The sequence below is a fragment of the Dromaius novaehollandiae genome, chromosome 10 (genome assembly GCF_036370855.1).
Source record: "Dromaius novaehollandiae isolate bDroNov1 chromosome 10, bDroNov1.hap1, whole genome shotgun sequence".
Taxonomy (NCBI): Eukaryota; Metazoa; Chordata; class Aves; order Casuariiformes; family Dromaiidae; genus Dromaius; species Dromaius novaehollandiae.
In genome coordinates, this window is record NC_088107.1 from 11,390,071 (window position 1) to 11,513,527 (window position 123,457).

At 41.0% G+C, this 123,457-nt stretch overlaps 1 protein-coding gene and 1 long non-coding RNA gene across 4 annotated transcripts; one reads left to right on the top strand and one right to left on the bottom strand.

Moving 5' to 3' along the window:
- Positions 1–721: 721 nt before the first annotated feature.
- LOC135329386 (uncharacterized) lies at positions 722–22,391 on the bottom strand. The gene is made up of 3 exons (XR_010390846.1): positions 22,299–22,391; positions 20,442–20,601; positions 722–786 (listed from the first exon to the last, which is right to left on the bottom strand). It is a non-coding gene; the product is annotated as an uncharacterized LOC135329386 (long non-coding RNA).
- A 579-nt stretch (positions 22,392–22,970) lies between these two features.
- Positions 22,971–100,381, top strand: BNC1 (basonuclin zinc finger protein 1). 3 transcript variants are annotated; one of them, XM_064517298.1, is made up of 5 exons: positions 22,971–22,994; positions 91,679–91,781; positions 91,946–92,181; positions 93,445–95,369; positions 97,449–100,381. In XM_064517298.1, the coding sequence occupies exons 1-5, from the start codon at positions 22,986–22,988 to the stop codon at positions 98,125–98,127; spliced, it is 2,952 nt and encodes a 983-aa protein (XP_064373368.1). In that variant the 5' UTR covers positions 22,971–22,985; the 3' UTR covers positions 98,128–100,381. The 3 variants fall into 3 exon arrangements, with proteins under 3 accessions (XP_064373368.1, XP_064373369.1, XP_025977125.1); XM_064517299.1 differs by lacking the exon at positions 22,971–22,994 and adding an exon at positions 78,599–78,683; XM_026121340.2 differs by lacking the exon at positions 22,971–22,994 and adding an exon at positions 78,756–78,973.
- The last annotated feature ends 23,076 nt before the right edge of the window (positions 100,382–123,457 follow it).

A 123,457-nucleotide genomic window follows, 5' to 3' on the forward strand; every position in this document is an offset into this window, starting at 1 on the left:
ACTTAAGGTGTTTGTACCATCCTAAGTTTAAAAACTCATTATACAATGTAATGATAATTTTTAGCAGAGTTTTTAGAATTCTGTTAGCAACAGGGCCTCACACAATTATCAAATAAAAGATGATTTCTTGCTCCAATGAACTTTCCATCTAACTGTCAGTCAGAAGTATCAGTCAGACAAGGATATATTGCTAACAAGCCAGTCAGTTATTTTGTTTAAAGACTTTTGTTTGAAGTCCACGTATCAGCACTGAGCTCACATTTGTTTGAAGCAGAGTTGACAATTACAGCTCTGCAAGGAATAAGATATACTCTCACATATCAAATGTGAAAACACAGCAGAATATGTGCCCATAACAGTTTGTAGTGTCTCTAGCTGAGGAATCATATCTTACTAAATATGATAGGCCAGATTCTGCCCCTGCATATGCCCCTCTGTCAAACCATTGACAATATTAAGTACAAAATAATATAAAGTGACACACAGATTAAGCATTTTTACAGCTTAGAAAGTGGTGAGCTCCCCTAAGAACATCCAGGCATTCTAGGCTCAACTAGTTACATCTTGCAGCTGCTCAATGCTCTTACTGCATAGAGTATACATATTACATAGCATGCAGGTGGCAGTCATATCCTATCACTATTGTAAAAACAGTTTATTAAGCACACGCAGTGTGACAGGAAAATGGAAGACAGCCAGGAATCGGATCTTACCTGGTGTTCCAAGCTGCTGCTTCACGGTCTCTTGCCATGCTCAGAAGTCCTATGCTTTGTATTTGCTTCAGGCCTAGAGCGTCAAAGTGTATCAGTTCTTTTACAAAGCCACACAGCATCAGTATGACATGTGAAACTAGCCAGTTCTACAGCTCTTTACACTTCGAATGTTTTCATGATATTGAGTCTTGTAAGAAAAATGTCAACCTGGCCTGATTCTTAAGCCTTTCACCATTGAATCAACTCATGTATGTCACAGATATTTAACAGTAACTGTAGAGATGGGTGAACCAGCTCGTGGAAAGTCCTGACCCCTCATGTGTTTGTTTCAAAAGCCCTCCCAACCTTCTCGAAAGTTCGTATCACATCAGTGGGAGTCTTATTCGTTTGTTACTCCTTGTTCATTTCCTGGTTGTCATGCTGCTCGTTGATGATGTAGTAAAGCCATCAAGTATCAAGCCCTTTACCTTAGTCGGTCTATATAGCATATTTATGAAACTTTGTAAGGTGGAAAAGCATACACTTAATGTGATGGACAACAGTCATTCTGCTGAAAGAGGCCAGATGGTTCATATGCTGAAAGTGAAAAATACGCTTACGTGCTTTGCTGAATTTGTCTTTTTATGTAACAAGTCACCTTCTTCATGCGTAGATTAATCCTGAGCGTGGGGTGAGGAAGCATGTTTTCGGACGCATGGGCCAGCAGTATATTTGCTCTCTTACTTAAATTTCTCTATATTCTCTGTGTTACCATTCCATCGCTCCACTTTTGAACTACTTTTCTTTCCAGGTTGTCTTCCCCTTTATCTTCTGCTTTCTTCTTTTTTGCTCACAGATTCCACCCCTCCAAAGACTTTGCTTTGTAACTTTGTCTTGTATAAAATGGGTTTAGTACCTATATATTATTATATAGTATTCTGCCTTGTATGTGCATGTATCACTGCCCAAGCAGAAGTAAATGCCCTGTGTGAAGGCTGGTGACTGCCTTGTTCTCTGTGGCTGGCAGGATATAAAGCCTGTCACTCTTAATTGCCAGCACAGATGACCTTTCAGCCTGAGTTTTGAAGTTCAATCATGAGATATGTGGTATTTTCCAAGCTATTTGCACATGTTTTAACTGAAGACTGTGTGTATGTGTATGCAGCCATGGGTCATTACACAAAGTGAAACCACCAGCTTGTATGTCGTAGGCCACCAAACAGCGACCAGCTGATAATGACTCTCCGTTATTACTAACCAGGGTCAAATTCATGCCAGTGACCTAGAAGGAAAGGGCTCCATATCTCATTACCAACGTTCTGAGCTTTCTAGTCCTACTGTGCGCTGAATTTACATGTTAAAGTAAGAGTATAAGTCACAGATAAAACTCAGGGAACTAAACCAGGTATTTCATTAAAAGACATGCATGTGTAATTACCAAATTAAAAGCCATTCAGTGCACATCAAATTTTTTCCACTCATAATCTCATAATACATTCTTAGCATTCAGACATCTTACATACAACAGCTGAATAACCTATGGACAGAAGTCTCTAGGTATTAGCAGGCTAGAGAAGCAGTTACAGTCTGTTGAGTAAATAAGAGACGTTTCAAGAAATCCCTAAATACTTTTTTATTTGATAGCCCTTAACTTTTCTGAGTGAGTCACTGTGGTCTGTTCAGTATATAATAAGACTCATAGAAGCCTCCCAGTGTGCATTTTAACACAAGAATAGGTATTTTAAGATGTTCCTAAATTCATATCAAGATAAACCAAAAAGCCTTAGGAAAATTTCTTTTTTTAAAATCCCAAGTCACTGTTAAGTGCATTTGCAAATATCAAAATACAAACCAATTATTAAAAAACTTAGGATTTTAAAATCTTTTTCTCCATTTCTAGTTCTTAAGCAGTAGTTGTATTTTCTGTTTTGGGATTATAACTAACTGTGACACAATTTAAAGACATTTAGACATGAAGAACTCAATTCTGCAGGATACCTGTACTGTGACACTGATCCAGCAAAAAAATGTAAATGCATGCTTGACTTCAGTGAGACTGCTGACTGCCAGAACCCCAAACATTTTAGGATTTAGTCTTAATAGGTCTGGGAATTTGGAGTCTTTAAGAGTGTAACTAATCTGAATTTTACAGGATGTAGAATAGATGTATACAGTCTGCTTTTTACTCTCCTTAGCTGATTAACAGTACAGAATCTTGAAGTGTAGGTCCCTACACCGTTTGTAAAACATTTCTAACAGTCTTAATGTCATCAAAGCACTCACGAAAGTATGAGAACTGACGGTTCCTAGAACAACAGTTATGCCATCAGTCATATCTGTTGAAACACTGAATCCCAAACTTGGGCCTAGGCAGGTAAGTGAAGGGGAAACTAATCTTGAATATTTTGTTCTACAATAGATTTGGATCGTTCAGTTTGCAAAGAGCACATTATTGAACTGTTTATTTGATCTCTTACGGCTTTTCTGTGTGTTTATAGGAGGTTATTAGCCAGCTTCAATGCAAAAAACATGCTGAAATATTGTTTCCCAATAAGTTGTTTTGCCTGAAAAGGGGTGGGAGGGGAAATAGCAATAGTAAGAAAACTCTTTGGATATGTTATTCCATGGCATGAGAGCAACTTTGCCAATCCCAGGTTTTCAAAAATCAGAAGGCAGTTCCCCAAAACACAGAATTGGACTGAACATCACAGGATTAATATCTATTTTTTATTTTGATTTACTTTATGACTTCTGAGACTTCATTTTTAAATGAAAGCTGAGATTCTTACTTAACCACAGAATTTTGGAAGCTGTGAGTTTAAGAGAAAAATTATATTGCAAACTTTATCTGCCTCTGCTTTCGCCCACTCGCTATTTCACAGCAACATCTTCTATACTGAAACTGTGAGGAAGGGTCTATACAAGCCATTTCACCAGGCCTGCACCACCTGGATTCTCCAACACACTGTGAACCACTGGGCTGCCAGTTAATGTAGCATTAAGTCTGCTTTGTGTTGATGAAGTGATGCAAAGCAAACTTAATGGACCAGTGAATCTGGTCCTGCACTGGAAGCCAGTAGCAATATCACCTCCAATTCTTAGTTGCACTAAACAGAAGCACATCTTCCTGCATTTTAAAAATATCATGGTGATTTATGAACACTGCTCAACTTCCCCCTGGAACTGCTCTAAGAGATGTGTCACTCATGTCTATAAAATGTTTTTCATTTTCAATGAAGGATTTTTTTTTCTTAGTTCCCCAAGAGGACTGGTACACTAAAGGTCTAATTCTATAATATGAAACTGCAGTGGATGCATTTGTGGAGTTGATCTCACGATTCAGTTACTGTAAAGGTTCACAGTGTAACACAGGTTACCCAAACAAACCCTGCTGTTGATACAGGAAGACATTTCTAGGATGGCGGCCTCCTATCTGCATTAATATAAACCAGATCCTGACACAAACTGCTAACTTTTTCAATTAAATCCAGGACATATATCACCAAAAAAAGTGAGATTATTTGGGTCATCCAGAGAGCTTTTGTTTGACTTATTCTATCAAGGACAATCTGTGAAGTCTGAATCTAAATTTGATGCATTTGAATTATTTTGCCTCTATATAAACTAAGCAGAAGAAATAGATGCCTTTTGCCTCAGAGGCATTTTGTGAGCCCAATATATGCACCTTCATGCTTGTGATCTGCCTATGATTATGTCTTAATAAAAAAAAATTGTGAATTGAACAACGAAATTCTCTAACACAAGAACAACATCACAAATTCTTTTTTTCCAAAGGCAAACAGAGAAACAGACATATCTGGTGATCAGGGGATGCTAAGCGACACAGGAATAAAGGCAGATACAAGGCAAAATGATGGCCAGGTGAATCAGCACTGAGTTTATTAAAATAACATTTGGATTTCTACCTGACAATTTCATACTATATAATGCTAACTTTGCAAACTTCTTCATCATAGCAGAAGACTTCAAAAATGTTTTCTATTTATTACCAGGCTAATTAATTACTCTGTGACATAAACAGAAGTCTACTACTTCTTCTATAAACAAATTACTCCTTTATAAATCCTAAATTTAAAAATGTATATGATTGAAAAGACAAATGTTCTAAATTGAATTTACCAACAAGTTCTACCTTGAGTTTTAGGTAAGAGTATAAGTAAGTTAATCTAGTTAAAAATAGTGCATTAAAGACAGTGATTCCAAGTGAACTAACCATAGTTGTCTGCTGATACAGGCGCAGTCCAGTCCTGTAAATATGTCTGTGTACACATACTGCTGTAAATCACATACTACAAATCAAGTAAGGCTGGAGAGAAATAGCTCAATAACATTGAATTCAAAGCAATTGAACTAACTTCATTAAGGCAAGCAGGTTTTCATAATTCTGCTCTACGTAATGTGCATCTTCCCAAATTTTTGCACATACAAGGCCATTCTTTGGCAACAGCCCTTCTTTTGAAGAGAAGATTATGGTTTTTAAATGAAAAATTATATACATACAGCCATAAAGATTACAGAGACATTAGAAATTTTATATCAAGCAACTTTACACTATAGTCTCTTTAGAGTTGGCAGACATGAAATGCTAACCTCAAAACTAAATAAAGGTTTGATACTGCTGTCAACTGAGGCATACTGGTACGCCAGTTAAAAATACATACACATACATATACATATGTATGCACATAGATGTGCATATACGTGTGTATATATATATACACACACACACACAAGTCTAGTACAACACTGTAATTTAGTGAGAAATAATATTATTTTTAGGCCTGAATATCAGATATGAAAAAACAAAGCTCTGAACAGCACTGAGATGTTGACTGTTGATTCCTACATTGGTGAATCAAGGCATCAAATACTTGTTTCACACAGAAATTAACAGCTGGAATCCTATATGAATTGATTTACATAGCAGAGTAAATTCAAGCATGGGATTACATTACTGTGTTGACACTGAAGATAAGTTTAATGTGCACTTTCAAAGCACAGTTTAAAGAATGTGTATGCCAAAAAAAGCCTGAATTTTGTGGGTCAAATGTGTAACCATTGGTAATTCCATTGATTACATGGACTTCTAGCAAGAATCCATATGAGTCACTTTTTCGAATAGATTGGCTAGTTCCCTCTGGCATAACAGACATCATTCCAAGATGTTGATCTTCTCTGGAGCAAACAGGTAGGAGCATCTGGACCTCAAATAAAATGCAGTTATACTTTCTGCCTACTTGAAGGATAAATATGTATTACTTCAGTTGAAAAACCGGACTCCATACCTTGTTCTCATTTATCAAGAACTAAATGAAACAACTAAATCTATTACAAGCTAGCTCCTTCAAAAATCCTTTCCCGAGTGCAGTATATGGGAATTCTGCTGCACATTTCCACAATGCCAAACCTTTCCCTTAGATGTTAGTATCGTTAGCCTTAGAGACTGTCCTAGTTTCAAAGTTATTTCCATGATACAAAACATGGAAGGAGAGGCAATGTGAGTATGCTGACATGTGCAAGTCTCCTTGGACCCATTCCTGGGATAGCATTATTTACAGTGTTTAGGAAACTATCTGGTTTCTGAATCTGTTTGTCTAGTGAGTCTAGTGAGTACACACCTAAGTGATACAGTAGCCTAGTCTAGTATTCAGGAAACATTGCTGTTTCTAACCTGATCATTCCAGTCTTATGCAACTGGGTTTTCTGTCTTTCCCACTAACTTTTGAATGTATTGGCCAACCTCAAACAAATTTGATAGAGGAGCAGAGATCTCAAAGATACTAAGCTCTGTCCAGCTACATGAAAACTGATGACTAGATGGATAACTGGCCTCATTAAGGGAAAAACAGCAACATGAACTCAAGAGTTCTGTTTTGTCTGGCTTACCAGCTGGACAATCAACACACATACAGCTCAGAAACAGCCACAGGACATGCTGCCTCCTGCCCAGCTAGTAATTAAAGATAGCAAAGAGACCTCAAGATACAGTGTATGGACAGCAAGAGAGGACAAGAAGGCACAGGTGGAAGCACAGAGGTCCTGTATGGAGGAATCCTGAGGTAAATGAGAGGAAGGAGGTGAGATTATTATCACAGAGCTATACAGAGACATAAGACTAAGAGGCAGAAGAGTAGGTGTTGACTGTTATGAGCATGACAAGAGTCTTTGTCACAGGAAAGGTATCTATTCGGTGGTTTTGTAATAATGTGTAACTCCTCTTTGATTTTTAAGGGAAGAATGCATCTTTGAGAGCCTGGTATCTATGGCAGATCTTCAGTCAGAAGGCAGTGGGTCTATACTTAATCATACAAATCAAAGATGAAGAGAGCGAAAGGTAAGACAATATTGCTTGGTGCAGAACATTTATAGCCAAAACCAGAAATTCTCTACAATGCACATTAAAGGCAAATCCAGCAGTGACCACACTATGCCAACCTGGCTACAAACTGCATCATTGCATGTACGCCCCCAGAAACAGAATCCGGGTCCAGAATATTCTGCAATAGCAAACTACAGTGTTTCCCACTGACATTCACTGCTTGTGGACATCATATACATAAGTGGCATAAGTGACCTTATGTTCTGTGATAAAAATACTACAGAACTGAACACCTCTCCAGCAAATATGTGAATATATTGACTTATTCAGGCATATGTTGTATAACCTATCTACAGTAGTCATAAAGCTGGAAATAAATTCCATATCCTCAGTTATGACAGCACTGTACATTTGCATGTTATGCTTTACTCTCTGATGATGGTGCATATTCTCACTGTGACCTCCAGTCATTAGTCTGCACTATGTGCTGAGCAAACCACAGAAAATCTGCTAAAATTACAAATGTGAAATTACCATTTTCAGTATCTATCCTTTTTGATACTAAACTTCTATAAAGCATTTTGTAATAGAGTACGCAAAAAATGTAGAACCAGATTCTTTGCTTTGCCCAAAAATCCCAGGGTGCAGATGAACTGTAGTGTATGGAGCATCACAAAGAAGATGGTACTGATCTTGCACTGGGTTTCTTCTGAGAATAATTCTCCCGATTTTGAGTGGGGCAACTGGGAACAAAACTGGGCCCTGTAGTCTTTGAATGACCTTGGAAGACATTTCTGATACAAGCTTCATGTTTTGGCAGACCCATGAGACTATCTGACTAAACAATAGGGACACTTTTCTTCTGATGCCTTAAATAAAAGCTAGCATTAAGTTATTCTCCCTAAATAAAAGGAAAGCTATAACTGTACAAATGCTACAGTATATGAGAAAAGAATAAAGACACGAGTTTTGATCTGCATCTCTGACTCATATTCCTGAATTCATTAATCTCACTGTACTCATTTACCTCTCTCCAAAAGTAAAAACTATTCTAAGTGAAAGATTAAGCTGCAAGTAGTAACATTTTCTTAAACTGGTTGCTGACAAATGCCATTTTATTGTCTTGTATACATTAGAGCACCCTGGAGTTGCTGTAAATTACGTCCCTCTATGTATATGCACCAAAGGTCTGATGCTTCAGCTGGTAACCAATGGACACACACACTAATGACACCACTGGAAGTGCTTGTATGAAAGTCCCTATTGAGGAGGAATTGACATTTGGAGATATCTGCCAGCTTTCTGATGCCCTTGTATCCCCCAAATGTTACACTCTGCTCTTGAACAGGACTCAGGAATTAGCCCCTGATTAATTTATCCTTCTCAGTATTTCTACTAGGCTCGTCAACATGATAACTTGTTAGGATGTGCTTAACTGCTTATTCAGTTGAGCGTTATTATTGCCATCAGCATTTTTTGTGGATATTTCAGTGAATTTACAATTAACCAGTGCACAGCTTGAATCCACAGATTCCTGGCATCTGCCAATAGCAATGGGGGGATGGGACTCTTCAACTCACAATCAACAGCACTAAGTACCACTACACTGCATAAAAACCTCTATTTTCCCATAGCAGTACATAAAGCATATCCTGCCCCTTTTTACAGTCTATTACATTGTATCTACTGTACCTCCCCATAATAAAGTAAAAATAATATCTTGTAACACTTTCCCTAATGAATAGCAGTGCTTCAAACAGTCTTTACTACTATAACTACAATATCTGTAATGAATTTAAGAAAATTAATCACGCTGTAGCTTAAACATTAGTAGTATCAGTCACTTAGGAACTAATTTGCAACAGACAAAAGGGCCTCCCGGCAGGTCAGGAGCACCACAACTCCCATTCAGCTCAATGAGACGGAGACTGTGTTTTAAGATGACTTTTACATATGCAAAGTAGGAAAATATGCATCTTCCATCTCACTTCATAGATTGTTTTCTTGAGAAAATGTTTAGGTTTGCAAGCTCTGTTCTAAACTGTATCAAAGCAGGTCATATTCTGACATACTTGTTTTTGGTGCTTCCTGATCCTTATTTGACTAACCAGGGAGTGCTATTTTTGAATCACGGCTGCAGATTTCATTTATGCAATCTCAGTGTTTTGTGCTTGCATTAATGAAATCTGTTAGAAGCAATCATCTGTGGCTGTGTCTTTTGCTTTTCCGTATCTTGTAGCTTAGCAGCATGTAAGAGAAAATATTTATACAGAACTACTAATGTAGGTGATTTTTGTCATAAAGCAAAACACATAGTCACAGAGCCATTTGTCCCTCTTCCTGGAACAAACTCCTGTTGCTTTCTAGATTGTGACTCTCAAGGCTTGTCAAGTCTATCCAATGTTATGTTTGTGTGGGTCTTTCGCCAGCTGAAAGTTAAAACCAGCACAGGTCATTGTGAAAACGTCCTGCCTGGGTTTTAAAATCAGATCTGGGGTTAAACTAAAGATTGTACCAACTGTATGTCTTAAATCCATTCATTCCATCTGACCTGCAAGTACACATCTGCTGCATGTTAGCCTTACCCTGCTGTCTGACAGTGGCACACATTTGAATCCTCATCATTTTGATTAAAGACTTGGTTTTGTTAGGATGTCATGTACAGTATATCAAAGGAGATCAGTAACCAGTCTGAGAGTCAGATGACGAAGAAAACAATCAGCACATGCACAGTTAAGCAGAGTTTCATGAAAAGAAGGCTTAATGTAATGAGTCATAATTTGGAAAAGTGTCCGTAAGTGGTCTCAGCATTCAAAACTCATGGTGGACAGTTTAGGATTTTAGAAACAGTTACTAAGTATGGATGTGTGACTACAAGAGATGTGCTGTCACCGGTTCTGGGTTACTCCAACTACGAATTGGTTATCTCGGATAATCATATTGTATACCATTCAGACTGAATGCTCAGGACAGGAAAAGCATAGTATATATCAAAACATTTGGTAATAATTTCTCTAAAGGTATTGGGATTTGTCCAGCTGTTCAGTAAATGAATCTAGATTAGGAAATCGTCTTTCCTTTAATCAATGGATAATGAAGAGCATTTGTTCCTGACTTGTAAGATTATCCAAAATACTAACTCTGCCTTTGTTCAGTAAAAAATAAGACTCTTTGCCTTACTACATTAAAAAAAATCTGTTTTCTGCCTTTCTGACTAATTTCTGGTTTTAGTATCTTAGCCCATTATATTTTCTACTTGTGTTTATTAGTGTACATGTGAGCTCATCTGTGTGGGTGTGTCAAGATCATTATTAATCATAATAATGGCAGGAAAAAGAAAGAAAACGCCTAAGCGCACTGAAAAAGCAATAGTCTTCCAGTAAGTTCAAGGACTGCTAGGATTAAGGTTTGGCTGATCTGAGCCACCTGTTCAAGTGAATGCAAAAGATGTGAATATGGTTCCTGAAGAAGAGGGCAAGGATTAGCTAGTCTTGGGAAAAAGAGATATCCAGACCTTTGCAGAGAAGAAATGGTCAGTGTTAGCTTAGCTGCCAATCCTACCAAAACAAAATGAAAGGCCCACTTTTCATAACAGCTTCTTTAATGGTTACCTCTCTACATGTGTTTTTGTCATATTTAAAGAGTAACAATTATTTATGTAAAATCTTTACATAGGTATCTATATTCCAAAGCTGAACAGGAAAATTTGCTATGAATCTTGTAGTTAACTTTAAAACTGTGTGATTAAATTGACTAAACTGTTTTGAAAATAGAAATCCATGTTTTTAATGAAAAAACAGTCCTTTTCATTATATTATTTCAATATTTCATGATACCAGTTCTAAGATACGTAGTTCATAATCACTTGAGCTATCCACTGAAGGATCAGACTTTTATCCAATATACATATGGCATCTGTGCCTTAAGGCTTTGGGTTTTAGAGTCTGCAAAGAAATGCAGTCAGGCATAAAGAGGACTGACTACCTGTGACCAAGAAACATGTGTTCATTAAAGAACACCTCTGCAGGAGGGAAATAATGGAGCAGCTGGTAAAACTGCATTGGGGTGGATTTACTTGGGTCACTATGTTAAATGCATTTGGAAAGATAAAGAGCAGCTTCTTGCACACCAAGAAAGATATTACATGAACACTCCTACTAACTGGAAAATTCTGATCTTGTACATACGATTAATGTATTTCCCAGGTTTCCTTTTAAAATCATCTGTGTTGTTTTACTGCAGTTAAGGGCATCCTGTGTTGTATCTTCTACACTGACATCAGCAGAGAATTTTCCATGGTATGCTAGAACTTGTGCATGATCTTCAGCAGGAAGCTATCACTTGGTCCTGTAAGTCATGTGCTATTTATTATAAAACCAGAATAGGAACTGTTATTTTCACAAGCAATTATGTGAATGGGGACCACAAGCCCTACTGACTTTCAGTAAAACTCACCTAAAACATTTAGGTATTCTGTTAACTTATTAACTTATTGCTTCAGTGGAAGTTCTTTGCAAAGATCGGCTCGACATCCATGCAAGTTAAGAAAATGTTATTTGCTGTACTGATGACCCCATCATATCGTAAGTGACTTCTGACCTGTTTTGCTTCTGTAGGCTTCACTGCCCCAAAAGAGGTCCAAGCATCATATTAGCCCAGAATCCATAGAGTAAAAGGATGTCTGCAGTAACTTATTTCTCCGTTAGCACTTGTTCAAGCTCTGTTAAATCATTTGCTGTCTTGAGTCACTGGAGTAAACTCTGGAAAAAGGCAGATTTCCCTTTAGTCAGCAAAGTTCCTTTTATTGCACATTGCAAAAGAACTTAAGTGATCTTTATTGCAACGGACAGCATCAGACAGCATCAGAAATGATAATGTTGTTTAGGGCTCTGTTATTGACTATGGCAAAAGTACCTTCATTAATTCCTCCCCCCCTCCAAGTTTCTATTTCTTGAGTGACTTGGGTCAAGTGTCTACAGTGTGGCACACCCCTCAAGCAAATATTCCCAAAATATTGGTTTTTTCAGGGTTTTCCATTTCATGTCTTGGTCCATTTTGCTCTTAATGGAATGTAGAGAAAACATTTTTATATGTGAGATATTTTTCAGTTGTCTAACACATTAAAGTCTCTGCATGTGCATTTTCTATACTAATGCACAGACAAATCACAGATTTGTCTTAGAAATACTTATTCAGGAACATATGCAGATGCAATAACCAATCTACATTCAATTTGACCAGTGTACAAAAGACACATGCTTGTACTCAGCTATTCTATAAGCTGCTCCTTTACATCCATGTAGGACAGGTGATAGCATGGCTGTACAGGCAGCAGGAGAAGCTCTCCCTCAAAAAGGAATTCAGCGTAGTTCCAGTTAAAGAATGAGGGGATGAATCAATTCTCTCTCATTGTTTCTGGGAGATTCGTGGAATCTATTTCCATAAAAAGGACATTATATCATGAAAATGAGCCTAGTGAGTCACAGCCAAAGTCCATCCTCCCCATTATCCTATCTTCAACTTAAATAGATGCCTAGGGAAGAGTACAAATAGGACAAGTTCTCCAGTACACAATGCAGTCTCAGTGCTGCTAATACACTGCATCTGAAAGCTAATCTTTGCTTAGTTCCTTTCTCAGTAAGCACTGCCATTTACATTTAATCTGATTTTTTTCCCAGTTTTTACAGTTTCATGCCTTTTCACTTTAGCAAATGGTAAAATGTTTTAGCTAGAAAGTTAAGAACCTACAATAACAAAAACGTATACTTACCATTAACAAAGCAGACTGGCAGAAACCAAGTGCTTTGTAAACACAAACTCCACGATACTGTGAGATAGTATGTGTCCATAAACTACAGTTTGCCATTTTTTTGGTCTTTTGTCTCACTTAGGGAAAAAATGGAGCTCTTTCAGTATCATGTTTATTGAAGCCTTATTAAAACAGAGACCTTCAAAGGTTTTGCACTAATTCTCCCACCTGGTGCTTAGCCAGCAGATGGGGCTATTCAAGTCACATGAATGAAATAGAGAAACACTGTAATTTTAAAATTAATGAAACTCTCCAAATAATAAAGGACAGAATAAAGTATACTTTATAGCTCAAAACAGATTTGGATGCATTCAACAATACAATAATTTATTATATTTTTTAAAACAATGTGCATTGTTGTAGAGTTAACTAAAGGTATTGCATATATTCATTTCTTTTATAAGGGGCTGATCTTTTTAATTTTATTTCCTGGGACAAATCTCTCTCAGACAATGAGTCCCCACTTATGTCAGTGTGTTACTTCTTCAAGTAAGAGCTACAAGAGTAAAGGTATCATGACTGGACACTAAGTACTAAATCGGTTTAATTTCAATGTTTTGAATTGCCATGGGAATAGCTCAGTTCCCATCAAGTTATGTCTTGTATAGATAGCAGTCATGCTTCTCTTTTCCTAATGGTGCTACCATCACTCCCTTCGCTGCTGACTATTGTTCAGGTGTAATTATAATGTGCCTACAGAAATCCCATTAAATGTCTACCTTTTGTTTGTAAATTATATGTATTGTAAGGTTTATGAACAGATTTATGTGTTAAAAATTTACAGAAGAATTCTAACTAAAGAGTTAAGGTCCACTGGAATATTATTTTTCAGTAAAAAAAAATAACAAAAGTAGCAGCCATGTGAGTATTTTAAACTGGAGATTTGGGTCCTTTCCTCCAGCTAAACCAATTCTGCTTTTCAAACATTACAAAGGACAAGTGAGCATTGCCCAAAGGCTGTCAGTCTGCAAGCAACACAGCCAGTGAGCAATTTATTAATTAAGGGCACAAGAGACATGTCATCCAGCTGCACATTTTGCCCAGACCTAAACCCAAAAATGCTGTTAAGGACCTGAAGTTCTTGAATTGCTCCTGACCCTACCCAAAATACATTGCTGGGGTACAGTTTTGTTGCCAATGTTGATCTGAAAAGTGACAAGAGGGGAAAGATGTTTCTTGCTGTTTAAAAGGAAAAGTTCCATCTGCCCAGAGATATGAAACTGCATAGGACATTGAAGAAAATAAAAAGGTAAAGGAGAAAAGAAGGGACATACGTGCTGAAGTATGAGGTCATCCTGCTGTCTTAGCAATCTTGTCTGTCTCTTTGTATCACTGAACTTGTGTATTAGTTTTCCACACACCTTATGTCTGGAAGGGTAGGATTAACACTGGCTGAAGGGTATATGGCCCACAAAACATTCAGACTGCCCAGCTGTGCAGCAGCCTGCAGCTGAGATTTGGTAGAATTCTTGCTTTTATAAAATTAAAGCTATCAAAACTGTTACCTTCTTTCTGAAAAGGCAAGGATTACACACGAGAGCTTTAAACCCTGCATCTAACATTTCTCTCTGAGTTTCAAAACAATTGGCTTTTATATATCAATTAGCTTTTGTATATTTGCATAGAATGAGATGGAGAATTAGGTCCACTAAATCTGTAACTAGCACACTATTAGACATAACACCAAACACTAACTCTTCTGTAGTGTACTAATTTTTACCTCACTCTGTAGCTGAGAAACATGGAAATGCTAGTACTGGTACATCAAAGCACTGGAAAAATTTAATCAACGGCACCTTCAAGCTATTATGCATATCAAGTGGCAAGATAAAATCATGAATAACAAAGTTCTGCTAAGTGGTTGCACAAACAGTGTTGAAGCAATCTTATAAAAGCACAGTTTTGCTGGACTGGACATGTCCTCCGCATGGAGGACATCAAGCTCCCAAAGGAAAAAACGTGTATTAAACTTTTAATGTGTGAAAGATCAAGAGACTGACTGAGGCAGGAGTAAAAAGATGCCCTGGAAAAAAAGAAAAAAGAACCTCACCCATTGTGTCACAGGTAGCAACACATGTGAAGTTGCAATGGCAAACAAAACATGTTGGCGAGCCCCATTAACATCTGCTGCAGAAAGCTTGGAAGAAAGACATGCAAGCCAAGAGGAGGATAGGGTAACTGGCAAGCATAGAGAATGTGAGAGTGGGAGCATGTGCATAGAAGCTGCAGAAACAGCCAGCAAAGATGATCCCAACACACGGAAGTTGATGTCACAGAAACAACTTCTTCTTTTGTCTTCAGAACAACAGGCATCAACTGACGATGACAACTTCACATTTGGACCTTCATGCCAACCCTTAATCTGTGCTGCAGCAGCTAATGTTATTCTTAGAGCTAGGTAGATTCTTGCCTAAACAGAAGTAGCCTAAAAAGAGTCGTGTTCACTTCAGCTCCATTAAAAAGTGTGGGTGGGGTGAAGTACATGGGAAAGAGGCAATCGTGAAAATGATCCATAAGGAAGTTTGTTTCATGCTTCTAAAAAGGATTTGGCAATACGGGATTGGGGATTTTCTGATTAGGGAAAGGTCCTATTGTTAAAAAAAGACCTTTTGCACAGTAGGTTTAAGGGAGGAGGGGGTTCATCAATATCTATAAAAGAAATCACCCATTTTTTGCATTTTCTCCTTTTCCTCTGGCAATGCCTGCTCCATTTCTTTGTTACTGAGCTTAGGAGACTTTTACTTGCACAGCAGACATGAAAGAAGGACATTAAGCTCACGTCACATCTGTGAACATGTTGCCATGTCAACAGGCAGTACTTTGTGGCTTAATTATTGATTGACTCATGTTCCTTTAGGACATAACACAAGCAATAACAGCACACTGAGCAGCTTTTCTAACTTAGATACCTATTTATGCCATAGAAGAGGTGTGGCACTTCTAACCCAAGCATGGCTAAGGTCTGTATCTGAGTCTGATTAGAAGACCCTTTACAGTCATCTTGCATGGAGAATAGGACAGTCTCAAGCACACATAATAATCACAATAATAAGGAACTGGGAAAGAACCTGTCTGTAAGATCAAAATCCCTAGCCTTTACAACTCAAGCTGAAGAGAAGCTCTTTTAGATAATGAATGTATTAATTCCTACAATCACTCAGTTATTCTCCAATTAGACATAGCCACCAGAACAAGTTATTTCCAGGCATTAACTGTGAAGTAAGCAAAGGTAGGAATTTACAGTGCATTACCCAACCCATGGTAACTATTCATGTGCACACACTCTGCACACTGTGGTGGGTACAGGGTTCCTTAACTCCCTTTCTTTGAGCAGCAAGCTACCTAAAATTGCGTTATGTTTACCAAGATGCAAGAGCATGCACTCTAACAGTTACCTTGGAGTATCGAACACCCTACAAAATCACCACTCTAACTTGCTTCACAGGAATTTGTTCCCATAGTTTTATGCCAGTTGTATGTCTATATGCACAAAGCAAGGGGATCACTAACAGGCAGAGAAGAGCATGGAGTAGTTCCCAAAACTCTCAGTAATGTGTGGGGAAGATAAGCAGAATGGGAAGAGAGGGGTAATATTTTTTAATGTGACAGATCTGAACCTGATCTGTTTCACAGCACAGTAAATCAGGATTATCTACACTGAAGTCTTATGAAGTCTCCTTTGCAAGAGTAAATTCTGATCCTCTATCACAAGTGTAGTCAGGCAGGATTCTTAGGCACTCAAAAACAAAGAAAAAGGGTAGGGTCTCATTTTTCAAAAGAGGGTATTTAAACCGGGTATATAGTAAAAGGCATGTAGGAATGCAAGATAGATCTGTAGTCTAAAAATACATATATATTCTTTTTTACCATATAGGCAGTTCCTTTGAGAATTTCATCTATCACTTAAGATTTTAAGCTTCATGTGCTGGGAAGTAGATGTACAGAAAGAGGCAGCCAGCATCTTGGACATCCTTTTGATGTGTGTGGTCATGTTCACATCTTGCAAAGTTTAATATTTCAAACCCAAGCTGTAGACATAGTGGTTCTCACACTCACTCAATTTGTCACTGCTATACCATTATCTATATGCTATGGGCCAAAATGAGTGCTCTACGCAGCTTAGTTCCTTTACTGTAACATAAAGAAGTACTTAAGATACCGCACTAAGTTAGGAGTTAGTCCTATTTCATCCAAGAAAGTTTTAATTGGCAATGTTGCACCATCTTTTGCAAGACTGTTTAAGACCATGGACAGTTAATTGTTCTAAATGTGCACTTCTAAATCACTTATATATATAAATAACATTTCTTGCATCTGCATATCAAAGTTAAACCACAAGATATCATTTTACAATAAGCTTAAATCTCTCTTCCGGTTAGAACATATTTGCATGGAAATGCATTTGACACTTGTTGAGCTGGCAATATTTGCTCTTCAGAACATGACTTTTCTTTGGAATTTACCGTTGTTTCTTGTGAAGTACCTCCAATTCAGAAAGCTGGTCTTATGATATGTTAACTCATCAGATCTACTGATTTTACTGTGACTGGGACCACATCTGTCCAGGGCTCAGAATCTCCTCTATAAAAACCAGAAAGATAACACTTCCTTTCTTCTACTCTTGTTCTGTAGTGTCTACTTCGCTGCAGGGACAGTCTCTTAACATATACAGTGTTCAGCACACTGGGATTACAAACCCTGTTAGGGCTCCTTAGCACTACAAATGAACGATAACGAGCCTATTTCAGTTTCAAAAGACTACATCCATCCAAGCCATTTATGTAAACAAGTTAACTTCATATACAGAAATGCTGCAGCCTTACAAATTCTGTTTCTCCTAGCCTGTAAAAATGACATTTTTAGCTCCTAATTGTTCTTGCTTAGAACTACTTTTCAATTTAATGAGCCAACTTTTCTTCTGCCCCTTCACTCCCCTCTCTTTAAACATTAATCTCGTGGGTAAAACATTGTCAAATGACTCCTGAAAATCTAAAAATATAATGTCCACGGTATACCCTATCTTGGCAGTGTTATCTTCAAAGAGTTCCAGAAGGCTAGTGAAGCATGACTTCTTTTTTCCTAGACCATGTATATACACCTAATCAGGCTGAAGGATGCTTTTACTAGATACTCCTTCTCCTAATCTGTTAAAATTCTTTCAAATATCTTCCCTACAGATGAAATTAACCTAACCAGTCTGTAATTCCAGATGCTAAAGTCTTTGTTAAAGAAAGCACAAAGTGAAAGAAAATAATGATACAGAAGAGCATTTAATTTGTGAGGGCTTGACATATGCTGCTACTGCAGCTGTAATAGAGTGAGAAAAGTCCTGGTTTACCTCAGAAAATGTTAGAAGTCAGTATGTCACAGTGCCTCAAAACTTTCTTGTTTTTAAACACTGGAATTATACTGACCACTGGCCTGTTCTGACAGAGCCCTCCCACTGTCTAGGCCTTCTGAGCATGGGCACAGGGGAGACTGGAAGAAGTCTGATTCGCATTTTGTATAGCCTGAAGAAAGCGGAATTCCAGAGTACTCTTTTCTTGCTATTTTAGTGAAAAACAGCGCCAGGAAAGGAACAGAGCCATGGACCCGGTCTCCCCAAAACCAATCGGGACACTCATGCGTACACAGCAGCGGACATACAAAATGTCTTTTGCGCTTTTCTCTACATTGATAGAGCTTGACATATTCACATACCTTAAGGAAAAATAGCACTAATAAATGTTTTGTTATGCCACCTTTTTTCTGTATTTTATATGGTCCATTGTATGCTATGACGACCCAACAGCCAACCACAGAATGACAAACCAAGAACTTGTTGTTTGTGAAATACCTGATTTCACCATTGTCATTCACATTTATGGCCTCACAGACTGAAGAACCTCTCGACTGGTGTGAGACAGAGCTGTAGCTGGGGTGGCATCACTAACCAGTTGTTTAGCTGAAGGTCAGCACAACCTTGCAAATTCTGCCTCACAGTAAAGGGACAAGAGGAAACAAGATGAAACAGAAGTGAAATAGCACCGTATCATTTTCGGCAGTATGACTGGACTGTTTATTCTCTTACAACTGGACACACGTCCTTCCTTTCTGCCAGCTGCACTGAGCTAAAATGCCAAAATCACAACACATAGCAGTACGAGGTCGCCGTGGCATTAGTTACATTTTCTATTCAAAAAATATTACTTTGAGATACTGTTTATTCTACTGAATTTATATACTGACATATGTAAAAAAAATCATGAAGATTCCTCTACCAAAGACTCATGCAGCAAGACTCTTTATGATAAGAGTGGCTCAATAATTATGTGCAGCTGGCATGGATCACATGACTTTCTTCCCAGTGGTTAGAACTGTGATTACTCTTCGGTACATTTTCCAAAGAATTTAGAATATAGATAATTTATAACCTTTGTTTACCAAATGCTATCATTAATGATTATTATGAAGTTACAATATAATAATTATTATGCAACAAGACTGATGTAGTACAGAGCTACTACTGTACACTTAATCATTCTGATAAGAACAACTTTTCTTCTTTTTTAGTACAATTCTAAACGAATTATGGGCAAATGTTGCTTCTCCCATATTTAGTATGTAGTAGCATCTGAGAGGCTACAACTCAGCAAAATTATCACAGCTTAAGAAGAGAAGGTTCTTAAACACAGAGGGTGAAGGGAGTCAGCAGATAATCTGATCTGGGGTCCAGAATGTCTTCTTGACTACTGGGGTTTGCCATGGGACTGTGTCAATGGACTAAACACAGGAGTGAGAATAAAAAGTAAGGATACATAAGAAGTTGGACAACATAGGCTAATGATGTCTCTGGCCTTAAGTTCTATGAGTCTATGTGTTTTTGCTTCACAAATGTATTTAGTCATAATTTAGAGTCAAAGAGCCTGAAAAAAAGAATGCTACATTCAGGTTTGAGTTTAGCATCGTGTAATATGAATCTCTACACAACTATAAAAAGGTTCCATGTGATTCTCGAGAGAATCTTCTAGAGGTACAGCTCCCCATTTTTTCTTAAGCCAAATATAAAAATTAACTATCAACTTTAGAGACCTATTTAGAATTTGATGTTATGTTAAATACCCTACGAAGTCCAGTTACTCTCTCAAATCCTTTCAAATGAGTCTTCCCTGGCTCATCAAGATCCTGATTATCAGATAGCAGTTGTGTAAGTCTCTAGGTCTGTCGTATCAACCAGCTGTGACTGTTGCCTATTGAGATTTTCTTGGACAAAATGAATGACTCAATGCCTCTTTCTTTCCTGGCACAAAACTTGGAGGTGCGGTCACCTACTTCAGCATGTTTCTGTTTAGAATAACATTCTCTCACATGATGTCTGGGAGCATAAAAGAACTTCTTTTGTGATGCTGTTGCTCCCTCTGATCATTCTTTAACATTCTAAATATTCCTGATGTCATTTTCAGAAAAGCCAAGAGCTTTCATGAGCTCAAAATGAAATTTTTATTTTGTTGGACCTGTTTCTGCAAACAGATACCCAGGATACCTGGTTCCTATGCTATCTGCTTCTGACGAAGAACATTAACTAGGGACTTGCTGTTCTTCAAGAATATAATTAACTCACAGTTTTGTCCAGGAAAAAATCTCTCCTTCAGCACTGCTTAACCCATGCAGTAGCCCAGACTGAACTCTTCCAACCAAGAAGTGTTTGCCTCCTTTTCCAGCTGCCCTAAAATGAGTGTGGAGGAGATGTCAATGTGCCAGTCTTTTTACATTTCTTCACACTGAAAGAGAGAATATGAATAATCCTGGCAGGATGACCCAATATATTGCACTGAATACTTTATGTGGTTAATAATCAGAAAGACCTAGTTCTAGAGAAATCCACTCCACTGGGGTCCTGAACGGTCAGTAGTTAGCAACAGGCACACAAAAGACAATTCGATACAACTCTCCTGAAAGCCTCTTAAAAGCACAGTTTCCAAAAACAGACTGGAGCTCACTCTCCTCTGCTAGTTTCTGCTGGCTAGCCAATTTGTGGAAGTAGATCCATTGCTCTGCCTTCATTCTACCTCCTTTTATTGATCATGCATCCTTTGAAAAGTAGAAAGAACACACTTGGGGATTACACTCTGACTACACCTCAGGCAGAGCTCTGGTGAGGAGACTGCTTGCTAGCACACACACCTCTCAGTTTTAACATATGCATGTTTCAAAGTAAACAGAAGTGCTCACAACATATTTGCATTCCCAAATATTCCCATTGATTTCAGAATACCAGAAACCAGTATTCAAAAAACAAATACAAAAATGGGCAAAAAATGCAAGTAAGCATCTTAAACATCCCATTTGATTTACTTTTTGTGGAAGAACTTTCACAGCTGGTCGCAGTCCTGAATTCAAATTCTTGCTGTCCAAAAGGGACTCTCTAGCTGGGGGTTTAACACAGTACTCTACCATAAAGGAAACACTAGTTCACATTCCAGCCCTTTTAACAAATGGAATGGAAACTGTATATACTTCTTCCACGTATAAAATTAATCTCTTCCTAGTGCTCACTGGACTATTAGCTTGGCAGTCTTTCAGCACTAGGCTTTTAGAGCATCAACTCGTTTCAGAAAAGAAAATAATGAGTCTTTAAACTCCTGTTTATAGAATTGAAGATTCTTTGATTCTATTTCAGAATGATGATGATCATGACATAAAACAGGAGTGTTGTGTGTTTTATTTACAGTAGAATGAATTGTCTATAAGATCTCTATTATTCATATGTATTTTAAACCTTCGGAATTTGAAAAGACCAATTTACTCAAAGAACAAACATTTTGGCTTAGTTAATGCCACTATTTTGGTAACGATACGATAAACACTTATAAAAAAATCATTTAAAGAATTTGTAATTCCCACATTTTTATTGCAAGACTAAATACAGAGTAGTAGTAACTCCACTTACAGCATTAAATCAACATGACTTTTTTCCCCAAAGCTGCTTGTTCTCTGAACAGTTATAACAACGCATGGCATAAAATAATTTGCAGTGCAGGTAACACAAATATCTTAATTTTAAAACACTTTTAAAAAATCTAAACCAGATTTAAGCAACAGTCTCATACTACCTCCTCAGTTTATCTGCTGTAATGTGGTTCATTTCATATTTTTGTATGATTAGTAAGTTGATCCTGTAAACACTTTCTCATGTGATTAACTATATCTGGTTAACGCTAGTAGAAATAATGTACAGTGATGATTGTTAGGTACACATTATTTAACAAATACAATTGTAAAGGTGTAACTGTAAAGTAACCTGTTACTCTAGCCAAAAAAAACACTAAATATTTTTGTGAAAAGATGCTAATACAACTTTCCCTATGTTCTACATAGATGTCATGCACAAATGTAACACGTATACGGTGTATACAACACAAAGAATACGTGGCACAGTCTCTTCTTTTACACATACTATGATCCACATGATCCATACCTTGGAGCCAGCTGGTATTTGCCCTTGGGAAGATAAAAGGAAATCAGCCAACTATTTGCTTTTCAGTCCCTGAGCCCACTGGGAGCCATGGAAGCCTCTGAAAGAAGAGGGGGAAAAGGTTAATTCTCCTGTAACTTGCCCAAGTTTTACAACTGATGTTGCTCCAAATTTACACGAACGCAGAAGCCGAAATCAGGCTTTTAATGAAAACCTGTTGATGAGGACGCACTGACGAGAGGAAAGACGAGTATTTTAAGCCACCTCTTGTCAAGGCCGCCTGCTCTGCCGGCGGGCAGCGCGGGCCTGGCGGGCGCCCGCGGCAGCTCCTCGCGAGGGGCGTCGCTGAGGAGAGGACCGCGCTCCCAGGCGGGCCCGAGCCGCGGCCCACTGCGGGCCTGGCGCTCCCCGCCCGGCCCCCCGGCCGCGCCGCCGCGAGGGGCCGGCTCCGAGCAGCCCCGGCTGGGGCCGCGAAGCGCTGTCAGGTGCGGCGGGGCGGGGAGGCGCGGCGCCCCGCGGGGGTGGCCGCCAGGCTGTCACCCCCCCCCCCCGCCGCTCATCAGGCCATAAATGGCCGGGGGTGCGGGGGCTGGGGCCGCCCCTGCTGGGAGGGGAGCGGGCGCTGCGGCCGGGCTCGGGGCGCCTGGGCACCAGCCCCGCAGCGGGGCTTCCCTCGTGGCCCCGCGGGACATGGAGACGGTAAGCGCGCTCCGGGCGGGCGGCGGGGCGAGGGGCTCGGGGCTTACACGGCGGGGCGCCGGGGCTACCGAGCCGGCCCGGGGAAGGGGCAGCGCGTGTCCGGGCGGCGACGAGGACGCGCCGGCGAGGCTGCGGGCGGCGGCGCTGCCGGGGCGGCAGGAGCCCGCGCGGCAGCAGCCCGCGCGCTGGCGGCGGCACCTCGCCGTTCCCTCACGGCGGCCGCGCACGTGGCGGCGCCCGCGACGCTCCAACGGCTTCGCCCGGAGGGGGGAGGGGCCGCGGCGGGGGGGCGGCCTTGCCCTGCCGCCTCCTCGCACCTCCCGGCCCGCAGGCCCCGAGGGAGGCGCTGCGCGGAGCGGTGGCGGGGATTGCCCTCAGCGGTGCGGGCAGCTCCAGCCCTGGAGCCCCGAGGAAACACGAGTTTGCTTTTGGCCTCAAGTGCGATTTTTCTTTCCTTTTTCTTTTCTTTCAAACGTCTGGGGGACATGATTCTGCCCTCTGCATTAGCACACTTGGGAGTTGTGCGTTCACGTGATGGGTAGTTGTTTACTTGTGAAGACTCCGAGAGCAGGACAGGGGATGTTTCTGTGGTGTTAGGAAATTACTGAAATATTAATACTAGGTGCACAAAATCACTGAAAACTTTAATAGTAATGTCATAGGCATGCCATTAGGAATAATCTAGGTGACCCTCCAGTTCCATTTTACCTGTTCCCTTGTTTAAGTTAAATCCTGAGATTTAGCTTTTGACACTCGCGTTTTAATGAGTGACACAAAGGACAGGCTGCGGCTCTGTGTTGGGAGCTAAAGTTTGAGGTTTCTTTCCTTCTGCTGCGTTTAAACGTTCCCTGTTGTGTTTTGGGAGTGCCTCTCTCTTCCTCAATTACGGAGAGGCTGGAACCTGGTCGCGTTCTCTCGTGAGCGAACTTTCAGCTTATGTTCATTACTCATAGGTGAGCACAGCCTTTTCCTGTACAAAGGTCTCCACAAACCAAAAATGCACAAGGTAACTCTAAGGAACGTGCAAAAACGCTTTTATCCTTTGTCGTGTGGGGTTTTTTTCCCCCCCTCCCCTTGCATCCTAATGTATTTTCTCCTGGAACCCGTTTTGCAGTTCCTCTTACAGCCAAATCAGCACATGCGTTAGCTTCAAAAGATTGAGCTGCTTATCTGTGAAATAGATTGTCTTAATTGCAGTGTTTCATTTGATGTGTGCTTCAGTTGGTCACTTTTTCGGTTGCTCTCTAGCTGCTTTGAAGGGCAGTTTTGAATTAGCAAGGTTTTTTTTAATCTTTCGGACATGTTCATATTTAAAAAAGAATAATAAAAAAATAAAAAACTCTAGTCCTCTGGCTCTTCTATGGTCTCATGTGAATACAAGAGTGAATAAAAGATATTTCCTCAGCTATTGGTGTTTATGCTGGCTGCCACCATTCTGGCTTTTTCCTCGCTCTCCTTTATTTTTAAACCGTCGTAACTAAGAGTACTAGTCTTAATTCTGGCTGGCATTCTGATGGCAAACCGAAAATACAAACATGCCCAGGTTTTAACGATTTCAGGCAACATAGCAGTCTGTCGGCTGCACGCGCAAACACCCAAGGACAAGAACCTCTGACAGATAAATCACGAAACGCCATTGTTCAAAGGCAGATGCCAAAGATAGCTTTTGAAGTCTTCAAAGGAGTGAATTCCTGCTCTCAGGTGGGAAACGGATTGAGGTTTCTTGATACATTTGAGCATTTTACAAAGGCCACCAATGATTGCAATTATGTGACCATTTTGCGCATACAGAAAACTATGGTTTGGGGGGTGGCTTGGGGGTGAAATAGGAGGCCGTGAAGCCAGGTTCCCAAATTTGGAATGGTGTTTGCCTCGCAATCTTAATCTCCCCCCCCTTCTGCATTATGTTACTAACCGTTATTGTTCATGTCTTCCATGGGATGTGATTCATTCAGTACACCTAAGGGGCAGTGCTGACTTACTGGGGATCTTTGGTATTTCTTTTGTTCATTTTAACAGAATAATCAGATGATCATATTGCAAGACATCAACAAAAGAAAACTGAATTGTGGTGGCAGAGGTATAGGCAGACCTTTCAGCATTTCTTAACTGAGGAAGTTTCAGCTTTGCAACCCGGATGCTTTTTCAACATGTATTTTAATATTACATTTTACTTAAATAAAAATTCCAAACCCCAGCTCCTCGATCCCGTAGACTCATGCTCATTTGCCATACAGTAAGACATAAAGGGCAGAGCCTGCAGAAGGAACTTCACACCTCAGATCTTCACCTCGCTAGGATTATTGCTAACAATAAACAGGCTGTTAAATAAGCTAACTGGGGAGAGATCAGGCTTCTGTTTTGTGAATGGATTTCATAGCTGTTGCTGACAGCTGTTTGAGAAATCTGCAGTCCTGAGCTCTGCACCCTTCTGCAAGGGCCTGTCTATTCCTACCCCTCCTGTCTCCCCCAAACTCCATCACCCGAGCATGCTTCTTGTCCTCTGTGCCCCACTGCAGGAGGGTTTTTTTTCCTCCTTCTATGCTGCCTGAATGTTTTGAACACAATGTGTTCAGAAAAGGCATCCTTTCTCCTCTCAGTTCTGGTACCTGTTGTTACACTGGCCACTTCCTTCATCTAATAGAGGTATTTTGATTAAAATTCTTGCTCAGTCCTTGTATACCCTGCAGTCCAGAGATTTTGCAGTCTCAAGTGTGTTATAAATATTGATGAATTAACCCTTGCAGTACCTTCATGGTCAGGAAGCATTCGTTTTCCTATCCGCAGAAGAGAGAGGAAGATGCACTGATGGTTCAGAGGTGCCAAGCAGTAGCAAATCCAGTGGGAGCTGCACATGAAACCCAGTGTCTCATATCCGTTTGCCTAAGACCACGGAGAAGACTGCGTCAAGGCCAGGAGCAGAACTTCCACCCCAGACCTGTGCTTTCACCATCTGTTTCTCTCCTTCAACGGCAAAATCTTGACTTCTGAGTATCTTTATCACATTCTTTCCTTTCCAGTCTTTGGGTGTACTCAATCTTGGAGAGACCCACAGTTAATGAAAGGACCTGTCCTCCGCAAAGCATGCAATTCCAGGCCTGTTCACCTGGATTTAGGCTCTGTAGCTTGCATCCTTTTATACGGGGACATTTTTATCCTGAAACACACAGCTTGAAGTAAGTAATGTGATGAAGGGTTATATAAATATACATAAACCATAGGCTGTGCTACATGACAGCAAGAGAAAATATATTTCAGAGAAAACTGAATGGAACTTTAACTCTTAAAAACTTTCTCTCCCTAATAACATTTTAAACTGTTTATTATTAAAAAGTTGTTTTGTTGTCTCTTGTAATATTTGAACAGCTTTATAAACTGCTCTGAAGTATCTGTTTACATATTCTAGTTCACTAAATTAATATATTAGTATCCTTGGATAGTATTGTTTTACACAGATTTCTACGGAAGTTATGAATTTGGCTTTTGAAAAGCCTGGAAGTAGATGACTAGCAAGTAGATATTTTTGGCCTTCCTACTTCCAGAGCAAGTCCTGACACACACAAGTGAAAATGCATCTGGGGCTATATTTTAAATAAGTATCTAACAGTTTTGTAACAAAAAAAATCCACGTTAGAAGTTGATGCTTCAATTTTTGCTTTTCGTTTTCTGCTGTTAAAAGCAGGTGATCTACCTCTTTTTCTTTGCAGAATACATTGAAAAGAATCAATACTGCACCTTTGTGCAGAAACATAGTTTAGTTCCTGGCAGCTAGTTGTTGGGCTGTTCCTTCTTTAATCTTGTTTGTAATTCTTTTTAAAAAGAACTTTAAATGTTATGCTTGGGATTAGCTTATATCTAACACGTGCTTCTCGTGCAAAGCCCTAAATAATGTTTGCATTTATTTCATTTTACTCCTGAAGTGTCTTGTCACTCTGGATATTGAGTCTCTCAGTTGTTCTTTTATTCATCTTAATGCCCATAGAATTTCCATTTGTATACGTTTATGCCAATTTTTTAAGTAGAAACATATACATTTATAAATTGGTATATTACATCTAGGTGTAGACTGTTTAGCAGATGAAGATGTGTTTTAACTTTTTTGGTTTATTCCATATTGCTTCATACAGCCAAAGTTAGGTTTTACACCATGACTAGAAGCAAATGTTACTTCCTAGTGAAAAGTAATGTATGATACATGAAGTGTCAGGCAATTCATCAGGAGTAAGGAGGAGATGGCCCTAAGGCAAACAGTTCGCTCTTTAGAATATAATAGTTACTTAACCCTTTAACTCATACAGCATATGTATAAAGAAAAAACTTGAAACAAATTTGTTCTCAAGATAATTGATGCAGACCATGCAATGAAATATAAATTCTTCATCTTGAAATATCCCTTAATGACAACCAGTCCTCAGCCCATCAGTTTTAATATGTATGAGCAATTAATTGAAATAATAAAACCTGGATCTGAGTTTGGTTTTTGTGCGGTGTGGGTAGTTGCCGTAAGAGTTTTTAGCATTTAATGGCATGTTCCTCAACTTAGAGAGCTACAGTCAGGTTAACTTTTTCTGACCAAATCCAACACTGATTATTACATGTTTGTTTTCAAGAGCATATCACTTAGCACTGAAATAACTCTTACTTTCAGTGTAATTTCTTCCACAGATGGCAGAAAACTGAAATGCTTTCTTCTATGACTGTTTAAAGGAATACTGATACTCAACTTGAATCCTAGCCCATTTGAAAGCAAATCAGAAGTTGTTGCAGGAAGTGCAATATTCATGTTTGCCAATAGTGCTAGCTGTGCAATATTTTCTATTGAGGTTTTTTTAATGAAAAAGCCACACACAAAGTGGAGAGATGAGCACATTTTATGCAGGAGACACAAATGAAATTGCCTAGGTAACTGCTTTCAAATCCACAATATAAACTAGGTGAAAAATAGGGGCCACTCTTAATCCGAGAGCAGTGACCTCTTGCATGTTGTTTGTGTCCGTGGATATTTTTACTGGTAGTAGCGTACAAAGAATTTTGGACATGGTTCAGATTTATTTATTTTTGTCAAATTTATTCTGCTCATTTATGTCAAGTAACATATTAATATTGGCCGATGGCTTTTTAACTCCTGTTTTCCTACTGCTCAGTCACTATGTGCTTTTAGGAACTGGTATGTTGTGTATTATGTTGCTTCCCCCCCCCCCCCCCCCCTTTGGTACGATGTTTCAGAAGGAAAATTGTTTTTATCAAGGCGATTCTTCACATGGCCTCTGCTTTCATTTTAAAGTAGCTGTCTTAGACCCTGACTGAACAAAGTACTTAAGCACATGTGCAACTTTAAGCCAAGGGACTACTCACGAACTTAAGGGTTGCATGCAAATTTACATCCTGGGGCCACATGAAACCCCAGTGAACCAGTTGTGGATTTTACTGTGCAGATTTTTGATTAGCAATTGTGTTGATTTAAGGCCTGAACGGCCTGTTTGGCGGAGGGGCAGTTAATGAGCATTTTCCAAGAAGGTTCCAACAAGGATAAGCCGTGTCCTAGATGTGAAAATGTGCACGTAAAACTGTTCTGAGATTTTTACTGCGTTATTTTTTGATAAACTTGTTGGACCACAGCATGATATGGAAGAAGGAATGTTGTATAATGCTAACTGTTAAGTTATAATTCCTGTCTTTAAGGAAAAAGCTAAGCATATGCAAATGGGAATACAAGGGCTGAGTTGCTACTTATCACTGGTAACCTGCTGTCTGTCTTCTAGCTAGCTGAAGTTTTGCAAACCTGGATCAAAGCAGGGTTTTTTGCTCTTTATGCAAAGAAAGGAAGAGCAATTACTTAGCGCAGGTTCAGCAGGAGAGCGGCGGCTCCTCCTGAAGGGGTTAACGTGGGAAGGCTGCGGAGACATCTGGCAGGAGCTGTGGGTGTTGGGTGTGGCGGATCCCAGGGCCGTACCAGTCTCTACAAGGGAGCTGTCACGCCGGGTGATTTATCCTTTCCTAATGTCACGGGGTATGGATGTTGAAACTGTGGCTAGAATGTGAAATACGAAAAACATGAAGATTATGATTTAGTGTCTGGGGAGGCTCATTGTTGGCCTCTGTTCACAAGTTGTAAGCGCTGGAGGTAGCTTGACACAGGTTACAAAATCTGGTATGTAGCGCAGAAAAAGGCAGGAGTCTTTTGGAGCTCCTACATGTGTTAGTGCACAAAGAGGAGTGATGGCAACAGTTAAATCAAAGGCTACGTGGATGATATATTACATTGGAGGCACTGAAGAAATGCACGGAAGACGCTTGTAAATAACATTTACTTAAATGTACTTTGTGGTCCTGAATTTGCAAATAAGCATAACGGATACAGTGATGAAGACCGTAGAGAATTAACTTCACTAAAGACAGTTTGGGTAATTAACTGATCCTTTAGCAGAGCTGAGATATGAGCATGTTATGTTCATGATTTGACATCTTGATCCTCCTTTGAATCTGAAATTCATGGGAGATTAAGTTTTTGTTAAGAAAAAGCATGTTTTGTCAGCCTATACTAAATTTCCTTCATTTTTCTTCTATCCTGATGCAATGAAACATTCAATAATTACAGTAGCTGGAACAAAATGAGTATCATGGATTTTTGTCAAAATATCCCCATATAATAAGTTCCCTGGTAGCTAAGTAAAATAAGTTTGGCTGTTTCTTTGGTAGGTTGGATTAAATTATTTTTATTTCTTGAAGCAATATTTATTATACTTATTGGAAGCAGCTCACTGAACAGTGTTGGTTTTCCCAGTATTCTTAACTATCTCTCAGGAACAAAAAAATTAAGGAGGTGTAACTCTCGGCTGGCAAAAGTTAAATAAAAAAGCAGTGGTAACGTGTGTGCTGTTACTCTGTAGCGCAGAACTGATTTTGCTGCTTCACTTTCTTAAAGCATAATGACAAATATGATTGTGCTTTCGTGATGGTAGAATACAGATATAGTCTTCAAAGCCGTTAATGCTTAAGTGTGCAAAGCCAGTATCTAAAACTTTGCTGATATAGCACAAAATATATATTAAGTTTTATAAATAAAGTTCTATTCTTTTGGACACACTTCCATTATTCTATTTATGCTTGAATAAATTCTGACTTATCCAGTTGCTGCTGAAATTGAAGTCTGATGCATAATAAATAAGTTCCAAATTGGGAAAAGTGTTTTGGTGTATTCAGGTACAAATGACGTTGCTTAAAATAAAGGATATTTACCCTGAAGTCAGAGTTGCTATTTTAATCTGTATTAGGAAAAATGCTGTAATAGGACCTGAAGAACCAATTCCTAATTTCCTTACCTTTACAGTAAGACTAATATTGACCGGGGAGCAGCAGCAGTACTAAATCCTTATTTAGGAAAAAATGCAACTAGATTTTTAAAACACGGTGTGTAAATCTGTTTTTAAATTACTTAAACTTGATCATAAAAAAAGAACAAGACAAAGTTTGTGATTATTAAAAAAAGAAAAGTAGTGTTGAGCTTTCATTAAGGGCTTTTTGTTTGTTTTTTTATTTTTGCCAGACAGTTACTCACACTGACAGCCAAGTAGTTCTTTTCCTCTTATGCATGAGGATGTATGGTAAAAATGTTACAAATTAGTTTATAACCTCAGCACCATCTGTGAAACTACTGTTTTTAGAGATGCTTTGTCAAATGTGTTTAGGGATTTGCGCAGCCTGAGATTTAGGACAGGACTGTGTTTTGAAACATTGCTGACATTATTATGCTTTCCAAGATCCCCTGCATGTAGGGCGCTATTAGAATTCCTCGTGAACCTGTTGCAAAGCAGCTAAGCAGCTGCTTTTCTGGTGCCTTTCTTTGCACACTAAAATCTGGCTTGGCATCATTTTATGTATGTGACTTTGCACAGGTATAGGTGATGTACCTGGTGCAATAGAAGGGGAAGAGAAATGAAGAGTTAGGTATCAAATATGTATTAATTCAGCAGATTATCTTTCTGATCATCTTTGCCGTCTGACTCTTGTTTGGGTTACCAGGGCACCTGATTTCAGTTATATTTGTTGGGAGCCCTGTGCAATCGAATCGTTGTCTCTGTGTTCGCGTGTAGGGCCGTCAGCTCATACACTCCCATCGTCTGGAAGAGTCTGGAATGGTGGAATATGGAGCCAATAAGACTTTATGAAAACAACATCCCAGTATTAAAAAAAGAGATTCACAATATTGTAGGTGTTCTCTCTCAAAATTATGTAGGTTTGGACTAGTCAGGACATCTGGAGGGAGCCTGAAGCCAGAGAAAATGGCTCAGCTATAGAAGGCCAAATGAAAAAAAAAAAAAAAACCTACATGAATTCATTATATACATATAAAGCAGGAAATGAACAGAGTGAGAAAGTGTAAGATCACCCCAAGGATGTGCTAACGATCAGCCTACCTAGCATCTTTTGTAAACATGGCATGTTTTATAAACATAAAAACAGCATTTTCTGCAAACAGAAGCTTTGGTTATCGTGCTGCCCGTGTGTGTGTGAAGGTGAGCCGCTTGAGAAGGCACCTCTCTGCAGAGCGCTCCGTGCTTCCTCCGGTACCTTCCCGGCGCGCAGGTGACGGGAAACGCCGTGCGCTGCTCTGCTCGTCGGTGACGTTACTCATGTTTCGTCAGGGTCAGGCAGTGACCCCTTTTTAATGTCTAAAGCGTGTTTCCCTGGTGAGCACTGATATGGGTGTCCAAAAAGCAGGCTACTCCTTGCCGTTTTGCATCACACCTGCCTGCAGAAATGAGATCAGCTGCTTTTCCATTTGTGGATGCCTTCATTTAGGAGATATGTTGGGACAAGCTAAAAGTTGTCATAGAGCAGAAAGATCGTTCCTACTAGTTGTAGAAAGCCCATGGGCTCATGGTTTGAAAGGCCTTTTAATTATAGGAGAGGATCTAGGCACACACCTAAATTCAAACATGTTGGAGGTTGGTTTTCCAAAATCTTTCTCCCTCCATTTAATGGAGAGGGAGTCAGGGAACGGAGTCCTGCAAGCTCGATCTCACATTACTGAACTCAACTGGTGCACAAGAAAGAGTTGGTTTAAGATAAGGCTCATGGTTTGGTAAAAACACAGCAATGTGGGGTTTTTTTTTTTAAATCAATATAAGAGTATTGATAATATTTCTGCTTTGGCGTTTGCCATTTTTCATGGATAGAGTTTTGATTAGTTCACAGGGACAAATAAGGAGCTCTAAAGTACTGGCTAGGAATAATATTAACAGTATTCAGCCTGTAGCAACCTTCAGTGTTGCTGTCATGTGTACGTTAGAAACAGGAGCCTGTGGCATCATAGGCAATCTACTGTTTCAATTAACCTGTTATTTTTTTCCTAAAGATTAAAAACTTGGGGAAACTAAGTGTGTGTGGGGAGAGATTAATTTACACAGATGTAAATAGGATGTTATTGGAGGCATTCTGGCTTTCCCTCAGTGAATAAAACTTTGAACAGAAAGATATGTTAGTAAATATGAAGCTATTGGGAAGAAAACTCATTGAAGTTAAGATTTAAGTTAAATTTTCAATTTCCAATGAGACTTTTTCTATACTTTCTAATGTGCTTTGATGTTTGTGTAGTTACAAAACAGATTTGAATGTAATGTGTCATCAAAGCTTTTGAAGATGATTTGAGGACAATCATGGTAGTTTATACCTAGACAGCAAACTGAATTGTAAAAAAATATTTGGAGAAATTTAATACATCTTTGCAAAGCTTTATTTCAGATAATGAGGTAAATAATTAGAAGCAGCTTTTTACACCACCTTTGCTGGATTACTTTTGTTCACTTAGTCTACCCTCTACCTGACAAACAGGCAATAAAGTGTCTAGAGGCCTAAGCTGAAGGCATGTTAATTATATGCACAGCTAAAAAGAGGGGCAATACTTGCTGTTTTAGAAGCAATGACTGATAGGTATGGAAAATTCAGTAGGCTGCAAGCAGAAAAGAGGGTTTTGGTGGCAAAGCTATTGCGTTCTTTTCTGAGTCTTGTTCTGTATAGCCATGCAGCTTTATTTGTGCAAGAAAAGGTAAAACTTCTTTTAGAACATCAGTTTGCCTTATGCAAATCCCATTCAAGGGCATGAATGTTTTTTATTAACCCTGAATGGGCTTTGGATCATTGGAGTATTAGTAAATTAATCCTGTTTGGTTTATTCATTGTGTATAAAGAGACTGCTTGAATCACACGCTTAATTTGAAATGTCCAGTTATTATTATTTTTCATAATGATGCTAAAAACAACTTGTTTTGTTGTTGTTTAGATTATGTCTGTGGGAAAATATACAGGAAAGTATAGTATATAGCTTACTTCAAGTCTAAACATGATTGCTAACGTATATACAATTAAATGAAACGCCTTCAAGATTTGAATCTAACCTGTCAGTCAGTTGCCGCATTACAATAGCTTGAAATCCGTAGTGCCTCCTTGGGCCTGTCACTATTAATAATCTAGCATCTGATGTGAACTTAAGCTTAGTATAGTATTTGCTGCTTATTTAAAGTTGTAAGTTCATAATAACTGAGAATTCTGTGTCTTTTAAGGAATTAATATTTCTATCTTGAGTGCAGGCTTTTGGGAACTTCTGTGAACCAATACATTCTTGACCACTGTGATAATAAGATTCAGACTGGAAGCTACTTCCTCAAACTATTCCTCCATTAACTCGGTGCAATCAGTCCTTTAAGTAGCTGTTCAGCAGCGTGGGTAAGAGATTCACAGTCTCTCTGAAAGCACATGCATGTTTTCAGTGTTGCACGTTAGCTTCTGTTAGGTCAAGCAATTGCTTTCTGGGTAGCTAAATCTTCTGCAGTTTAAAGTAAGTAAGATATTCTTTGCTTTCTGCCCTAAATATTATGTAGGAGTTCTGTCTGCTGTTAAATAGCTTTCATTCTCCACCCAGATGTAGCTGTATTTCAATGAAGAGTGAAATGATCCTCGTGCATCTCTTTCCTCGTTCATACAGGCAGGCGGGGGGGTTACCCACTCGTTTGGGAAGGAGCTTGCAGAGCTTACGTGAAGTGCGCTGCTACGGAAGTATGAAGTTATTGACTTATAGGATGAGTAGTTCTTTAAGAGATGGTTTAAGCAGTCTGGCTAATATACAAGACATTAAGTCTCTAAAGTCATTGTACATATCATTTGAAACAGCATAACCCCTCCCTCCGTCTTCAGTTTATAGCAATAATAAGCTTTGCAGATGCTTTTCCTGGGAATTAAGGACCAGCTGGGGTAAACAGACCTCAAACTATCCTCTTAGCCAGTCATTAATCTTGAGGGAAAGCCTGTGCTTTGATCATTATTGCTAAAATATGCCTAGTGCAGCCTGGTTTCACATGCCAGTAAAAGCAAAACAGTATTTTCCCAAAACATGAGCATTCTTTTGTTTTTTCAAGTAGCCCTGTGTCTTGGACTCCCTTTCTGTATGTTTAAGCATGCTCATGTCTGCGTGCACATGAGGGGATGAGCATACAAGTGTTCACTCAGCATTTCTGCCACTGTAAACTGAGTGCGGTTTCTGACTCAACACTTCTGTATCGATCAACCTTTTAGTTGGCTTTGGTTCATCTAAAAACATGTGAAAAGTTTTGGATTAGGTATCTTTGCTTTTGAAAATTGGTAAGAAATATGTTATCCATTAATGAACTTACAGGGCTCTATTTTAAGTTATGCAAATGGGTCTCACCCAGGACCAGAAAGAATTGGGAAGGGTGCAACATGGTCCGCTCCAGCCTGTCCTCTTTGGGGCGCCTGAGAAGTATGCGCTGGTAGTGTCGTAGCCGACTGAGAAGTGTGTGTTGGTGATGTTGGTGCTCTAAGTTGAAGAGCTGACAGATTTTTCTAAACCAATTCTTTCTTATATTTTTGGAAGAGGCTTGTTGCTGTACAGTGTGCCTAGTAAATACTTGCAGGTTTTAAATGTAAAAGAATCCCCTTAAGTCTAATAAGTTAGTTGGAGTTTTTTTGCCTTGGATAATATTTTCTATGCCTAAACACAGTGAGGTACAAATACAGTATTGATTAAAGATAGTCATTAATGCTACTCAGGCTTTCAGTTTTATCTTAATCAGTTATATTAAAAGTCAAATGTGATACAATATTTCTACGTACAGGTCATAGAGCTGAAAGTGCAGCAAGCAGTCTTCTCCAACTTCCAGACTTTAGCTTTCTCAGATATTACAAATACCGAACTCTACCAGGTGGGAGGTCCCATATTTAACTTGGGTTCCCTGAATTAGCTTTCTGTGTGCAATGTATTTGACAATGAGTGACTTCTGCTCAAGGACTAACAAGAACACAATGTTTAGTTCAGAATTTGCCACTTTTGCAAAATTGCCTATACCTATATTGCTTGTCTACATTTGGTCAGGTTAGGCTTGGATTAAGGAAAGTATTTAATGTTTATAGTGTTAAACTGGTTAAGTTTCACTGAAGGCAGCAAATCTCAATGAAATCAGTGAGACCTGAGCATCTTTGAACATATGTCCCTGTATTTGAGACACATACTGCTATTTCTTTAAGCAAGAAAATTCCCTTTCTTGCCTTCTGTAGTAACTCTCCTTTTCTGTGGGTGGATTTTTGTGTGTATTTTTTTATTTCATTTTATGTTGTGTTGTCTTTTGAAAGTAAAGGTCATGCAGTCCCCTGCTGCATGAGGCATCAGGCTCTAAGAACATGAGAGCAGTTGCAGTCAGGTATGAGGAGTTTACAACTGAATTGTATTGGATAGATTCAGAGGAGGGCTGCTTTACAACTCGTGTCCTTTGCCCTAAAAGAGAGTTTTGGATCTTCCCTGCTACCTCCAGTGTTGATTCTTTGTTCTGTGTCCCTGAAGGGGAATCATCAAAGTAGCAAGAGAAGGAAAGCATTCCTGTATCTTCTTGCCAAAAGCATTTTCCCCATTTTACTATAAATGAGCACCATGGAGAAAGTGGAGAGGAAAAAAAGTCCTGCAGATGCTTAGATGCTCTGAGCCAAAACTCTGCTGTGGTTGAGTGTGAAACTTATGGTCACCCTTGAGAGCACTGAGTGTCCTTTCCTCAAGAAACGCGGGGAGCTGCAATGGAGGAGGCTCCTGCTGGTAGTGGGTATAGCAGATTACTGTATGGTGTTATTAAAGTACATTATAATGTGCAGAGTATGTAATAGGAACTTAAATCCATTTCTTACATGTTTAAATTCAAGTGCTTTAAGTGGCAAGAATTCACCATTGTGATATATTGCTGTTGGCGTCAACGGACAAAATCCAGCACCGATTGCATTTCGTTTGCTACCAAGTGCAGTTGTCTGTGGTTTTGCATTATTGTATGAAAAGAGTATTTCAGAAAAGTATATTCTAGCCGCGCTTAATCTTGTGTGTTGGTATTGGATCTTTTTTACCACCACCTCACTCCCGAAAGTACAAAGCAATAAATAGCTAGGCTCAATGCTCTGTAAAAATAGGTTTCTGGCATACATTGAGTAGCAATTGTGTGACAACTTTATAATGATAACAGTCACAAGCTTTCCATTTATTGGTATACATTTAACCTTGCAGATTTCCGACAGTCTTTTTGCTTGGTGCTATTTTCCTCTGCGTAAGAACTGTTCAACGCTGCTGAGCTATGGCAGTAATGCAGGGTTGGACTGTTTTCTGAATAGCTTTTGAACCATTTCTGGTGTATTAGGGGAATCTTTAATGGAAGTTATCAGTTGCCATTTATCTCTGTATTTCAGCTCAGGCTGGCTGTTTGCCCTTTAAAGCTCACTTCTGTTGCAGTGATACTCTGCAGTCCAGTGTTTAACTAGCTTTACAGCCTCTATAGGAACTCCAGCTAGAGTAGCTAAGTGTATCAAGGTGTCCAATTTAAATGCATCACAAAAGCTGCATCCGTATTGTTTAGCCTTACTTTCTCTTTCCTTATTAGTAGACATCTCTGGATGTCTCTGGCCTGGAAAGTCGTTTGAAAACTGCTGCCTGTTTCCTGTACTACAGGAAAACTGCCTACATGTTCCCCGATTCCACAGAATCGTTGCCAGCATTTTTCTTTTGCTTCCTAGCAACTGCCAATTTGGCAAAAATGAATGTGTGGGACCTGGAACTTTTTAAGCTGCAAGAGATGCAGAAACAAGGGTCTGTTTGTACTGCATGGACATGTTTTATAGTAGTTTCAATAGCAAAGAGGTGTCAGTGTCACCAGACTGCCAGCACGAGAGATCAAGGAATAAATTTTCAGGGCGAAAGATACTCCCTCCTCTTTAAGAGCAGCGTTTGCTGAAGAGGGTAGAGGCAGCGTGAAGAAACCACTGCTGCGCAACACGCAGTCCCATTTCTCTGCTTGACTAGCGGTCTTCAGCCTTCTGGAGTGCCCGCTCTGCAGCTGGAGGTGTGAAGGCAGATGTAGCTGGGATGGTTTTAGAGAAGCTGACCTAGCTACACTGTTTTCAGCCCAGAGCTCATGGCAGGCTAATCGTCTGATCATAAACCTGCCCGCTCACTTGAGTTTTGCAGCCTACAGCAGAATTTTGCAGCTTTGTGTATCTTCCATTATACTGTTTTTGGTTTAAACTTAGTCTGAGGCGTGTCGACACTGGCTGCCGATACCACTGACTGCAGCGTGCACGTGTCTGACCTCTCACACCTCTGGCACACCTGCCACTTAAATGAGGTGAGCCTGTCCAGAGAGTCCTTGCCTTCTTCTTCACTATAGAAATAGGTGTTTTATTCCTCCCTCCTTAAAGTGGTGTGGGTCACTGGCTCTTTTTGGTCTATCCAGACCCAAAATTGCCTGACATGTCAAAAAAAAAAAGTTGGTGATTTTATGCTTTCCTTATTCCTCCTCTCTACTCATATATTCTGTGGTCATGCTTATCTGTAGTATTTCTGATAGAAACCAGGAGGAAACTTGCTTTGCACTGGGAAGCTATAACTAAACTTTCTTATTTTCTCGAATGTTTTGTTTTTTTAAGCACATTTAAATTCTAACATTTGAAACACCTGATTCATTTTTCATTCAGAATCTTGGAAACAAAGTATCCCCTGGCTGAGCTCTTGTACAAACCGTTTCAGCCTCCAGCAAGCTTTCCTTTTTAAGCTGAAGCTTTAGTAAACCCTCAAAAAATTGGATTTATAATTGAAGTGACAGCACAACCCTATTTGTAGCACTACTGGCACACCTTCATAATGGAAGCATACATTGCTGCAATTTTAAAAATAAAATTAATCCCTCATATGCTAAGCAGTGGACTCTGTTTCCTGCTGGTTCCTAAACTTGGTATTTTTCCCATGAAAATCTGAAAATATTAATTTTGGGTTTTGAGGGTGGACTAGCTATCTCTGCAGTTGGCATAAATCAGTGTGATTCAACTGAAGGCAGTGATATTGTGCCGATTAGCCCCAGCTGATAAGGTGGCATAATAAATTTTGAAAGTGCGAGTTGGTAATATATAGGGAATTTGTTTTCTCAGATGATGCAGGTGTGTAAATTTGAGTAGATTTTGTGAGTGATGAATACTGAAAGTGGCTGAAGTTTCCAAGTCCTGTTTCCAGAATTTAACTGGAACACAAGTACTGCTTAAACCCTGGGCATGCTTTCTGTATGCTAGGAAACTTCTTCAATAAGTAAAATGGGGCAGCTTCCAGAATCACACTTTGTGCAAAACCCTGTCGCTCCTGTGAGTTGTTGAATTCAAGAAAAAGTAAGTTTCTCCTTAAGAATTTGGATCGTGATCTTGCATGAGCTGTACTAAGGTGCTGAGTGGTGCCTGGGATGCTGTCATCTGCCGGTCAGAATTTACATCCTATCGTGAAAGGTATGGGGAAGAAAAATAGACCGTGTCTTCTCTTTCCTCCAGTGCATAGGTGCTCTCTGGAGCTATCTCGTGATACCTGGTAGCATTATGAATACGTAACTCTTTATATAATCACCTGTAATTTTCTGTGGTGTAACGTATCTAGCCTTGGGTCTCCAGGTCTTTGGCAGGAACGTAATTGCGTATTAGGTACTCCTTGCTATCGTCTGTTCTCAAGACTGACAGATGGAGCGGAGTATCACAACAGTCATTCTAACAAGTGAAGAAACAAAAGGACCTAGAAATGACTCATATCCAGCTCAGCTTTCAGCAGTCATTGCCACTGAAGGCAGTTTAGGGTTTTATACTAATAGTTCTCAGCTAGTCTGCAATCAAACAGGGCTAGAATAAATTGACAATCTTTTACACCTTATCAGGACTACTGACATTTGCCCTGGGACTCGTATCACTTGCTATGTATCTTCTGCACCACTGCCAGCAGCGAAGCTTGTCTGGTTTCTCCTCCTGATTCCAGGAGCAAGGTGCAGAGGCCCCCGGGCTGGACCCCTGTGGAGCCAGCACAGGTCTCGCAGGGCTTGTGTGGGCTGTGCAGGAGCTCTGGTGCCCCGGACGCTTACCGGCCCTCCCTGGTCTGCAGGCCGTGGCCTGTCCCTCCATCCCGGTTTCTAGGCCAGCAGTGCGGAGGCCCAGGGCACTGTGAGCAGTTACAACCTTTCCTGGCTGCACCAGGAGGGAAAGCGAAGGCTGAGCGCTGAACGCTGGTCCTGCCTTAGGAGAACCTCTGCTCCTGCCAGCTCAGCTCAGCCAGTGCAGAGGGAAACCTGAACTGCAAATTCTGTTGCGTTTTCTGCCTTTTTTGCATAGATTGATAAACTTTTTTTTTTAACAGCTGTTAATCTAGTCACCTCACTATGCATAAAAGTGCACATAGATGAAGGTAAATTAGCGTGCTTAGCACTTGAGGCAAAATTGCGTGTATTTGATAGTTTAACTGCACAGATACTAATTTAATATTGCACTGCTTAAGATTCCCTGATAGCTTTTGCTGCAGTGCGAGTCCTGCCTCTCCACTGAGAAGCACCATATTCCCACCGTAGTCCCCGTGGGGAGTTATGAAAATCACCCATGCTTACCAAAACCTATCATATCTGATTCTCCCTTGAAGAGTAAATTTGGGAGGTGAAAAAAGTTTCTGTAAACATATCGGTCTGTATCGCTTCCACCAGCGGTTCTCACTGGTGTTATCTCTGACACTTAGCCTAACTTTTTGTAACCGTCATGCAACATCATGAGTAATAATACGTTGTTAACACACTGTCCATCAGAAGTGTTTACTCATAGAGTGACAGTTAACACATCTGGACTACATACTGTGTTTGATCTGAAACACCAGACTCAGTCTACTGGTAACGATGACAAAACCATGCCGTGGCTGTGCAGTTCAAAGCATAAAATCCAAGGACTGTACTCATGTTTGATTTTATTTAAAATATTTATATAAATATATTGCTATTGGTGATTATTATAAAATATGTATTAACAAACATTGTATAAAAGGAAAAAGACAATCTGTAGCAGTGGAGTTCTCTAATATTTGCATTGATGTGCACCTTTAGAGCATAACTGGTGATATTTCAGAATCAAAAATCATTCTTGAAATAGGTTTTATCAGATGCACTGTTTAGTAATGGCATAAAGCATATAATCTGTCTTATTACTGATAGCTGAGGTCTTCTGTCAAACTTCTCAGTTTGGAAGCCGAGGTATAGCCATGTCGGGTGTCATGTCACATACTGCTTTAATTTATGGAGAACAAAACTTTGAAAGCTAATAAAATAATGATTGGGAAAAAAGTTAATGTATTTAACAAAAAATCATAATTTTAGATTAATTAATTCAATAAATTGTTAGCTAGGACATAAAGGGTTTTTTTTTTCTTTCCCAAAATATAAACCATTTATAAACTCAAATCTGAGTGTTCATATGACTTACCCTCATTAATACTCACTAGCTGTGGGTTTGTCTTTTAGACCCCTATTAAAACTTTCTCTCAGGATTCTCTTTTATTTCCTCCCAAATGATAAAATATTCCTCAAAAGTAGATATTTATGTTTTCAGAATATAGGTGGAGAGGTTGACAGCAGGAGATGAGATAGCTGGAAAGGGATAGAGAAGCTGGAAGAGCAGAAGCGATGCCTCTTACCCGGCCTGTGGAGCAGCTTTAGCAGGGTACTGTGTGATGAGTTTTGTGGGTTGAGACAGTCACACATTCGATGCATACATTTCTTGTTTAATGTACAGAAAGAATCAGATAGTGCTGGGTGGTTCATTTTGGAGAGTGCTATAAGGCAATAAAAAGCACTCTCACATGTCACATGAAAAATGATCAAGTAGACATTTCATGACTGGAAAAATACGCGATAAAGGGGCCTATAGGACAGGAAAAGTAATTATGCAGAGCTGTCTCTCAATTCCACCTTTAATGATCACCCTCTTTCCTAGAAGAGCTCCACCTTTAGACAAAAGTGATCACTGAAAGACTGTAATTTATATAATTTTATCCTTTAAAACTACTGTTCTTCATAAGCCTAAGAGTGTCCTCTTGCAATAATTATTCACTCTAAGAGGTAAGAATATGGTTTGTTTTTCGTTTTTCTTTTTTTTCCTTTGGTCTTTTATGCCCTCAGGGAAGAACTACTTTGGGGATTTTTGTAGCACTAGATGGTTTATAAGATGCACAGAAAAGATTAAGTTAAAGAGGAAAATATTGCTGTCTTAATGTAAAGGTAATTTTGGCATATGATAGATATTAGAGCCTTATTTTCAAAGTGATACTGAATTATTAAATGGAGCTAGAAGGGAAAAGACTGCAAACTGATGAAACTGTGGGTATTCCTGGAAAGACCCGATTCGTGTCCCAGGCTGAGATGAGAGATCTCTGGAAAACTGAGGCCCTGACTGAATGCTGTTAGCCAGCTGGATCTGTTTTCCATGGAGAGGCCTGCAGGAGTGTTGTAGGATTCCCAGCTCTAGTCATGATTAGCTTGTAGCCAGGAGCCTTCAGCCGACTTGCCTTTTTCTGATCAGTAAACAGGACAGATTTCTAGTGTGAACAAGAGTGAAAGCAGCTGGCCTTGGCGGTAGTCCTGGAGCGCTGTGCATCCGGCCGAGTGGCAAGACTGGCGCGGCTGCAGTGCCGGCGCGCTCGAGGCGCTCAGCCTGCGCCAGCGGTTGTCTGCAGGTGAAACCTTCCTAGAAACTGCAGCCCTTCACCATGAAATTCCTTACTGTCTTGCAGCTTTAAAGCTGCAGATGACTATATATCTAGTTTTATTTCTGGCTTCTGAAAGTGAGTATCTATGCAAAAAGCAGAGACACGGCAAAAACTGTGATCTTGAACCTCCTGATTCTGGGTTTGCGACATGAACATGGAGCGCTGCCACAGTGTTTTGATAACCCTGATAGCCCCCTTTGCTTGCTTTTTGCAAGTTATAGTGATTAAAGCAATGAATAAGCTGTGCTATGTTATTTTTTATTTCTCTGCACAAAAGATACTCTTTAATTGAAACAGAGTTGTGCACTTTAGAGGTGTAAATTTGATAAGCATAGCAAAGAAGTGAAAAATAGCATTGAGAAGATGACTGAATCTCCATGGCTAACAAGAGTCCTGATGTTTATGTTTCCATATATTTTATTGGACACTTTTTATTTTAAACCCAGCTGTCACAACCTGATGTTTCACAGGCTTCACTACTGGTGGAACATGTATGTGTTCTGGCATCAGTCTATATGGAATATCTGTTCAAACAAACACAGCAGGGCACGCCAACTATGGCCGGTTGCATTTAGTTATAGTAGTTGCTGAACATACCTACAGGGTCAATCAGCACTGAACCAAGTCAATTTTGGCATCTCTTTAATAATAATTACTCTTTAAAATCTGCATCTCATTATATAGTATATGGGGGAAAAATTAACATTTCTATTAATGCCAGGATAGTTTGTGTGGCTGCAGGACCAGCATAGCTGTGAGGACTCGGTCTGCAGTTGGTTATGAAGGAGGTTGCAAAGGTTTAAGTGAAATTCGGGTCTTTTAAACTGAAACACCAGTTCCTAAAACCTTTGCAAAACCCACAGAACCATCATCCGCTCCATGGATTGCTTCCTTCCACAGATTTTTTCCAGTCCTAGGAGCGTTTCTAGGTAGCTGCCTGCCCCCTTGAGCTACCCTCCGGTAGAGGGTAGAACTGCTGCAGGACCCGGTAACCAGGTCGTTTGTGTGGGTAGGAGCAATATGTGTGCAAGGACACACACAGTTTCGTAGGGACACTAGAACGTGTGCAAGGCCTAACTGCGGCCCTGTCATTCAGTAGTGCCGAGGATTCCCCTAAAATAACCCAGTGAAGTCACAGCTTCATTCCTGGGAATACTGTAATGTATGTGCTATGCCGTAGATGGTTCTTTGCAAAACGTACAGCATTTTCATCTTCATTGAAAAAGCTCACTGTCCAGAGTAAAAGAATGCAATAGTCTGTATTAGAAGACTAGCTCTGCACAAATCAAGTCATACTTAATCACGCTTGGGAGAGGCTGCTCTTTCTGGCATAACTGTTGTTACGGAACTATAAAAAGCACAGCTAGATAAATATTCATACGCAAAAAATGTAACAGGTAAAGTGTTTGGAAAGTGAGTCAAATGAGTGAATCAGTGTGGGTTTTAGGGGAAATATTCTAATTAATTGACTGAACCAGTAACAAATGTTAAGTCTACAGGAAAAAAAGAACAAGTATTAAAGGAAAGGAAATACTTTCTTCCACAAATGTGAGAAGGGTGATCCTGACAACTCCCACTCAGCGGGTACTGTATCTCGATCGGGTGGGTTCGATGGGGCCTGCCTTGTGCTGGGAACGGTATGGAGCAAATGCTCCTCGGGGTGGCTCTGCTGAGCGCCGTTTGAACGCCGGCTGGCCTTCCTGGGGGCACAAGCGTTGCTCCATCCCACGTCCGCTTCTGTAGCGGAGGTGAGATGAAAAATAAGACATATCTGATTGTAGCAGTCCTCTGGGGTGGAAGGAAGGAACAGAAATTACTTTGTCCCCTGAAGAGCACAAGGGCTATAAACTTAAACTTGCCCATTAATGTTGTGACATAAAGGATTAGAAAAAGTCCTTGTTGTTTTGCTTCAGTTCTAAATGCCAAAGGAAAAAGCGCAGTCTGGATCTAAGCATGCTGGATGTGCTGATTCATGACCGTTGTCAAATCACTGCAAGAAAAAAAAAGAAAAGCTGAAGCTTCAAAGTAAACCCTGGAATTGCAAACTGCAGGCACTGTTCTATACCCAAAGATGCCAAATCTATTTTATATTTTGGCATGTAGAAGGGCCACATACAGCAAAGTTACTAAATTCAGCACAGTAATGTACAGATAAAATCTGAATAGGAATACCAATATACTGCTCCCTGATATTTGGCACTGTCTGAACCAGTTTGGCGCTAATTGGCTTTGGGGAAGTAGCATAGCTCCCCTCATATGGTGTTTCTTCCAAGCTAAAACCCCTACCAGGAAAATGCCATGCAAATGCGAGTGTACTGCTTCCAGGCTTGAGCTGGTACCTCCAGACAGGTCTGCAGCGCTTGGTGGAGGCTGACGGTGTGAGTCAGCACTGTGCCCCATGCGCCGCTGCGCCGCTCAGACACGCTCCAGCACTCATGGGAAGCCCATGGGCCGGGAGAGGTTTTGCAGGCTAGGTAAGCCCACCAGCTGTTTGCTTGGCATTTGTGCTATAATTCCATCTTCAGAAGAGGACTTTTTCCTACTCAGGTACAGACGTCCACGGTGCACCTTGTATGAGAAACGGTTACTCACGGAAGTAAAAGTTTTGCAGAATCAAGTCCAAAGAAAGGAAAATGTCCAGCCACAGCGGCTACGAGATATAGTGCATGTACATATCACATTGAAGTTGTATTGAATAAGGCGTTACACAGGGAAAACTTGGGAGAACGGAGCAAAAAGGGGGTCCTAACACTGGCAGCAGCCTGGTTTAGTCCTCAGTCCCTAACCTCTTTCTACACAGCTGTTTCACTGTGAGGTAGGAATACTGCTTGGTATCCTATATATAGGATAGGCCCTTTAAAGTTACTCATTTGGGATATTTCAAGGCCATCTGAAAGAATTCTGAACTTTTGTACACATCTTAACATGCTTTGATTGGGGGAAAGGTTTTCAAAGTTTTAAATGTATTTTTATCATTGTAGCTGGAGAGATTTTTCGGAGTGCAAAGCCAGAGGGTTTGGGAGGTGTATACAGCCATTCTGTAGCACTATATGTGTTTACCCCAGAGAAGCAGGAAAGGGACAGGAGTGACTAATTATTTTTGAATATGGATATGTGTAATATAAATCATATGATCAGATTCTCTGATGGGAAAGTGGGGCACTTTGACAAATATAAATCTGAATTCTGTAGGCAGCCATGTATTTTCCTATGTTCCAGTGACAATGTTTTGTCTAAGGAGAAGTCTTTAATTTTCCATCTGACTTGAGTGATTTGCATACAAAGGATCTATGGCAAAAAACCCCACTTAAATGTTGGTATTTTTATTGGTTTAAAAAGTCTTGTGTCTGCACCCTTCATTTCAGATCAACATCTCTCTTCAGATCTGTATGTAGATAGCAATTACAGAAAGCAGTTCGCCCACACATACAGTGGTTTAACTCTTTAATAACAGTTTATTTTTGAAAAAAAAAAGAAATACAAACATATCTCAATTGCTTAATGCATTTTTGTTGTCCTGCAAAATATCTTATTTCCTTAAAGTCTTTAGGAGCATGAACTGTTAGCTGTATCATGGCAGTGCCAGCATTACGCTCAATACTGTCCACACACCAGGAAAAAAAGTGATAAACCTGAAGAGCTCTCAAATTTTTCTCTCTGTATTAGTCCTCCAAAAGAAATGAAGCTATTCTGGCTTCTGCAGTACATACTGCAGAAAATTGATGGGTATCTTATGAATGAAAAATAATTTAATTTTACCCTAGCTAATATTAAGGCAACATATATAAAACCATGAAAACAAATGCTATCATGTGAGGTTTCTATGCTATTTAGATAGTGCAGAGCCCTGTTTTCTCTTAGTGTAAGAAAACCCAACTTGACATCTGCTGGGTTTTTTGGTGTAGTGTTGTTTCACTGTTACCTTTTCCTTCCCATCCCTGTTTACACTGCTGGTCTCCTGCACAAGTGTGTTGGCATTGTTATTTTGGCTCCTGCTGAATCGAGTCTTGCCATGATGGTCAAAGATGTAGCCTTCAAGCAACACGGGCTGCCTTGAGGACCCTTTCTGACTGCTTACCACTCCCGTTCCTCTACCAGCCTCCAGTTATCCTTCCCTAGGAGTCACAACACGTCCTTTTCCCCTCACGGGAACAAACCCCTTTTGGGTAGGTGAGGTAGCATTCAGCAACTCTTCCACAAAGGACAGAAGAGAGTAGGAAGTGTGACGATTCCTAGTTCAGAGGGCCTCTGTTTTTTCACTTATCCATTCCCCTTTGTAAAACACTTACCTCTTCTATTCCTTCTTCTCACTGATGCTCCAGCACCAGAATTGAGAGTGTGGATGGAAACCACCCCCTGATGTGCTTTGGTGAAGGATGAAGGCTCTGAAGCTGTGAGATGGTAGATGGGTGCTGTTGGGGTGAAAGGGCAAATATGCTAATGGAGGCCAGGGATGATGCAAAGTATCATGTACCTGGCATGCAAAAGGCATTTGAGACAGGGGCAGTTTCCAGAAGTCTCTTTTGGCCCACTGTAAATTGCAGATGGGCAGGGCAGTTAAAAAATCAGAAGAGATGTAAAAGCAAACCAAAAAAAAAAAAAAAAAAAAGCTTCCAACCTGATTAATTTTTAAATCAAAACCTTCATGATCAACGTAACTGAAAACATCCTTCTTGATCTGGATAGGAGTCACGCCATGAGACGTGTGTGTGTGTATGTGTACAGGTGTGTACATGTGTATGTATCTATATTTATATACACACTTTTTTTTCTTTGTACTTCTGTTCTTAGCAATACCATCTGTGTCTTGTATCCTTCTGTTGCCTCTCATCCTGTACTTAGCTTATATATACTTTGGTCTTGTAACCTTCTTTTCATAATACGTATGTATGATTCCTAGCGCAGTTACCAGCTCAGTTCTGATTTTAGGCTATGGGAAGCCTCAGTTATTAAGCAATGGTAATATGGAAGGCTCTTAACCAGAGAAATGGGGCTTGAGGGGGAGTCTTCACATGCACAGTGGGTGCCCCCCTCCCTAAGTTGGCATCTGCTTTCTTAAATCTGATACATGCTGCGTAGTAAAGGAGCTAACATTTAAATGATCAGGTGTTCTTATTTGCAAAATGGATTGCACGATGAACTTTTCTTAAGGCAGAAGAGCCCTGCTTGTTGTTTGAACTTGAATATTATTTGAAGTAATACTTTTTTTTCTTTTGGCCTCTTGGGCATAAATGGAGCAGGTGTGTGTTTGCCACAGGCTGCGGCTTGGGTAAGCTGTGTCGAAGCACAATGAAGTCATAGTGAAACATCAGTATCCTTCCATGGACCTGGCTGTTACAGACAGAAATGCTTAGGAAAGCTCTGGGAACTGGATTCCAGGTGATAGGCAGAAAAGACTTTAAGAAAAATCTTCACATCTGCCTAACTGTGTTTGCCCAGTGAGAACCACATCTTATCACCTATGTCTGAACGAGCTCTTTGGAACAACTGCTGTTGACAGTGAAGTGGTTTTGCACGCGTGTGCTGCGCTGGGTTGATCTTTGAGTGCCTAGCAGATCTGGTTTCTTTAAACAAATTGCTCTCCAGGTGGACAAGGTGGATATTTTAGCTGTAAAGTGTGCTTTGACTTTGAGTGTGTCGGGAAATACTGTACCCACTAAACGATTATTAAATGGAAAGGAGGGAGGAGTTCCCAGGCACGATGGAGCCAGCTTCTGCTGCTGGACTCGGAGCTGACACCAGCAGCGCTGCCAGGAGTGAAAGAATATGTTGTGTAACTCACTGGCTCTACCAAGTACGCGGTGGTACTCTGCAAATAAACTTTCTGTCCAGGTATTTTTGGACTTCTGCCTCAAACCAAGTGGATAAGGAGCATTTATGGCTCTAGCAATAAAATTCTGCAATGTTCTTTTTTTGTATGTGCAGCGCTAAGAAGGAAAGCCATGTTACGCTTTTATCAGATCAACTTGAAATCAGTACAACTGTAGCTCAGGGTTGGGATTTATGCTTTTGCAGCAACATATCTTTTTACTCCAAGAAGGCTTTCAGTGTTTGTGCTTAAAGTCCCACATTAAGCCCCCCAAAGTGACAACAATATGGTTTTCTTTGTGAGATTTGAATGTCTGGATTAGGTCACTTCACTCTTTTATAGCTTTAACCAGCTTCAACTTGTACTGTGGTGACACACATCTGCTGACTCGATGGATCAGTGCATTAAGCTTCAGGCTGACTGGTGGGCCATGCTTGAAAGACTTTTGGCATGTGCTGGTGCCTGCATTTTTCACCCTTGACTGAAAGCATATGCTTCATACAATTGAGACAGTGTTAGCATGTGGGTCTCAGGCAGCCTCCTACACATCTGGCAGAGCCTGGCCCTCCTTCCAGGTGAATCATCTCTCCTGGGAGGGTGGCTTGCAGCACTGTGGCATCTGCAGAGTGGCAGGAAGTGTCTGAATTCATCTGAGAGTGATTTTTATCTTCACATGCTTTTCCAATTTCATCAGGCCCCTCATGCTACATTCCAAGTGACATGATTAAACCTGCCAAAGACAAAAGGAGGCTGATTGATAAAAATTATCTTTGACCCTTCACAATCTGTCATAGCTTAAGATAGTAGTAATAATAGTAGTAGTAATGATGGGATGAAATAAGTGTTATGCAAAGGAAACTATTATTGCTTGAATAATATTCTGTAAAACAGGATTACTTCCTTACTTTTTGTTTCCATTTTATCGCCCAAATTAACTTGTCATCAGAGTAACAGAAGAATGGACTGCAAAGGATTATAAACTTTACATTGACTTTAAGTGGCACTTCACTTTGATTTCCATTGTCTTGGTTTTATTTTAACATATAAGTTTGAAAGTGCAATAAAGATGCAGACCAACAGCAAAGGATCGGTTTTCACAAAGGAGGTTAGACATTTAGGCAGGGTGTTTTTTAACAAGGAGTGTATGGATCTATTTTTCTCAATATGAAAAGAAAATCTTTGAAGGAAGGTTCTAAACATAACTGGTACTGCACAGCAAATAGAATATTTTATAAGCACAGTACATAAATGTTTTTATTCTTCAGTCTGCTGCACTAGCCCAGGCACTTGGGTTATATTTCCTCCCAGCCAAGCATCTGGACTGATACAGATGATCTGCAAGAAAGGAGATTAACCCTTTGCACCCTGAGATGTGTTGCAGATCTCCTGCATTTGCTGGCATTTCAGTAGTGCCAGCGACAAAAAGGGTTGATAGAAGTATATTGTCCCTCATTCTCTTGCAGCTTCTGCTATTTTGCTTTCCTTAGAAGATACGCTTGGTTTTTCCAAAGGAAAATGGAGAATAGGTTGTAAAGCATGTAGATACTTTGAAGAATAAAAAGTAGCACATCTGTGTAAGTTACTGTTAAAAGCAAACAGTACAAATTTAGTTCTTGGGTATTGTAGTGTTAACGAAGGATAATTCTGTTGGTTTCATTTCAGTTATTCTGAATTAATGCATCTAGTGAGGGCAGAACCTGACCCGCTCGGCTTTGATGTGTGCTGCGCTCTGTCAGGAGCTGCGAGGTGCTTTTGAACAGATGCCTGTATTCCAGTGATACGCAAGGTCATTAAAAAGATCAAGATGACCAAGCCTGAGACATTTGGATAGCTGCAGACAGCTGCGCTTTGCTGTGCAGCCTGCATGGGGGTGGCTTCTCTCTGGATTTTCCCGCTGAGGTTGGTTGCCTGTGGGAGCACTTTGTGTGCTGACCACTGCCAAGCCTCACCCTGATGGCCGCGTGCATGAAGGCAAAGGGTACAAGTTACGGCTCTTCCTCAGAAAGCAGGAGGTTCCCGTGTATCCCGTAGGAAGAAATCGGTGCAGGGCTTTTGTTACACAGGCTACGGGAAAGCTGCAAGGTTTTTCCCAGGGAGGCAAGGCAGCAAATAAGTAGTTGCTGAGCGTATTGTTTCTGTACCTACAAAGGTTTGGTGTTCTCTAGGCTCAGGACTTGGCAGTTTAGTGCTATCACAGCAAAGCGACTGGTCACTGACTAGCTGAGTCAGTGTTAGATAGCCTGCAAGGCTTCCTTCCAGATATTTTATGGAGGAGTTAAAATTGCACAGGACACTAAGATATCATGAAGTGATTGCACTGAATACCAGCTATCACCTTAATCGGGAAACAATGCTTCAAATGTTACCAGCTTGCTAACAAGCAGCTTCTCTGGTGCTCTGGCTAAGAGGGCAGTTACATTTTACTAAGAACCAAATGTTTAATTCTGCCTCTTCAGCTTCCTTTTCATGCCTTTTTATCTCATATGGCAGTTAAAAGGTACCTTAGTTGACCATAATTCAGTAGATTGCACCAGTGTGCATTTGTCCATTTTGTGAATTTTTTTTCATTTAAAATCTATTGGAGATAAAAACCGAATTATGTATGAATGACATGTTATTGCTTACATATGAAGACGTATGTAAGCAAAATGGCACCATTTAGCATAGCAAATAAGTTCTTTGGCTAAACTTAGCTCAAAACATTGACTGCTTTAAATGAGGGCAGACTAAAGCATACTACGCTGTTAAGCATAATCTGTGGGTTTTTAAAGTCATCACACGTTTGGGATCTTTCCCAGCCACGTTTCCGGATTTGAGAAGTGCGTTGGCCTGGGTGAAGGCAGTAGGATGAAGCCCTAAAGAGCAGGGCCAGATGCAGCTCTCCGGCGGATGAGGCCTGGCACAGCTACTCCGCTGCTGCTTCCCCGCATCACGCAAGACGTGAGCAGCGCCTTCAGCGCGAAGGGATGAGAGCAAAGGCTGTAGCACTTTCCCCAAGCAAATCCATTCCCGTTGAGGAGATAACGACACTGTGATGAAACTGGGCCGTGCTTAAATAGCTGCCATGGTATCATGTGAGCTGGCGGCTAAATAGTCTTTGATTTAGACCTATCCATTTTTCCAGAAGAAAAGGAAAAGGGTAAGGTAGATTGACATTGGATGCTTCTCTCGGAAAGCCTCTTTCATTAAGTAGCTGCTGATAGGAGCTGTCATTCAACAGCTATAAAGCCTGTCAGTTGTCAGTAGGTCCCTGAAAAGGCTATAGACTAAACTGAACTCGAAGCCTGCGGAGCTGAGGAGAGGTCACAGGTGTAGGAGTGCTTCAGCAAGGCCTTACAACAAAGTCCTCATCAGTCAGGCCAGGATAAAACTTGCGTGTTTTGTCTATTCTCCAGTCAGGCAGGTGAAACTGTCTGATACTAGAAATGTTACGGTAACTTATATTTATGGGAAGCTGTGCATGTAGTAATTACCTTTTTTTCCCCACCTGTTAAAGTGTAGGGTTTTTTTTAATGAATCAATATTTCTTGTCATTCACCATTTAGCAGCTTGTAGAAGTACATAGAGATGTACGCACACCATGCTTCTTGCATTCAAAAGTAATTCCCTTTGAAGGTATCTGTAATAAGGCATAAATATATACTCCACTGTGACAGAATTATCACTTAAACATAATAAAAGAAGTGTCATTACAAGTTTTCTTTCCTAAAAACAGATATAGCACCAGTTCCTTCAGCGTTTCTGTTTTTGTATTCCGGACCCAGCCCCCGCTTGTTTGGTCTTATGCTCCCACTCAAAATCATCAGTGTTGAGTAGGGTTTTCCTTCTCTTATATGCTTTAATATTGCAAAAATAAAGTATTTTAGGTCATGTAAAGTTAGGATATGTACAGTTCTATACTTATGTAGATAAATAAAAATGCACAATTGTACATACTCTAGCAATCTAGGCATCTGGTCTTTTTTTTTTTTTTTTTCCTATCCCATTGTATAGTTTGAGAAATCACTGTTTTTTAAGTGATACTGCATGTCTAATTGTGATTTTCAGTGTGGGTGAGCTAATGTAGCAAAATGTAACATTCTTGCTGTATTTCTTGGCACTTACATTTAATTGGAACCATAACACTGTGTAATGAATCAATTCATTTAACTTGCAGAGTGCAGGGACTGCACTCAGACTTGCTCTTCCTCCCCCTCTCCCTTGCCTCCGAGTGCCCTTGCCACCAGGCAACAGTCTTTCCCGCTTGTGCTCTGCTCTGGTAAAAAGGTCTGACAAATAGGTGCTGGGTGTGTGTGTACGTGCACGCACATGTGCGTGTGTTTACTTTACTCTCATTTAGCGCCATTAAGAACTTGATCCCACAAAGTTCTGAGCATTTTTGCTTCCTGCTGGCTGTTTGGGGGGGAACACCTTGCAGAAGGCATTTGGCCTTGATCATCCCATGCATTGCAAAAAAAAAAAAAAAAAAAAAAGGCAGAGGGGGAAGGGAGATGAGAAGGAGCAAGCAGAGGAACGTGACCAAGAGACCTCAATCTATCATTCTTGTTTCTAGCTCTCCAGTGTGTTTGGTGCCATTAGATTCATGACAGCCAACCAGTTTGGAGACAGGACTTGAAATGGGTTGATAGGTGTGCGTGGCTTTTATCTACCACTGCCCTCTACTGAATAGAATATGAGATATGACAGTTTAGCTGTTTGTTTGTAATATTTTTAGTCTTTAGGTATCTCTGGCTCCATTAGCTCAGACAGCAGAGGTCACATAACTCTGAACATCTTTAATTTTGTGCGGGAAGTGATATAGTGTCTTCTGTCATCCAGCGCAAAGGGATGGTGCTGGAAGAGAGCACTCCCACTAACGTTAAAATCGCAACACACTTTAAACCCCTTATGTTCCATGCTTGTGTACTTAATAGCTCTCAAGTCAATGCATGAAAGGTACGCTTAGCTTTAGGAAATATATAATCATCACGAATTCCTGTCACATACAAAAAAAAAAAAGCATTAGGCAGTCCTTAAGTAGAACAAAGTTTAATTTTCATGTAATCTTCCTGTCTGTAATAAATTATCTTAACAAAATGGAAAGTAGTGGCAGTTGTAGCTTTGAATTTCAGTGCTTCAGACAATTTATGGAAAAAAATGTATTTCTTTTGTTTTTAAACTCTGGCATGGAGTCAAATAGTGGCTGGAGCTAGATACGGTCTTGGTTTCTCTCAGTTACTTGGAGAAACTGTTTTGGGCGCTCTCGTTGTTTCATCAGCCTTGGCTTTAACCTGCAAGGGACAGGGGTTTGTGGTGAGACAGCAGAAGGCAGTGAGAGCTTAGCAGGGCCCTCCAGGTAGCATGAGGGAGCGCCTCACTCATTCTCCGTCTCGTTGCTCTAAACACCGGCTGCATTGTCTCGAGTCGTTTTCCCTCGCGGGAACACTTAGCCTTACCAAACACGGCTCAGCCTTACAGGTACATTCCCACCAATTAAAGAGGAGGGGTTCCTCACAACTTCTGCCAATGCACCCACCTAGCTTGAGCAAAGGTTGCCAAGTACAACAAATGGTGCCAAAGTGTGCGGTGGTTTTGGGATCCGCTCCAGTGGGGACCAAGATGAGACACTCAGTCACAGCTTACCCTTTACGTAAAGCCAGCTCTTTGTGTATTCCTCTGGATTAAACCTGGAGCTGTCCTCATGAGGTAATGAAACTTGGAGATAAATAAAACTATACCAGGGCGGCTTCTGGCTTCTTCTGTTGGCAGAGCCCTGCCTCGTGAGAGACTGGGCAGTAGTGTTTGCCTCTGGTTTAGACTTAGTTTTGGGGTTGGCATTTAGTTTGGGGTGTCTGGTTTGTGGCAATAAAAATTCAGATTCTCCTCCTAAGATCTTCAGGTGTGAATGGTAGGAATTTGATGAGGTCTTGCAAAATGCCAGTCTCCCAGAAGACAAAAAATAGGTACCTTCCAGTCTTGGATCTAAGGAAGAGCTAAACCTAGAGGGTGGGTTTTGCATGAAGGTTTAAATCTGGATTCCCTTGAAATCTGAGGGGGTTTAGGTTGCATTTGGCATTGTGGGTTTGGACCATCAATGGTGCTAATATGCAAATGATTTTTCACTCTAAAGAGCACAGTAAAATTCTATTATACTTGCTAATCTCCTTTTTCATATCTTGCCAGTCGAGGACTGCTACACTGCAGCAGTACAGCTGGCACAGTGGAGGTGCCGGTGTTTCTGCCACTCTTTGTTCATGGTGGAGTGAGGACGGTTTTCTGTACACAGGATTCTGCCCTCCCCGTAAAACATCTGAGTCACACTGCTGTTTCCCTGTGGGATCGGAGGCTCGATCTGATTGTACATTAAGCGGTGTTATGCAACACAGACTGACAAACTCAACTAGTGCTACAAACTACAAAAAATAAGATCTTAAGATGCACAAAATCCCTGGAGCTGGATTTACTTTCCTTTTGTGCCAATAACACTTCCCTTATAAGCTAACTCTCCCTTGGTTTGCAAAGGGGTTTGTCACCACTACCCCTCACTACAGCAGGCTCTGCCAAGGACTGCTTTAAAATCTGCTTGAATGCCATTAATACAGGCAATAGCGTAAGACATGCTTAGACCACGGCATCTTGGGTTGCCATAGCTATGAACCTTCCCTGACCAGGGCTGCTCTTAGTCCTGCTGTTGCCCTGTTTAGACCCCCATCGACGAGGAAGGCTGCGGGGGCTTTCCACGGCTGCAGCCTCTCCCTGCTCCGCTGGCAGAGGCCGCGTGTCCTGGTTTACGTTGGCAGAAGCCAGCGTAGCTCAAGGATGAATTTAGCCCTCGGCACTCCTTGGAGAGCTGACTCAGATGACTGCACATAAAAACTACAAGCCGGTGTCTTATTTAATTCTCCCAAATGTTCAGGATTAATTTTTTTTATTATTTTAATTCTTATTTTTTATAAAACTATCTTCATGTTGAGTGAGAGCTTTACTGTTGGGCTCCCTGGCGTGTTCTGGAGTTATGACAGGAAAGGAGCAACAGTAGTTTTCAGACATGCAGCACCCTTTCCCAGAGGATCTCGAAGTCCTTCACAAACAGTAAATTCAACCTCACCGGTGGCCCAGCAGAAAGATGAGCTTGTTATTTATCTTGTATATGAGAAAAGGATGGTAGAGAAATCTTAGGTGACCTGCCGAAAGGTGCATGGCAGATCCATGTCAGAACTAGGAACAGAACGCAAATATCATGGTTCCTTGCTCTGAAAGCTGTGGGCAAAAAGGTGGCCTCTGCAGCCAGGATTTCTTTCCTTCTGCCAGTGACTGCTGTGCATCGCGCTAAGGTGTAACTAGATCAGTTTGTGTTTTGGACATCTCTTGAAAGTGATTACCTCAGAGTTTCAGCTCTTCCTTTTAAGTGAGTGTGTCTTTCTGGTCTTGTTTTTGTGGGGAAACAAAAAGCTTCAACATGTGGCCTGAGTATAGGCTTGGAAGGTGCACTGTCCTCCAGAGCAGCAATATCTACACCGTAGCTCTGAGAACATACCTACAGCGCTGGGACTCTGACGTACCAGGTCCCATCGTGGCAAGAAGCAATCCGAGTTCAGCCAATGTACTGAAATAGGTATGCGGCGTCTGTGGGGATGGATACGTACTGATGGGGCTCTGTTAGCCCCCTTGTCCTTGAGAAGAAGCAGCAAGCCCTGGTGTCAGCCCTGCAGTCAGGGAATCTGCATTCCCACATCCCTGTGTTTAAGCTGGAGGAGGCTTGTGCTGCCCCGGCTAGGTGACAGGGTCACGTCGTGTACGTGGCATGGCATTTGGGAGGCTTCCATCTAACATACATTTTAGGAGTTACCTTTTCAGCAGCTGAACACAACCTATGTCCAGGTCTTCTTGGAGCTGAGGACTCCTTGTGCCGTTTCTAGTTGCTTGTGGTTTATGCAGTATGCAGCATCTTTGAGATTTTGAGGCAGAAAAACAGGGGCACCCTTCTCAGGCTGTGTAAATACGTTGGCCTTGGAGAGCCCTCTACACAAGGACAGAAGGAAACAAAGTAGAGTTACTTGCTTCAGAAAGAAAATTTTTACTGCCCGCCTTGCCATGTGGCTATGAAACCGCTTGCTGCCAACTCTGCGCCCAACATAACTTGTATCGGAAGCGGAATTGGTTGAGGCAAGTTTGTGATTGTAAGTGGCATTTCTGTCATGCCTTATGCCGAGTGCACGGCCTCTCCCTGCATCCCCGGTGTCTGAACGCATTAGATGCATCGCAGGGAGGAGGGCCTCACAACTGGATGCCGGAGGAGGAGAGCCACAGGGGCTGGGCAGGCGGCTGCACAGGCTCAGTGAACAGAGGCATCCGCCGCGCTCAGCTGATCCGGGAACATGGAGGACGTTAGGAGAAAACGCACTGTAAATGCCTGGGAGACACCATAGCTAATGTCATCCATGAACAAAATCTAGTCCCTGATGTGAGATGTCTGTAAAGCTATAGGAGACTTTATTCTGGATAGGTTTTGCATGACGTGTGCAATTATATGATTTTTTTTTTTTTTTTTAAACACCTGATTAACGGAGGAAACTGAAATCACTGGATTAGTTTGCAGTGGAGGCACATGCTTTTCAAGTTCCAGTGCTTTGCTCGCTCCTACGAGTGAAATCCTATTGCTCTGATAATTTAGTTGACTTTGCTGGACTTGTGCCAGCACATAATTTGTCCCCTTACTAGTAAAATAAGTGTTCAGTAATGACTAGATTTGATTTTGTTCATCTCTCATATAAATGTGGGTTTTGCTCTCGATTTAAACAGCAGTTCAGGTCTCTTACTGCATCCGCTGAATAAGACACAAATTGAGATACAGAAGCTGCTGAGCTACGGAAATCTGTCCTTTTGGAAGTTCCAAATTTGCTTCCACTTTTATTTCTCAATATTAACTGTAATATGTAATACAAACATCCAAATGAAATGGATAAAACACATTTACTTCTCAGAGCAAAATATTTCATCATTTAAATCAAACTCAGTGATTCATTCTAACTTGTCAGTGAATTCTTTTTATGTCACAGTACCAAAACATTCAGTTTTAACTACGTTTCACTAAAACTCTGATCTAAAAATTTTTAAACATTTCACTGAGCTACTTGAAATTTGAATTTTACTGCTTATGAAAAGTTTGGACAAATGACAGTAGCTAGGCCCTGGGAAGAAAATACTGCCAAACTGCATACATTTCTTCTTAGCCCAAGAAGCCATGACTCAGACCTTGGTGGGCTTTGGATCAGGCTCTTAATGTGTGTTAATTCAGTGTGGCAATGCCTTTGCCAAGCTCTGAATGGGCTTCTTTAAAGAACATTGCTCATTCTCAAGCATTCTCTGTGATTTTTTTTGTGAGGAGGGCAAATATCCATTAGGAATTACAGTGGATTAGTCAAACTACCCTCATACTAGCCAAGCTTTCAGAAGTGAAAGGCTGCCACTAAGCCACAGGACCCTTACCACAAGCAGCACTATGCTACTGTAACCAGTATTTAAATGACAGCAGTGGGAGGTATCTCCTAATAACTGTATTACTAGTGCAAAGTTGCTTAATGACTTCACAGGCGAATAGATAATTAAACCATTAAACACTATAGAACTGAAAATTGTGTCCCCAGTGAACTTCAAAGTTGTCTGTCTCCTTAATGGACTGTGAAACCAGCGCTTGCGTCTGATTCACTTACGATTTGAAGTGGAAAGAAGCATAGTAGGATCTGGATTTGAATTTTGCAGCTTGAGCTGTCCTCCTAATTAGTCAGGTTTTCTGAGTTATCTGCTTTGTAAACACGCATATAGCTATTCCATGCAGATGCTTAACCATGAAAAAGGATTCTGTCAAGTCTTTTGGACTGCAGAGGGGTTTCTATGTACATAGTGTTTTGTTTTAATCTTCTGTCTCATGGGAGAATACTAGAATAAGGAGCTCAATAGGAAGATGTGAGAGGCATAACTCTAGTGGGGCTCTAATTTTGGATTTACAGGCACGTGGCTTCTAATATTGCAGAATTTTTGCTGCCTTTGTGCTGAGTGCACGTTTGTCCTGAGATAAGGCAGAAATTGTATCGTACCAGTGGTCCATTTCCTCACAGGAGGAGGAAGGCAGGGGGGTGTGCACAGAGTGGGGAGAGGGGGATGCTTCGGTGGGGTCTCCAGTGCTCCTCGGGACTTCGGGCATGCTTCTTGCTTCTCACCTTGAAAATTTAAAGAGCACAAATAGCAACAAAAAATGGCAAGTGTCGTAGAGCTCTCAGGGCAGGATTTGCAAAAGAAGTTATTCTTAAAAAAGACAGTGTTACAGATCTGGTCAGTAAATGCTATGTCATAAGAATGTGCATTATTTAATGTACATCTGTGTTCTAGTATATGCATGCATCTCTTTTTGCAGGCTAAAATTGAGCATTTTGATAGAGAGCTAAAGCAGACTGCAGTGTTTGTAAGATTAGAAGACGAGGTCATCGGGCCACAGGGCTTCTTCAGTTTCATCCTCTGAAAATGGGTGAACATATTAGAAAGCTACAGGAGAGGTTTTATAAGTGAGTAAATCTGACTTCTGTAACAAGACTTTTATTTCTTGTCACCTGTCTGTTTTTATTAGATCTTTCAGTTTTCAAATAACATTAAAAAAAAACCTCTGAAGAGGACCCTTGCCTGTAGCAGGAAGTGTAATCTCTCTCCCCGTTTCTCGCTCTCTTTCTTTCTTTTTCTCTCTCTCTCTCATTATATGCTGGCATGAACACTCTGACATTGCTAATTGCCTCCACATTACACTGGCTGAATTCCAACAGTAGTGGCATAAAAATTAATGAACAAGACAGAGCTCACACATAAGGAACATATGGTGCAATGCCGGTCAATTGCATTCGGGTTTAAAATCACGTCTTGAGAGAGTCGTGATCAAAGCAGTTTCACAAAATGAGAAGGGCCAGAGTCTACTCGCCTTCGATATCTATGTTGCCTCACTGTCTTCCGCGAGGCTGCTCGTGTAAACAAGGAGATGCCCCAAATTGTAAAAACAGGATGCCAAAAAGTTGTGCGTTTTTCAAATATAATATGAATTTCCTCCACTGTTTTTACTGTGAAAAATGCGATTTGATGTGCTTCTGTGAAGCACGGTAAAGGAAAAAACTGTGCTCAGAAAAGTGGAGTTCTTCAAAGATTTCCATCGCCGTCTTTGTTAACGGTGCCTTCTCAGAGCGAGCTGTGCGGTTTATAGAAAGGTGACAGACAATTATTTCCCATCACCCTAAAATGTGCAACTTAGAGTTAAAATGAATTGTTTTTATCTGTGTATATGTACATTCATAGAAAAATCCAGATTTTGAAGCAATTAAAATAGTGTTAATACAAGGCACTTCCAAGCTGCTTTCAAGTTGAAAGCTTACTTAAGATTAATGTTAAAATTCAGGTTTTATTCTCTTGCCAAAGTACATGCTGCGTAACCCCTTGTTAACATTAATGGGAGTTAAATATTTGTACTGAGAGGAAAATAGGCCCCAGTCGTGTTACAAACGATGGTTATATTATGTAATATAAATAAATGTTGTTTGCTTAATACCTTTTACTGACTTACTGTGGAACCAACTACACTAGTATTACAAGGCCTTATGATATTAATTATTGATTTTTTTATTATGCTAGTGATTTCCTGTCATTGTGAATGTGAAATGAGGTGTTCTTTATCTCACGGGATTTGAGCACTAGCATCAGTTTATATGGGCCAAGTCCTTTAACAATTTAATGGATGACCCAAATAAATCACTATATACGCAATGTACTTCGTATACGAGGAAGGTCGCTTTAGATCACTTCAGTACCTGTATCCTCAGCCAGATGAGACGCTCTGGTCTCACCTTTGAGCAGGCTGGAGGTTGCCCAGCCTGGGGGGTGGCTGCAGATGGCCCTGCGAGGTCCTCGCAGCAGCGGGAGAGCTGGACGGCAGCCGTGCTCGAGCCGTCTGCGTCCCTAACGTGCCTCTTGGCGCTCTGCGGGAGCTTCCTCGGGGCCACCTCGCGCTGGCTCGAGCCATTACTACTGTAACACGTAGCAGGATAAGGGTAGGTGGGACAGCTTACCGAGGCAGTGGGAACGAGTGTTTGGGAGGTGGTTCTTTACCTATCTGGATGGGTGTTTTAATTGTCTTTGATTTTTTTTTTCTCATCTTCTTTAAAGAAGTAAATGGTTCTTCTTGAAGAGTTACTGAAACATCCTTTCACTGAAGTACTACTTGTTTCTTACCTGGATTTTCTGTATATAATATAATATGCATTTCAATTAAACTTTTGTTTACTTGTTTTAAGGCAAAATAAAATATTTGGCTTTCAATTTGGCTGTAGCTTCAATTTTTGTTTAAGATGTTGCAAATGATATTTTAAAGGGAGAATCATACAATGGTTGAGAGCAATTGAGGTACAATTGCTTCAGTATAACCCTCTCCTTTAGATGTTATTCTCTTGCAATTCATGGGCCAAATGATGCTCCCAGTTATTCTAATAGGCTTCCTGATGTAAATTTTAGGTAACTCGGATTGATCCTGAGGCTTAAGGAAATGCTTGTGACAGGGATGCAGCTGTGAGAAGAGCACCTGCAGAGTTACTCCGTTTCTGCTGCTGCCACCAAGAGTTGGTTTTGGCCCACTGTGTCTTGGCCTACATGTGAGGAAGCAGTCTCTCTTTCTCCCGTTTCATAAAAAGAAGGCGAAGGGTACCAGATGGCATGCGTTACAGAGCTTTTCCTTCTAGCATAGAGTTTATTTCCAAGATGTAGAATTGTGAGGATTCCTTCAGTCATCCCCCTAGAGTCACAGGTTTGGTATCTCGCCAATGGCATGTAATACACTTCCTGGCATGCAGTATGAGAAGTAAAATTAGTTCAGAACTTCACTTCACAGTTGAGGCTTTTTTTTTCCTTTTCTTGTGTTATTTGAACACGCTTGGAAAAGGATCAGTTTAAGATTTATTAACCATTTCGTTTCCAAGTTGGTCATAACCTTCTGCCCCGCTTGTAGATGTGGACAATTGTCAAAACCTGTGAACGCTCTGACTCCTGTTGTTTAATGCAAATACCATTCATCCTTTGTTCTGTTTCCTTGGTGCAGAGTAAAGCATTGGGAGGGACTCAGAGTTTGTATTGGGAAAAAGCTTTATTTTATGTAGCTTTTTGCAAAAAAATATTACTGGTAAACTTTATTTTTCAGGAATTGGGGCTTTCAGTTGTACTTTGAGGGCTGTTTTTGTAAATGGAAGAGAAAGAAAACTTAAACTAATAAATGCAAGTGAGTAATCATTCTAGGCTGTTTTCCTTAATAAGGTTTTCAAGTGGATTTAAAGCCATGTAAAGAAATTCTTCATGAAGCAGTTGTTACAGCCCAGTGATTAATGCATACAAATAGATATTTCTCTGGTTTGCAGTTCTGGGTGCGACTTAAGTTGAATGTGAAAAGAAAGTTTATCCCAAGGGGCTTCTGTGCTGACTTCATGTAGCTGTTGGGACATGGCAATGAAAGCATCAGACTTTAACACTGCAACAAAGCTAATTGAGAGAAGTGATCAGACCCCCTTGTTGCTCAAATTCTTCTGCAGATCTGCATGAAGGGTTTTAGTGTCATGTTTTTTTTTTTTTTTTACCTGTGCTTTTATATAGTACAATATAATTTTTTTTTACTTGTGCTTTTGTTGGGAACTTGTAGAACAGTTACTTAATTTTACATTTCTTTTATTGCATTTGCCTCTTAAATGCCTATTTATTTTATTTTATTTTTTTACAAAAATTTCATCATATTACATGGAGGTGAGCTTTCATTTGATGTTATGAGGAAAACTTATTTTGTAGATTTTTGGTGGATTTTTTTGCTACATCTCTCATAAATTCTCTTGCCGCTTTATGGGTGTGCTGCAGTGTTATCTCAAGAACAACACACATCACACGAAGCGTGTAGTCGAGTGCATGTTTATATGAAAAAAGGGGACTGTTTCTGTCTCGCTATAATCTGTGTTTGTACAATTCTTTCAATGTCTTTAATTGTTTTGAACTCTAAAAATGAAATGACTTCTAGATAAAATGAGCTTTCAGCTCTCTGCTTGTGTGACAGATTCCAGAGCATCTCCACCTCAAGGCGAGTTTGGTCACCATTCTGCCTTTGTGACCCTTCCTAACCTGTACCACTCAGCAGGCTAGCACTAATGTCAGGACTGTTTACTTGGGCAAGACTGATAGCATCCAGGTGGAGTTTCCAGTCCTCTCTCTTTTTTTCTTTTTTTTTTCCCCCTTCTCTTCTCCTCTCCCCCTTTCTTTCTTTACCCAGCGATGGAATGCATACCCGAACCTCAGAGCTGAGCAGCAGACTCTTTTGCAGATCAGCCAGGTCTTTATTTTGCATAAGGAGTTAACAGTATCCCTCTCTTTTGCATAAATGTGGTGCAAAGCCCTCGGTCAGTGGGAATTAGCACGGCTTGACTGACCTCCGTGGACTTGCACCACTCTGCATACGAGGGATCTGGCTCACAAATCCAAATTTTCCATTAATTTGGCCTTTTCCAAAGGCCATACAGTTTCTTCACAATCTGCAGGGAGCTTATAGCCTAATGTCTTGCTAAAATAGTAATAGCAGTGTATCTTTATTTCATTGATTTAATAATTTGTATGCTGGTTTAGTGATACCAGCTTACTCAAATGTCCTTTCTCTGTTTTTCTTTCATTATTTACAGATTTCCCTTGGATGAATAAGGTTGTGCAAATTAGTATAAATCAGTCCACTTACAACTTCTGACTCATATGATTTAAGTACTGAATTACAGCCCTTGACAGCTGAAAGCTGTACAGTTTCACTCCCTTCTGAATTTAAGTAAGACTAGAATGTAATTCTCAGCAATTAATAATAGATCATTAGAAATACCCTGAAAGTATCTACAACTGAACTGCGCAAGTGAGGCGAGTGATCTGAACGCCGCCGGGTGCTGCGGCGGTGCCGTCGGAGAGAGCGTGTTGACCCGTTGCCAGCGAGCGCTCGCCTGCCTGGGCTCTGCCAGCTCCTCCAGCCAGCACCAGAGCCCGGCAGGACCAGCCCCCGTCGTGTCTTTGGGGACCACCACGGCAAAGACCTTAAATACCGTCAGCGTGGCCAACCGCCGGCTATCCTGCGCAGCCGGGCGCAGGCAGGCTGGTGTAAGCTCGCTGTTGGGGAGCAGGAGTCCACCGCTGAAATGCGGTGCGAGTCTCGGTCCTTCAGCTCCACTTGCAGAGCTCATGTTCTCCTTTAATTTCCAGAAAACAGCTATCGCATTAGGTGTTCTCCAAACCGCCCCCGGTGTTGATACCTGTGTAGGTTCCTTGGGCAACTGAACAAATGCGGTTAGCCCGCTGAATTTGAGGAAGAGGTAGCTGTAAGAAATACTTGGCCTTTCAAAAAAAGATGGATTTTTCTCAGCAGGTGAAAATCTCTAGGGATGGGGCTTTTTTAAACACACTTTGCTTCCTCTTACTGGCCTTGAAAGTGATTATTTCCTTTTTCCTGCTGGAATGGGTGGTGAGAAACTCTCCTTCGTTCTGTGCTCGCCTAGTTAGTGCTGCAGCATCTTTTAATGCTGCCACTGAGGATTTGTGCAGTGGTGACCAAAAACTGTGATGATAAACCTAAACGAAGCAAAGCACCTTAAAAATACCAATCTCCGAAGTTTAGAAAGAGTGGAAACAGTGACTTTCTTTCTGATTAGAATTATAGAGAAGCCCTATTGTGTTAAACATGGATGAGTCCTTCATTGTATCATGTCAGTTATAAATTAGTTCAGATTTCTGCCTGCTTAAAAAGTTAAAGTTCACTGCAAAAAGGTGAAAACCTGTTTACTGCTCTTATTTTCTTATGCAAGCGAGTCACAGCTAGGTTTGTTTTGTTCACAGTAGTTAACTGAAACATTGAGCAGGAACTCGTTTTTAAGAAAGTTTGTAGACAGCGTTTGTGGATTTGTTGCAAAATGCCCATCAAAAAAATAGTCAAGATTTAAAAAAAAATCTGGAACTAAAATTCACTTACTACAGAACATCACTATCCTTTTAATATTTTTTTCTTACATGGGAAATTTATTGTATCTTTGTATAGGAACACTGTCCCTGTTGCTGCTGCTTTTCTCCCAGATAATTTACTGGGATCTAAATTTAAATATGCTTCAAAAGGAATTTAAACGGAGAAAGGTATAATTCCATGACGTTACCTTGATTTGGTAGGCTGTTCACGTCGGTGTGTTTGGAGGTCAGAGACCTCGGACAATATTTCTGTAACAGTTCAGTGGTTATTTACAACGCTAAATGGACACTTTCTGCAAAGATAGGAAATGTCCAGCATTGCTACCTCAGGAAAAAAAAATTTACACCAATAAGAAGGTCTTGCATCATGCCTAAGGTCATTAGCATCTGGCTTTGGGAAGCTGCCAAAGGGAATGAATTTTAAAGGCTGAGACTATTAGTTGAGAGCCTGCCGGTCCCACGAGATCCTACCCCAGAGTCTTACGGCAAGAGCTTCCTGGCAGATGCTAATAGCTGTGACAGTACGTGCAGTGGGAGGGTAGCGCTGAGGATTGGATCTAGAGCTGCGCAGGACTTAGCAAAAACTTCTCTAGCACAATTAATCGCTCCAAGAAGTAACAGAAACCCAGCAAATGGCCTGGATGCAGGTGTTACGTGCTCACATCGGTTCTCTCTGCTCAGGGGGAAAACAGATGCTTTTCTGCACCTGCTCTGCTTTCAGCCCAACTAAGAGGAATGCACTGCATTAATCTTGTGCAGAGGTGACCAAAGCAAGGTGAATCTGCATGGTCTCTTCCCCAGCCATAAACAAGCAGCTCGCTGGGTGAGTGCTGTTATGTGTTAATCCGTAAGCCAGGAATAGTCGGTACAAATGCAGAGCAGGCACTGCTCCTACGCAGTCCTCCAAATACTTCTGTAGCCAAAAGACAGTCTCTTGTAGCTAATCTGAAATGAGTCATGATCAGATTGTTTCATCATGTCCCCTGTCTTTGTCAGGCATGGGAAAATGAATGTATGGGTGAATGCTACCTGCCTCTTAATGTGACACTGCAGGTCAAAGTATGTATCCAGGCTTTCCAGCCAGATTTACAAACACAATAGTGAGGATGGAAGAAAGCGAACTTCTCTGGGGTGCAAACAGCTGCCCAGGGCTCTGCTTTGCAATGGGCTCATTCATTTTACAGGGGTGTGTGTGTGTGTGTGTGTGTGTGTGTGTGTGTGTGTGTGTGTGTGTTTTAGCACAACAGAAAAACTTTGGCAAAGTGGCATATGGTTTAGGAAGTGAACTTCCAAAAAATAATAATAAAATAATCCTGTTTTTTCAGTGGAGTTATGGAAAGAAAATCTTGCCTTGATTCCCTTTTCCAGGCAGCTTTGTAGTCAGTGTTGGGTATTACTGCCACCAAACGTAACAAGCTGGTGTTTTAGCCTTACTGATGGCAATGTGATTATAGGGAATAGAGGGCCTTAGGCTCCTTTACAGATGCTAAAATAAGAGCCCATAAGCACAAGGATGTTTAATGGTTCACCAAAACCTTCCTAACTTCACTTAGAAGTCCACCCTCATGTTGTTCTTACCTTGTCTTAATTGATCATTGGTGCCTCCAGGTGTAATTGAGAGTGCTTAAATCACTTGCATGGCAGCGCAGGTGGACGCAGAAGCATGTGGCATTTGTTCTGCTTTGTGTTGGTGTTGCTGTACACAGACGAAATAAACCTTTTACAGACAAAACCCATCATTGTTCCACAGAAACAAAATTTTGGCATTTAAAGCTTGATTTGTGGCTCATTCTACAGATCACTGCACAGCAGAATAAATTTCAAAAATCACAATACAGGTAACTTTTAAACAGGGTGGATTTCCGTGTCTTGCTTTTACTCCAGCAATAATGACTGGAAACTGTTCCTCCACGTAGAAGTGCAAGTTGATAGGTCTCAGTTTAGCTCCCATGTGGATTTGGTTTAGTACTCATGTGGAAAGGTGTACACATCATTGAGACTGCCGTCTCGGTCTCTTTTTTCTCTCTTTGGTGTTTTGTTTTGTTTGTTTGTAAATGCAGTCATATTCAACAGGATCAGGGAAAGCCAAGGATTTGGGTGAGCCACGAAAAGAACATGTTTTTCCCAAGGTTGTCTCTCCAGATCTAGATCTGGGTACCAGTTAGGATAGTGTAGGGAGGCGCGCGTACCTCGTCGTTGCCTGCAGACCCCAGCATGCCCATCTGATGCCTCTCCTTAATGCTGAAAGTCAGCATAATCTTAAAAATCTGCTTCCTCTCTGCTGGCGTCTCTGGGTTTTGCTGACTTAGGAGCCAGGGAATCAACTTCAGAAGAAGCAGAGAAAACCTTTCTCTCCTGGATGAAGGTTTTTCATTTGTTTTTAACTGCAGGTTCAGTGACATCAAACATCTGGATCATTTGTGTCAGTTATGTCTGTGGGGTGAAAATTTTTAGAAGTGACACACAGTAACTTCATAGTTTTTTTTAACATTAAACTTATTCAGCTTTAACTTCTTCAACTTTAAAGAAGCCATCTGACTATGATATAAAACCTCTTTGAGACAGATTAAACTGTTTGTTTGACCCTAAATTAAATTATCGAGAGCTGTGCAAATGAATTATCCTAACTGCACTTGGAAAATAACTTGATAATCTTTTAACATTAAGTGAAAACGAAGTTTACTTTTTTAATGCAGTGATTAAGAAAAAGATGGTAAAAACTTATAACTAAGTTAATGTTGATCAGTGCAAATGTCACTCATTCTGCGCGGCGCTAACTACTTGGTAAGAAGTACTGACGCTGGCAACTGGGTGTATTTTCCTCTAAAGCATCACGGGGGGGTGAGGGGGGCACCGGGTCTGGCATCCCTCTGTGTTCCTGTGCGTGTGTTTTGGTAATACTTGCGCTTGGTAAAGAAACCTGGTGATTTCAGAAGGGATGAGCAATTGCTTTTTAATACGGTTGTCTGTCTCTTCTCCAGATTACTGTTATTTTATCGGCTCATTTATTTTTCAGCCACATTTCAAAGTTAGCAGAGTGTTCAGAGCTTGCAGGAGATGGTAAGAGGCCAGCTGGTAATTGGAAGTCCTGGGTACAGTTGGTAGTTGCCTTGGGGTTTGCAAAGTACAAGCCGTTGATGAACGTTGGTTCATACTGTGCTTATTTACTAGTGATGTAATAAAGTAGATATCTGATATATTCCTGATCACAGAGCATGTTTACTTACGCTCATTGTGCCAGTTTTTTCTAATTGTGACTGGCTAGTCATGATGCAACACTTTAATCGGTAAGTAAAATGAGCAGCATGTCCCATTGCTAATGGCTGGGCTTTGCAAAGCATTGACTAATTAGACTAAAGAAGCACCAAATACCAGCTTTTTCGCAAAGTGGCTTTCCTACAGCTTATTTACATCACAAAAACTGTATATAAAAGTAGCTTGCATCCCTCTTCTCTGTAAACACAAATTTCACGTTCTGTGAGGATGATGCTTCGAAATGAATGTCATCCAAATAATGTAGTTTGGAGTATGGAGAAAACATCTTGATAAACAGCATGCACAATTTCTAAGGCTCGAAATGAGTTTTAAGAGCTTTCTAAAGAAGCCAATTTTTTGAATAGATGTATTGCAAAGGCTCTACTATTTCTTTTTACTGCCCAGTATAATATGATGGTTCTGCCCAAACATGTCTTTTTCTAAGTCTATAGAGGAGGAGTTTGCAAAAACAAAGATTGTGCCTATACTCTCCTATTTTTATAAATAGCAGTTGTCGCTGTCTTGCTAAATTGGTGGTCATAAGAAAGTGCTATTCTTAGGAAGATGATGAAGCCACAGTACTGACTGAATGACAGGCTGGCTCTGTCACAGGATTATTATATAACTTTGGGTAAATCACAAATTTACCAGTTTGCAAAAAGGAGATAATGCTAAGCTTACAGTGAGGGTTGTATTGTTTTACTGGTGTTTTTTAATAAAATATTTTGAGATCACTTGAAAAAAATTGCCTCAGAGGTATATGGAATTTATTACAGGTCTGGTATAAATTGCATTTCTTGGAACTAAACTGATTTCTACCTATGAGGATTTGAATATATACAGAGTTCAAAAAGGCACTTCTTTCTTAGCAGTCCTTCTTTGCTATGGAGAAAATTAGAGATCAGGCTAAATATTCAATTTCTATTTATAATTTACAACAGTTTTCTAGTAAAGACTGCTCTGACTGTATCATTGCCTCATTTTAGCATGGATGATTTCAAAAGAAGATACCATTAAATACTTATGCTGAGCTTAATGTTTTTACCCTATTCGGATTTTCGTCTAACTGAGGTAGAGATTTAGTGCTCCTTTACTCCAGGGTCGCACAAGCTGGGTGCCGTGCTGTGTCTTCTGCTTGCAGAAGAGAGAGGCTGAAAAGAATATTTTCTTAATAATCTGGGTAAGCTGAGTATGATAGAGCCATATCTGGATGAAGAGTTAATGCAAAGAAATTTATGACAAGCCAGGGGCTTTGGAACAAGACATGTGGCCAGACTAATAAAAAGGTCTCACGGTTGCTGCTAGAGGCCTTGATCCTGCTTCCCTTGAAGCCAGTGGCACAAGTGCTGCTGGCCCGTGCAAAGGCAGGATGGAGTCCCTTAGCTCGCGGAGCCCCTCAGCAGGAGGGGCCACCTGTCCAAGTCATTGAAAAAGGCATCAAAAGTAATCCTGAACTCCCATTAACCCCATGCAGCTTCAGGAGGGGCTGCTGGAGGGTAGTCTTCCGGGCGTCCTGCGGGGCAAGGACCACTCCGCTCTCCTCTCTGGGAGCCCGAGGCCGGTGGCAGTAAGTAACGTAGCATCCTACCTACCACCGGAACATGGTTTATTTTAACATTAGGACAATATAAAAGAGAGACGGTGGTTTGTGGAAAAATCACACAGACTACACGTGTGTTCAGTACACCTTCAGGCTCATTACCCCCGCGCGGTAATCCTGCCAGGCCTGCGTCTTCAATCGCTGCTGTGTCTGCCCGGCAGTCAGCCTCCTGCACACGTCGCACCCCAAACCGCTGCTTCATAAGAGACTTCTGTTTTACACCTGCTGTAGTTCTTTTAATTGTATGTTTTCCCACCTCGTTCTGGGCCTGGTGTTCCTCCAAGAAAATCCCAAGTGTCCACTAAAAAGTGGTTGGTCTTATAGCGTTTTTCCTCTTTTCCTTTTCGTGCTATGCATACTCCCCTATTATTTTAAACCAGTATATTAATGGAGAGAGAGCCCCAGTAACCAGTCTGGTGCTTCTAAGTTATTAACAGGGCAGCTCCAGTCTCACCCTAAAATAGGCTTTTGCTTATTCAAGTGCATTTTGAGCACAAAAATTTTAGGGGCTTACTGTCTAACACGACATTTATTTGTACCAACTGCAGGTTTCTTGAACTGCCACCTACTTTTTGTTACATTCAAATGTTTCCACAAGTTATGTAGTTCCCAAACTTGCTATCAGTCCAAATTAGCATCCTGGCCACTTTCCCCAAGTCTGGTGTCCAGGTCATCCAGCTTGCACTGCCAAGGAGTTTGGGTCCAGTCGGAACACGTTTAAGCTAATAACAGACTTTTATACAGGTAATTATTAATGCTGCATGAGAAAATAGCAGGCAGCAGACAGATTCAGGTTTTCCATATCAGCAGTCTGCTGTTGGGATGATCGGTGAGAAAGGGATTGGCAGGAGAAGGAGACGGGCTGGAAAATGGGGGCATCTGTAAGCTGGGAGAGGCTGCAGGCTGGAAGGAAGGCTCTTCTGCGTCCTCGGTTCAGAGGAAGGCTGCGCCGAGGGAAGGGAGCCGCGGAGGCTGCCTGGGCAATGGGGCAAGGCAGCGTCGGGAAGGAAATGAGAGCTCGGGGCAGATGCCGATTCCTCAGCCAGCTATTCTTGGCAGTGAATAAAAGGGTTAAAGCAAGGAAGAGGGTTTATATATGTATGTATGTATATGTATCTATGTATGTGTGTGTCTGTATATTTATGTATTCTATTTTTAAAAGGTTGTTTTTATTTCCATATTTTCAATTATTTCAAAGGTTGTCTGTATTGGAAGTGCCGCAATAACTCAAAGCTTCACAGAGACAAATCTATTATTGCTCATATCGCAGAAGTGCCCAGAGGCCTCTTCTAGGGACAAAGCCCCTTTGTGTCAGATGTTATGGAAACATCATGTATATTTTTGATTCATAGTGGATTTGAATCAACTTTAATAGTTTAATATTTTTCGCATCAGTTAATTTCAGTTTGCAGGCTCCAAAATGAGCTTTTATACACCATTTGTAAGTTCTGGCAAAAATTTCTACAGGTTGCTGCAGCCACCTCTGTATACCACTTCTGTATACCACCACAGGCAAATATCAACAGCAGGCAATAAAACTAACTAGAGATAAGTGATTCTAAGAATGTATCACAATGACAGATTGAAAAAATAACTTTAAAAAGAGTAGGAAACCTCTGATTTTTTCTTTTAATCTTTGAAGTAATTTGTTAGGGTCGAAATGTCACTTTACTAGCAGAGTATTCAGATGTTTTTTTCTGTGCCTCAAAATGAGGGAGAGAGTAAGGTAATGGTCCATTGAAGGATCATTTGGAAAAGTTCAGTGTAACATTATTTTCAATATTGTATTGTTGTTTTTAATTTTCCCCAAGAACTTGAAGGTCTGTCCTTGCTGCTGGTGAAGATCTTTTTTGGATAAGATAATATAACAAACACTGGGTTGACTATATGTTATAAAGTTGTCATATTGAGTAGACAAATAGTGAGCGAGTTGCTCGCGCCATTTAGCAGCATACTCTCCAAATAATCTTTTGAAGCCACTGGGACTGTTCATGTATTTTAAACAAATGCTTCTGTTATGTTCTGGCATTGCCCAGAAATGGTATTTTTATTCATTTTGAATGCAGCAACTTTGAATTTGTCCGGTATAACAAAATAGTTTCCAATGTGCACAGTCAAATGTTGGAAAACATTTGGCATATGGTTGCATGAAGTGATTGCTTATGTGGTTTAGACTGGGCTTGGCCAGGACTCCAAGCTTTTGTTAACACCACTCGCAGCACTGAGGTATATCCAAAGCTACCACCACGTAGCCATGCAGCTTTATCACTGCGAGCTTTCTCACTTATTATCCTGCTGCACTCCATTGCTGAAGTGTTATCTCCCATGGCCATAGCCAAAAGCTACTAACTTGGAACAAAGTTCAATCAAGACCCAAACATAATGAAGAAGGAGAAATCGCAAAAGATGGAGTTAATGGCTGCAGCTACCGCTGTGGATCCTTTTGCCACAGGCTCTGAAAGTCTGGAAAATTAATCAAAGTTCAATCAAGGATGTACGATATTGCGGCGGCTGCAGCAGCAGTGTCTGGTGTCACCTGGGAGCTGTCCATTAAAAACAGCTCACTGAAAACCATCCTGGTATTGATGTGGTAGCCCACTTGAAGGGGGTAGTCGGATGCTACTCCAGGACATTGCTATACCTGCTGCTTTCACTGCTGGATAAACTTTTAAAGTTCAACACGCATTTTAGACATAAAAAGAACCTGGACATGTTTGGAGTGGGCTAATGAAGCGGGTTAAAGGGAACCTGCTAAGTGAAAGATAGGGAACCAGTTTAAGGAAGTTTCTTGGAATGTCATTGTAAAATAGGAATTCCTTCTTCCTAGTCAACAAGAAGGGATGTAAATGGAAAAAGGTAAGTGAGAACAGAAGTTCTGACTAAAGCATAAATTGTAAGATTAATATTCCGCCAAGTGGGAGAGTTGGTACATGTCCATCCATAATGAACACGGATCGTCCTAGCAGTGCTGTCCGTATTTGAGGCATGGTGGTAGAGCTCAGTCATGGCAAACCAGACCTGGGTAGCTCAAGAGCTTGAGAAAATCTTCTGCAGATGGGATTTCGTAATTGTTATAGCAACAAGTCTTCATGCAAAAATTCATTTCAAAATGTAGAATTTTTGCTTTCATTTCGTTACCTGGAAAATAAATGTGCCCTATAACCTGGGTGATTTTTATGATTCAAACATGGCAACACTTGTAGGCAGGGAAAATTCATCTTTCATTTTATCAGTCTGCCACTGAGACATGTCCTAGTCATCTGTGTAATACTCCAGCACTCCCATGAAACAAAGCAAAATTGCCACCACTGGTATTACTGCTATATTACTCATCGGTTATTATATGCCATGGCTTAAACAGCTGAAAACCACTACCTGGTATTAAAGAACAAAAAAATGCAAGGAAAGTGCTGGAGGCTGTGAAAATAAATACAAAGCTTGTTACTGTAGGTAAAGTGTCTCCTATATTCGTAGGACTCAACCATCTTTGGTGGAAAAACAAAAAATGGCAAGTGTATTAATGTTTCAGGTATCATTCTGCAGACTCTCGTTTTCTTTAACCATGTGAATATGAATTGCTGCCAGTTTTATGGCAAACGTTTTATCCCGACTTGGACACGCCTTTAGCCCCATGTCACGCCCTTCGGCCCGGGGGCAGAAGCCCGGTTACTGCCTCTGCCGTTCGTGACAGCGCAGCGTCTGCAATCCTGCCTAGGCGCTTCAGATCAGATAGCGCAGACACGTCTTTCTCCCCGTGGTACTCCCGCTTGGGGCATCACTCTACCTTAGCTGAAATTACTGGTGGTGTTTTGATAAACCATTAGTGCTAGGAAGGGGGTTGAATTTTTGTTGTTGTTAATTACTAAATCTCAGCGACAGACAGAATCTGCCTGTTAAAACTTGCGTTGTAATTTGAGGATTAAATGCTGCACCTCTGAGAAACATCAGTATCAGAAGTGATTTGCTGTAAGAGACTTGCATTGTTATGAGCTGCAGTTTGACAAAGTAGATTCCTTAATAATACAGCGAGCAATTAAATGTTTTGAACTCCACACGTGTAAGACTCACAAGGTGAGAGGGCAGTCTGTAAAACTGCAGAAAGGGAAATCGGTAGCAAATACCCCCACCTTAATCTCTGACAATGAAAAGCCTCAGTTCCCATTAATGTATAGCTATTAGATAAGATTGGAAAATAGCATTTCACTTGATAACACTTTTTTTTGAGCCCAAAAGGTTCCTGGTTCATATCCTATGTTAGCAGCTTTGTGCTAGTCCACCCCAAACCAGACCGGCCACGCAAAGGAAGATGTCCAAGAGTTGTATTTCCTCTTTGCTGTAGCCTTCCACTCCTCCTCTTCAGAGTGATATCTCTAGTTGGATGGATATGTACGTATATGTGTAGGTATTGTATATGGCTGGTTACCTATGTAGTTGACTGTATGTCCCTATCTGATTGATGTCCCTAACTTATTCCTTGCTGTTGGTATCCCACCCAACTGCAAAACCCTATCATTAATATATGGCAAAATGATGCAGCCTTTTGCCATCCATTTAGATGGAAGCTATCTATTCCATTGCAGTTAAAAAAAAAAAAAAAAAAAAAAGTCGGGGGGAGAATCAGTGGGTAAGCCAGGCCTCTTTCTCACAGGCTCGGGGTGGGGGGACAGAAAGGTGCGTAAGTGTATGTCTAAAACTGTTCCTATTCAGGGAGGTCACTTAACTATGCTTACCTTGAATAGCAATGTGTTGCTCATCATATGTTTATAACAACTTTTCCAGTCTTTATATTTGCTGTGTATATATGCACAATGCCTGTATTTCTGTGTTTTTAAATAGATGTATTTCTAGGAGTTAGACAGCTTCACAGTTGGCTTTCGTTTTTGGCCTTTTGCAAAAGCCTTGGTTCTAAATACAGATTTGGACGGTGAAGCCCTCTCCTTCTCCCTGAAGTATGAATTCTGTGGAGGTTGATCTGCTTTACAAAACATTATAAAGAAGATAATGTCACTATGTAAGCTCTTTATAATTTTTTTTCTTCTACTCTTTGGATATACATATTGAAATCCAAGCATTACAAAGTAGTCATTAAGCAAGAAGGTGAAAGGTAAAGTATTTAGCTTTACATTATAAACTGGCAGAAAGAGAACAAAGAATAGGAACAATCAGTGAGTTTGCAAATGGCTAATAGTTAAGTTGGATGCTCCAGGCTCCACGTTGGGTCAGATGGTGTTTATTAAAAACCTGGAGAGGTTGGAGTGAGTACAGAAGGAATGCTGCTTGCAGGGAGGATGCATGTTTTAGACTCATTAGGACTCTGAATTGTAAGGCACTCCAAAAAAATATAATAAGCCTGCCTGAAGAGGTAGGTTCTGGTGATCCTAAGATACCTCCAAAAAGATAGAAGCAAAGAATGAAGAATGGAAATAGGAGAAGTATACAATTGTAAAAAAATCATTGGAAGAAGGGGAAGGCTTTGGTAGGAAGGTTAACAGGACCACCTCAATTACTAAAAAGATATGACATGAACAAATACAGTGATTAGCACAGAAATCAAATCAAGTCCTTGGTTAATTCTCTTTGACATTTTAAAGCAGCATGTTTTAAAACCAGTGTAGTGAAATGCTCTTTCTGCACAATGCATAATTAAGCTATGGAGTATAAATATGGTACCATTCATGCTGAGAACTTGAGCTTGAAAAAGGATCAGCAATATGTAAATATAGCTTTTAAAAAATTAAACTATACTAGATAGCAAACTTTTATAGAAACAAATTTTTCAAAAATAATATATTGTGGCATAAACCAGTAACTGATAAATGTTAAAAAGAAATTTCCTATTCAGGCCAGTTGTTTTATAACTGTTAATCACAGGGTTTCTTGATTCTAGTGCCTGTTTCAGTAGAGAGGTGGGATAACTGGGAGGGATCTGTGGTATGATCTGGTACTGGCGATTCCTTTTTGGGTCTGCAATAAGCACTATTCTAAACATTCTCATTTTGTAATGGCCAGTGTTCCCTTTTCCTCTCGAGCTCAAAATACCAGTGAACTTGAGTAATACAGTGATCAGTATCAAAATTTATACTGAAGCAGGAGTGCAGATGGAGATAGTAATAAACTTTGTATTTTCATGGGGTTCTTTTTGTTGAATGACACTAAATGGGGGTATAAATAGCAAGTTAGGGTTCAACATTTAAACACTGAGTAAAATGTTTGTGCAAAACAGTTTTGGACACTATAGCTCAGCGTGTCTGCTTGGGCCACTTTACAGAATCAGCCTGCGTGGAACTACTGAACAAGAGATCTGGGTTTCTCTATTGCTTAGGTGAGAAAACAGGTGGAGCACCATACTTGAACCTTCCACAGATCTTGAGAAACTTTCTTGTGAGGTTTATGACTTAAGCAGGCCTATTTGTAATTTGACTAGTGCTTAAAACCTGTGTTCTAGCACACTCATTTCAAAACTATTTTCATCTTCATGTGCAAAGATTCATTAGATTTTTAAAACCACTGTGCCTGCAAAACTTCTGAGTCCGAGACCCACAGATGCGTTTGTCCTGCTGGCAGAACCTCAGTTCTTTCATTTTCAAGGTCTGTTCCCTTTTTCCTCTCTTACCCCCCTGTGTTCTTGGGTCCCTTTGGTTCTGGACAATGTGTAATTCCTCCTCCTGTTGGGTTTTCTCACTGAAAGGTGACCTGCTGTTCATCTGTATGATCATGGGCCTGACCATTAGTTCACATGTCTTTTTTGAGGTGAAATGTTTAATCCACACATCTCTCCAAGGCGGTAAGTGAACAGACCATCAAATTAGTGCCAAGATCTTTGCCAGCACTGATTTAAGAGGGACATAGTGTATTATGTTTGGAATTTAGGCCAAGCAGGCAGGACACAGAGGTTAACCTCATTTTGCAGCTAACTCTAGCAGCAAGAATCTGAGGCAGGCGGTGTGTAGTTAAGGAAATTTTGTGTCTGTTTGCATGCAGAAAGCAGCAGCAGTAGCAGAACCCGAACTTATTTCTAACATTTAGTCAGTGCTTGATTTTTTTTTCTTTTTTAACTATTTTTTAAATTATGTTTTTCTTTCTGGGATCAACCACCAAAATTTAGATGACAATTGAAATTTAAAAGTTAGGAGAAATCTTTTCATTGGGTTTGTATTGCATTTTTGTACAGTATCACACAGTCTCATTTGTAGTGATTCCTTATGATTAATATATATCTTTTTCTTTTAAATCCTAGATAATGCAATCAGGTAAGAGCAGCAGCTTTCTGCCTTTAGCCAATTCTGTGTGTTGGGGCCCTTCTCAAAACTGAATACTTTTGTATTTAGTAAGTAGTTTAAGGAGTTCACAGTCTGCCCTGCATCCTCTAATGTTCATGCTGCTCTGAACACGGGCTGAGGCAGGGGAGGAGAGGAAACAGGCTGGGGCTCACAGGGCGAGAAAGCAGCTTTGCTCAGGCTGCGTTGTTGCATCTTGATTCTAGGTCTCAGCGTTATAGGACTTCAGTGGAGTTCAGGCCTGGGAACCTCTTTCCTTTGGCCTCGGTGTTGTCCCTGAGAACGCAGTAGGATGGCATTGGTTCCTCAGAGAGCTTACAACTCAAATAGGTAAAATAAGGCAAAGCAGAAGCAGGGAAACAGGAATTGGAGTTGAAATAACTTGCCTAAGGTCACATAGGACCTCAGTGGCAGAGCCCTGAACGGCACCAAGGCCTCTGACCCGAGCCTGGTGCTCTGTCCCGAAGCCCGTTTCCCTCCCTGAGGAGCTGCGTTTCCACTAGATTTTACTGCTGGAAGGGGAGTTAGGGGAGTCGCTCTCCGGTTTTCTTTTTGGTCATTCTTCAAGTCCCATCTTGATAACCATTCTGCAAAACAAGCTTGACCCATGACTCAGTGGAAATTACTGGAAAACTCTGTTTGTGTGCTAGTACCTCTGTAACAGTTCATGTATTGATACAAATTGTCTAGCACGTGTCATGTTGTGCCAGAGATCGTTGGATTTTACTGAAAGGAGAACAGATATCACTGATCAGTAATAGTGAATAGTTTAAAAAGAGCAAGACTGGAATATGTTCCCATAAAATATTCATTTAAAAAGCTTGAATAATGAAAATAAGGCTTAAAATAAAAGACTGTTTGTAGATAATTAATTAAGAAAAAAGTAAATTGGTCTTAAATTGTTTGTTATGGATAGTTAGCCCATTAAATAAGAATTAAGCATCTTCCAGGCAAATGGGAGATAGCTAATAAACAGGTTCTTCCTGGTAACTGGCTAGAGGGGAGAACAGCTCTCCACACATCTAAGTTTTAGTCACTTACCGTTTTGCAGTAAATTCAGACCTTCTGGCAGTTTATATAATCTTAAGCCGTTCTTCCCCCTTCTGTTGCAGAGTTCTCGGTCAGGTAGACACGTTCTTGGTTATAACATTTGCCAGTGTTGTTTGTGTCATTAAGAAAGAAATATGATTTTTAGTAATAAGGATTGCCTTTGGCTTTGAGTTATCATCACAAGAGAACAGTTAGGTTTTGTCTTCATTACAAAATGAATCCTTCTAAAACCCTGCTCCTAAGAGTCAAGTCAGATAGCATGATGCCGGCCATGACTTTTCAGGCACTTTTCCTGCTCGTTAAGAAAGCCAGTTCCTGCAGTTCACAAAGCTGCTGATCATCTGCCCAAAATTGTCCTGGGGTCCCGTCCCCGTGCAAGAAGTGGCCGTGGAGCCCCAGTGCAGAGCTTGGTCGGGTGAGGACCGGGAGCCCGCAGCGGTTGACTCTTCACACGCGCACACCAGCATTTTTTGGCAGAAGTGTCTGGCAGACAGTGTGGAACTAAATCCCCCTCTCTGATTTTTCAGTCTTGTTAAATAGCTCAGTGGGAGAAATAAGGTACAAGGTGGAGAAACCCAGGGATTCAGGGATAGCGTCTGCTTTGTGGTGTGCTCTATGGGACCAGATTCTGATGTCGCTCCGGGTTTATCCCAGCATAATCCCATTTACTGCCATGGAGTTAACCTTGACTTTACTCTAGTAGTTAGTAAGAAGCAATTAGGTTCTCTCTTTAAGCACTGTGCATGTATCTAGCAAATAGTAAATAGGATTAGAAGACGACAAATTACCCAGCAATAATTAGTTGTGTTAGATGGCTGTAGGGAGAAGACGGCTGACTTCCTGCTGCCTTCCCGATGGGATTGCAGGTATTCCTGCGGTCAGATGTTGTCCCGGTGTGTTCCTGAAAGGATCCCCACCGACTTCCACATGACCTACTCACCTATATCTCTGGGCACAGTACGGGTGTTCCTGCGTTAGAAATAATATAAGAAATAGTGTAGAAGAGGCAAAACTAGAGGAGAGGGAGAAGGGGGGACCGTTTTCTTCATGGTTTTGCTTTGTTTTTTAAATAGGTGAGAGACGATTACAACAAAAAATCCTGTTCTAACTCAGGAATGGAGCCTAACACCTGAATAACTGAAAACAGATTTTGGCCCAATTACCGGAAAGTAATTCTTCGCCTGTCTTTATGACCTGTCCTTTTGTTAATAGGAAGCTTCAACTTCATGAAAAGAAATAAAATTCAGCCCTAACTCGAAATGAAGTTGATGGGGGAAGTGTATTAACTTAAAAAAAGAAAAAAAATACACACCCCACTCAGTGAACCCTTAAGGCCTGCAAATGTTAAAAAGAAAAAAAAAAATCAGCAGCTGCGATTCGAGAAACAACACTCAGGTGCTAAAATAACTATTTTTAATCGTAAATAGCTCACAGGCAGTTTGCAGACAGTTGCACATTCTTGGGGGGAAGGCTGCAATAGGCCTTAGGTCAGCTGCCTTGATTTAGTGCCGCACTCGGGCTGCCGGAGCCGAGGTGGGAGCTCGGAGCGCCCCCCGCCTCCGCGCCGCCTTTTGATCAGCCCCTGTGAAAGGTGGGTGTCGCGCCCCGCGCCGGGCCGCGGCGCAGGGACTGCCCCACGCCGGGGAGCGCGCGCCGGGCGCCGGGGGCCGCGCCGCGCGACTGGGCACCGAGGGGGAGGATCCCGCCTCCCTGCCCTGCGCGCAGCCCGCGCGTGCATCAGAGCTGGAGGTGCGCGGTGGCTGTGCCGTGGCGCGCGGGCGGGCGGGCGGGCGGCTGTGCAGGACTTCTGTGGGCACTCGCCGAGGGAATGGGAAAGTGTTTCGTAGCGCTGGAAACCTCGGCGCAGTGAGGATGTCTGAGGTAAGGAAGTTCTCTGCGCTCCTGCGTGCGCGTGTGTTCTTACCGCGCAACTTTTGCTGGCGGCCGCGCGCTGTGGAGTGGGGAAATTGTCGTGGCGGTGCCGCGGGGACGGTGAACAGCGGGGACGAAGGCTGGGGCAGTGCCCTCTGCGCTGCTGAGGGAGCCTGGAAGTGGGCAGCGAGTTTCGGTGCAACATGCTGCTTCTCTCTGCTGCGCACCGTAAACAGCTGTATGACTTTCCGCAGCAAGTAACGCAGAACTGTAAGCTGATTACAGCGGGCAGAGCCATCACTTGTATGACTGTTTTCCCATTGAAGCAGCACCATGTAAATCATAAATACTTGACAATGTTTAATTGTACAAGTCCTGAATATACATTAATAGCAATAAGATCTGTGATTTGTGACTCAAATGTGTTCCGAGTCAAGTGCTTTAAGCAGATACATTATCATTATTGTGACGTGTAAATGCACTGGAGAGCGGACAACAGTGTAATTTCACTGTGAAGTTCCTTAGGAATTACCACTACAGTGGAGTCTTATGTATGCCCTTTATATACAATTTATTGCTGAGTATTTAGCGTCCAGAAAATAAGGCCAGTAATGCTTTCCTTAGGATCAGTCTGTTTGTGTTTCAGTTCAGGGGGAGAAAGAGAGTGTGAGTGTGTGTGTGTGTATGGGTTTTTCTCTACTTGTTTTTTAATTGAGCTAATTAAGAGTTGAAATGCATCAGAATTTAAGGCTGTTATTTGATTTATTTTGATTTTTTTCCATCATAAAGAAAAATAAACATGGTTTAATTGTCAGCTTACACATAATGAGGTTTTGTTAGATGTGTTTAAGATGCAGTATTCTACTTTCTAGTTTATTAATTGGCCAGATACTCCTAGTCCTCTGTAACGAATACTTGCTTTAAAAATGAGGAGACGGCACATCGCTAACCCAGGGGGAGGGCTAATGATACGGACTGTGGTTTATCCTTCTGTAAAATCCTATAGCTAATAAGTGACAATATTCCCCCCCCCCTTGTCTTTTTTTCCTTTTTTGTGTTTTCTGGTTTGAATAATTGGGGGAGGCAGGCAACAGTGTGATATTTGGGGGATGTGGGAGAGAAATGAAACGCAGTGGTGGTGTTTTTATTTTACAACAAACCATTGCTGGAAAGGCATTTAGCAGTCGATTTTCCATCCGATCTGAAGTTAGACTTTGGAGTGCTCATTTAGTTGAGATTGCTGTTCAAGTAATTTTTCTCTATATATTTTTTTTTTTTTGTAATGCATGTAACTACTTGGCTTCTTGAACCTCGGGAGCTGATTGTTTGTCTTATCTTTTGGTGAGCTAACTCTGCGCTGTGTTGCAAAACCTGGAGGCATGTTGTGTTTCTTCGTGTTCCTGCCGACTGCAAGTGAAGTCAGCTTCATTAGTTTCATGATGGCACATCAGTGCATGGCTGGTGTTGCCGCTTCCTCCGAGCTACTCCCGGAGCATGATCTGGGCTGCCTTGGTTTGGATAAGCTTGTAAGGATTTGTCAGCCAGATGTGACAAGATTGTCAAGAGGCAAGTAAAGAAGGAGATCTGATATTAATCAGTGCATAGCTTGGAGCCAAACTTTCTCAAATGCAGTGTAGTAACATGTTCTTCTCATTTACTGCTTCTCTTTGTGGCTATAGAGCTGCCACTGTCTGAGTTTGACGGTTAAAAGGGATGCCAGCTAATAGTCTTTAATTGTAAGGATACAATTCTAGGTGGGAAAAGATCATATGTTTCTATTTTTAACATCCTCTTTGAAAGTACAGTTCTGTTTACTGCAGTTTGCAGAAAAATATGTAAGCGTTATGTTAGGCAAGACTCTCCGTTTCTGTACGTTGGTTTTAAAATACTGAAATTGTGGCACAGCTCTTAATGCTCAAGGAATGTGAGGTGCGGAGCCTCACTTCACTTCGGTCATGGGCTAAAGTAGGACCAGCGTTATTTTTAAATACTAATAACAATGTGTGTTGGTTTTCTTTGTTCTGGTGATGAAAGTAATATATACACTGAAGAATACCTTTCTGTTTTTTTCCTTTTACTGAAATGAAATAAAAATACTGACTTTCAAAGAACATATCGTGTAGATTATGTTAGGTCTATTTACCATAAGGTGTGTAATGCTAATACGTGTTCTTTATAAGGGATATAATTAGGCATTTCTGTTTGAATTAATCTCTGGAGTTCTCAGCAGTTGCAGCTTACAGAGATTTTTATTTTAACAATAGGTGGACAGAGGTAAAAAGTAACTAATCTTACGTATCGGAAATACCTATTTGTTATACTTTAGTGTAAGGCTTTTTGCTTGATTGATTTTAAAAAGTAATAGTTCTCTTAATTCCTTATACTAGTGAACCACCTACAACCTATGCAGGACCCTGGAAGGGATGGTGTCTGCAACCGTACCCAAACCTGCGGGAGAGCTAACGCTGCCCAGAAAGAGGAGAAAGTAGTCCAAATTTTGGGCTACTTTATGGGCTCACTGTAGTTGAGGTGAAATTCTGCTGACTTCGGCTACGTCAGGGTTTGGCCTTTTGTTACGAAATGTCTTGGCTTCCTGCTTCTGTGCCTGTTCATAATGTTGTTAAAAAATCTGTTGGTACAGCATTGAGCATGTCATTCTGCTTCCAGTCCTATAATCCACTGATTTAGTTTGTTTTCAGTAAAAAGGACGTCATTACTACAACATTAAAAATGTCTCTGATAAGAACTGAACTTTTTTTTTTATTTTAGAATATGCTTTTTGCTACACATACATACGTTTTAAAAACACTTTTTGCATGAGCTGGCATGTGGTAAGCATTGTTTCAAACCTGGCCATGCAGGTTTGAACTGAAATTTAGGACTGGATCTTGAAGTTGTTATTCCAGCAAACATCCAGCAAATGCAGGGAAGAAGAACTGTTGTTTTGGCCCACTGGGTCATCTGCTGCCCTTCTTGGCCTCAGCGATGCAGGGACTCGCAGTTTGTGCTCTGCAGCCAGCAGGTTTTGTCCTAGTAGCTGAAGTTTTAAAGCAAGTGTCATTGCATTTCTTCTGTTTTTTGATTTTGGGTTTCTTTAGTTATTATTTTATTGATAGTAACTATCTAAAAAATCCTTTTAGGGACTGAAATTTGAATAGTCAGACTCAGTCCAGAAACAAATATTATTGGAGGAATGTGGAAAAGAGAACCTCTAATAGACTGTAGTTGTTTTAGAATAAAGAACAACTACATTTTCATTCCACACTGCAAAATCATGGGAAGATGCTTTCTTTAAACAGGCAGCTTAGAAAAAAAACAAAAACTTTTGACTTCAAGTTTCAAATATAGCTAATTACCAGTGAGAAACAGTTATTTTGTTCATTTGAAGGTAGCTATTTAAACTGATGTCAGAAAGCCATTTAAAATTTCCTTACCTGTGTTCAATAAAAAGGAGTACTAACTTAAATTGTGAAATTACCAATGGAGCTACACTGTTGCGTAAAATATTGCATAACTCTGTAGCACCATAGATAGTATCATGCGCATGTGTGCAAATACTGTTTGGGTTTTTAAATTTATGAAATTGCATTGAACAAAAATGTGTAACTAAATATTTCAGATTGCTGTTATTTTTCTTTTATTCTTTAATCTCTGTCTTCTGTCTGTAACAGGAAAAAAGGAGAAACTTAAGCATGCACATTTTAGGGCTTTAAGATTTAAACAGTGGTGTGAGGAGCTGAAAAAGTTAGGATTATCTTTGAAACATTAACTCACCCACATTGCACATACATAACATTTTGTGAACTAGGTAAACAGCTAAAGGCATGCTTTAAAGGGTTTGCAGGCTTGCAGCTTACAGGGCTTGCAGTTCATGTATGCTGCTATTCTTCATTTCTCTGATACCTGTGCATTTATGTTGGTAACATTTATTTTATATTAATGTAGGGCTTGGAGTGAAATATTTAATTAAACTTCAGTTCCTGGATAGATCTGTAGTTTCGGTGTTTGATATGGTATGCATGACATGTCAGTGTGGGTAAATAGTATGTATGCTATTTATTTATTACATAAAGTAACATCTAGCGTTTTATCCTAACAGCTTTCACACCGCTTCTGCTTAGTGACTTGTTCTGACTCCCAAAGCTGGAGCAGTTTTTCTCACCAGCGTGCGGCAATCTTACTCATTTTTGAAATGCACTAATATGAACAGTTTTCCCTGCAAACTTGTTAGAGAGGAGGCTCTTTCAGCTCTCGTGATAGGTAATACTGAGGCAAACGTAAGGGTGTCTGAGCTGTGCGGAGCAGGGTGGCTGCGCCGTGCCGTGTTTGCGGTTTATTTCGGAATCAAAGGTAAATAACTAAGATAAGCGTGACGTTTTTCATTCCTCAGTTTATATTTGTTTTCTTTCCCTAATTGAATGCTGAAAGAAAAGGGGGTCTGAATGCGTTTCCTAGTTGGCCCAAGCTGTCTGTCAGCACACACCTGTTGTTAACGAGGGAGATTAATTGCCGTGTAAGCCGAGGTATCTACAAGCATGTTGTTGAACAACAAAACTAGGTTTTACTGACCAGCGCTTTTTGTTTGAAGAGCAGCCGTGTGTGTGAGCGCGCACACGCACGCTCTTGTCTCTCTGTAATTATTTTGACAGTGCCATTAACAAGAGCTGCCCTAAGGGGCCCTTTAGGGTAAGTGACATGCAGGAGGAGTGATTTCCATCCCGCGAGGTATGCGGTGATTGCAGCTCGGCCTTGTCGCGTGCTGCCTCTCCCCGCCGTGCCCCGGCGCGCGGCCGAGACCCCCGGCGCTGCCTCGGGCAGCCGCCAAGCCCGTGCGGGCTGCGCTCCTCGCGCGGCCGCTTGCTTGCGGGACGGTTCTCCGTTAGCAGAGCGTTTTAGCAAGGTGACGACGTGGGGACTGTTGGCCCGTAATTGAGCAGCCGGCTGTAACTGTCTTTAGAGTCTTCAAACGGAGTTGGTTTGACTGAGTGGTGCCATCACATGAAGATATTAGCTCAGGTCAAGTCCATCTTGCTGAGCTTTTTCACTCGCAACCCCCCCCCTCACTTTTACACTGGATGCACTGGGGTATTCTTGGCCGTGTTTTAGCTAATTACTACAAGGACAGTTATTTTCAGCTCCAGGTGCTTGCCTGCACCCGCAAGAGAGAGATTTGGTCAAATTCTAGACCAAAGTTTGCTGCGTTCAGCCCCACCAAGGGCGAAGGTAACGTGGCAGTGTCATTTGCTGAAGAATTTGGGTTGTAAATATTCTGTTTACTTGTATTCTCAGGCTGTGACTGTTTAAAATGAGGTCAGGTTTTGGTGTCTGACCCCAAATGAACAGCGTGATATACAGTTGCATATATACACAAAGGATCCAGATAATTAATGGGATATATGCTGTGGTCTTGTCTAGAAAATGTATTCAAACTTGTGGCCTTCGTATTTTTTTAGGAGTAAAAGTCATAACGCAATCTCCCACAGAGAACATTTAAGTGGGAATTTAGTGGTATCAGCGCTAGCCAAAATTTTCAGCACAACAGGCATTAAATTCAACTCCTAAATTCATGTTTGGCCTCGGTCTGGATTTTTCAAAGGTTTTTGTACCTCCTGAGCGTGGTGCGTGTTCAGCGTGTATGAAAGCCAGTGGAGGAACACGGTCGTGGATGTAGGAGCTCAGTTATGAGCGTAGCTTGGTGTGTAGTTGGATCTAAGAGGCAAGTTGTGGCCCATCTCCGCCTGTCCCATCTCTGTCATGGTTCGTCTCTTACACAGGAGACAAGAATTTTGCTAAATTATTTTACTAATAAGCAGTTTGCCAAATGAATCATCTAAAACTAGTATGTAAACATGTTTGTTAATGGAGAGGGTTGGGGCTGGTTGGTCAGTGCTGTTGACTCTGTAGCATCCGTATAGATTTTTTCTCTATTTAACTGAAAGCTGCAGATACACAAAATATCAAACTGTGTTTTCTAGTTACAGCTAAATGCGAAGCTTGTTTGCTCCTCATGATAAATGTTTGTTGCTATTATATTCATTAAATAACTGTATTAATGGCAGCTGTTACTTTGTAAAGAGTACTTTTTGTGAGATTAGACTGTGGAAATAGTGTGTGCAGCATTCAGTCTGATATAATTAGAAATCCTATGAGGACCTCTCCCTCATTAGTAATAACTTTATTGATTTATTTCTTTTAGTCTTAAGTAATTTTAAGCTCTGGTATAAAAATACAGAACTTGCAGCAACCAAATCCACTTGCATGAATATACTATGAATGGAAAAACCTTTTATTTCAAGGATTTAAGGCGGTGGGTTTATAATATCAGTGGTATGTCTGTTTATCAACATATAGGGTGCCTGTACGGCTCTGACCTGAACCCAGCTGAGATCCGTAAGCACGTGGTGGGAGAACTGACAGCACAGTGGGTGGATGGGTGCAGGTTGCACCTCGGGCCCAGCCTGCTTTGTACGGGTGACTCTCAAACTGGCCTCGATGCCAGGCTGCCAGGCTGTGCCAGCACGCGTACCTGACTCGAGGAGCTGCGGGGTGGCTTCATGGAGGTCTGACTGGGTTTGTTTCTGTGGGAATATTAAGTGCAGTTAAGTGCACTTGGTGAGTGTCATCCTTAGCCCCTTCCTTGCGTGTCCCCCCAGCTCTGCTCCCTTGCAGTGACGGGTTCCCGTATGCCGCCCGTCCGCCAGCCATCCCGTTTGCTCTTTGCAGTGATCTTCAGGAAGAAGAAAACGGCCCACAGCCCTACCTTGGAGGTCTTGCAGGGGCCCTCTTAATGTCGTGTTGAAGGCAGACAGGCTTTGTAGGTGACCTAAACTCAGAACAGGTTAAAACATCCAAGGAGCAGTAGAGACATGAGATGCTTAATCTAAACCCTAACAGATATAATTAGGCTTAATTATGGGGCTAAGTCTTCAACATGTACAAGTCAGCTCTGACTTCATGAACTTGCATGATATGTTGCATTAGTAGTCCACCATCCTTTGCGGTTGTAGTTGGGATATACTGGAACACGTTATAGTTCTAATGGACTGCAGGGAGCTCAAGAAGTAGCAAAACCTGCAGTAAGCGCTTAGGGGGGTTCATCGCCAGGGCTAAGCGTGCGCTGTAGAGTGGCCAGGGCAGAGCTCTGTGGATGCGTATGAGCTCTGAAGGGAATTAGTATTACTGGTATGGTGCAGGTAGGCACAGCTAGGTGCTAGGACAGTGAAAGCAAGATGGACAAAATGTGGATTGAGAACTTGTTTTAAATCATAACAACATGACAGACAGATTTATTTAGTAGTGGAATATATTCCTGGCAGAAATGGCAAAAATGTGGTATGGAGAAGTATAGCATTGCCGAAGAGATGGTTAATATAGGTATCAAGTTTATTTGTTTCTGATTTCAGACATTGTTCAAAGGATTCAAATGCACAAGTGATCTAATATAACTGGCTGCTGGAGATATGTCTAAACTCTGCAACTGTAAGAAACTCAGTGGATAACAGTGACAACAGAGAAGAAAACAAATTGGACAGGAAACCAACTTTGCCCTCATGTATAATTAGAATTTTCTTCGCTGAAAGATGCAGAGATTTGCATTTGGCCTTTGATTTAGCATGCAGACTGTGCTTTTTAAGAAATGGTGAATACGTCCATCCCTTAATGCTGTGAATCTTTTACAAGGTGCATGCAAGAAAATATTTCCTAATAACCAAATATATCTTCTATGTTTAGTTTTATTACTAAAAACCAAAAAAGATGCTCCATTTCTATGAACTTTTTTAAAAATGTGATTAAAAATTACTACCTGTACTGTAGGAAAACTTAAAAAAAGAAAAAAAAAGAAAAAAGTTTTTGTGTTTTAGCTGATTGGTGGGCAAAAGAAACTATAATATTTTGCAAAGTGATCTGTTCTGTCCACGGTTGAACCTTGCCTCTTCCTCCACGAGGTTCTTGCAGTGGAGCCACAGAAAGTCTCTTCTGCAGAAATGTGGCACGTCCCAGTTCTTCCCTGTAGGGTATGTGCCCCGTGCTCATATCTTGGAGGGTCACGTGTATTTAGTGGGATTCATTTTGGTGGGGAAGGAAGGTGAGATGCACCTGCGGCTAGCTGCTGGAAACCCTCAACAGAGGGCATGAAAAGCAGTGCCTGCTGCATCTCGTGTAATGAAAGCTTTTCTCAAACATTTTTGTTCTTATAACTCCTCTTTCCTCTCCTCCTCCAAACTTACATTTTAAACTGATAGGACTTTCTCATTCCTGGCTGCAAGAGATGTTCCTGTAACGCTTCTCAATGGCACCGTTTTGTTAGTAAGCTGCATAGCAAAATAGCGAGGCTCTTCAGGCGATGATAGTAGGCATAAAAAAAATAAAATAAAAAAGGGCAGTTTCCTGGCTGAGGGAAGCGAGTCCAGGTGCCGACCTGTGCGTGACGGATGCTGAGTGGCACCAGGGTGACGCGAGGCCTGCTCTTGCCTTTCCCTCGCTGCGTGCAGAAGGCAGATGTGCGTTCTGGCCCGAGCAGAGATCTCTTACCCAGTCCTGACAGGATCTTCAGTATTTATTGACTTTTAAAATTCTGTTTCCCGAGCTGAAGTGCTGTCAAACTAGCTTCCACTTAACTTTGAATGAGACTTGATACAGTTACTCCTCTGCCTCTTGATGTAATCACAGTATGTTGTCCATATGTTGTATGTATACTTTGCTTGCCTTAAGCCTGTCGTTAGCCTGTTGCAAGGTGAGCGTAGATGTCTCGAGGCCTCAGAAGCGGCTAGACGATCCCGAGCTTACGTCCCGAAGCGAGGCCCGGTTGCGCGCCGAGAGTCCGGACGAGCTTGTCCCGTTAGCTGGTGCCTCCTTCCGCTGTGGAAGCTGAGAGTTTGTTGGAAAGAAATGGTCAGCAGCCTCTGAAGCGTGATCGCGACCACGGCAATCTCTGGCGCAAAAATAAGTCAGCAGTCGTGACTTTCAGGCGTTAAGATTGCTTTTTCAGTGATGAGTGGTGGATATTTTTCAGTGGCCAGTTTAATGGTTAATCTGTATCTCTCCTGTAATGAAGCATCCTCTTTATGAAAAATCCCAGGTTCAGGCTGTCACAGTTATGCTGGGAAAACCCCGGCAAATTTTGATCAGCGTTTTCAACTCTATTCAGGAAAAAAAAAAAAAAGAAGAAGAAGAAGAAGAAGAAAGTGTTGCTGGTAATGGATTTGGAAAGACCCATTTGTGAGGGAGAGAGTGGCTGGGAAGCAATGACAAGCTCCTTGATAGCACAGGATTTTTTTTTTTTAAACATCTGCTCTATGTTTCTGGAAAATGAAACAAAATATTAGACCTGAGTGAAAGGATTGCACTTAAAAATTTTTTCCACTTTAATTTCCATCCTCATTTCCAATCCTTTAATTAGAATTTTGAAGCTTCACATATATAAAATATAGAAAGTTACACCTTTTGTTCTGCTAAATGAAATCATGTGTACTTGCTACTTTGGGGGATAATAAACCACATTAAAGAACTCGATATAATTACAATGCCCTGGAACAGGCATATTAAGGATAGCAGGTTTAATACACAATTGATAAGCTTATTACTCTCATGAATTTTTGCTAAATTTCTGGTCATTAAACTCTGATATAAGTTCATTTGGGAGAGAATCAAAACACACCTTTCACAGCTTCCTTTTTAGATTGAACAATGAATGAAGACTTTAAATTGTGAGTTGCCAATTATTTTAAAAGTCAATTTGCCATATTATATATGTTCTGTTGCTATATTAATGCAAGTGTTGCTAGAAAAGTTTTAGGGAACATAAAATCTGATACTCACAAATGAAGGGAAATGCTACCAACTTGAAAATCACATTTGTTTCTTCTCAGGGATTCTTAAAAGTAGTTTTTTAAAAGTCATCGACAGATACCTGATTCGAAGGTATGCCTTTGATATGTCAGCTGTGTACAAGCGAACCACATCTAAGACTGGTTTCCACAAGCAATGATGTATTGATTTGGGTTTTTTTTTTTTAATTCCATATTTAGAATAGAAGTGGAACTATACTCTCTTTCTAATTGCCACTTTCATACATATAAAACAAAATGCCCCCCCCTTCTGCTCTTTGTATTTTTTGCATGTAGAATCTTCCAAGCATACAGGAAGACAAAATAAACACGTATATCATACCCAAGAGAGATCTGCACAAAGCTACGAAGCGCAAAGTTAAGTGCAGTATGTCTTTCTTGTCTAGCTACATATGATAAGAACAAAAAACAGTTTTAAAGGCTAGTGGTTTGTGGAACATGTCCAGAGGAGAAGGAATGAAAAATTTGTGAAATCTCAATTAACTTATCATAGTGACAGCTTTTTTTATTGTATATATTTCTGTTACTTCTTGCAGAAAAAGAAAGTCTCTTGTAATGTTTTCTGGAGAGAGAGTGCAAGGGATGCATTCATGGCGTGCAGCTGTAGCTCGCTGGACCTAGCAGAATAGCCCGTGGAAGGGCTCAGTCTGTGCAAGTCACAGAATAATATATATGTACAGAGGTAGAAGAATTGAACAGCATTGTAGTTTGATATCCTGTGACATAAATGAATCATCAGCCAAATACACCTTTTTTTTTTTTCCCAATCTTTCCATAAGAAATTTATGTCTTTCTACCATTATATTAACGGATTTTAGCATCTAAGTGAAAATATATCCTTCATTAAAGTGAAGCAGTTGGCATTGTGTAGTGGTCTGAGGTGTTTTATGACTTTAGGGGGAACACAGAGCTTTTCTCAAGAATTCGGCATTTTGCAATGGCTCCTTTAAAGGACTAAAGGCAAAGTGATTCAGTGGTTTCAGGAGCCTTGTTGTCACTTGCTCCAGTCGTTCAAATAAAGATGCATCTCGGCATCTAGTCGGTGCAGTTTGGAGATGGGCATGCAAGCTGGCTCCTTGGTAAGCCAGCAGCTGGCTGAGGGAGACCATCCAGAGAAGGACCCAGGCTTGCAACGGTTTTGAACGTTAGTAACTTGAATAACTGAGACTTGGGGTTCTGCAGGACTGGGTTTCAAGAAAAGAGATATCAAATGTGAAACGAGAAGCTCCATGTAAATGGCTGACATTTGTCTTTAGGTGTTTGCTCAAGTGTAGGACTCGTGAAGGAACTGAAGATGAAGGAGGCGTGTTTATGTTCAAGTCCAATTTTATTTGAATTTTTACATGCTAAAGGAAAACTGGTTCCCTTGCTTGTTCAAAGGCACTCTTAGAGGGGCCCAGAAAATATCTTGATAATCCTTGAACTTTTCAGTTGTACATATTGGGTGGCTTTTAGCTCCCTAGAATGTCATTCTGACGAGGACTGAAACAGAAGCTCAGTCCAGTGCCATTATATAGCTGGGTTTGGAGTTTGAGATGGAGAGCAAGAGTATATATATTTTAACTCTTCGTATATAAAATTATTTTTTCCTAGTTTTATAAAAGGTCAGTATTTAGTATGAAAACAAAATCAGAATATTCTTAACAAGAGATAAGGAAGTTTTTTAAATCTCTTACTATTCTGGTTTTCTCAGGTTGTAGTTCTGAATTTTGGGAGCACATCACCCCAGTAGTTCTCTGCTTCCATCTTTGCCTTCATACTTGCTTCTCTGTACTTTAATACCATTTTATTTTAAAAACAGAAAAATGCAGGCATATGTTATGTCACATAATCTAATTCTATTTGTATTCTAGTGCAGGTTTTCTGCACATTAATTTCTTCACTTTCCCATCCTTAATAAATATTCCATTTATGTAAAAACTATTCTCAGTATCGGATCTAAGTAATACAGAATCATACAAATGCTTTGCTCTATAGCAATCCCTCTGGAGCTTTAACTAGGACCTCAAAGTTGTCTGTCTGCCTTCTGCAGCAGATGGGCGCACACAGAGGAAAGCGTGTATTCCGGGAAGCAAGTTTGTATTACCCTGTTGATTAGGCATATCTGAATACTAATTTGATTTGCATTATAGATGACCTTGGTGGAAGTAAAGTGATGCACAAATTGAACTGTACAACTGGTTGCTGGTCTGGCTCATGTTCTGTTTTGCCTATAATCTTTCAGACATTTCCCTTACAAAGTGTGACTACTGTAGTCTTTGAGGAATTGGAGTAATTTTTGATGAACTGCTCTGTTAGCGTGAAGAGTTAGTGAAATTCCGTATCTTTGCTAGGCACTTACGGTCTGTGTGGATACTGCAGTGTGTGAGGGATGACTTTAATCAGCGTGGAGCTAATATGTTGCTCATCAGAACTCCTTATATTGCAGTAAATAGTTCCAGCAAAACTTCAGACAATGGGACTTTTATCTGTATATGTTTGTTTTCAAGCCTTCCTGAAAAAAAGTGATGCTTACCCAAGGCTCATAGCTTAGGTGAATGCACAAGAACAGTTTGTTATTGTTATAAAGGTGCTTCCACCTAAATATATCCACAGAAGTGTTGCTAAGCATGTCATTAAGTATTTTGCTTCCCTGCTATTGCGGTGCTCTAGCTGGTGACTGCTTCTCTTTAGAGCAGAGGTGGTCTTGCTGACCTGCACAGCTCAGGTTTTGCCTGGATCACTTCCATTGCACAGCGATAAGTAGGTGTTGGTATGTTATCTTGATCATCTTCATGTGTATTTCGTATTTATATTGTATGTGGATAATCTGCGCACTCTAAAGGGTGCTTACACATTACCTATCATCTTTTTTATTGATTTGCAGGCTATCCGATGCACTCTGGTGAGCTGTAGTTGTCAGTGTTTCAAACCTGGGAAAATAAATCAGCGACAATGTGACCAGTGCCGGCATGGATGGGTAGCACATGGTAATAATTCTTCTTACAGTCTATTTAAGACCTTTAAGGATCTTTCTCACTGTAGCATGGTTTTTTTGTTGTTGTTGTTGTTTTTTTCCGCATTTTATTTTACATTCAGTTTTATATAACTCTTGTTACTCATGCTTATTTTTTCTTTGTAATTTTATTTTCAGCCCTGAGCAAATTAAGGATTCCCAACCTCTATCCAACAAGCCAGGTAGAAATAGTTCAATCCAATGTTGTCTTTGACATCAGTAGCCTCATGCTGTATGGAACCCAAGCCATTCCTGTGCGCCTTAAAATCCTGCTGGATCGGCTTTTCAGTGTCCTGAAGCAAGAAGAGGTGATACAAATTCTCCATGCTCTGGATTGGACACTACAGGATTATATACGTGGATATGTGCTACAGGTATTGAATTAAGGGATTTCTTTTAAACATAAAAATGGTAGTTACGTAGTATCTCAATGTTTTTTAGTTTAATCATATCAGTGGTCCACAATGGAATTGAACAGGGAATTCTGAAAGAAGTATTAACAGTGTGGTACGACTGAAAGTCAGTGATAGACTTGTACGTACAAGTATAGTGCCAGAAAAGAAAGGGTGGATTTTTGGTCATTGCTCTTTTTTTATTCATATTTCATTAACTGAAATCTTACTACTTTGCTCAAATCTAACAGCATGGGTAAACCAAGATAAAAAGAAAAAGTTACTGGGAATGTATCTGAGTAAAGGCTTCAGAATTTGCTCAAAGTATTATTTAAGCAGTGAGTTTACCTTTATACGGCAGAATAATACATTGACAAATAAACTTGCCATCATTTTAAACACCAGGGACAATATATCTCTGGTGCAGTGCTACTGACCTTACTGGAGCTACATCAAGGATGAATCTGGCCCCATGTGCTTACACTGATGCTAGTTCTTGCTATAGTGGAAGTTACCTTTTATGTAAAGTAACATTATGATCTTACATTATGACACAAATCAATATTTAATGGTCTTGATAATCTTGCTTTTTAGTGTTAGGATTAAAAATATGGAATCAATTACCTTGAACCTCTACCACATGAAAAATTTATAATGTTACGTTCTTCATCATCTTAGAAACTCTTACATGCACTGTGAAAAATCTCAGTAGGCCATCAAATACATGTTCTGTGATAAAATATTTATTGTAGTTATTGGGAAAAGTTAGGCATAGCTAGAGTTTGAAAGAACTCCAACACTCTAGTGTAATTACAGCTGTGCTCTGTGAACACTGGCAATAGATCAATACAGGTTCATTTGTTCTCTGATCTTAGTTGCTTGGAAGATTATTAAACTTACAATGAAAGAATACTTGACTTAAATGAGGAGCTAAATCTTGGTCTGATTGCTCCATCTCTGCTGTCTGTACTTACATGGTAGTAACTGTTGTTCAAATGACATGTGTCTTAATTTCTGTGGAAAAAAATAATTTAATGGAAAGTATTACTGTTAGTTTTACCAATACGGTAAAATTTGGAAGAAAATATAACAGAATTGCCATTAATCTATCATTAAATAGAATAATTTTATAATTTACCTAGAGAAGAATTTCTAGTCCCTGGGGAAAAAATGGGCTTGGGGAGGATTGGGTTTTGTTTGTTTGCCTTAACTAATGTCTCACTCATTTGAATATTTTTGCTTTAGGATGCTTCAGGAAAGGTGCTGGATCACTGGAGCATCATGACCAATGAAGAAGAACTGGCTACTTTGCAGCAGTTTCTTCGTTTTGGAGAAACTAAGTCCATTGTAGAGTTGATGGCAATTCAGGAGAAAGAAGGACAATCAATTATAATACCACCAACAACTAATTTGGATATTAGGGCATTCATAGAAAGCTGCAATCAACACAGTCCTAACTTTTCTGCTTCCTTGGACAAAATGAGTCCCACCAACATTCATCCCTTTGAGAATATTGTAAATAACATGGCTTTCATGCTGCCGTTTCAGTTTTTCAGTCCAGTGCCTCCACCTTTGATAGGTTCACCACCAGAAAGACATTTGATTGAGCAAGGTCAAGACCATAGCAGTGAAATTAAACAAGATGTTCAGATACCATTTTCTGAAAGCAGCTTCTTAACTTCTAGTTCTGCACCATTTCAAGTTGAAAATGAGAGAAGCATAAATGGTCCAGATGTCACCACTAAAACAGAAGATGATGCCCTTTTAAGTGATTCCAGTTCACATAATACAGCAGCAAAGCTTGAAATGACAGCGCTATCTCCAGAAAACAAAATGAAATCTGTTGAAAAAAATGGCGCAGGGCCAAGGAAAGGGCGTGTTTTCTGCACTGCATGTGAAAAGACATTTTATGACAAAGGTACTTTGAAAATACATTATAATGCTGTTCATCTGAAGATAAAGCACAAATGCACAATTGAGGGCTGCAATATGGTATTTAGTTCTCTGCGTAGTCGAAATCGTCATAGTGCAAATCCTAACCCCAGACTCCATATGCCGATGAACAGAAATAACAGGGATAAAGATCTGAGAAATGGTTTGACCATTGCTGGACCTGGAGATAGTAAAAGGACAGAATTTACAATTTTAACTCCAGATAGCAGAACTATTACCAGCTATGGCAGCTCTTGTACAGATTCAAAGGGCCAAGCTGGTTTCCCTAGTATTGGACAGAATGGTGTTCTCTTTCCAAACTTAAAGACAGTACAGCCTGTTCTTCCTTTCTATCGCAGTCCAGTCACACCAGCTGAGCTTGCTAATACTCCAGGTACTCTTCCTTCTCTGCCTCTTGTTTCTTCCTCAATACCAGAGCAGCTCATTTCAAATGAATTGCCATTTGACATGCTACCCAAGAAGAAATCTCGTAAATCCAGTATGCCCATTAAGATAGAGAAAGAAGCTGTTGAGACACCTAATGAAAGTAGTGATGTCGCCAGCTCCGAAGATGATACACGTCTGCAAGTGGTAAGCGATGGAGAGCTTGAGACCTGTGAGCATAAGATAGAGAAGCGGGTGACCGACAGGGTGGAAAAGCACCCCCATTCAGGTAATTCATGGAAATCTCTCTCTGGGGTAGAGGGCCCAAAGTATTTTGAATCTGTCTTTGCTCCAGATAACAAATACATCAAGGATGTCTCTGAGAATGAATTGCATCACTGTGGGAAAGAGGTTAAACCAGAAGAAAACCAACCATTAAAAATAGTTTCCCATGAAATTATATATGAAGATCCAAAACACCACCACAATGATGTTATAAAACCAATGACTGAACCCCCCCTGTATATTAAAGAGCAGTCAAAGCGCAAGATGCCTAAAAATGACTGCCCTGAATTGCAACACCACTTGCTGACCGGGGGCTTTTTCAGCACTTTGTCAAACAGGGGTGCTGCCATTCCTTGTTTTGAAGAGACTAAAGATATGGATCATGTCAGTCAACATGCACTAGGGATTCAGAAGGAAGAAAGCCGCTTTCATTGTGACATCTGTAAGAAGACTTTTAAAAACCCTTACAGTGTAAAAATGCATTTTAAAAATGTACATCTGAAAGAAATGCATATTTGCACAGTTGAGGGCTGTAATGCTGCTTTCCCTTCTCGTAGAAGTCGAGACAGGTAAGAAAATTATAAACAAAATTGTATTTATTTTACCATCACAGTGGAGCCTAATTTGAAATTAAAATGAGTGTTTGAGGAATGGAGCCTGCAAGATTTTCTGTGTATCCTCGTATAACAGGTACGATAACTTATCAGAACATTCATGAAATGAAAAGCCATTGAAAGAAACATTTCCTTTCCACTAGACTACAAGGTATTAAATAAAGCCATGAAAATTTCATAACTAATGAAGACTGCAATCGTTGAAAGAATACTTTAGAACATAAAGGGGAAGCCACAAGGGTATGAATTCAGCAATTTTTCAGCAGATGCATGTGGGGACTTATATGTTTAATATGTACTTTCCATGTGTATTTTAATGTTTGCAGTTTTCTTTAATGAAAAAGCAATTAGATCAGTTCAGGAAATCTTTACTCACCTTTGTCCTTGCTTTACTCAAAGATTTTGAACAGACTGATAGGAAAAAGTCCATAAGAAAAGTAAGATTACCTTGTGTCAGTACAGAATTGACATTGCACAGTGCTAGCTGAACTAATGCTATCTGTTGTATATTCACCTTGGTAGTGCTTTAATAATGAGAGCACATACTAATTCCTAAATTATGCTATGAGCTTGATTCATTTCACTGTTACTGCAGTCTTGCATTGCTGTAAATCACTTGATTTCAGCCTATTATGCACGCGGGCTGAGAAACAAGATCTGCAGCTTGGAGACCATCAGTTACGTATGTTAATTGATAAGTGGCGTACAGCAGACCCGTTAAAGCGCGAGTCAGTCTTGTGAGTTTGCGAAGACTCCTGTAACAGTGTTAGAGCAGAGCTCGGCTGCAGAAAGCAGGCCTGGATAGTGGTTCGGAGTGACACAAGGTTTAGATTGTCTGTGATCTGCTGGGAGTACTGGAGCCAGCTGATGCAGTCCAGGGGGAGGACGAGCCAATCCGCGAGGACTGGCCGCCGCATCTGAGATGCGCAGATTCAGCTGCGGCTGGCGGGGCTTCGTACCCTGACCTGCTGCCTGCATCTTCCCAGATGTGAATTCCTCTCCCCTGTAATTGTGATCTGCGCCACAGGAAAGGCGGCCAGCACTAAGATTTGCCTTCACATGCCACAGATTCCTTCCCACACCAGTATATTTAGTTAACTTTTAACATAGGTGCTTTTGGGAGATGGTTTACTGAAGAAAAAAAAAAAAGGAGAGGGGGCATAAAAACCGTTCCACAAGAACATTCCTCCCAAGGCTTGAGCAAAACAGTAGGTATTTAGAACAACTTTGCAGAAGCCTCTAGAGTTAAACACAGAGTGCTGTGACTACAGGTGCAAAATATTTCTGTGCCATTTTGAATAGTCCATAGTTTGGATGAAACTGAGTTAGGTGATAATAAGGGGGAAATGGCTGTTTTCACTGTTTTGCAGTGAACTGCATCTTCTAGCCAGAGTCTGGAAGTTCAGTGAGCTGATTGATATTATTGAATGAATGGCAGCGTTTTCCTCTGTTTTGGTGGGTTTAAATTTAAGCCAGGGATGCCCATTTGAAAACTACAGGTTCTGTAAAATGCAATATTCCTTCATTCAAGGAAATTCCTTTCAAGGAAAAGCTATGCACAGCTGCATCCTGGTACATGGTTAGAGTACTTAAGAAGTCATCAGTATTTTTTGCAGGCTCAGGTGCCAGTCCTTTCCTGCTTTGTCCACTGGAAAAGGTTCTCATTTTCTCCCATCCCCAATCCAATCTTGGATCTCGCTTCAGCATACAGAATGTTTTTAATCCGTCCCCAACTCTTTCAGGTCCAGCCTAAATTTAGTGGAACAGACAGCTGTCCACAACGCAGAAGAGAATCTGAGACATTGATTTCTGTGCAGTTATTTCTAATATTTGCCAGTGAGAGCAAGTTCAGACACCCAGTCATATGTAGAAATCATCTGTGTGCACTCCCACTGTGGCAGTTGGTCAAATTAGAAATATACAGTTCGTGCATGCTACTAAATTTTGATTTTTTTCCCTTGTTAATGATCGTTATGAAACAACTTTTCAGTGAGGCAAAACACTTTCTTGCTAAGCTTGTCTTTGTTCTTCTAGACATAGTTCAAACCTAAATCTTCATCATAAGCTTCTGACTAAAGATACACTGGAATTCAACAACCATTTCAATGCAACATACCTCTTGAAAGACATGGCTAAGGAGTTTTGTCAAGATGTCTCTTTAAAACAACATGTTGGACATACTTCTGTAATCTTCAAAGGAACAAACAGAGCAGGCAGCTTGGTTTTTCCAGTGAGCAAAATTAGAGAAACCTGTTCTGAGAGTTATGGATACGATCCATTGAATGATGGAGCCGTTCTGGATCTAAGCACTACTTCCAGCATTAAATCTGAGAGCAGTGCTCATTCTTGGGACTCTGATGGAGGAAGTGAAGTGTGCACCATGCCCTTGGATGATAGTGATGAAAGCTGTGAAGGACCCAGCCTAATGCCCAATGAGGAACTCTACCAAGACTGTACTTTAATTGAGAAAGCTAATCAAAACTTTACAAATTTGCCTTCCAGTTTGCCAATAACCTGTCACATATGCCAAAAAACTTACAGTAATAAAGGAACTTTCAGGGCTCATTACAAAACTGTGCATCTCCGCCAGCTCCACAAATGCAAAGTCCCAGGCTGCAACACCATGTTTTCATCTGTTCGCAGTCGGAACAGGCACAGTCAAAACCCGAACCTGCACAAAAGTCTGGCTGGGTCACCAGCTAGCCTTCAGTAAGATCATGCTGATCTGAGTTTATTTCTGCTAACTATTAATCATTTCAGTTAAGGAATGTCTTAAAATTAGTTTTGTTTAAACTCACTTGACTTCTAGCCCACTTGCCAACCACAGTCAAATTCTTTTCTCCTGTGTGTGCTCTCCAGAAGTTTCACTTAGCAAAGGTTGGTGCCATAGTTTTTGTGCAATTATTTGGTTTGACTTTAAATAGCCAAAACTTCTGTAAGGATAAGAAGGCAGTTTTGAAATGGGGAAAATATGGCATCATTAACTGAAGTATTTCTGATACCTGCAAAGTGTTACTTGCCAACAGTAGGAAATTCAAATGAGAACCATCATCCCTTGTGTTTACATGTCTAAATGAGCAGAGTTGTGTAAGGCGTGAGTAAAGGTTAGCATGTGTTTCCTCTGGTTGGGTTGAGAATTTTGGGGCTACCATTTCATTCCTGAGACCATAGTCCAAAAGTGACTTGCAGTATTAAGTGAATGTGATATTTGCAATTTACTATGTCCTGAAAGCCTAAAGATAAAACACAAATTTGGGAAGATTTTGCATATAGTCCAAAATTTCTGAAAATTCTGCAGTCTTTATTCTTTAAGTTAGCATTTCTTGTGAGTAAATATTGCAGTATTTTGTCTTTATTAGAATTGAGAACCATTTGTTTTGCAAAAGGAAGGTCTCCTTAACTGAGAGGGTTTCCTGATTTAAATCTGAGGTATTCTGATAGATTGTAGTGATAGAGAGGAAGAATAGGTTTAGCTAAGGTTGTTTCTGAACCACAGCAAATGCATCCATGAAACACAGGGAAGAAAATGAACCCTTAATTAAAATGCACTTTTTGAGTTCCACTTTCAGGAAAAGTTTTTTTTTTTTAAATAGCAAAAAAGCCAAAAAACAAACAGCTAAAGCATTTGAAGGTGCAATTCTAAGCCTTTGAGAGGTACAGATAAAATGGATGCAGTAGATATCTTTCATAATTGAGCAGTTATTGTTTCTCTTACTGGTGGGGGGGAAAACGTGTTGATCTTTAACAATAAGAGTATGTTTATTCTGATTCACACCTTTTGGAGTTTTTTATAAGAGCATTGTTCAGTATCTGTTAAAATGTTTAAAATCCTTGTACTTGTCCCTGTAATTAACAGTATTCTGCATTATGTTCTATGCACTTAAAAGACTGGTCTTGCATTGTATTTAAAAAACACTTTAATATTTAATTTGTAGTCACATCATACAAATGCTGTGTGTACTTGTGGTGCATCTTCTTTGACTAAAGCATTTCCAAATGGAAAAAGAAATGCTAAAGCAAGTTTTACAATTACAGCTTTTTTAATTCACCCGTTGAAACCAGTTATCAGTTGTAGTATGCAAGCATGACATCGGCGGCACAATCTGTACATATTATACCAAAGCGCTTACAGTATTTGTGGTTTCTAAACTAGTCTAGCTTTCCAGTATAACTGGATCTTAGTCTTTATTCATTTTTGTGACTGAATAAGAATAGACCAAATTTCTGGATTTCGTACGTCTGTAGGAAGAATAGTACAATGCTATTGCCATATGTCTTGATGTTTAACTTATTCTAAAATATCCTATGGTATTGTAGCCATTTCATATTGTATAAAGGAAACAAAAGTGGACTGAATATTTCACTAATTCTTTTGAAAACTGGTTTGTGTGTGAGTATGGGTTATGCAAGGAAAAAACATGACACAGTTGTAAATGTTTGTGCTCAGTAGAAATTGTTTCCATGCATTGTGTAAATTAATCTTATTTTTTTAATTTACAGTAGGTTTATGTGATATTTAAAATAATCCATTTGTGCTTGAAGCTGTCAGGAAAAGTTATTAGCCTGGGGAAAGCTGTGCCATTGCTTTGGGGATTTGTGTTTCGGGCTTGGGGGCTTTTTTTGTTGTTGTGTTTGTTTTTGTTTTTTTAAGTGGGAACTCATATTAGTGGAGATTCTGATTTGAAAGCTAAGGGCACAATCACAGGAGATACTATTGCTCCCAGCCTTTTGATAGTGTAAATCAATGGTTTGTTATCCAGCTATTTCAAGCTTATATATATATATATTTATATATATATATATAAACCTATTTGTTTAATCATAAATGGTGTTTTTTGAAACAGTGTACTGTAAACTAATGCTGTAATGCCCATTAATTTAGCTTTCACTGTGTCCAAAAAGGCAACACAATTTGTATACCCTAAGAATTTTGTATGTGTTAATAAAAACAAATATTAATGTCTCTAGTTGATTTTAAAAAGTAGGCTTTTGTGACTGAAAAAATTGTTATTCTTCAGTTTCATTTAAAAAAAAAAATCTGAAAACACATTCCCTGTTTAGAGGACACTGTGTTTTGACAATGGTACTAAGTGATTCCACAATAAGGAAGTATAGTTATTTTAGTGAGCCTTTAGAAATAATGTAATAAATGTTGCCAGATATTTTATTGATTCTTCTTTGTGCAGTAGGCAAGGGGAGGCATTAATACAAATGTCATCAGTGTGAACAGAGGTAAATACCTGGTTATTGAGAATTTCTTTAAAAGTTAGGCATTTGGGGTCCTATTTGTACTTCATATTTTGGAAAGGGTTGTTTGTTATTTCTCCAAAATCTGAGCAAGATGGGAGATTTGAGGGACGGGCCAAGCCCTCAGTACCCCTAGTACAGCATATGTATCTCATGAAGCATTTGTGTAGCTCCCTCCTCCTAATGACCACAACGTGGCTGGACCGAGCCTTAACATCTCCTGTTAGTTTTGAATGTGTGGTGCTTATAATAGCCTGTATCGCATATTCACCACAGATGTTGGAGGAAGTAACCTCACTTCAGAATAATAGTACCGTTACGTTTTTAGGCTTTTCACAGCAAGTCGGGAAAGCTGATCGGGCTTCCACTGGCTGAGGCTCAGCCCAGAGATGTTTGTATCTGTGATGCTGCGAGTAGGTACAGTAGGAGGATCAAATCTTTACATGAGATTTGAACTGGCTCTGGTCATGCCCACCCTTGCTGCCCGTGTATGTTGCTCCATTTTTTTTGTTTGTTTTTTTTTTTCCTTAGAAAACAGCAGCCTCAAAAACTAGCTCCTGCCACCTTTCTGTGACTCCAAAGGAGAAGGCACAGATGCACACTGCGGGGTAGCCAGTCTGGCCGCTTGAGCACCAGGTTTCTCAGAGTACAGGTATTTTGAATACTTGTAGATAGCAAGTGTATATAGCTCTGGGACAATGAATGTCACAGTGCTTAAAGGAATATTTGCAAAAATCTATCTTGAACTGAGTGTAAGGGATCTGGTTTTGTAGCTCCGGTTTTCTAAGTACTGTGAAAAGATCTGCGGCAAAACCAGAGGCAGTGGTTTCTGATGAATCTTTAGTGAAGTTACACACTGTGAAACCAGTGGAGTGGAGAAACGGTTCTGAAAATACCTGTCTGATGCCACGCACTGAATAGGGAAGCCTGAAAAACAGCTAACCAAGCTGAGCTTAGACCAGGGATTTAAATGGGGTGCCAGGCCCGCCTTGAAAAGGGTTCATAGGCAGCTTCTGGCTAATGAGTAGGCATAGGTTTGAGCAATGCAGCTAAACTAAAAACACCTTTCGAGCTGGAGGTGCAGCCCATAAGGATCCCATTCAGCCTGCAAGTGAGTATTCATTTCAAAACTGAAATGCGCGTTTGAATCTGAATTGGGATGGAGACAACAATGCAATAAGAGGAGGAAGGCTAGGCTGGATCAAAGGGTTTCTGCAGAGGAAGCCAAGCTACAGGTTTGGCTCAGAGCAGCATTTATTGCAGGTTCTCCCATTTGTGGGGAGCAGAGGGCAAGACAGTATATAAAAAGGTAAGGCTGAAAGTTGGATTAAGTATATACAGTGTGATCAATTCAGCTTCGAATTACTTGAAAAACTTTGAAAAACCTGTCTCTCTTTTAGCAGTCTGCTGCTTAGTGAGATTTCTCTGTAACTTCAGCACGTCTCTGATGGTAGACTGGCTTTTAATTTCCCCTTGCCCCCACCCCACCCCATCTCTCTTTGGCACTTTTTGCACTAGCGAAGCTGCTAACTTGCAAATGTGCTGTTGAAACATCACCCTGTTAAGCTCAACCTTATCAGCTCGGTTCCCGGTGAGCACCCTTCAGGTCTCAGGAGTGTTTTGTAAATGGCTAAGAGTAACAGTAATGTCGCTAAGGGACAGTCCCTCTCGGCTGAGAACGTCTAATTCTGCAGCAGGTTAGAGCTTCACAGAAACACCTGCAGCCATTTGTACTGTTTTTCTATAGCTATTACTATCCTAAGCTGGCAAAACTGACTGAATTACCTGCCATTATTGCCTGCAGATGAATGTGTTTAGTAAGCAGAGGAGTTGCTTCCAACTCCTGTGTGCAGCAGCACAAGGGTTTGTCAAACTTGCGCCTTCCAAAGTCTTCAGCAAAACTCCCATTAGGTTAAATTGCAAGTAGTATCATATATTGGCAACCTTCTGCAATTTTTTAAACCTTTTCTTTGCAATAAATTAAGGCCAATCCAGCCATGTCTGCTAAAGAGCGAGCTGGTCCTTTGCTTCAATCCTTTAAATCTTCAGTCACTAATCTTCTTGTTTTTTAGTTTCTGCTCACACAATGTAGTGACTTCTGTAATGTGTCCTCCTATTACCGTTGTTCTTAGTTCCCACCTATACCACTATTACAAAGTTTACAAATTTGGGTAGCTTTAGAGGCAGTCACTGAAGACTGTACACTTAACTGAGAGCTGCAAGTTCAGGAAACTGTCAGAGCTGGCTTGGAGAGTTTGGTTACCTCTGTGGGTAAGCCGTTGCATGTTGATGTGCTGCTTGAAAAGGAGGACCTAGAGGCACCATGTCCTAGAAGGGGCCCAAGCCATTCCTGTCGTATGATGGTATGAGTGAAATGAGTTCACTACTTTTGAAGCTTCCTTGTTGACCTTGGTAGGCTGTGAGTTATATCATAACCTCCTTAAGAGGTGTGACACGCTTCCTGCTTGTTCCCTGTCTGCAAACTCCTACCGTAGACCAGCACTTCTCCTCTCTTCAGTCCAGGAGCCCAGCCTGCCCTTCTCCTTCAAGTCTACAGCCATAATACCTGCTACCAGTAAGGTAACTGTGGAGCATGAATTGAAACATTCTCGTTTTTTTCACCTCCTCTTTGTACCCATACAAGATTCAGAAACCGCTAGTCCTAACAAATTCATTCAGTCACAGTAATAAACTGGAATGGGTCAGTATTCGATTCCTAATTTTAAAAAAACAGGATCATTGAGTCTCAAGTAATATATTATTGCTAAGGTCTGTACTGAGCAGCTTAGACTGCAGGAAAACTGACTAGACAAAAGATGTAAATCCAACTTCTCATTTTAATTCCAAAATTACTAGTTTTTAATTATAGTCATTATACAAGCCCTCCTCCGGAAACATAGTTCAGTCTTATCTGAATTTGCTGTTTTATAGGAATGACAGCATATTTATGCACTCTGCATAGATAATGTGCACACACAGATCAATACGTAGTACAACTGCATGTGCGTAGGGCTGCCTATTCATGTTAAACTTCATTCAACTCTCATTTATGGTAATATGAGTTGGGAGCATTTGCCATGAATTCAGTAAAACGGCACATAATACTGGCATCAGGACTGGTAGGTGGTGGACACGTGTGAGTACGTAGGCTCGTGTCGGCAGCTCGTACCGGTTTGCAATTGCCAGCTTACTGAAGCAGGTCAAAATACAGCATTTTGAAAGGGCAAGAAAGTTTTAATAATTTCTGCTAGTTTGAAGCTACATGACCACTGTAGCAACAGTACTGTGAAAAGTGTTTTGTGATCCTCTGCTGGTAAGATAGCATGAGGCAGATCCTGCGCGGATGTTAACCAGTAACTGAGTGAGCTCTGCCAGTTTAGGCCCATTCGAAACCCGGGCAGTTATATCTTATCACGTTCAAACAGTCACCAGCCAAAAATTCTCAAAGAGCAAAACGCGTGAGCGTACGGCCTGGAGAGATGCGAGAGAATCGGGAGCAGTCGGAGCGAGTGCAGAGGAGATGCCAGGAAAACAGCGTAACTTACTGGAGAGGAGACGCGTTATTGCTGCTCCGGGAAGCAGTCGTCTGCACCTCTGTGTGGGATGATATCAACCTTGCGCTGGATTCCTGAGCGCCGAGAGGCCCTGTGCAAGTGAGAGGTACGAGCAGGCGTCTCAGGCTGCAGCAGCCTGGATAAAGCCCGCTCCAAACTACCAGCTTGCCTGGTACTGCCGTATACGCGTTAGTGCAGTGCTTCTGAATATCTGCAGAACGAGCACTTGTCTCCCTCAGAAAGCGGCTGTGCAGAGCTGCCACCGCTCACCGGTGTGCCCCAGCAGAAGGGCGAAGGAGCGCGTGGAGCACAGAGGTGCTGCTGAGGGCGAGATTTGGGACTTCAGCGCTGTTGTCAGCGTTCAGAGAGGGGATCTTTTATGAGGGAGTCCTTCGTGACTGTTATTGGTGGCACAAGGGGAGGGAGGCTTTGAAGAAAACAGTAGTAACTGAGTGGAGGAGAACCTGTATGTGGGGCATGAACGGGAGCGGGTGATGATATGGCAAGAGATGAAGCAGGAACGGAGTCAGATCTGGATGCTGAAGATGAAAGGAAAAAGTTGTCTTCTCCAATTTACTCTCTCTGCTCCTGCTTTTTTCCCTGTTGCATTTGGGAATGAGGCTACTTTCCCTCCTTTTTCCTGTGCTCTGTCATGATATAACAAAAATGATTATTGCAAGGGGACAGTCAGAAAGCAGTCTCAATCTCTCACCCACATCTTTGCAACAGTCCTTGTGGTGAAAAAATGGGGCTTTCTGCCCGCTCTGGGCGTGCAGCTCGGCTATATAAACAGTGGCTGCTCTCACGCCGCGCTGAGCGTTGCAGTGCTCGCTCTGCTCTCCTGCCAGTGCCGTTAGCAGAGGTGACGTGCCCCGATGCGTGCCCTGACCACGCATCCTTCCCAGCTAGCAGGGGCAGGGCGATCCACAGGTAGCTGGGGTGGCTTGGGGTCCGGGCACCTGCACGAAAGCTCCAGCTGCAACTCAAACTTTCTGTTTGATTTTTTGCGATTCAGCCCAGATCTGCAAAGACGCTTTAAGTCTCAGTCAGAAGAGTAGTTTCCTACCTGGTAAGTGAATTGTGAGGGTAACTGAGCTAATAAAGGCTGGAGTGTGTGCTAGGAGAGCTCAGCCTACGTGAGAATCCAGTGCTAGACCATCCTTTTGTGTGCATATGGAAGATGATTGCAAAGGCAGTTTTTGGATGACACTTTTTTCCCGTCTTTAGTTCCTTTTTTTAATCTTCATAAGCGTTCACTTCCAAATCACCACTCTCTCTGTTTAAAGCAAAACTGCAATAAAAAGTAAATTACATTCTTCTCAAAATTAGAGAGCAAAAGCTAATGTTTCATGTCAGCTCCTATACCCTTTCTGTTACCCTTCTCTGTGATTGAAGGAAATCAATTGTTGTTAAACTGGCATTTATTTTGTTTTACATGTCAGGCTGTTACTGCAGGCAGCGGGTGATTTTGTTGGTCATTTTCTGAGTTGAGTGTTCTGCAAGGAAATGTTGAGTATGTGTGTATATTGCTGCACTCTTCTGGATGGAATTAGAAGTGGCCAGATCAGGCGAGTCATCGCGAATGGTTGGAGGTGGTTCTGCTTTTGCCGTATGGTAGATGCCTCTGTAAAATCTATGCAGGTATACTTACAGATGAGTAAAAACCTAAATTTTTTTTCCTCTTGTTTCAAGATGTTCGTAGCAGTAATATGCCTGGTGATGCCTAGGTGAACATAGATCTCTTACAGTACACTATATTGTACTGTGAGGTCTGTTGGTCACTGTAAGAAACTAAGATCATGAGATGTACAGCGCAAACGAATCTTACTACTTCAAACTGAACAGCTTCAAGATAGTAGATGCACATGATAATTATTAAGCAGTGGAAATAGATTGGTGCTGCACATCTGGTTTCAGGGATGCATATAACCCAGACAAAAACAATAGTCAAACAAGGAAAGCAGAATAATTTCCAGGTCAGTAATAATAACTGTTCACAAAGCACTCAGGGGAAATCAAGCATGCGTATTTGCATCCAGATACGTACTGCAAACTCGAGAAGTCTGCATAGCCTTCCATAAGAGCATGCCAAAGTTTCTTTGAAAAGCTGTGTTTTTCATCACATTAATTACACGTTGGATAAGGGTAGAAGACCACCATCGTGACATTACATCAACAACTTTTGCACTGTCTAATGTAAATACCACAAAGAATCCTGCAAACTAAAGTGAGCACAATCTATCCCAGAAATCTCTGCAGGACATAATTTAACCAGAAATATCACCCTGCTTGGCACCCTGCTCCTGAAATACAGAATACCTCATGAAGAGGTGTCGCTTTTGTAGAAGGGGAGAAAATATCTTTCTGATCTCAGATATTTCCTTTTGTGTTTACAGTTTATATCTTCATAGTGAAAGAATCACAGTGCTTATCTAAATGTATTTATCCTGTGCAAAAAAGACTTTAATGTGGATGCAAGTAGAAAACTAATACAATGCCTTTGAAAATACCCCAAATCACACAAATGCTGTGACGAGTGAGGAGTGTATCCTTTTCCTGACTTAACATCAAAGGAGAGTCTCAGGGCATTTCAAATAAAGATAAAAATGTTTAATTCTGTGTACAGAAAATACCTTCAAGTAAAACATACATTGGAATGAGAAAGCTCCCTAGTGTTTTGGCCTTCCGCGCTCTCTAAAGTCACAGGGCTGAGACTGGGTCACAAGTAGAATTGAATGTTTTATTTGTTCTTCTTCTACTTGTCCGAAATAATTATGTGCTGCTGTTTTAACTGGAGAAGGTTACTGTATAGAAGAAATAACTACAGGTAGTTGGATATTCAAGACAGGTATGTGCTTTATAGAAGCTATGTCTAAACTGGATGCTATTCCAAATTTCTGGATCCAGATGCATGACCCAGCATCCATCCTGGTGTGAGACTCAACCAGCCTCCTTCGTCTTAGGGACTTGACCCCTAAGGTTAGGGTCCAAGGGCATGCACCCGGGGTTATTTTAGATGCAGATTGCATGGCTCAAAACCTGTCAAAATGCACATGTTGTAGTTGGGCTGGTTGTGCTTTTTATTTTTCTTAAATAACAAAACGATTGACTTTTCTGTCCTACTTTGCCAAGCCAGAGTCCTTGCACTGGGTCCTTCTTTCTCCTTAGCAGCTATGTGGCCTCTCTGCACCAAGGCAAAACTTAAGAAATATAATTTGATTAAACAAAGGAAAAAACAAATGTGTTTTTATTCTCAATCCTGAGAACTCTTACTAATGCTAAGCAGGAATTGGAAAAGTGAGAAAAAGGACCTAAGTGTACAGGAGTTAGTGTCATTGGCATATTACAGTAAACATAGTTTGGGAACGCTCAGACATTCGGCATTATATTCCCCCATCCATCCACCCCAAAATACAGTACGTTATAATTTTAAGTGCTGTTAATGTTTGGTTTTGGTCTGTTGTTTACAGTGTGACAAACAGGCCTACTGTTGCAAACACTTCTTGATGCCAGAGATCCTTACTCAAGAACTGTTATGATCCTTGCTATGCAGACAGTGATAGGAGGAAAGATTACTCGCACGATCAAATCATGTCTTCCTATATGCTTCCTTATAGCCTTTTGCCCCAAAAAGGTGACTGTCATTTTCAAAGTGCTAACTTTGAGTAGCTCTATCTATATAGCAGAAGTATATTTTTAAAAATTAATACTCTCTGTGCAACTTCATCATGCGTGAAATCGTCAGTGGCTGTTGGAATGATACTATCTGATCTGTTGAAAGCCTTGAATTCACACCTGCAGGTAGCTGAATTAATTGCACTCAGTTCTGTAAAACAGCTAAGTGATAGTAAGATTATGCTGAGTCTCTGACTGATGGAATACATATAAGTTATCTTTCCTTGCAAGTATTGAAATACTGTGAAAGTTCTTCTGTGGGGAGCTCCAAAAACTGTGAGGGAAGAGTTATATTATTACATGACTTGTCCCTTTCTCCACACTGCTCAGCAATGTTTTTTCTGTTGTTGGACATTTTTTCTGTCCCCCTCCCCAGTTTTAAGCTATGGATCACATTCCAAGTTTAAAAGTGAGGATCCTGTATAATTTTTCACTTCTACTTCTGTCTTCTCCTATTCCCAGATTCTTCTCTCTGCTGAAGTTAATATGTAGCGGTAAATTAATTCATTTTTTTCCTGGCCAGTGGCAAGCTTTCTCGATAGGACAGGTTTGGGATGTTTTGGTACAGAAGATGTGAAGCAGCAAGGCTAGATGTTGGAGGAAGATGTGTGGTAGGACGGTTCTGAGCAGCTCTGCTAGAATTTCTCTACAAGAAAACATGCCCCCCCCCCAAAAAAAAAAAAAGACCTGCAAACCTTTTTACTGGTTGGACTATTTGTCACCTTCTGCTGGGTTCGTGGTTTCATTCTTGCCCATTTTCATTCCTTGAAGGTAGCTGGAGCTACTGATAGTACATAAGTTTCTGAGCACAAAGAAAGAAACTGTACTCAGGACCTAACCAAGACAGCACATTCCTCAAACCCTCTGCTGCTTTCATATAGAGTGAACATCTGAGCCATTTTCTGACACAAAACAGGGCCAATGTGTCTAGAGGCTTGATGGTTTTAGGAGGTTTCGTTTTTCTTGGGTTTGGGGAAGGGGGGATGCTGCTGCTTGTATTCTTGTACCTCCCTCTTTGTTCTGCTTTTCTCTCCTTTCTCTGTTGTTGATCTTTTCTTTGAGACTTTTCTTCTGCATCCTTATCTCTCATATGGATTAAAATCTATAGTAGTTGAGGGCAAGGCAGACCTTTAATCTGTGATATTCTGGTGAGCTCTAAATCAAACAGACTGACTTTGACTTAAGAGTTTCTTCAGTTGCAAAGCATGGTAACTATGCCTTTGAACTTGTAACCCAAGTTCATTTGCCTTGCCCTTCCTTGGATTTCTTCCAAATGTAAACTTTCTGAATGATCATGATCTCAGGGTCTTGGCTTGTAGAAACATTTTGGGACAACGTAGGACTCTTATGGAAAAGTGAGAAAAATACAGTAAGAAGAAGGGACACTGTGAGTCGTTGTACTCACTGTTCAGCATCACAGTGATGCTTGTGTGGTGGCTGCAGATCTTCAGAGGTATTAATGAAACAGTCTTTGTCATTCTTGGGATAAAGGAGAGTATTAGTATCCTTAGTTGTAGCGAAAAGGAAGGATAGTCTCTTCAGAAGTAGTCTCTGATGCTGTTATGACTTTTAGGTAATTTTGAGAGATCCTGAACATCCACAATTCCAAAATAAATCTTTCCCAGACAATCCTGACTCCTTTGCAGCCTCTTCCAGAGTCTCTTTCAGTTATAAGATTCTTTGGGACTATTCAGGGTTTCAGTGATTACCTGGCAGAGTAGAAAGAGGGGGCAATTTTACCTACAATGTCATCCACACTTGCAGCAGCCATGTGCAGAGAAAGCAACTAACTGGAAAACGTAGGAGCTGGAAATGAACCCTGATACCTAGCGGTTAAACAGGTGTGCCTCTCGTCTCCCTCTTATCACAATCCCTATATGCATTTCTTCAGCTTAAATGCGTGATAGCAGGAGAGATTGGATTATGGTGAGCTCCCCAGAAAGTCAACGTACCACCTTAAATCAGAGACAATGCTAGCAGAACAAAGAGCAGCTTAGCTGGAATGCAGGTATTGCTGGGAAACAGCGAGTGAATCATGAATCAAATTGTACCCCGGGTTTGTAAATCAAAGAACTACTGAGTTGCAAGTGAGTTTTTCAAAGGACTGCAAGAACATCTACTAGAGTACCAAGGGATTTCTGTCTGGTGGTGAATTATAAGCAGAAGACAGGTACAGGCATTGATTTGACTAAAACATTCAGTTTTGAGACACAGTGGAACTTTTTGCTGTTTGATTAAAATTCCTTGTGCTGAACCACAAGCAGTTCCTCTCCTTCGCTCTGTCCCACAGGGCTTGCTGTAGTTAAGATGAGGACACTGAGCAAGTGAGCATGTTATCAGTCTGTTAGTTTAATACTTGCACCTTCTGCTGGATGTGTACGAATAGGAAGAATTGAGTCAAAGTTGAACAAAGAATTGCAGCGCTGTTGGAGTCTGACCTGCAGTCGCATCCATGGGATGCCACCTGAACTCCGGTATGGTGTTGTAGGAGTGTGAACTCCTAACTATGGTTAGCCTGGTGTAGCTGGCAGTAAGTTATTACCTCTTGTGCTACATGCTAGAAATAGCATAGCCCTCTTTCTCATTTTGCAACTGTTGTTTGTGGTGTTTTAAGGTTGAATCCATTTTTAGTATTGCTCTCTGGCTACTATACAATCAGCTTCCAATACTATCCAAATGCCCCCACTCGTAGTGTAGGAATGTGATTCCTTTTTGTGTGTCAAAATGCGTGTAAAATTGTTATCTAATGATGCTAGATTTTACAATCTGAGTAATAGCTATTAAGAAATTGGACTGTGATTCTTCAAGCATTCCCCACAAAACCTACTGCTGTAAGTCGCCCCACTGAGATCAGTAGGGTCAGGCCTTGCACATGCTCTGCATAGTATTTGTCCAGCGGCATTCGTTTTTCAGCCGCTGGTGGTGGTGACACAGATGTGCTGGATTGGTCACTGGCCCTGTTGCAACTTGAAATATGGAACCGTGATTTTTGGCAAGCTGGACATGAAGGGAGTGTGCACCTCTCACATCACAGTTTAAAGACTGTGCCAGGAAATGTTTATTGAGAAGCATTCAAGGTGAGCAACCGTTTACTGTAGTTTGTCACCGTACCACAATTATCTTAACGTTAACACATACGAAGGTGTTGCAATTCGACTACTAGCTGGGGAAATCATGGGGATTCTGCTGCAAGAGACTCGCGTCACAGCCTTTTCTGGCATTACAAAATGTACATAGCCAGCAAACGCTTGGCACGGGAAGGGTGAAGCTGTTTCCTGCGGTGCGGGAAGGGAACGTGCCCCACCCCAGTGATACTGCGTGAGCTTCAAAAGAGCCACTTTTTGAGACTTCTTAAAGTTTTCTGGTAAATTGGGCTGCTGCACAGAGCAATTAGAGACCAGACCTAAAGAAAGAAATGTCGGATCCTTATTTTTAGCACCTTGCGTTTTATGAGTGCATCCCACACACTGAATAAAGTAGATCAGGAAATACAATTAAAGACAGGGAAATGTAGGCATAAAAATAAATCATTTTCTCACAATCAGACAGTAAGCTTGTATTAGAGCCAGATGAGAAGCAAAGAGATTGCAGCCCAAAAGCTAAATGTCTCTTGAAGCAGTTGCCCTTGATTGCAGTTAGATCTCAAGTAAGGGATCGCAATACACTTTGAGAAGAAAGGAGCAGTTTATTTTCTTCCCTTGAAATGAACTTCTCTGTTCTGCATCCAGAAGTGTGATATTTACAGTTTAATCATTCTCTGATATATCTAACAGAGAGGAGCTCTTAATTCTGACATTCTTTGAAACATGTTGGTTTTCATAGCTAGGCTACATCTGCTGTGCAAACCTCAGCAGATATATTTTAAATATCTTACATAAGGAAACCTTTCTTGAGAATCTCTGTGTATGTAAGACATGGGCATTATCACTCTGTGAAACAGATGATGATTTTAAAAGATAGGCACTCACGTTCATGAAATCTTGATTTTTGTTTCTTAACCCCATCAAGGGACAAAGCGTAACAATGATTTATAAGGATTTTTGAGCCCTGCCGTGCCTAAGCAGTGCAGCCAAACTTTAATTATTAGTAGGCAGAGACCTCTGCTGGAGTTGTTCAGTACTTCAAGAAAATACAGATTTCTATTAATAATCAGAACAGAGCTTGGAAAGTTCTCCTGGTGCGAAAGGTCAGAGGCTGAGGGCAGGGCTACAGCAATGGTAGTCGAGATGGTCTTCGTGTAGCCTCTCTCTCTGGCATTTCTGTGAGAGCTGAATGGCTCTCTGGAAAGAAATACGTGATCTAACTTGCCTCCGTACATGAGTATAGCAGTGACAGGACTTTGGGATTGCTTCGGGCCAACAGTGGGCGGATCCAGCAGCACGTCCCAGCAGCACGTCCCAGCAGCACGTCCCCGGCTCTGCCCAGCAGGCGTGCAGGAGGTGCACCTTTGGCTAACGCTGGTGATCCTGGGGCAAGTTTAGCAGGGATAAGAGAAAGTCCCGCTGAACAAGTTCATCTGGCAAGTACACCGAGGCAGGAGCATCAGCATGCGCCGGCAGCTTCAGAACCACTAACTGCATCAATATCTGACCAGCAGAATGTTGCAACCACCATCCCTGTGCTGGTCTGTCTTGCAGAAGCTTCCTGACTGATATTTTCTTTTACTAATATTTGCAGCGCTTTTGGGTGCACTGGTATAGCTAGCGATACACTGCCAGTTTCTCATCTCAGGGCAGGCTATATTCATTTAAAACAGGATTTGACCCAATGGCTTTTCCCATTAGGTTGCAGAATGGGGTAGCTGTCAGGAACATCAGTTTTCAAACTGCTCCCTGTTTCTGAAAAGGAAACAAGTTCTGCTCTGGGGCATCAGCAGTAGCTGCAGCCTCCAAAGCTTCTGAGAGTCATTTAGGGTCCACCAGGCATAATCCTAAAGAGTCCCGGGTTTGTCTTCTGGCAATAGAACTCAAGCTCAAAAATAAAAGAATAGTTCTCACAAAAACTGCAGCTCATACAACTGTGTTGTTATTTTCTCCCCAAATCGATGATAAGCCAGCACACTAAAGTCAATGTGTCTAGAGGCATATGAATTCTTTGAAGCTGGTCAGCTAGTCAGTCTGGTGGTCTAGCATGGTACACAGTTACAAACAGCACAATCAATATTGGATTAAATTATGCTATAAAAGGGTCCTCATGCAAAGTTCATTAGTCGATGGAAAGATTCCTACTGACTTCAAGTTTTTGATTGTGTTCAGAGTATCTCCACCAGCTACATAATACGCATGTGTAGTAGATGACGACTTAACACAGCCTCCCTATCCTTTTATAACAGCAGCTTCCTCTGCGTTAATCGAAGCAGAGTGTAGCTGGTGGCCAAGTGCACAAGACCTCGTACAAAAGTTTTCAGTGCGATTGACAGTCTGACAAGCTTCTTGCAGGGGTTGGGATGTTAACTTCAGTTCACTTCTAGTGAACCGCACGTTTTTCGTGGAAGAAATTGCCAAACCTTTTGGTTTATGCTGAAGCCTAATTTAGAAGTCCTTGTTTTGTAGTATTTTACGGTTCTGTCCGCTAATGTTTCTTTCAGTTAATTTTCATACAGAAATATTCCAGCTCCTGTCAACCCAAACAGCTAGTGCTGAACACTCGTGGACTAGTTCAGTTCACACACTTCTCTTTGCTTGAAAGAATATACAGAGTCCCATAGTCCCAGATTTTTTTATTAAAGGAATCAGATAATCTTGGCCTAAAGCTCTTTCACCCAGCACCACACCCAAAAGCCCAGCCTCTATATGTAACTGCTTGTTCAGAATTCCTTTTCTGTGAGTTTTCATGTTCTGCCTCTTCTTATTTTAAGCTGTCTCTTGTCCATGTTTTGCCTCTTCTTCTTTGAACATGTTTCTTTTTCTTAGACAAATCACTGCTCACACCAATCCTAGACGTACCTTTGGAATTTCGGGGCTGTTTGGCCTTTGAGTTTCTTCCCTCCCACTCAAAAAATGAAATAAAATAAAATAAACAAAAAGTATGTGGTTTACAACCTTTATCTTACACAAAGGGCCCCCCAGTTACCATTGACCTATCCCATTCAATGATGTTTAAGAGGCAGAAGATCCATCTCAGAAACCTCCTTCCTATAATAAAAAAAAAAAAGTCTGACTCTTTGTTGGCCTACAGTAACAGCATCATTTTTCTGTAGTAAATAGAATATGACTTCAGATTACTTAAAATACACAGCCACATTTATACAAATTAGATTCCCTCATACGCCCAAACAAATCAAATATATTTTACGTTGTTTACTGTTGATTATGAATGAAATTAGCATTGCGATAACCTTTGCTATCATAGCGGACCTGCATTGCCCATCAGTTTTTTCAGATGCAGTCTTTTTTCATAACCTGGATGTTTCAAGTTTCTGCAACAAATGTTTGTCCCAGATATAGGCTCCACGGGGCTGGGTGCTAGGCACATGCGGAACGAAGAAGGTTTCTGATTCTTCTGTGCGCTCCGCTGTAACATTTGCAAGCACCGTGCACACACTTAGCTTTGTATTGCTCATCCCAGGGAGCGTGGCAGTCTGCCTTGACGTTTTAGGTTACTTAGGCACTCTGGTGGTCATTTTAATGCAGAATGAGAAAAGGGTATACAAATAAGGCATTCTGACTGCTTTGCTTCCCTGTTGTCCTAGGAAATATTCTAAAAGGTCTAGTGATCCAAACTGAAAATAATTTTTAAGTTTGTAATAGAAATTGGCCGTACAAGCAACGTTCATAAAGAAACATGGCTGGCTTGGGATCGTCGGTACAAAGCTGCAAACGGACTCCATTATTTCATAGAGAACCAAACACCGGGCAAACGTTTACTCACGTTACTGTGCTCAACCCTGATGAAATAGCTGAGATAACAGCTGAAAGGACAGTCTGGCCTATCAAATGCTTTAAAATACCCAGTTGTTCTTATTAGTATTTTTACAGTGCTAAAACTGTGCAAGACGGGTTATAGTACATGCATTTCTGCAAACAGGCTAATTTTAGAGAATTTTCCTTCTACACTGAGAAGTAAGAGGATTAGAAGTACACGGGAGAGCAAGGGTTTTTGGAAAGTCTGCTTTGGAGGCCAGGTTAAAAGCATTTTTAAGTTATAGGCAATCACAAAAGAGAATAAGAAAAAAATGTATAGATGAATTTTGGAATCGTAGAGGTTTTGGCAAGCAAGTGAGAAGCCCTTTCCTCATAGTGTCATCTGTTTTTACTTTTACACTGAAGCAGCCCAGCAGGATCCTTTTAAACAGTACAGGAGCCCCCAAATGGGCCTCCCTGTCTTCTAGAGCAAAACCCACCAAAACTTAGGAAAAAAAAGCTCTCTAGCTAAACAGCAAGAGCCGCGTGTCAAAAGTGCATACACGTGTGGGCAATAACATAGAACGCAGTTCTGTGATTTCTGTAGATGTTACAGATTAGAAGTGAAACCACAATTTTGTCACCATATTGACACCTTCTTCTAGATAAAGAAATCAGAGTAACCAACCTTAAACAAATTAACATTTTTAAAGCAAATTCACCCCCAGCAGAGCTTTTAGCCCCAAAAGGGAAGACTCCGCTGAATGCAGTAGAGCTTCGGCCTACTGACATTGCACAGGCGCATTTGGATAATATGGTGACACAATGTTGAGAGATAACACCTTCAGTCTTCTCAAGTAAGAACTTCAGTTTGCCTCTATAGGATTTTACATATGGAGGTGTCTCTACCACTCTATTCATTTTATCCAGTCATTTATTTTTGAGGTTTTTTATGTGGGGCAGTAGTGTGATTCAGTCAGCATACGGATAGAGGATAACAATAAAGCTCTGGGCTGCTGGAGCAACCCAGCATAACTCAGATTCCTCCCAGTTGTAGCAGTAGTTGTCTAACACCTAGACACGTGCTGGTTTGGCTCCTGCCCGTTACTGCAGCAGCAGCTCCCAGCACCACTGCCCCTTCCGTGGCAGAGCCCGAGCCGAGCGCGCTGCGTCGGGGGCAGCAGCCTCCGAAACGCCTAGCAGCCCCCTGCGTTCCCCGAGCCGGGAGACGAGTGTTTGGGGGCTCAAAGCCCTTAGTTTTTAGGGCTTAAAGCACAAGCACTTAGTGCTTTACAAATCACTTTTTCTGCCAAATAAAGGAGCTTGTAGGGGGACTTCCCTAAAAAGGCAAGAAAGAAATGGAGCGTTTGTCCTTCGTGCAGACCGGAGGAGGTACCGACAGAAGAGAGACGCTGAGAGCATCTAAGCTGTGGCCAAAAAACCGAGGTAGTGAAAAGAGAGGGTGCAGCAATACCTGTGCTCCTGTTAATACTGCCCTCTCTGCAAACGGCTGTGAGCGACTGCACATAAACGTTTTTATTATCATGTCACATGATGGTGCTGCATTGACGGTGATAGATTTCCTGGCAAATGTCAGTGTAGAAAAGGCAAACATATGGCAGAGTGATCTACTGATGAGACAGCTATTTGGACCTCCGCCCGGCCCTTCAGGGATTCCCAGGATCAGTAAGAACCAGTAGGTTCATTATCGTGTGTGTGTGTGTGTGTGTGTGTGTGTGTGTGTGTGTGTGTGTGCGCCTGTGCGAGAGGGAGAATGAGTTCATAATTCAATGAAATAAAGGAATGGGTACGTAACATATTCCTGATGTTCAGATTTTACATCTGCTTTGTATTGGTATGCTTCACTGATACAGGTTTACATGAGATGTGTATACAGTTTAAGTAACACTTAATCTTCCAGTTTTTCATTAATAGTCTGTAAATAGTGTTTGTAAGACTGAAATTCTGTCTAGAGAACTTAATTACAGCATCTCGCTGGTCTCACAGGTGGCAGTCAAAATTAACGGAGTTACACACTCAGCAGACTTGCATGAACGTATTTCCTTCCATTGCTTTGTGCCGTAAAGGATCGGGTACACAGAGCCGAATTATCCCCTGTACTGGTGTCAGGGAAGCTGCACCAAGAGCATTTGGTCCATTGACCTTTGTTACGAAGCCATTATTGAATTACAATTATCGTGAACTACACATTTGCTGAGAAGTGAATTCCTTGTTTTAATCTGTGTATTCTTTCTCACTTTATTAACTTTGGGAAATGAAAACAAAATGGAATTGTCTTTCGCTTGTTCATTTAGAGCCCCGTTGTTGGAACAAAAATAAAACAAATTGCACCAGCTCTGTATAATGGCCAGTCCTAGATGTAAAACAGCTCGTGTTTTCAACTACAGCATAGCCTGCTCTTCCTGGCGTATGTTACTGGCCTGAACCATGCATGCTCATATCCCTTGTTAACAGTGTTAACTGTATGTTATGTGGACGTTACTATTATCCAGGTAAACGGTTTGTACTGATTTGAGTCCTGCTCTGCTCTGGTGGATGCGACGTCTCCGCGCAGGTCGCCGAGTTCCCGGGGCAGCCCGGGAGTCCCGTCCTGGGAGGCCGGCGGTGGGCGGAGGAGGGCTCCGCGCGGGGCAGCCAGCCGCAGCCCCTTGCAATTCCACGCGCAGGCAGAACGTGCCGGTGTTGCCTGAGACTTGGCCTTCACATACCTGTAAGGAAGGTGGGTTTTCTTTCCCCTGTTGTCAGGGTCCAAAACGGCAGGTAGGTGCAGAGCTAGACCAGGCCTGGCGCTCTGCTCCAGTCGAGGCTTGCAGGGCGGCACAGTGTAACTGCAGGTCTGTGGTGCCTGAACAGAGGCATCGTTTCTTGCCTTCCTACTGCTGTGGTGTTATCGGTCCCCCAGCGGTTCACCGCTGATCACCAGGTGACCAAAAGCAGGTGGGAGTGTTAGAGCTTCCCCTCCTCTGCAGGCACCATGGGACCGTGGCACCAGCAGACTGACTGTCTTCACCGGCCCAGCACCTGCCCGGGGCTGAAAGCTCCCCGAGCCCCTGAGGGTGTGGAGGGAGGAGGCAATACACCAGTTAATACAAGTATTACGTGAATGGACAGAAGGTCTGGTACCGCGTTCAGTCCCCAAGCCCCGGCTCACGTCTGGATGGGCAACGTGCCCTTTGAAAGGTTCAGCGGGAGGTTTGCCTGGGTAAGACGGGAGCATCAAGTCCAGTGGGAGAAACAGCCTATAAATACCTGTCCATTATAAGACTATCATTGCCAATTCTGTTTGGATGCTTCATCTCATAATATTCTCTTTGACTTTCCTAATACTAACCAGCCTAAATATTTTATGCCCGTCTTCCAGCAGTCTGCTAAGCCCCTTGCTGCTACGCAGTGAAGATGGGTATCATTCTTCCGTTTATTGTGAAACATCATTGTAGTTCTCTGAAGGACTCTGGGAAGGTTTGAACTAGTATTTATGCTTTATAAAACAGCATCCACGTAACTGTAATTGAAAGCTGAAGAAGAAAATATGGAAGTGGCCAAAAGCAAGCCATTTCCTTACCAAGTGATTACGTTCTAATTAAAGAGTAATGTTGTCACTTCTCTAGAAATATCTGCATTTCCTGCTTATAATAATTTTTCTGTAAATCTGTTAGGATATGTATTTATTATTTAGAAATATTTCTATCTTCTTTGTAACTTATCAAGCTTTTCCATTTTAGCAACTGAGTTTCTTGGTGATACGAATCAGGAGCAACTTCATTTTATCCAGAGTAAATAAATTGGCATAAACAGTAGCAGATAACAGGCCCTTTGACTTCTAAGAGACCTAGTGCATATTGGCTCTTTGCTGGTAAGTGCAGTAGTCCTGATTTATTGTTATTCTATTTATTATTTATAAACATGTAACTTTCCAAACTGGGAAAAAGACCATACCTGCTTTGAAGAGTGCAGTGTGAAGGAAAACAGTCACACGATGGGGAAAGGGATACATTATAGAGCAAAGGGATCAGTGAGAGGCCGGGCGAAGTTGTATGAGTTATAATTTTAATTGCTATTGAGCACGCTAACTTCCTCTTCTCCCCCACAACCTATCTGTGACCTTTTGTTCTCACCCTATATACCACTTTAATTCCAGACTCCACATTCCTGTGCTAACCCTCTCTTTGGGGAGGTGGAATACCTAATCAGTTGTCCTCTGTGTCCGGGGGGGGATGGCGTTTTGGGGAAGGAATCCAAAAGATAATCAGGTTGTGATTCTTGAGAAGCAGCATATGAAGGAGATGTCACGAGCAGGGAGTGTAGGCAGCGTATCTCTGAGAGACAAATAGGTGAGTAGGATATTAGGTCTGACACGGCCGACGGAGAAAAATTCGACATGTGGCTGCCATATGACAAGATGTAAGTAGGAAGGGGCAGCCTCGCAGGCCAGTGCCAGAAACCTGATCTGGAGGTAGTGGGTATGAGGAATGTGTGAAGAAATGTGCTTTTTGAGAAGTTCTCAGGGGAGCCAGCTGGACCAAGTTCTTGCATTGCGTGGGGTGGTCTGCAGATCTGTCGGAGCAGCCCAGCAAGCCTACCTCGCAGGCAGGCAGGCAGGCAGGCAGGCAGCGACGGTTCAGACCACGCACAGCAATGGGCTCAGTGGCTTCGGTCTCTCCTGGCCTCCCCTCACTCCCTGGAAAGGACAGGAGCAGTGACACAGGCTACGTACCCACAGCCCTGCAGCCCCGCTGCTGCTCCTTCTTCTTTGGGAATCAGACAGGGAGAGAAAATCACCTGCCACAGGCTCTGCCTGGCCCATGGTGGCTTCCTTCCCCTGCAGCTCCTCCAGCTGAGTCTCATCCCTACCCACCACCCCTCCCATCCATGCCCATTGCCACCCCAGCACCCATCGTGCTCTTCAACCTCAGCATCACCACGACTGCACAGCCCCGAGGACTATCCTCCATCCCCTCCACCCCAGTACTGTCCTCGCCCTTACCCCCATGCCTCTCTGAGCGCTGGTGTCTCCAGGAGTCGGGGGCATGAGGCAGGGAAGGCGAGAAGGAAGCAGCAGGATGCTCGGTCCAGTGAAGCTGCTGTGTAAAACAGACAGGGCTGGAAGGAGACTTCTCTGAGTGACTCCTGAGCACGACAAAGTGATTGTAGAGAACTGCCATGGCCTCCAAGGCATTGCCTTGCATGGACGAGAGAAAGAGGATGTGAGGATGGGGGAGGCCGGGAATGAATATGTAGTAGTGACGCTCAGAGGAAAGTGCCTGCGCAGAGTAAAAAAAGTTGGTCTTTAAAATGGGAAACAAAGGATCACAATGTTTGGACATGGCCTAAGTAAGGGAGGAGGGAGCTGTGGATAAGACCCATTTTATAGATTTGAGTCATGGACAGGTTGGTGATATTGACCATGGGAATAGAGAAGGAGGGTGTGGAGAAAGTTTAAGAGGTGACATCATGGGAAAAATGCTGAGAGTTTTTCTACTGACTTCAACAGAGTCGGGATGACATTCTGGTAGTTCAGTTCAGATTCTGTTAAATTCATGCTGATAGCAAGGCATCCAGGAAGAAACACCTGACTGGATTATTGATTATTATTAATTCAGTATTTTTAGTGTGATGGCACCTAAGCACCACTCTGCATCACGACAGGTGAGATTCAGAACGTGGGTTCTGGAGCTGTGAATTCTAGATCAATAGGTGAAATCAAACATCAAACCACTGTTCCTCAGCGTTTTATGGTACAAAACAGTCACAATCTCTGCATGCTAATCACATTATTTCTTTGTTTCCCAGCTTCTGGCACTGTCATTCAGATGACATAAAAGTGAAGTTACAAAGCTCCTTAAATAAATATGTTCTGCTGTCCATGTCGGGATGTAATTATTCACTAAGTCACATTCCAAAAGGCACTTTGATGAATGTACCAGAGGGCCTGTGAGAGAAATCCTTTCCCCAAGTATTTATGAGGGGAAACTATGATGGGGTAACTGTCATGAATCTGGCACTAAATTTATTGTGCCTGTCAACTCTCAACATATTTCTCACCCAATAAATTTCTGAGGCTTTAGGTGACACATTTTAAATATTTCTCCAGAAAAGAAATGTCTGTTGCAGGTTTTCTATCCTAGGCATTATGGTTTTGTAACTTTAGAGATGAGTTTGTCACCTGGTCATTTTAAGAGGCATTTTATAGATTTGTATATCAAATGCAGATGAGAAGTCATTAGTTTTATTGTAATGAACGATGTCTCTACCAAACAGTTACAAGAACAGGAACAACAAAGTCGACGAAGACTGTGCAACTCCTGTCCTACAAGACCGCAGATAATTATGTTTACTGCATGGTAGTGGAAAGTACTAAATTTTGATGTGTGTTCCTCAACAAATGGCTTCTAAAGTCTCTTACAGGCCGAAAGAGAAAATTCAAAGAAGAGCGAAGTTGCAAAGTCAAGTAGCCAAAAGCTGGGAAATACTTGGGTTAAGGTTCCTGGTGCTGCTTTAATTCTGCTGTCTTCTTGGGAGGCTTGTGATACAATCTTTAATAATCTCTTTTTGGGTTTCTTTTTCTTCCCCTATAGCACAGCTCAGGCTGGTCATTAGAGACTCTAAGGGGTCCTAGAGAAGACTGATACCTTTGAACGCATCGTCCAGGCTTTGATTTGAGCCCACGTTAACTGGCAGCATAGTAGTAGACCATTAGGCTTTGTATGGCGAAGTTACCGACAGAGAATGAGATTTATTTAGCCAGTGAATTTTATTAGATAATGTGTGGGTTTCCTTGATGTATTGTAAGATAGAGGAAAAAGCAGCCACGAGTGTAAGAACACAAAGTTTTGAGACTGTCTCCTAATCCCTTTCTGCTTTTCTCATGTCCTTCCCAGCCTTTAGCTCCCTTCCAGCTTTTCCCCGTTCTCTCTCCGCGTTCAGGTCTGGCCCCTCACCTCTGCTGCACTGTCTGGATGCTAGTGGGGAAACAACCGTTTCTTCCTCTCGTGAGCGTTGCTTCCCAGTAATCTCTAGTCATGAGCTGAATCAAATTCACCTTAGCCTAGAGCATGTTTAGTCCAGACAGAACATCTGAGGCTTGTTTATTAAACCTCTGTTGCCTGCGTATGAATGCGTTTCAGACTCTTGCAACTTGGTTATGTTTACATGGATTTTTGTAGCATAATGAAAGGCACCTGTCAGTTTAATAGTTTTACAGTTATTTCTTCTGCTCTCATTCTCAGAAATGACTGGAACCTATTTATTTCTAAGGAAAATTTAATTTTTAGGCACACAGTCATCATGGAAAATTTCAATTCTAATGGTTAAAATTTGACAAATATATAAGCAGCTGAAAACAAAGGTATGAATTGGAAATTGTTAAGCGGCATTAACTATAGGCATCTTTTGGCTGCGGTACCTAGGACACATAGCGTCAGCTGAAACTGCTGATAGCAGTGCATACTCGCTAATACCGTTTCCATCCCATACAAATCTTCCCAGCTAATCGAGGAAAGCTCCCAACCACACAGGAAGTTAATTTTAACTGAAGTGCTACAATCTTTTCTGCCTCCAGCCTATGTGCTCACACCGCTGCAACATGTAAAGCAATCACCTTAAAGATTGTCTAATTTAATATGATTAGGAGATTGCTCTAGTGTATAACATAAGAAGATTCATGAAACCGAGTATATATAACTTGCTCCAGCTATGATACGCACACCCTTCTCCCTTCTAAGCTTATTACAGAGAAGGTTTGAGATCCCCTGGTGAGCTTCTTATCTCCACTCATTAAGAATATCCTAATGGGCATGGTAAGTGCCTTTCTGTGCGAGTTGGGGTGGACATATAACATCATGGACTCTTTCTGCCTGACGTGAGGTAGCTCTGTAATTGCAGACGGTGCTCTCAGACATGTCTTGCACAGGGGAATAGCTCAGTTGTGACTCAAAACAATTTCCTATTAAAATATTTAACAGACAAGCACTAACTTATTGTGGACATAAGCAAAGTACGAATCATCCTAATCATCTCTGACACATTTTTCTGTACAGGAAAAGGCAATGTAGAAGGAAAGACAATTATATCAGCTACAGATAGATATATTAAATAATTACTAATTTTTCAGTATCTTACCGCAAGGTTGATTATTCAAGTGGTTGTGCTGTGCCATGTGTATAGCTCAATCTCAGAAGGAATTTAAGTGGGGAGGGCAAAAATTATAAGGCGGCCAGGGACAGAATTCAGATGCAAATGTAATAATCTGTGTGACTTGTATATATGGAATATAGGCACATCTCACAAAATAGCAAGTGCAAGATAGCAGCATGAATAGGATCCACAGACAAGACAGTCCACATACAAATGTCCAACTTGTGTGTGCAAAAATGTGATCATGGAATATTTCCTGCAAAACTTCTGTATGTTTAAAATTTAACTCATGACTTTGGAGGGTGCTTCTGAAGTTAGGCTTTTTATGCCCACGTGCTCTTTTCTTAAGGATTGAGCCACACTGTTGAATCAATTGAACTCTTTTGCTATGAAAATTTTCAACCGGGTATGTTGCTATATTTTCTGCTCATATTAAAGGCAGGGAGGGGAAATGCAGAGGCCAGAGGACTGGCCTAAAGCTTCTCAGTAGCTTAAGAATACTATTTCCTGAGAATTCTTGGGAAAGCAAAATGCAGTAGCGTGGTGGTAGCTTCAAAACAGTTACCTCAGA

Excerpts from the sequence above, each read along its gene's own strand:
- BNC1 (XM_064517298.1), top strand. Across the intron at positions 92,182-93,444 it reads TACGTGGATATGTGCTACAG|GATGCTTCAGGAAAGGTGCT; the intron begins GTATTGAATTAA and ends TTTTTGCTTTAG. Across the intron at positions 95,370-97,448 it reads TCTCGTAGAAGTCGAGACAG|ACATAGTTCAAACCTAAATC; the intron begins GTAAGAAAATTA and ends TTGTTCTTCTAG.